This window comes from Lontra canadensis, unplaced genomic scaffold, assembly GCF_010015895.1.
Source record: "Lontra canadensis isolate GAN:19392208 unplaced genomic scaffold, GSC_riverotter_1.0 scaffold5, whole genome shotgun sequence".
NCBI classification, from domain to species: Eukaryota; Metazoa; Chordata; class Mammalia; order Carnivora; family Mustelidae; genus Lontra; species Lontra canadensis.
Window position 1 is genome coordinate 8,417,898 of NW_022630999.1, and position 143,622 is coordinate 8,561,519.

Here is a 143,622-nt window from a genome sequence, read left to right on the forward strand (position 1 = left end):
TAAGGTCTTCTACCAGAGACATCCATGAAGCCAAATCTAATGGACCACCATTCCTAATCTTTATTTAGTTTGACCACTTGGCAGGATCTGGCACTGCTGATCACAACCTTTTAAAATGTTGATCTCCTTGATGTCATACTCATCTGGTTTTCCTTCTTTGTCCAGCAGCCATGTTATCCTTTCAGGTTCTTCTCTTGTACTTAACCCATAAACACTGATAATTCTCAGGGATAAAGTTTTTTCTTTGTTTTTTTGTTTTTTTAAGATTTTATTTATTTATTTGACAGAGAGATCACAAGTAGGCGGAACAGGCAGAGAGGAGGAAGCAGGCTCCCTGCTGAGCAGAGAACCGATGTGGGGCTTGTTCCCAGGACCTTACGACCATGACCCAAGCCGAAGGCAGAGGTTTAACCCACTGAGCCACCCAGGCGCCCCTTCTCAGGGATAAAGTTCTACACTCTTCCATTCTGATGCTGTGCACCAAGAGTACAACCTCAAAAGGTTTATGAACCAAGGCAAGTAAAAATGAATGATGTGATTCAGATCTAAGACATTAGAAAGTGATGAAAACTATGAACCAGATAGCTCAAATTTCATACAGAGAGGGCAGTCTCCCTTTGGCCTAACCCAATTGTTGTTGTATAGGAAAGTAGTCCTATGTACTGGAATTTCAAAAAAGCCTATTTCTGTGTGCACTTTCTTCATCTTAGAAACAGTGTGTGGGGGTGCTGGGGTGGCTCAGTGGGTTAAAGCCTCTGCCTTCAGCTCAGGTCATGATCCCAGGGTCCTGGGATTGAGCCCTGCATCCGGCTCTCTGCTCAGCGGGGAGCCTGCTTCCTTCCTCCTCTCTCTCTCTCTCTGCTTGCATCTCTGCCTATTTGTGATCTCTGTCTGTCAAATAAATAAATAAAATCTTAAAAAAAAAAAAAGAAACAGTGTGTGAATGATGATGATCATGTTAAAATACCAGTAATCCAATTCAAACCATAAGCTGTTGTCTATCATCCCTGCAGATTCTCCTTAAACAATCTCATCTGGGGACTTCTAAAGAGGGTGGCAGAGTAGGAGGACCCTAAATTCATCTTGTCCCATGGATACAACTAGATGACACTTGTACCAGAGCAAAAAACACAGAAAAGGACTTAAAGACTGGCTGAACAAACTTCACAACTAAATGTAGAGAAGAAGCCACAATGAAGAGGTTAGGAAGGGCCAGGACTTCGTGGGAACCTAAATCCTGTGGCTCTGACCACTGGAGGAAGGGAACCTCAGGCATTGAGGCAGGTAAGAAACAGACTAGCATATCGAGAAACCGAGAGAAGGAAGAGAAATCCCCATAGCATTTGGCTTTGAAAATTAAAGGGGCCAAATTTCATGAGGGCTTACAAGTGGAACTTAAAAGCCTGGAACTTTAGAAACTAGTAGGGCTTGGCTCTGAGAGAACCCAGAGGGCAACAGGAAGCTGAGACCCTGCCTTTAAAGAAACAGCACAGCAAATAGCCTGTGGAGAAGCAGCAGTTTGAAAGGCACCTGAGGTTTATGGGAGGGAGAGTTAGTTACTAATCTCAGAGTTTGTTTATTTTTCATTATTTTTTTAAAAATAGGCTCCATATCCATTTTGGGGCTTGAACTCATGACCCTGAGATCAAGAATTGTGTGTTCTACTGACTGAGCAGGGACTTCTCTAGGAACAAAGGAATTTCTGTCCCTCACCCCTCATCAAAAACACAGAGCCACCTGCAGGAACAGCGTGGTGCTGGGACTCACGACGTACCTGGTTTAGAGGTATGTTGTGATACCTGTATCCTGTGCCACTCCCACCCCCCCAGCCAGACCTGCCTCAGTCCTGGTGCTGGGGGTCCCCTCCCCCAGAAGACTCCAGCAAACCTCGTCTCCTGACCACCCAAGGATGATGTGCCCATGAAAGGAAGTGGTAAGTACTGAATGGGAAAAATCTACAGCCAAGAAAACTCCATCCAGCAAGGCTGTCATTCAGAATAGGAGAAAGAACGAGTTTCTCAGACAAACAAAAACTAAAGGAATTCATGACCACTAAACCAGCCCCACAAGAAATATTAAAGGGGACTCTGTGAGTGGAAAGGAAAGATGATGAGTGAGAGTATGAAAAGAAGGAAACACAAAAGCAATAAAAATAAGTATTTCTGTAAAACATCAGTCAAGTGTTCACAAAATAAAAGGGCATAAAATATGACAAATATCTAAAATGCTGGGGGGGAGAGGAGTAAAGAATGGGTTCAAACTTAAGTGACCATCAGCTTAATATAGACTGCTATATGCAGATATATATACAAACCTCATAGTAACCACAAATAAAAAAAACCACTAATAGATACGCAAAGGATAAAGAGAAAGGAATCAAAGTTTATCACGAAAGAAAACCAGCAAACCATGAAGGAGAAGAAAGGATCAGAGAAAAACTACAAAACAAGTAACAGAATAGCAATAAATATGTATCTATCAATAATTACTTTGAATGTAAAGGGACTAAATGTTCCAGTCAAAACACACCGGGTGACAAAGTGGATGAAGAAACAAGACGCATCTGTAGAGAGACTCATTTCAGACCTAAAGACACCTGTAGACTGAGGAATGGAGAAACATTTTTCATGCAAATGGTTGTCAAAAGAAAGCCAGAGTAGCCAATACTTCTAACAGACAAAATAGGCTTTAAAACAAAGACTGTAAAAAGAGACAATGAAGGACACTGTATAATAATAAAGGTGATAATCTGACAAAAAAATAAAACAACTGTAAATATTTATTCACCCAAAATGGGAGCAGCCAACATAAAACAGTTAATAATAAACATAAAGGAATTAATTGATAGTAATACAATAGTAGTAGGAGATTTTAACACCCCACTTTCATCAGTGGACACATCATCCAAACAGAAAACCAACAAGGAAACAGTGGCTTTGAATGATGCACTGGACCAGATAGATTTAGTAGATATATTCCAAGCATTTGATTCTAAAACAGCAGAATACACATTCTGTTCAAGTGCACATGGAACATTCTCCAGAAGAGATCACATATTAGGCCACAAAACAAGTCTCTACAGATTGAAAAAGATCAAAGTCATACCATGCATTTTTTCTGATCACAACACTATGAAACTAAGGATCAACCAGAAGAAAAAATCTGGAAAGGCCACAAATATATGGGGTTAAATAACATGCTACTAAACAATGAATGGGTCAACCAGGAAAGAAAAGAAAATTAAAAAGTACATGGAAACAAATGAAAATGAAAACACAATGGTCCCAAACTTCTGGGATGCAGCAAAAGCAGTTCTAAGAGGGAAGTATATAGCAATACAGGCCTATCTCAAGAAGCAAGAAAAATCTCAAACAACCTAACCTTACACCTAAAGGACCTAGAAAAAGAACAACAAACAAAACCGCAAACCAGCAGAAGAAAGGAACAAATAAAGATTAGAGAAGAAATAAATGATAAAGAAACTAAAAAAAACACCAATAGATCAATAAGGGGTGCCTGGGTGGCTGAGTCATTAAGTGTCTGCCTTCAGCTTGGTCCTGGGATCGAGCCCCACATCAGGCTCCCTGCTCAGCAGGAAACCTGCTTCCCCCTCTCCCACTCCCGCTGCTTGTGTTCCCTCTCTCTCTCACTGTGTCTCTCTCTGTCAAATGAATAAATAAATGTTAAACAAAAAAACAAAACAAAACAGATTGGGCACCTGGGTGGCTCAGTGGGTTAAAGCCTCTGCCTTCGGCTCAGGTCATGATCCCAGGGTCCTGGGATCGAGTCCTGCATTGGGTTCTCTGCTCACCAGGGAGCCTGCTTCCCTTCCTCTCTCTCTCTGCCTGCCTCTCTGCCTACTTGTGATCTCTGTCTGTCAAATAAATAAATAAAAATCTTAAAACAAAACAAAAAACAGATCAGTCAAACCAGGAGCTGGTTCTTTGAAAAGATCAGCAAACTGATAAACCTCTAGCCAGACTCACTGAGGGTTGGGGGGCAGGGACACTAAAAAAAAACCAAAATCACAAATAAAAGAGAAGAAATAACAACCAACACTACAGAAATACAAACAAGTGTAAGAGAAGATTATGAAAATCTATATGCTAACAAACTGGATAACTTAGAAGAAATGGATAAATTCCTAGAAACATACAACCTATTAAAACTGAAGCAGGAAGAAATAGAAAATTTGAACATACTGATTACTACCAAGGAAGACTGGATGAGTAATCAAAAAATTCCCAACAAACAAAAGTCCAGCACCACATGGCTTCACAAAGTCCACCAAACATTAAAAAAAAAAAGTTAATACCTATTCTCAAACTGTTCCAAAAAAAAGGAGGAAAGCCTCCAAACTCATTTTATGAGGCCAGTATCATCCTGAGAACCAAAACCACATAAACATACCACAAAGAGAACTATAGGCCAATTTCTCTGAAGAACATAGATGCAAAAATCCTCACCAAAATACTATCAAACTGAATCCAACAATACATTTTAAAACATCATTTACCATGACCAAGTGGGATTTATTTCCAGGTTGCAAGTATGGTTTAATATTTGCAAACTAATCAACATAATACATCACATCAATAGAAAAAGGATAAAAACCATATGATCATTTTAACAGATACAGAAGAAGCATTCAGCAAAAAATACCATTCAGATAAAAATGCCTTCAACAAAGTAGGTTTAGAGGGAGAACATACCTCAACATAATAAAGGCCATCTATGAAAAACCCACAGCAAATATCATACTCAAAGAGGAAAAAACTAAGAGTTTTTCCCCTAAGGTCAGGGACAAGACAAGGATGTCCACTTTCACCACTTTTATTCGACATAGTACCAGAAGTCCTAGCCAAGCAATCAGACAACAAAAAGAAATAAAAGGCATTCAAATCAGAAAGAAAGAAGTAAAACTGTCACTGTTTGCAGATGACACGATACTTTATATAGAAAACCGAAAGTCTCCACCAAAATAAATACTAGAATTGATAAAATGAATCCAGTAAAGTTGCAGGATACAAAATCAATGGGCAGAAATCTGTTCCATTCCTATACACTTTTTTTTTAAAGATTTTATTTATTTATTTGACAGAGATCACAAGTAGGCGGAGAGGCAGGCAGAGAGAGAGAGTGGAGGAAGCAGGCTCCCTGCAGAGCAGAGAGCCCACTGTGGGGCTCGATCCCAGGACCCTGGGATCATGACCTGAGCTGAAGGCAGAGGCTTTAACCCACTGAGCCACCCAGGCGCCCCGATTCCTATACACTATTAATGAACTAGCAGAGATTAAGAAAACAATTCCATTTACAATTATGCCAAAGATAAGAAACCTTGGAATAAACCTATTAAAGAGATAAACAGTATGTATCCTGAAAACTATAAAACACTGATGAAAGAAATAGAACAACAAAGAAATGGAAAGAAGTGCCATGTTCAAGTGTTGGAAGAACAAATATTGTTAAAAAGTCTATACTACCCAAAGCAATCTACAGATTTAATGCAATCCCTATCAAAATACCAATAGCATTTTTCACAGAACTAGAACAAACAATTCTCAAATTTGTGGAACCACAAAAGACCCTGATAGCCAAGGAATTTTGAAAAGGAAAGATGGAGGCATCATGATTCCGGACTTCAAGTTATATTACAAAACTATAATAATCAGAACAGTATGGTACTGGCACAAAAATAGACAAAGTTCAATGGAACAGAACAGAAAACCCAATTATATGGTCAATCTTTGACAAAGCAGGAAAGAATATCCAACGGGAAAAAGACAGTCTTTTCAACAAATGCTGTTGGGGAAAACTGGTCAGAAACATGTAAAAGAATAAAACTGGACTACTTTCTCATACCATATACAAAAATAGACTCAAAATGGTTGAAATACCTAACTGTGAGATCTGAAACCATAAAAATCCTAGAAGAGCACAAAGAAGATATTTGCAAATAACATCCCCAATAGAGTTAGTATCCATAGAAAGAACTTATACAACTCAAAACACCAAAAAATCCAAATAATCCAATTGAAAAATGGGCAGAAGATATGAACAAACATTTCTCCAAAGACCTAGATGGCGAGAGACACATGAAAAGATGTTCAATATCACCCATTATCAGGGAAGTGCAAATTAAAATCAAACTGAGATATCACCTCCCATCTGTCAGAATGGCAAAAACACAAGAAACAACAGGTGCTGGTAAGGGTGTGGAGAAAAAGGAACCCTCTTGCACTGTTGGTAGAAATGCAAACTGGTGCAGGCACTCTGAAAAACATACAGCGTTTCCTCAAAAAGTTAATAGAATTAACCTACAATCCAGGAATCACACCACTGGGTATTTACCCAAGAACACAAAAAACACTAATTCAAAGGAATACACGCACCCCTATTTTTATAGCAGCATTATTTGCAATAGCCAAATTATGGAAATAACCCAAGTGTCCATCAGTACATAAATGGATAAAAAAGTGGTATATGTATATACAATGGAATAGTAATCATTTAAGAAAATGAAATCTTGTCATTTGCAAGGACGTAGATAGAGCTAGAGAGTATAATGCTAAGTGAAATAAGTCTGTCAGAGAGACAAATACCACATGATTTCACTCATGTGGAATTTAATGAGCAAAGGAAAAAAAGACAAACCAAGAAACAGATTCTTAACTCTATAGAAAACAAACTGATGGTTACCAGAGGGAAGGTGGGTGGGGGATGGGTGAAATAGATGAGGATTAAGGAGTGCCCTTGTGATGGGCACCGGGTGATGTATGGAATTACTGAATCACTATATTGTACACCTGAAAATAGAACACTGTACATTAACTATATTGGAATTAAAATCTTAATTAATTTTGCAATAGGATGGATGAAAAAAATCTATTTTCATTGCTTCGATACCCACTTTATGCTAAAAATTTCCAAATCCCTAAAACTCTCTCTCTCCCCTGAATTCTACACAGGTCCATATATAAAATGCCTTGTTGACTTCATCTGTGTTTGTTTATTTTTTTAAAGATTTATTTATTTGACAGAGAGACACAGCAAGAGACAGGACACTAGGGGGAATGGGAGAGGGAGGAGCAGGCTTCCTGCTGACCAGGGAGCCTGATGCCCCTAAGATCCCAGAACCCTGGGATCATGACCTGAGCTGAAGGCGGCTTAATGACTGAGCCACCTAGGCACCCTGACATCATCTGTATTTAGCTGTCTCCTTAAAATGATCTCTTCCCTCTTCATCCTTTCTCCCCAATCATTTTCTCCAGTTATAGTCTCCATTTTGGTAAAATTGTTCCAACAATCCACCCACTCAAGCCAGAAATCTAGGAGCCATTCTTGAGTGTTCTTTTCTCTCACCATGAATATAGCCAACATTTATTTAGTACCCATGACATGCTTTCCAGTCAACGTTGATCCTATTTCTGGATTCCACCTAATGGTCTAATCCCATTTGCCACCATAATTTCATCTAGATGACTAACAGCCTCCCACTGGTCTCTATTCCTTGCACCTTCTCCCATTTAGTCTATCGTCCATACTGGGGCTAGAATTCTCTAAAAAGTAAGTAAATCTTAAAATGTCACCAGCGTGCTTAAGCTTCAAAGTTTCTCTTTTCGATCATAGGAAAATCTATCATCTTTAACACTGTTTACAAGGCCCCTGTGGGTCTGTCTCACCAACATTTCTTTAGTTCTCAAAATGCTATAATCTCGTTGCCTCTGAATGTACTGTACACTTGGTTAAGAACTCTCAGACTTCATATTGCTTCCTACAGGTCACTAGCTTCCCTTAACCGCCCCTGTTCTTCACATCTCTTAACACTCGGAACTCTGCACCCAGGCAATTAACTGTACAAAATATCTACCTCCTCTATCAGACTAAGATTAGGAAGGCAGAAACCACCCACCCCTTGTTCACCACTTGATTTCCCAGTCCCCAGCACAGCGCTGGCTCTCAATAAATGTCTGTTGAAATAATTACACTCACTCCTGCATAGAGCTAGCTATTTGAGTCTTCCCCTAATTCCCCACTCTATTTTCTTCTGAGAGAAGAAAGTCACCTCTGGACCCGTTCTCCTCCAAGAGCATTTTTTGTTTTCAGGTGAACGAGTGACTGACCCAGCCAAGCGAGGCTGATCTTAAGGCCCCGGCCTCTTTAAGCGCGGGGGCTTGGGAGTGGAGAGCTGGAGTACTACCATCAGGCGTAAATAATCCAAGCAGATCCAGGTCCTGAGCCCAGCAAACACGTGCTGCCTGCGGAGCGTGGAGAGGGCGGGCACCCGGGAGGAAGGTCCCAGGCGGCCGGAACGTGCTCGCGCCCGAGGCCGCCGCGGCGCGGCCGTCCGGGTCTCGGAGCGAGCGCACGTGCGCCGGCCAGACCCAGCGGAGGCAGTGTCCGGGCACTCGCGAGGAAATGGAGGGCGAGGCGCCGTTCAGAGCTAGGGAACAGTGTGGGCTGAGTTTCGCCCCGAGAGGGGAGAGCGAGGAAGGAGAAGCTCTGACGGCCGGAGAGGAGAAAGGGAGGATCACGAGCTAGGTAAGGCTGGCCAACCTAAAGCTTGGGAGGAAAGGGGGGCGGGGCTGGAGGAGTCGCGGAATAAAAGCGCACCGGGAACGAGTAGCGAGCTTATTCCGAAGTCGGGGTCGGAAGCGCTCACACCTGGGGGCCCGCGGTGGGGAGGTGGAAAGGCGGTGGTTTAGGAACCCCGCCCCGGGTACAGCCGGGCTCAGAGCTGACCCAGCCCCCTCCCCCCCCTTGACCTGACTTCCTCCTTCTAGCGTTAGCGGCCGCGGCCTCACCCTCGGCCAGCGTCGAAACCCCCGGTTGACTCCGCCCGCTACTAGTCGGGCGGGTGGGGGTGGGGCCCGTTTCCTCAGTGGTCGACGCTTGGTCGGCGTCCGCGTCAGCCGGAGCCCAGCGCGTGACGCAGCACGTCGACGTAAGTGACGCGCAGACCCGGGCCGCTCCTCCTTCCCTGAGTGAGTGCCGGCCGGGTCGGGGCGGGGGAGAAGAGGGAGGGCGGGGGAGGGAGAGGCGACCCGGGAGTCGTTGTGGGCCGTGGGCCGGACCGGGTCTCTGGGCGGCGGGAGCCAGGGCCGGGCAGAAGGGCTTGGCGGGCCGTTAGGGGGCCGCCACGGCTGTCGGGTCCCTTCCTCTGCCGGACTTGCGCGCCCCGGCGCCCGGAGCCTCCGGCGCTCTGCCCACCCCGCTTCAGCTCGCGTCTCCCGACTCCAATTAGGTCAGGCTCGGAGTCCCGCGGCCGCGGCTCCGGCCCCCAACGCGCGGCGGCCACCCGGCTCGCCTTTCTTTCTTCCCTCGCCTTCCTCTCTTCTTGCCTCCCCCTCCCCCCCCCCTTTCTTTTCACGTAGCTGGGGTTTTGTTTTTTGTTGTTTTAGGCTTTAGGGGTTTTGTGCCTCAGCCTGAGCTCATGGGTGTACATTATCATGCTCCTCTTTTGTAGAGCAACCCGACGGCCATGGAGGCCGAAGAGACGATGGAATGCCTTCAGGAGTTCCCGGAACATCATAAAATGATCCTGGACCGATTGAATGAACAGCGAGAGCAGGATCGGTTTACTGACATCACCCTGATTGTCGACGGTAGGTAGAGTGGTGGGCAGAGCAGCGAATTTGTGGCTTCCGTTCTTATCTCCCCTTCCCCCACCCGCCTTTTATACCCCCCTTGTCTGGCCTGTGCCTATTGAGTGTGCGCTGGGACCTGGCAGGGACTTGTCAGTGCCCACTCACTGTAGACCATGTTGCAGAAGGCTAGTTGGCTGGTCATGCTTTCAACATAATCTTAGCTTCTTTGCCGCCTTTGTACGTTTTCCCATTGCACCCTTGAGTGCAAGATGATGGTGTTGGAGATAGGGAGAATATCTCTAAATTTTTGGTTTATAGCCTTCCATACATAAGCTGCTTTGAGGAGACTTTCACAGCAATCATCTGGGAAGTGTTGATTCTTTCTAGTTTCCCAGATGGTTTTGGAGGGAGAATGTGAGATTCCTTTGCAGCACTGGTACCCTCTTTGGGAAACCTCAAATCAAATGGGGTCTTTACCAGTATTAGGAGTTGTCCTTATAATGGAGGCAAACGCAGCTTGGGTATCTTTTCTATTTAGTGAAAATAGGCATCTCAAGGCAGGCTATTCTTTATAGATCTGCTGTATTGTAGGTCTACCGCTTCCAAATATTAGGCATTATTAACATGTTTTCCAGAGCAAATACATCCAGCTTTATGCTTATTCTATGGCTTTTTCTTCTCTCTTTCCAAGTGATGTATGTAACATTTTGGGTTGTGTTTATAATTAGGAGTTTTATGTGAATAGGATTTACTTTGGACTCTTTTAAGTGGTAAGAAGCTCCGTACCGTACCTCTTTTTGTTTTGTAAACTGGGTTTTATAAAACTGACCTAATAAAGTCTTTGAGGTAAAGATCTGGCTTTGTGTCTAATTAAAATTGAAGTTTGTCGAGATAGCTACTAAGAACATTCTGACTTTAGTTCGGTAATTTATATAGTATTATGATTATAGTATGGAGAAAGGTCTGCTTTATATAATTTCCTACTTTGTTTTTTGGTTTTACTTTTGATTTTTGAATATATGTGATTCTCTTTTTTTTTCTTTTTCTTTTTTCTTTTTTTTTTTTTTTCTTTTTAATCTAGGACACCATTTTAAGGCCCACAAGGCTGTTTTGGCTGCTTGCAGTAAGTTCTTCTACAAATTCTTTCAGGAGTTTACTCAGGAACCTTTGGTGGAGATAGAAGGTAAATGCTTATTTTAAATACAATACTTAGCAAACATTATAATTGTTGAAGAAGTGTTAGTAAATTTAGCAGGATACCATGGGAAATAGGCATCAATGGTTCCTATTAGGTGACTGGATAAATTGTTCTTTTGACACTTGAGAATTCTTAGTTTCAGTAAAGTTCTTGGTAAAATGATCTGTCAGGAAAACTCTTAAATTAGATGGTAGATGTTGGTCTCTTAAAGGAGTCTTTTCCACTTCTAAAACCAGTGGTCCCTCTCTTTGGAAAATTTGTATTAAAAGTGAATCCCATCTTTGTTCAGTGGGCCAAAGTTTCAGACTGGTGGGGATACTGCAGGTTATGTAGAAGGTTCTTAATTAGCAAAGGTACATATGACACGCACAAAATGAAATGGGCTGCCATAATATGGAAAAGGCTAGGAAAGATGAACTGAAGTCTCATTCAGAAGTTCTAGTGGTTAGAGTCAGGGATGGAAGGAATCATTCAGTAGATATGGCCTTAAAGTAGAAAATGATTTTGGTACTTGCTTGATTTTTTATAATAATAGCTTCCCTAAGTGCCAGCTATAGTGCTTTGCGCCTGTGTGCCTTTTCTGAGATTTGCCGCAATCCTTTGAAATAAGTGGTATTATTTCCAATTTACACATCAGGGAACAGGCTGTAAATTGTTAGTTGCTCAGCATTGTCCAGCTAGCAAGGGATTCACTTGACGCTATTAATTACTATGCTTTTGGCTTATACTGCTACATTAGCTATCCCTCCCTGTTGTTCAGAACTGTAGGAAATAAATAAGCTTGCCTACATAAATACAGAATTTTAGTTCTTTCAGTGTTCTTGGATTTGTATCTTTTTGACAGTGTATATATTCTTTGTTATGAATGAGTTGCCTGGAAACGCTCTTCCCTTGGGGAAATTTGGTGCCCTGGGGAGTAAAGAAAATGAAAAAGTTAAGCACGTTCCTCTTTTGGGTACATTTCAGTTTATCTAACATTCTGGCTGATACATCCATAGATAATCTTTTCATTATCTGTGATGGACAGAGCCACAGGCATAATGGAAATCCACAAAGCTTACTAAAGTGAGAATCTAGCTGCCTGTACACTATTGGTTTCTATTACAGGGCAAGATTTCATCCATTCATTTACCTGAGGTACTATGTGATGCCATGCAAGTTATTTTATTTCAGTTGCATATTTTCCTCCTCATCTGAAGAGGCCTTACTACTTTATAGGCTTGTAATGATTAATTGAAATAACATATGCAGAGTGCTGAGCGTAGTGTTTGATGCATTGTCAAAGCTTTATAAATTGGGTCTGTTTGTCAGATTGAATACCTGTTAGGTGTTGTGCACTGTAGTAGAATCAGGAAGTGAAGAACTGATGAATAAGATAGCCCTTAAAGAATTTGCAGATTTAATCACAGGTGACCAATAGGTATAGAAAGGAATACCAAAAGTGTTGCAGAGACTTTTATTGTGGAGTAATGTAGCTGAGGAGAGAGAATGAATAATCTGGTCTACCTTAGAGAGAGGAACAATTTTAAAAAGGAGTTGACTTAAGTTTTTTGTTTTTGTTTTTTTTTTAAGATTTTTTATTTATTTATTTAACAGGGAGAGCACAAATAGGGGGAGTGGCAGAGGGAGAAGCAGGAGATTCCATGGAGCAGGGAACCCGATGTAGGGCTTGATCCCATGACTTGGGATCATGACCAGAGCCTAAGGCAGATGCCCAACCGTCTGAGCTATCCAGGTCCCCATGACTTCTGCTTTTTAGGCAGAATCTTAAACAGTCAAAAAATCATTGGCCCTTGGTGGGGAGGCAGAGGGTGGTGGGATTATGGACATTGGGGAGGGTATGTGCTATGTTGAGTGCTATGAAGTCAGTGCTATGAAGTAAACCTGGAGATTCACAGACCTGTACCCCTGGGGCTAATAATACATTATCTGTTTATTAAAAAAATAAATTAAAAAAAAGATTAAAAAAACAACAACAACAAGTGGCCCAGGCTAGAATATGCATTGCTTTTGGAGCAAAGAATATATCTGGAGAACTAGGATCTTCTCTTCTAGAGACTGATCACCTTGAGATTGTTTCTTGTGCCTTTTAGCTCCTCTGACCTACTGTCTTCATTATAGTATATCACTTAGAAGCTTTATGGACAAATGAGAAAACAGAATGTAAGAACATTTCTGTTTTTGTTACTTCAGGTTTAAAAAAATCAATTTGGCTCAGTTTTTTCTTAAGCCATTAACTTTGGGATCACTGTACAACCTGTCTAGGTCACCTGGCTATAGAAAAAGCCTGGCCATGTAATTCGAAAACCCAATTTTCCTTTACTGTTGTCATTTGTATAAGCTTGGACATGTTGGCTAAAATATATATAGATTTTAATATATAGGATACATCAAGTAATTTTGCATTATGTCACATATATAAATATATATATATTTTAATGTATAGGGTACATCAAGTAATTTTGCATTATGTCATGACATTTTGAATTTTATGATACTCTGCTGTTAAAATTCTCTGAAGAATACATTTTATTTTGTTTTGATTTGGGTTTGCTTTGTTTCTAGCAGGCAGTCAACCTGCTTTAGGTTCAGACTGCCTTATGTGGACTGTGGATGTAATTCAATTTTGTTTTCAAAACTTTTGTTGTGTTCAGGTCCCAGGTGTGCTCAGCATCTGGGTGGTAGTCAGCATAATAGTGCAGTACTCAGACCCTGTGCTGTGTACTGCCTCAGCTCAGTTCTACACGAGTAGCTCAGTGGCTAGAGCAGAACTTATTCACAGAGGACCTTTCTCTAGTTCCTTCTTCTGACTTCTTCTGCACTTTACCTCCAAGGAGTAACTTTTCCTGATTGTCTGGCTAGAAAACTGGGGTTTTAGCTTCCGTGTGCTGTCATATGCTTCCCACAGTGGGATCTGTTTCCTAAGACAAAGCGGTGAGAGGAAAAAAATTAAGATTTCTCTCCATGCTCTTCAGATCATAGTATGTTTCCTAGCTCTGTCAGAAAGAAAAACTTTCTCTAAGGATTAGTACCTGCTTGGTGGCCACCAGCCACCAGTGTGCAGCATCAGAACCGGAACTTGCTTTGAGGCAGGACTGAGAGGAATAAAAACCAAGTATTTCCGGACCTGCTTATACTCTCCATTCCCTTTTCTGGTTCTCTAGCCAGAAAGAGTTTCTTCTGCAGCTTTTTTGTCTCTTCCTGCTACCTAGGAGTAGGATTTGGGCTGTCTTCAAGTCAAGTTGGGATATGTGGGAGGAAAAATAAAATCCTAGGAAACTCACTGCTGTTCTTTGAGTTTTGATTTCTCTCCCCACCCTGCTTTTTTGTTTGTCTTTCAGAATCCTTATCAAATGTATTCAGAATACATTTGCTTTATGTATTCTTCCCTGGACTTATGATTGTAAGCGGTAGACAAGATGGAGTGTGGGGAGTGGATGAGTGTGTTTTCTTCCTCTTAGCTAGAATTGGAACCCCCATCTCTAAAATATGAATAATGACCTCACTCTATAGATCTAGAATGCTACACTTTTTTGCTTCATCCTAAGTGAAAAAAGGAAGATTCAGGTTAAGGTGTTCATATTAACACTTTCTTTAGATACTCAGAAAAATTGTGTTCTCATGTACACTTCTGTTATAAAAGGAGCAAGGGATTAATTAGTAAGTGGGCTGGGATTTGAAAGTTACCAGACTAGTCCTGATGGGGAATAGTTCTTCACAATTGCATCTGTCACCATGTCACTTACCTGGGCAGGTGTTACCAGTTTAGTTCATGTTAGCTGATCAGATCAATGATTTATTCCTAGAACTAATGCTGGACTGGCAACTCAAGCACCTAAGATGCTTATTTAAAAAAAAAAAAAAATTGCCTGTCCCACTTTTGATTCTGGAGATCAGAGACCCATCCTTTTATTAAGTCTACAATGATTCTGATTAACCAAAATTGGGAATTAAGTCTACAGTTCCTTATTCAAATCCTTGGAGGCCAGATGTTTCTTGAAATTACAAATTTTCTAAAGATAATGCAGTCTGTGTAATGTGATACTCCCAGTGGGGTCTAGGGTGACATCCTATAACCAAATAGTATTTTGGAAGAGTAGCATATTAATATTTACTCTAAGTGGGATAAAGACTATAAATAGCCCCATGTCAGTTCAAATCAAAATTTCCTTCCAAATTTATGGGAAAACTTCGGTCTTAAGAGATTTGGGGGATTTTGGAATTACGAGTAAGAGATTATGAGCCTGGGGTGCCTCGGTGGCTCTGGGTTGAAACCTCTGCCTTCAGCTCAGGTCATGATCCCAGGGTCCTGGGATCAAGCCCCACGTCAGGCTCTCTTCTTCCCTTCCTCTCTGCCTGCCTTTCTGCCTACTTGTGATCTCTGTCTGTCAAATAAATAAAATCTTAAAAGAGAGAGAGATTATGAGCCTGCAGTGAATGAAGTCATAGGTATTCAAACTCTTCTAAGCCTGAATGTTTCCTGCTGTCATCTTATGTAAAAATCTTTTTTTTTTTAAATGTATATATCTTTATTTTGAACTTAGGAGTCGGGCCATCTGGGGTTGATTCTAGTTTTCATCACTCAAGTAACTTGCCAAAGTCACAGTTATTAATTTCTGTGCCTCAGTTTTTCTATCTGTAAAATGGAGGTTACAATAAAGTTCTCTATAGGATTGTTGTGAGGATTGAGTTAGTAATTGTGAGGTGTTTGGAGTTGTGCTTGGTATTTGTAGTGTTGTGTGTGTGTGTTTGATTAAAAATCAAAATCTCATTCCACTTCAAGAAAAATTTACACGTTTTTAGAACGGACTTTTGTTGCACTTTTAAATATTTGGTTAAAACTCCTTAAAAAAATTTAGTTACTCTCCTATAATAAAGAATAACAGGGTCAAAAGAATAACCAGGAAAAAAAGATTTAGGAGACTCAAAAGTAACCTTCAAAGAATCTAGTTATTTTAGTTTGCTTATTTAGGTATATAAAGTACATAGGAAGAACATAAAAGTATTTTTATATTTGTAGTTGTGTATATTGTATGCAGTTTGGACATGGGCATTTTTTAGTGTGAAAATTCTGTGTTAAAAGTAGGTTTCTTTTGGAACACCTGTCTGGCTCAGATGGTGCAGCATGTGACTCTTGATATCAGGGTTGTAGGTTCAAACGCCAAGTTGGGTGCAGAGATTATTTAAAAGTCTTTTAAAAATAAACTAGTTTTCTCTTTGTTTCAGTAGATTTTTGTAACCCTGCATTAGCAGATTGAAATAATAATATATAGCATTGAAGAGCACAAAGAAATAGAGTATCTTTTGGGCCAACATTTAAACCTAAAACTTGTAAAGAAAAGTTGGAATTATGGAAGCTTAATTTTAAAAGTGACTTTAGCTCTTCTTCATTCCTACTTTGTGTGTCTGCATTTTAGGGAGCATCGTGTTAGATATTGTGAGGTGAGTGTACAGAGACAAAAATCATTTCCCTCTCGCTTAGAGTCAAGAGATGCTCATGAGTTGTAATTGTCAGACAAGTACAGAGTTCACCTGGAGGGTGGGGGGAAGGGTAGACCATTAAAGTTTCATTTAGTATGTGGCATTAGAATTGAGCCTTCAAGGGTGGTAGGATTTGTACAAAGATAAAGTGATTAAGCATTCAGAAAGGAGGGTAAGTGTTAATAAAGACAAGGAAGTTTTAGAAGTGAAGGATTTGAAGATCAGTATATAGTATGGGATTTATAGAGTTTAAAATTTGGAAGGAAAGATAGTGGTAAATAGAGAAATAATGTGAAGTACCTTGAAATAAAGCCAAAGTGGTATGGAACTTTATTTGCTGAACTGTGGAAAGCCCTTGAAGATTCGGAGCTAAGTTGATGGAGAGATCCTTGCAGTAAAGTACCATATCTGTCCTGTAATAGCCCATTCATGTGTTTGAGTAGGTAGGTAGGTCATAAGGGCCTTAGAAATCTTTGGGAAAGATCTTAAAGCACTTTGGTAGTTATTGCTGGAACTTGGTACAGTCTTACTGTACCATTAATGAAAATTCCACCAGGAAATAATTTTCCAAAATTCAGATACTAATTTGGTTTTGAACACTGTGCTTTTTTTTCTTTACTAACGTTAGAACATTTGAATCGATGTGAGTACATGCTAATGGACATCTCTTTTTCTACAGGTGTTAGTAAAATGGCCTTCCGTCATTTAATTGAGTTCACATATACAGCAAAATTAATGATACAAGGAGAAGAAGAAGCCAATGATGTATGGAAAGCAGCAGAGTTCCTACAAATGCTAGAAGCTATCAAAGCCCTTGAAGTCAGGTAATTACTTTCTTAGTGACACAGTTATACTCAGTCGTGTACACCTTATTAGTCAAGATTTTATTATATGCCATAAACAACTGACGTTTTAAAATTAAGACTATTTAAGGATCTGTAAAATTCTGGATACTGATTGCTCTTTCTCTCACACTTGATTTCTCGTCCTTATGTAAAAACTGCTAAGGTTAACTAAAGTAGCATGTTTTGTGTCTAGTGAGGAGGACTAGGCAGCATTTAAGGAGTTATCTGGGTCCCTGTAAACTGTTTCGTTGGATTTGAGTTATTAATTGCGTGAAGCCTTACTCTAAAAAGGGTTTGGTTTACCAAGATTAACCTAATACTGTTTAAAAATAAGTGAGGAGGGGCGCCTGGGTGGCTCAGTGGGTTAAGCCTCTGCCTTCGGCTCAGGTCATGATCTCAGGGTCCTAGGATCGAGCCCCGCATCGGGCTCTCTGCTGAGCAGGGAGCCTGCTTCCCTTCCTCTCTGCCTGCCTCTCTGCCTACTTGTGATCTCTGTCTGTCAAATTAAAAAAAAAAAAAAATCTTAAAAAAAAATAAGTGAGGAAATAGATGAAGATTAATAGACGAGATGGGGGCGATAATCTGTGAAGTTAGAAATATGGTAGCCAGTACACCTGCCGTTTAAGTCTGTATACTTGCTAGATGGGCTAAATCTTGCTCTGAACTCTAAAGCACCTAGTGCAAAGAGAAAGGAAAGAAAAATCCTAAGTTACATTATGCATGGTTATGAGAGCAAACCAGTTGCTTAGAAGCAATTCCTGGTATTAAGACAGAAAATTTCTCATAGAGATTATGTATTAAGTGATACATTAAATGATATAACGAATAAAGACTTCCAATATCTTACATAATGAATATTGGCACCGTAATATAGTGACTAAGAACAAGAGTTCTCGAGTCTGGTAACCTGGGTGGTATCCTAGCTCTACCACTGTGTGACCTTTATGAAGTTACTCGACCTGTCAGCAACTTCACTTCCTCATCTGTCAAATGGGGATAATGGTCCTTTCTACCATAGGATTATTTGTGAGGGTTAAATGAATTAATGCATCTAAAGTACTTAGCATGGTATCTGGCATATAGTATTCCAAATTGAACTGGTCTTACAATTTTATATCTCCTGGCTCTGTTTCTTATGACCTTAGTATAGTCATTGGCATAACACTAAAGTGCAGTTTGGTGAACTCAGTTAGAAACGGGGCAACATGATTTAGTCCAACTCACTGGTGTGGTTCAGTCAAAAGATGTAATTTAGAGTAATTCTAAGAAATAATTGAACTGTAATCATCCATAAGTACCATTTTTCCATTTTAATTAGTTTGATGACAGAATTCAAGATTAATCCAAGAGCTTGGTGTGTATGTATTCTCTGATGCCTAGTGCTTGGCACATAGTAGGTGTGTGGTACACATTTGTGAATGGATGGATGGGTGCATGCTGATTAAAACCGGATCAGCACTCTCCTGTAGGGATAGCTGAGACATGCACAACAAAATTGAGGTGTGTTGAGGATATATATCTGATGATGCCATACTTTTTCAAAATGCAAGTAAAGGGAATACAGTATGGATGGGGCAACATCAGATTTGTGGTTAAATTCTGGATGAGAACCTTTTGGAAAAATGTTCTATCTGTGTGGTCCCTTTGCTCAAAGTAGTGAGTAGTATCTCACTGTGGGGAAAGTCCTTGACAGCAGAACAGTGGAAGATATTCTGACAATACCCTAGGTTGGATTTGGGAGGGTTAGGAATTGAATTCATGTGTATAGTCATTGGGAGATGAAGGTAAGAACAGCTGGGCACAGCTGTTTTCCCAGGCCTGCCTATTTAGAACCTTTCAGAAGATTTATTATCATAAGAGTGGGATCCTTACAGTAATTAAAACCATAAGTGAATGCTTTCAATATAAATACAGTTACATGTTGAGTTGTTTCTTGAACCAGTTCGGCATGCAGTATACTCTGAAGAGTTCTTTACAAACAGGAAGACAGTAGCTTTATGTATTGGCAGTTTATAATAATGCAATTTAGAAATAAAAATTAATTTAGTTGTGGTTAAATTGACTGATTAAGGCAACTCTGTATTGAGATTATAATGTTTTGCAAATTCAAAAGGTGAATTAGGTGCTCTGCTCACATTCGCAGTATGCAAGTATTTTTGGAATATAGTGTCATGTTTTTAAATGACACTGAGGAAAGTATGAGGACCTTATTTTGCTTTGCTGGAGTTGCATTATTGTTTGTTTGAAGCTGTGTAGGACAGAGTTCTTGATAATTTGTTAGGAAGCAACAGTTGCCTTATAGATTTTTCCTCTCCAGCCTGTTGGTGCAATTTACATGTAAAACAGTTCACCATATTAATACCGCGTTTGAATTTTGGCAGTTGTATACAGTGCTGTAATCCCTACCATAATCAAGACATGGGAACATTGCCATCATCCCAGGTTTTCTCATGACTCTTTAGTCAGCCCTCATCCCCAGCCTCAGTTATCCACTGATTTGATCTTTATCACTGTACTTGTATTTTATTTAGAATATCATATAAATGGAGTGCAGTTTTTGTGTTGGACTTTTTTCACTTAGCGTTATGTTTTAGAGGTTTGTCAGTGTTGTGGATATTAGTATTTTGTTCTCTTTTATTACCAAGTGGTATTCGATTGTATGGCTGTACCACCTGTTGATGGTGTTTCCACCTATTACAAATAAAGTGGCTATTCTTTCATTTCTCAGTAAGTATCTAGGAGTGGAATAGCTGGGTTGTATAGTAGGTATATTTAAATTTTTTTAAGCAACTGCTAAACTCTTTTCCAAATTGTTGTGCCATTTTACATTCCAACTCGCAGTATTTGAGAGCTCCCGTTGCTCCACAGCTTGCTAATTCTTGGTATGATCAGGCCTTTTCATTTTACTGTGCTAGTAGGTAAATAGTGGTTTTAATTTGCATTTCCCTTACAACTAATGATGAGAATTATTTCATGTGTTTTTTTGTCATATGCTTATCTTCTTTGGCAAGATGTCTGTTCAGATCTTTTGCCCATTTTTAAATTGGGTTATTGTCAAGAACTGTGAAGGGTCTGAGATTTTACCCTATTCACAAGCTATAAATTGGCCTGCCAGTTTTTTTGGATGCTGGCAGAAGACATGAGACTCCTGAGCCAGAGAGAAGGACCTTTATTTCTCTTACAGCATAAGGAGCAGCATGAACTCCATGCTTATACCAGTTTTTCTTGCCCTTCTCAGCGCCCTCCCCAAATCCCTTAGGGGTGACAGCAGTCGCCTAGGTGTGTGCCGTTTGTATTCATAGTGGTTTACATCACATTTGAGGAATACCTGGCTTTAGGAAACCGAAGTTTTTTTATAATGAGGTGCAAGCAAACCTGCCTAGAGGGGCCATTATCTTCATTATACTGGGCAATAATTGAAACTCCTCCACTTGAGAAGATTGAGCATTCTCTTCTAAGGCTATTTGCTGTGAATACAACCTTGAAAAGATCCAGAACAAAAGGTATCTTTGTTTACAAGACTTGCAGAAACAAGAGGGATCCATGGAGAGTTATCTTCCAACAATATCCTTGTTTCTACATTATTTTAGCTTCTGGTAAATTTTTCCAGGAGTATACTACTCTGTGACCCCTCTGATTAATCTGGTCAATAGGGACTGGTCCTAATCCATTCAGTTTTTTTTTTTCCACACTGGATTTAATTAAGGCAGCTGTCAACGAACTTGAAGCAACAGGATGTGGTCACCCTGCAGCGCTGAGCTAACCATCCACTCCCTTGAGGTCCTGGACTCAACCAACTTAGAAAGCCAGGTAGCTTTTATCTTTAGTCTTTGTGTTGACTTTTCCACTTAGCAGTAAGCATGAATCCAAGTATAGCAAGATCTTTTCGCACTTGCACAGTCTCTGCATTGGCCTACTGGGAGGAAGTCTAGGGTGTCTATCATCCATAATAACCCTAACCAGTGATTTGAGGCTTACAGAAATGACTTCCAGGGCCCAAGTGGTGTCATTGATCACATAGGCTTAAGTCAGACACAAATTTTGTGTCACCTTTTTAATTGGATGATTCCCATTGTAGGGAAAACTACCCAAGGATCACACGTAAATAACAAGTCAGTTATTCTTCCAGGAAACTCCCCAAGTACCCAAAAGTTACCTTGTTTTTGGAGAGATCGTCACTTCTGTCATCTGAGAACTGAACTGATCTGTTAGTGGTGTTTCCTTAAAAACTAGATGATCTCTTCTGTCCACCCCTGAAGCATAAGTCATCATACTTTTGGGGAGGGAAGTTAGTACCTGGCTCTAATACAAAATATGTTCCCTAGGGCATATAGGTGAGTTGGAAAGAAAGTGTTGTTTACAATGGTTTGTGCCCCAGAATAGGACCATCATCATTCCTGGGGCAGAAGCCTCAAATGTGGCTTCCCCCTTTCCTGGATTGAACCCGGTCATTGTTTTTTTGGAGGGATTGTCTGAAGGCAGTCAGTTCAAACCATTCTTTGTCTTATGCACGTGAATGCCACTTGAGTGGTAACTATCTACCTCATGAACTGAACGTCAGCTTTGGGAATAGCAGTGGGGCAATATGGAACATGTAGGAACTTGGCCATCCCCTGCTGTTTCCAAAAGACTTCTGGGTATAGTTAAGGGAAATGATCATCAAATCATGGTCAGAGTCGTTGGGCAGGGGAGAGTAGATCTAGCAGTTGATTTAAAGTTGCTTGTAACAGTAGGGGAGAGGTGCATCAGTGCATTTTCCTACAGAGGAAGGCCATAGGGGCAGTTCTAAAGGACAAAGACCATTAATACCTTCCTCCCTCATACCTCTTGAGTCTAAGATTTTCTCTTGCAGGTTTCAGGGTTGTTGCTCTCCCTTCACCTCCATAGAATCACTGTGTCCCATTCTAGTAGCTGTAACTTCACCCCTTTTCCAGTTATCCCCTCCTCTTACCCAGACGTTTCATCCAGAATGGTCAGGCACACAAGGCATTTTCATAAAACTTAGAGACCCATCATCTCTTCCATTTTGACTCAAAAGGGCCAGTCTTGTCTTTTTTTTTTTTTTTTAAGATTTTATTTATTTGAGAGAGAGCAGGCAAGCGAGCATGAGCCAAGGGTGGTGTTGAGGGGGAGGGAGGGGAATAAGCAGACTCTGCACTGGATCTCAGGACCCTGATATCATGACCTGAGCCAAAACCAAGAGTTGGATACTCAACCAGCTGAGCCACCTAGGCACCCACAAGGGCCACTCTTAAGTGTACCTGGCAAGCAGTATGTTCAACCAAGTGGTCATTATTTTTAGGATGTAAGATGATGTCAATTCAAGAAGAGAGTCAGATGACTGAATTGGAATTAAGTTTGAATCTTCTTTTTTTTTTTTTTAAGATTTTATTTATTTAATTGACAGATCACAAGTAGGCAGAGAGGCAGGCAGAGCGAGAGAGGGGGAAGCAGGCTCCCCACTGAGCAGAGAGCCCAGTGCGGGGCTTGATCCCAGGACCCTGGGATCATGACCTGAGCTGAAGGCAGAGGCTTTAACCCACTGAGCCACCCAGGCGCCCCAAGTTTGAATCTTCTAAGACCAGTTTTTTAAAAAAATTATTTTATTTATTAAAAAAAATTTTTTTATTACTATGTAATGTATTATTGGCCCCAGGGGTACAGGTCTGTGAATCGCCAGGTTTACACTTCATACCACATACCTTCCCCAATGTACATAGCCCAACCCTCTCCCTACCCCCTTCCCCTGGCAACCCTCAGTTTTTGTGAGATTAAGAGTCTCTTATGGTTTGTCTCCCTCTTGATCCCATCTTGTTTCATTTATTCCTTCCCTACCCCCCAAGCCCCCAAATGGCTTCTCAGCTTCCTCATATCAGGGAGATAATATGATAATTGCTAAGACCACTTTTGACTGGACTATCACCTGGAAGAAACACCAGCCAGGCTGTGCCAGGATTGCCATTGCAAGGGAAAGAAAAGGATTGTGTCTAAGAATGGTTAGGGCAGAATTCAAAATTTCCAATTCAGTTTCTATAACTTCCTACCCATTTTGTCTTGATCATTATCCAGGAAGCAGCTGAGAAGAGCCACCCCCTTTTTGGGGATGGCTGAGTTCGATGACCAAACTGCCTTACTCAGATTTTTGGACAAAGAGGAGATAAGGGAAGTAGAGTCAGAAATCTTCCGAAGTCTGTGTTGAAGGAGGCTTTTGTACTGCTCTATATCATCTAGATCTGGATGGTAGGGAGCTTGCAGGGTTTATCACGACCTTGACTGTCAGCCAATTATTGAGTAGCTTTAGGCACAGAATGATCAGACTGCAGATGATCCAGACAGCTGAACACACGACAGATTAGTTTCAAGGGCACAGTGGTGTGGCCAGAACCAGCAGATCAGTCTGGAAAAGCAGCAGTATAACCTTAAAAAGGTTCAGTGGTGAGACGGTACAGATAGCCCTGGGATGGGGTCAGAGGTCCAGTCTAGTCAGTCTTCAAGAACGGTCAGACAGTGCCCTGGGCAATGTAGCCTTCTTCACAAGATAAATAGGCCAGCGTTTGGTGGGTGTCACAAGTTGGCATCCAGTGGCAACTTCTCTATCAGAAGCATGGGTCCTTTACTTTATGCTCTCTCTGATGGTGGCTATGTCAGCATGTTCAGAATAATACTGGGTCTAGGGGGTAAGTGATGGAAGTCTAGGCAATGCAGTCTTGATCAGCACCTCATTCCCATTAGTATCATTAGAGAACAGGCCCTTACCTTGGGCATCTGAATCAGGGATGCAGATAGTTTGATCAGCAACTGCTATTGTGGTCCTGAGGATAGATGTCTTAATCTGCCAAGATTTCCAGCTCTTCCAAAATTCTAGGTCATTGGCAGCAGCCCAGGAGTCAGTAAAATACAATATGGTTCATTGTGGAGAATGTTTCCCAGGGCTGTGAAGAAAGCTTTTGAGTTCTGCCTTCTGAGCTCAGTGACCACATCCACTTTTGTGTAGTTGGTGCTAAAGCTGAGCATTTGCAGCCGTCCAGGGATTACCTTCAGTCTTGAGTTTAGCCAAAGCATCAGTGAATCAAAGACCTCATTAGAGGCACCTGGATGGCTCAGTGGGTTAAGCCTCTGCCTTTGGCTCAGGTCATGATCTCAGGGTTCTGGGATCGAGCCCCGCATCAGGCTTTCCGCTCAGCAAGGAGCGTGCTTCCTCCTCTCTCTCTGCCTGCCTCTCTGCCTACTTGTGATCTCTGTCTGTCAAATAAATAAATAAAATCTTTAAAAAAAAAAAAAAAAAAAGACCTCATCAATTTAGTGGCTTCCTTTGGGCAACAGAGTTGGGGGAACTTCCTTTTTTTTTTTTTTTTTTCATGTAAAGCCAAGAGGTCAACTGCTTTCTTGAGTGTCTTTTTTTTTTTTTTTTTAAGATTGATTTATTTTAGAGCAAGTGGTGGCGAGGGACAGAGGGAGGAGAGAGAATCTTAAGGAGACTTCCCACTGAGCATGGAGTCCTACTCCCTCCATCCCTCGACCCTGAGATCCTGACTTGTGCCAAAACCAAGAGTCGGACCCTCAATCATCTGAGCCACACATGTGCTCCTTGAGTGTCTTATTTCTGTTTGAGAAGTGAGACTTGGTGGGTATGTTTTAGTCTTAGTTGATGCATTCCCAAATGGCAGTATCAGGCTGGAGAGCCTCGAAGCCTGAATGGGTTTCAACAAGAGCCCAACAACAAGCTAATCCTTTTCTTTTCAAAGGGATTGTACCTTGTAGATGTGGCAGGTATAAAACCGGAGGTACAAAACCCAAGGTACACCTTGTGGGTGGAGTCTGGCTCCCTTTGCCAGAAGCTCTAATCTGCAAAAGAATCCATATCAAAGAGTTTTAGTTCAAAGAGGCTGTTAAGAGTTGTAGGGCCCCCAAAATTGAGATAAGAGTTGTAGGGCCCCCAAAATGGAGACTGTGCCAGCTTGATGGGTAACTTCCAGAGCAACCTTTTGGTTGGAGCACCACTTAAAAGATCCTGATTTGCAGATTAGCTGATATAAAGAAGAAAGTAGAATGCCCAGGAGAGGTACCTGCTGTCTCTAATACCCAGAAAACTTCAGTAAGATAACAATCCTTATTTTCAGGAGGGAGAGAGTGGAGGTAAAAAAACATAGTTTTTCTTTTATTGCTGGAGGAATTGAGTGTTGTGAATCTACTGGACTTAGTCCCACGAAACTCGACTTGATGAGCAGGCCTCTGAATTTTATTGAGGGTTCATCAACACCTGCTCATGGAGGTGTGCTGACATTGTGGTCAGGACCCTTGAGACAGACTTCTAGCTTGCCAGTCAGCAGGACATCAGTATAGTGTAAACTTCAGACATCACAAGATAGAGACACTTGTGCTAAACCTGACCAGCTGCTGGTGCCATCTGTCGGGGGGTTTCTTACAGTAGCTCTTCTCTACCTGTGGCTCTTTCCATTTGGGACGATCCATTTCTGATACCTACAGAATTGGGCAGTGTAAATGCCATAGCAGTTCTTGCTGTGCATTCAGATTTAGCAACAACAGTATGTACTGTCAGCTTCCACCTGCAGGGTTAAGACAGCCTCCCTTTCCTGCTGTGAACCTTGCCCAAACCCCATGGGTTGAATGGAAGTTCTTCCTTTCCCCATGGTAGAATGGTGAGTTGGACACCTGAATCTAACAGAGCCATGAAAGTTTGAGTCTCTCCCATTCCTGGGTTTCCCTCTGCATCCTTGGCTTGGGTATATGGTGTCTTCACTATACCCTTGGGGACAGGGAGACTTTGGCTCTACCCCTAGTTATCTTCCTACAAGCAGATGAAGTCAAGGTATGGAGAAGAGGAAGAGACAGAGAAAGTGACTCCATGCCAGTGAGCAAGGCATATTTACTTTTGATTTCAAGCAGATGAGAGCTGCGTGTGGCTTGACTAAACAAATTTCAAGTGTTTTCGGCCCATCAAAAGCCCTCTATCAGCCAGCAAGATCATTATTACTGATGCCATCTATTTCCTTTTGGGGAATCCCTTGATTCAGCTGCCTTGTCCACATTGCTTTTATTTTATTTTTTTTTTTAATTTTTATTTATTTTTTTAAAAAAGATTTTTATTTATTTGACAGACACAGATCACAGGTAGACAGAGAAGCAGGCAGAGAGAGGAAGAAGCAGGCTCCCTGCCAAGCAGAGAGCCCGGTGCGAGGCTTGATCCCAGGACCCCGGGATCATGACCTGAGCCAAAGGCAGAGGCTTTAACCCACTGAGCCACCCAGGCGCCCTTCCACATTGCTTTTAAATTGGGGCCATAAGATTTTTTTACGATGTATGTATTTATTTGAGAGAAGGAACATAAGCACATGAGCAAGGGGGAAGGACAGAGGGAAAGGGAGAGAATCTTGAGCAGAGTCCCCTCTGAGTGCGGAGCCCAGCATGGGGCTCCATCTCAGGACTCTGAGATCATAACCTGAGTGGAAATCAAGAGGTGGATGCTTAACCCAGTATGCCACCCAGGGACCCATGGCCATAAGATTTACCTGCCTTTTGGCGGACTCAGATGACTTACACACTGGTGGCTTTTTAAAAAAGAGTGTACCTTAATTCTGGACATTTGCTGCCCTTTTGTCACGATAACAACTCTTATGTTTTTACCTAGTTTAACATTAAGGTTGGGATTTTCAGGAGGCCTGATCACAAGAATTTATATTGTTTTGGATTCTTTCCTCATTCTCCAGTGACTCATCTTCATCAGCATTATAAACCCAGTTGGCAGGAAGATTTACTAGTCAGTGCCTCACCACAGGAGTTTGTATCAAAGAAATCTCCCCAAGAGCACCATAGCACCCTTATGACAGCCAGGACAGTACTGCGGGAAAAACCCCTGAGACCTTTTACAGTCCTCTCCACATGGATCTAAGGTGGACAGGCCAACACTGCAGGAGAGGTTGAGCCCTGTGATGGCCCGGGTGTTGCCATTCTTCTTGATGAGCATCATGTTTCCGCCTCATCTTTCTTCTTCTTCTTCTTCTTCTTTTTTTTTTTTTAATTTTAATTATTTGACAGAGCACAACCAAGGGGAGCGGTAGAGAGCATGTTGTGGGGCTCAATCCCAGAACCCTGGGATCATGATCTCAGCCGAAGGCAGAGGCTTAACCAACTGAGCCACCCTGGCCCCCACCCCCTCATCTTTCACGTGGACTAGGCAAAGTTCTAATGACTCATTTCTGTTAGTAGTAGTTGCAAGTTTCCCTCCTGTCACCCTTAGTTTAGGTAACTTATCTGTAATGGGGCAGGGCCTTCTGTCTCTACCCCTGCCCCCTCCATGAATCTTAGTTGTTTTGATGGGTTAGACTTAAGGCTGACCACCAGGTTGGCAGGGAAGTCCTCCCCCAACCCCGGGAGAGTTTGCAACACCAGGGAACCATTCTAGCAGCTGTCGTTGAACTTACTGCTAGCTACTAATCCTGCAACTTCCAGTTTTTCCTCATTATAGGTGTTTCAGTTTTCTGAGGCTGCCATAACAAAGTACCATAAACTGGGACCCAGAAATGTCTTGTCTCACAGTTCTGGAGGCTAGAAATCTAAATTACAGTGTTAGCTGGGCCTTGCTGCCTCAGAAGCCTCTAGGGGAGGATCCTTCCTTGCCTCTCCTACCTTCTGCCAGCCCCAGGTGTTCCTTGGCTTGTGGCAGCATGACTCCAATTTTTGCCTCCATCGTCATTCACATTGCTGTCTTCTGTCTCTCTCCTGTGTGTGTGCCTGTGTCCAAATGTACCTATTCTTATAAAGATAGAGCTGTGTTAGAGTAGGCCTCACTCTCATGACCAATTTTCTTAACTTAGTTACAGGTTCAAAGACTGATATCAAAATAAGGTTACATTCACAGGTGTTAGGGGTCAGGACTTCAGCGTATCTTTGAAGGACACACAGTTTAACTCCTACAGTAGGCAGTTAAGTGGAAGACCATGCATTGCCTAGTTGACCATACAATTTGGTCAGCATTTTTGCTGCCAGCTCCAGTGGACTTCCTCACATCCCATTACTTGTTCTGTGGGGCCTTATCCTTTGTCCTCCAGAAAACCTTGTCTTTTTTGGCATCCTGTCCTTGTTGCCAAAACCTGGCAAGAAGTGTGGTGGATCTGAGATTTTTACCCTATTTGAAGGCAACAAGTTATCCTTCATGGTTTCACGGATGCTGATAAAAGATATTTGTTAAGTCAGAAAGATTTTACTTTTTGCACAGTAAGCAGCATGAGTTTTATATTTGTGCCAGTTTTCCCTTCTCCCCCAGAGGGGTGACATAGAGTGGCGCAGGTGAATGCAGTGTGTCTATTTGGTTTACATCACAGCTGAAGCATCTCCAGCGTAGGAAGCCCACATCTTAGATGATGGGCTGCAAGCAAACCTGCCCAACCATTGCCCAGAGGGAGCCGTACGCTCTGTCTTTCCAGATTGCTGGCTGTCCTGCAGACAGCCTTGAAGAGCGTGCCAAAGAGCAGCTGTCAGTGCAGGAGATGTGCAGGAACATGAGACTCATGGATAATTGTCTCCCAGTAGTTGTCTTCTCTTATTTAGGGTATTGGATTGTAAGAAAACTTTTTATACTGTTTGTACAGACCTTTGACAGATATATGTGTGCATGTGTTTTGTCTGGGTCTGTCGCTTGATTTTTGTTTTGTTTTGTTTGCGGCCTACCGTTTTGTTAACTATTTCAAAGGACAAAAGCTTTTAATGTTGATGAAATCTATCAATTTTTGCTGTTAAGTTTTCTGCTTTTTGCTTACTATTTAAGAAATCTTTCAGTAACCCAATTTTACAAAGATTTTCTCCTGCTTTTCTCTTGACGTTTAATAGTTCTTACATTGAAGTTTGTTGTCCATTTTGAAATAATTTGAGTGTATGATTGAAGAGTGATAGTTGAGGTTTATTTTCTCCATGTAAAGACCAGTTGTTCCAGCACCACTGTTAAAAGTTCTTTCCTCCGTTAAATTATCTTGGAACCTTTATTTTTCAAAAATCAATTGAACAAGTGGGTCTGTTTCTTGACTCTGTTCCATTAATCTTCATGTCTGTCACCAGTATTGTGTCTTGACTTACTGTAGCTTTACAGTAAGTCTTGAAATTAGGTTATATAAGTCTTCCGATTTTGTTTTTTGCCTTTTCATATAAACTTTTCTATGAACTTATCAATTTCTTCCCAAAAGCCTGCTAGGATTTCCATTGACCTTACTGATTTTTAAATCCATACATTATGTGTTTCAGGAACAAGGAAAACTCCGCTCCATTAGAGGAAAATACCACAGGAAAAAGTGAGGCAAAAAAAAGAAAGATTGCAGAAACTTCAAATGTTATCACTGAGTCATTGCCCTCTGCAGAATCAGAACCTGTTGAAATTGAGGTGGAGATTGCCGAAGGCACAATTGAAGTGGAAGATGAAGGCATCGAAACGTTGGAGGAAGTGGCTTCTGCCAAGCAGTCCATAAAGTACATTCAGAGCACAGGGTCCTCTGATGATTCCGCCCTGGCACTTTTGGCAGATATTACCAGCAAGTACCGGCAAGGTGACAGAAAAGGGCAGATAAAAGAAGAAGATGGTTGTGCATCTGACCCCACAAGCAAACAGGTAGAAGGTATTGAAATTGTGGAACTTCAGCTGTCACATGTGAAGGACTTGTTCCATTGTGAGAAATGTAACCGTTCATTTAAATTGTTTTACCATTTTAAGGAACACATGAAATCACACTCCACTGAGAGTTTCAAGTGTGAAATATGCAATAAAAGGTATCTTCGGGAGAGCGCATGGAAACAGCACCTCAACTGTTACCACCTCGAAGAAGGTGGAGTCAGTAAGAAGCAAAGAACTGGGAAAAAAATTCACATATGTCAATACTGTGAGAAACAGTTTGACCACTTTGGACATTTTAAAGAGCATCTTCGAAAACATACAGGTAACTAGCAGATCTTTATGTTAGAAGTGCATTTTTCCACATTCACTGCAAGTCTTGAGCGTCTGATTCTTTTTTTTATTTTAATTCCACAGCAGCCATCTCCTGTATTTTCTAATATGCAGGCTGAGCTCACATTGTTCTTCTGATTCTTTTTTTTATTTTAATTCCACAGCAGCCATCTCCTGTATTTTCTAATATGCAGGCTGAGCTCACATTGTTCTTCTGATACTAGTTTATTGAAATATTCATACTTTAAAAGCAAAAATCATAACAATTTTGGAAAGTAGTTGTTACTCTTAACGCCTTGCCAATTTTTGTATTTTTAAAGAAATACACAAAACAGTTTGTGATTATTTACTAAGGATCATAAATTATGAAGTCCTAATTATATGGAAACTTCACTGTTACTATTATTTACATTTCCCGTCTCTCCTTTATACATTACATAGATCTGTACACTTACGAACAATCCCTGGCATGTTTATACCTTTGTGTACATTTGGTCACCTGTACCAAGGTGGTAGCTAGGTAGGCAGTATATGTTCATCTTCCCACACCTCTTCAAGAGCACCCAGTGTCAGGACTGATGGGCAGCCAGGAGAGGAGAAAGGTAAAGTCTTTTACTTCCCTCCTCCTGGGAGACCTCTGAGGCATGCAGGAACAATCCCAGGGATGCCCACTGTGGGCCTCTGGGTTTTAAGAGTTCTGCATCCATCCCCTATGCCTGTTTTCCCCTCCATCAGAGTCTCTGTCTTTCCACCTCCCAAGCATTCTTTGTTAAGTCTCCTGTGTCACACACAGGAGCTACTAGCTATGACTTGAATCATGTGTCGGGGGGAGAGCAGTGGATATGGTGTGCTAAGTGTCAGACTCTAGATACTTGTCCCCAAGTTCTGTGTGGTGGCTAAAGCTGTTTAGACTGTTTAATACAGTGAATACAACATAGGTATTCCATACCATTCAGAGTCTTTGTCTTTGCTGGAGTTTGGAAAATTTCGAAGAAATTTTGTCCTAGATCTTTTGCTGTCCTTAGTTCCTCTCTGCGTACTGCTTGAAATTGAGGAAAGGGGTAGATTCAGATAAATGTGGTATGGTATCCCTCACTTTTAAATGCTTGGTATCAATACTCAGGGACTGAATAAATGGTATCAATATTCAGTGGTTACATGAAACAATCTCATACTTAAGTCTTCATATGGATTTAAAAAGCTTCTGGGTACTAGTTTGGGTAACAGGCATTTATCTTTTGGGAAAATGCTATCTGATTTTCAGACATAAAGGAATATTTGTATTAGGAATTATATATTTAGAAACTGCCTGTAGTAATAGTTTTTGGTCCTTAAATACCCATCTGTTTTTTTGTTTGTTTGTTTTTAATTTTTTTTTTTAAGATTTTATTTATTTATTTGACAGAGATCACAAGTAGGCAGAGAGGCAGGCAGAGAGAGAGGAAGGGAAGCAGGCTCCCTGCCGAGCAGGGAGCCCGACGTGGGGCTCGATCCCAGGACCCTGGGAGCATGACCTGAGCCGAAGGCAGAGGCTTTAACCCACTGAGCCACCCAGGTGCCCCTAAATACCCATCTGTTTTAATGTAACTTAGTTTTGCAAAACACTTGCTATACCAGCAGCACATTAAATTAATAAATAAATGTTACTTGGTAACTAGTATCCTTTGATAAGGGTTTCTAGTATCCTAACAGGTGTCAGTCACCTTTATCTTCTAGTAGTGTAAAAGTAGAAGCAATTTTCTCTTTACCCAAAACATTACTTGGTGACTTACCTATTGAAAAACAGGCAACACAGATTATTTTAGAAGTTTTTTTTTATTTTTTTAAAGATTTTATTTATTTATTTGACAGAGATCACAAGTAGGCAGAGAGGCAGGCAGAGAGAGAGAGGAAGGGAAGCAGGCTCCCTGCTGAGCAGAGAGCCCGATGTGGGGCTCCATCCCAGGACCCTGAGACCATGACCTGAGCCGAAGGCAGAGGCTTAACCCACTGAGCCACCCAGGCGCCCCTATTTTATGCTTTCCACATCCTATCCTTTGTATTTTGGATTAAACAGCAGAATTTAGAGCTAAAGCATATTATGTTGTATGTCTTTATCTTTATAATTATGTGAGATAACTTAAGTAGTTGTTACAAAATATAGAACTAGATGTCCATTGGGAAAACAGTTCAACACATAAAGCAAGCTGAACTTTTGTTGTCATTTAACCTCAATTAACTGTACTAGTAATTAGTAACAAGATAGTTGCAGATATGATCAGTGACTTGAATTCAAGAGGAGCATAAGTAAATAGTTTTAAATTGTGCTTATGTTAATAAAGAATGGATCATTTCTTGCTTATAGCAATCCCAGTGTAAAGATAAGGAAACAATCCCATTCCTGTTTCCTGTCCTCAAAATATACATAAATCCCCCTCAGTTTCATATTTTGCATACTTTTACTAGTTTAGTGGTTTGGTTTCTTCAGTAGTCTTAAAGCTTGATTTGCAAAAAAAAAATTTTTTTAAGATTTTATTTATTTATTTGACCTCAAGAGAGAGACAGTGAGAGCAGGAACACAAGCTGGGGGAGTGGGAGAAAAAAAGCAGGCTTCCTGCTTAACGGAGACGCTTAATGACTGAGTCACCCAGGTGCCCCTGATTTGCAAAGTTTTGGTTGTTACTTGTCTTCTGAATTATTTTGTTTCCATTTGGGAAATAGTAATGCCAACCTATTTGGTCATGGAGATAAATGTTAGAGTCCCTGCCTTCAAAGAGCTTACCCTTATGTTGGGGGAGACAAGCAGACACCGTTATATGTGACAGGCTAAGGGCTGGTAGAAGTCAGCACACTGTCTTATGGGAATGCCTGCCTGGGCTGTTTATTTATGATGCATGAGACAGGGTTGGTTTCCTAGAGCATTCACCCTATAATGACTCCCAAAGGAAAAGGAGTTAGCCAGGAGATGGGCATTCCAGGCACAAGAAATGAAGCATGCACAGGTACAGAGGAAAGAGACATAACCGTGTGTTTGGAGCACTGCTAATAGGTTATTACAGCTGGAGGATTGGGTCCAGGTGAAGGAATGACGGGAGATATAGCTGGAAGAGTTAGGAAGGCTGACCAGGTGGCACACACTTAGGCATCGTGGACAAGGGCAGGGGAGAGAAAGTGATGGAAGATGAAGCCAGATCATATAGTTATTTTCATAAATGCCGTAAATGAATTTGGATTTTATCTTGAAAGATTGAGTCATTTAAAGAAGTTTAAACCAGGATTAGATTTATGTTTGAGAGTGATGACTTGACAGGATAGATTGGAGTAGGGTTAAACCTTCAAGGTGTAATTAGGAAGCTGTTGGAACGTTTAATCAAGAATGAAGAGTGGAGTAATGGCAGTGATAGTGGAAGAGGGTTAGAGATGTGAATAACATTAAGTAGGCAGAATCAACAGGATTTGGTGACCAGTGAAATATCGGAATAAATCCCAGCTTTCTGGTTTGGGTGCCTTACAGGATTGGAGGTTAATTAACTTAGAAAAATATAGAAGGGAAAGCACTTTAGGGTGGGAGGCGGTACCAGACATATTGACGGATTTGCCTGTGGAACACCTAGTATGAGAGAGAACCTGAAGAGGAGAACCATGTCTTCAAATGTTACCTGTTTCCCAGAGAGGACGTATGGAATTATAGAAAGAATGTGGGTCTGGAAATCAGAATTAGATTCCAGCTCTAGTTCTGACTTTTGCCAGTCTGATTAACTTGACTGGTCACTTTATCTTCGGGCCTCTTTCCTCATCTGTGTAAATATGGGTAATGATACCTACTTTACAGGGAAATGGCCAGTAAAATAAAACGGTAAAAACACTTTGAAGACTGTGCTGTCTACACATCTAAAACAGAATCTATTGATATTTCTAGATTTTATTGGACTTACTAATTTTTTAAATAGCAAAAGCTCAAATGACAAAAGCTGAAATGACATGCGATGATCAGTAGAGAGAGATTTAGTAGATCTCTCCAGAAGCAACTACTGCCATCATTGTCTTACTTATCCTTCCCTGTCCTTTGCATTTTTGAGTCACCACAGATGAACACACAAGTTTTTGGGGGAAAATAAATAGAGACATGCAGTACAGTGTCATGACCTTTCTCTCAAACTCTTTAAATGAAAATGCAGGAATCTATACTTGTTTTGTTCCCTCCCCCCCCCCCGCCCCGCCCTGTGGCTGCCTGGTGTTTCAGTGTATGGGTGTGCCGTGATTTACCTATGTTGGTACACATTTAGATTGTTGCTAGTCTTTTGCTATTGTAGACTATGCTGTAGTAGGCATACTTGTGCTTATATCTTTCTGTATGTGTCCAATAGCAGAATTGCCAAGTTAAAGAATATATACATTTTAAATCTTGGTATATATCATGAAATTATCATTTAAAGAAGCTATACTAACTTAAATTTATAGTGAAAAATTATACACTATTAAAATCACAAAACTTTTTTATTGAGCAGTATCTCCCAATATTTGAGAAGTTGAAAAGGAGTTTCTGGACCAACACTAATTCTAGACTCTAAGGTCTAATTTTTTTTCATCTCATGAACATTATACAAAGAATAAACTAGTTTTTTTGGTCAGGGAAAAAACACAGGATGCCTGGGTGCCTCAGTCAGTTGAATGGCTGCCTTCAGCTCAGCTTGTAATCCCAGTGCCCTGGGATCATGTCCTGCATCAGGCTCCTTGCTTAGTGGGGAGCCTGTTTCTCCCTCTTCCTGTCGTTCCCCCTGCTTGTGCATGCACTCTCTCTCTGACAAATAAAATCTTAAAGGAGAAATACAACTCAAAATGACTTAACTAGTGTGGAGGTCACAACTAGGACCTCATCACTGGGGACTGTTTTCTGCAAGCATCATGCTCTCCCTTGAAACCTCCTCCTTCCCTTACTCTGAGTCTACTTCAGTTAGCCTGCTAGTCCTTCCACATCGCTCTCCACCTAGCTTATCGCCCCAATTTCTGACCTATCTTCTCTTGTCGTCCTTGTATACAGCTTGAATCACTTTTTCTTGCATACTAAGCATAATTCCCTTGGTTTTTCAACCCACTTGCTCTAAAAAACCCTTCAAAAAATTCCTGGAATTATTGCAGTTATTTGACACTCTCTACTCCTCACTGAGGACTTCTGGAAAAAAATCATATCACACCTTAAATTAGGCCTTTTGGTTCCTGATTTGTATTTTTCTTTGCCAAATTGCTATTCTAGACCTTCAGTCCAATACTCAGGACCCTGCCCACACCCTGCCTCAGCAGATGATGTATATGTGTCATCTGTCAAAACCGTCCATTCTCTTTACTTCCAAGCCTTTTTGGGAAGAACTTCTGTACTATTTTCATTGACTTGCCTCTCATTCCATGGTAATCTGGCTTCTGACCCCACCATCATATCACTCAACACTGTTCTCACTTGAGTTAGTACAATCCCTTGTTGTCCTACCTGACATCTCTGTTCAGTTTGACACTGTTTACTTGGCCTCATCTTCCTGAAGCTTCTTAATTTCCCTCAGTGGTCTTCTGCTTCTGGCTGTTCTGATTCTGTTATCTGCTGCCTCATTTACCTGTGTTTTAACTTGGTATTTCATTGAGTTCTGTCCTTGATTCTTTTATCACACAACACATCCGAGGTTTTTATTACCACCTAAAGTAACTCCTAATCTGTGTATCAGTCCACCCTCTATTTGGATTCAGATTAGTCCAGATATAGCTGTTACCAGACTATTCCACTTTGAGTACCTTCAAATCAACAGACGAAACTATCATCTTTCCTAACACACTGCACTCCAAACCTACTTGGATTTCTGTGTTCTTTATTGTGGTTGGTATTCTAAGCCAGAGATCTGGGAGTCGTTACTGATACGTTTCCTCCTTACTCTTCACCCATCATCTTATTTTATACTTCTGTGCTTCTGCCTAGAATAAACTTCCTTCTTCTCTTCTTCATTTCAGGCACAATACTCCTTCTTTCGTGCTGCTGCAGTACATTTTCCATTGCCCTTTTTTCTGAAACAGGCCTTCCGTGATACATCTCAGGTGCTCATTTCTATGTATTTACCTTTGTAAAACACTCTGGCCTGTGATACAGAGTTTTTAAAAAGGAGAGTTTATTTATCTTCATCACCTAGCACGTGGTCTGGCACATAATAAGTGCTCAAAAAATGCTTGTGGGTGCATTTCCCAAAAAGAGAGATTGATCTTGGTTTTAACCTAAGGAAAAATAAACAGCTTTTTAAGAATAGTGAAAACATGAAACAGAACTCAGATCCAAATTTTATTTCTTCCTCAAAGCACAAATACAATTATAACACAAATACAACAGTTATAAGCACAAATACAACTATTTCCACCTCTAGAAGAGTCTTTTGGATGTGGTGGAAACATCTGAATTATAAATTCAGATCTTTCAAGAAGGTTCTATTAGAATTAACCAAAAGGAAAAAAATTTATTTGCTTTTTCTATTTTTCTTCATTTGTCAATATAATTTTTTTCTTTGTAATAGGTGAAAAACCTTTTGAATGTCCAAATTGTCATGAACGATTTGCTAGAAATAGCACCCTCAAATGTCATCTGACTGCATGCCAGACTGGAGTAGGGGCAAAAAAGGGAAGAAAGAAGCTTTATGAATGTCAGGTATGTGTGGTGTATTCTCTCCTTAGCAAAGGAATGGTCTGTGTTTTAAATCATTAAAAGTAAAGGGTAGCAGAGTATAGAGCAAAAGTATAGGGGTGATAGTTTGGAAAGAATGAGAGTAAAGAACATCACTGTCTTGACTTTGGAACGAAGATTAGGGTGTTGTTTTTTTTTTTTACTCAACCCAAAATGACACCAATGTCAATAAAATTATGTCCTAACTAATAGATAATCTGAAACTGGTTATTCTTAACCATTGAGCAATTATTAGAATTTGGGAATGAGGCAGTGGGAGACTGACAAGCTGTGATCAGTTCTTCCATGATTACTGTGTATATAACCCAAATAATGTAATTGTTCTTACAGTAATAATATGGGAGAAATTATAGTATCGGTACTTTATATTCTTTGAATTTATATGGCATTTAAGCAATGAAGGCAGTGTTAAAATGTTTCCCAAAGTGTATTTCAGTTGTTAGCTACATCAGCTAAAAGATCCAATAAAGAAAACAGTTATGAAATCTTAGACCACATTATATTATATATTTTTCAGAAAAATTCAAATTTTTCCTTAAAGAGAATAAATACATTCATGTTTTCTTCAGCTTGAATATTAGTATTGTTAAAACCATATGTTTGGTTATTTCAGGTCTGTAACAGTGTGTTTAACAGCTGGGACCAGTTCAAAGATCATTTGGTAATACACACTGGAGATAAACCCAACCATTGTACTTTATGTGACTTGTGGTTTATGCAAGGAAATGAATTAAGGAGGCATCTCAGTGATACTCATAATATTTCAGAGCGTCTAGTAACTGAAGAAGTTCTTTCAGTAGAAACACGTGTGCAGACTGAACCTGTGACGTCAATGACTATTATAGAACAAGTTGGGAAGGTGCATGTGTTACCATTGCTTCAGGTTCAGGTGGACTCAGCACAAGTGACTGTGGAACAGGTCCATCCTGATCTGCTCCAGGACAGCCAAGTGCATGATTCACATATGAGCGATCTTCCAGAGCAGGTCCAGGTGAGTTATCTAGAAGTGGGTCGAATTCAGACTGAAGAAGGTACTGAAGTACACGTGGAGGAGCTGCACGTCGAGCGGGTAAATCAGATGCCAGTAGAAGTACAGACTGAACTTCTAGAAGCCGACTTGGAACAAGTGACTCCTGAAATCATGAACCAGGAGGAGAGAGAGCCCACCCAAGCAGATTGTGCTGAGGCTGCCAGGGAAGATCACGAAGATGCTGATGGTTTAGAGACCAAATCACCAGTGGATTCCCAAGCTGAAAGGGCAGGGAATGAGAATAGAACACCTATGCCTGTTTTAGAATGAAATAACAAATGAATATATTTTTAAATTTATGTGTTGGGTTTTTGAACTGATGTTGGGCAGTGTGACTGTCCTTGGGCTAACAGACAAGTGGACCAAAGTTAAAGTCTTTCCTGTTGTGAACTGTTTCTGTTGAAACAGATTTCCCCCCACTTAATGCCACAGAGGAGATATCTTTCCCATAAGTGAATGGGAAGCTTTGAGAAGTATTATTTCTGGAAACTTAAATGGATTATATTCTTACTATATAGTTGGGTACGAATGTATCTATTTTCATTGTGATAAGGGTTCTCCCTTCTCTCTTTCCCAGGTCATGTCCTTTCTTAGATTTTTTCCATGTTGTAAAATCAAACGTAAAATCATTAGAATACAAATTTATGTATTCTAATGCATGTTAGAAAATTGAATATATAGGAAACACAAGGCTGCATGAAGAAAAGTACATTGTTACTGTGCAGTTAAATTTTTGGCTTCTGGCTTACTTTAGTTTGAACAACCTTCTTGTCTTTACTGATAGTCACGGATGTCATCTCTGCAACAGGAACAGAGTGGTGGTGGCAAAATTTCTAGAATGTAAAAAACAAAAAACCACACCCATGTGCCTTTTCAAAACCAACAAAACTTATATAAAGTGTCTCTGGTTCTTTCAAAGTTTGTGTTGTAAGGAGCAATGTAGGTGATGCTGTAGTAGTTTATGTTTTTGCTTATAATGGCAACTACCAATTCTTTTTCTCGGTAACTTAAGTTAGGTTGAGAAGTTTCATTTAATGGCAACTGAAGGGCCATTTCCAATTGGGAAAATTCATTTATATCTGTGGTAAACCTTTTTTTTTTTTTTTTTTTTTTTTGATGAAAAGTTGCACTAATATTTTACCACCAGATGAAAAAAAGATGAGCATCATTTAAAAATTAATGTATTTAAAATAAAGTACAGAGAAAAACATGTATATAATATATCAGGCTTTGTTTTGAATGAATCTTTTTCCCCCGATCCTTAATGTAAAGATCTTGTGCTATAACTTTTAAAGCCATACAAATAAGAGTGCTAAACTGTGGACTTAAAAGTAGGTGTGTAAATATTTTTAATCAGTATTACTTGGAAAATAAAATATAACAACCACATAAAATAAACCAATATGCTATTTTCTTTACCTGTTGAATATTGGGAGATATTTACATTTTTAAAGTAAAGCTTAAAATTATGTGTTCATGACTCTTTTTTTTCCCCTTTTGGTTACAAGTGTAGAGGTTGGTTTGTGGTCAGAGATCTTATTTGTATTAACATTACTGATATATGAACTAATATAATTCTCAATATGCACCTCTAATCCCCAAAAATCAATTCAAAAGAATGGAAGGAGGCAGATGTTGGCATTTGCAGTTCTTCCATGGAAGGGCAAACAGCCAATGGAATTTTCTAAATATAGCCTATTTTTAATATACTTTTCCCACTTACCACTAGTATGGTAATGTATTTTATTTATTTTTTTTTTAAGATTTTTATTTATTTGATAGAGATCACAAACAGGCAGAGAGGCAGACAGAGAAGGAGGGGAAGCAGGCTCCCTGCTGAGCAGAGAGCCAGCTGTGGGGCTCAATCCCAGGACCCTGGGATCATGACCTGAGCTAAAGGCAGAGGCTTTAACCCACTGGCTGTGGGGCTCGATCCCAGGACCCTGGGATCATGACCTGAGCTAAAGGCAGAGGCTTTAACCCACTGAGCCACCCAGGCGCCCCCTAGTATGATAATTTAAAAGATCATCTCAGCTTATCCTCATCTGGTAATCCTAATATTAAATGGTATCACATTTATGAACTATTTGAAAGAGAATGGCTTCCCACAACTGGAGAGGTCACAGATTTAGAGATAACAGGAATAGAAAGTTGAGTTTTTAAGATCAAAAAATTGTATATGCACATTTCTAGGTCTGTTCTGCTTGGCCGTTGGGTGTTTATATGTATATTTTTTTTCTTTGAAGTCGGAAAATACTGATGGTCGAGTTAAATTATATTACATGGAATTTTCAGTTTGCCATAAGATGTCCATGTCCCTGAGTTAATTGTAGTTTGAAAAGAAAAAAAATCCCTGACAGATAGGGGTTTTAAGTATGTAAATTAAACTAGTTAGTATCTAGTGAATTTTGAATGCTGAAAATAGCTCATGATGTACCCTCTAAGCCAAGGTATGAAGTGAGGTTTATTTTTAAACATCATCTTTCAAGAGCTCTGACCACAAGGTAGTAGAGATCAGGGACAGAGGCACAACAAGGTGTTAACACTTGAGTTTTCAGATTTGGCAAGGCCTTTCAAAAGAGGTTTGAGGGACAGGTATGGTTTATTTTACTTTCCCCAAAAGGTACAAAGGCTGTACCCTGAATGCCAGTAAATTTAATTGCAAGAGAGGAAAGCTACCTACTGGTGATAAACCTTATGTTGATTAGCACTTTGCAGTTTGCAAAAGACATTTTACATATAATAAAACAACTATGAAAAACCGTGATGTATATTTAAGTACTGAACTGAATGTTTTATTCCTCCCATTTTACTCCTAGTGGGGTTTTTAGGTCTACTTACAGTGACAGCTGGGCCTTAAGAATGCCAGGCACTGGTCATCACAGGAATCCCACGTGCACTGCAGAATGGAGAGCCTCTTCTGTCTACCCTACTCCACTGTTCCTACAGAGGGTAGTACTTTTATTCTCTAACACCACCTGGGTGTCCCATCAAGTTTCTTCTGACACCAGCCAGCATTAGTATAGACTCCATAAGTTAAGTGATCAGTACCACAAGATAAGCCAAAAATGAGGTATCCAGGATACCTGTACTTCTGCCTTGCCAACTACAAATGAGGGGTTCCCACCCTTGTAGGTTCAATACACTAGAACAACTCCCAAGATGAGGAAAGCACTACATTTATGAGTATAGTTTTATTACAAAGGATACAACCAGGGGCTCCTGGCTGGCTTAGTTGGTAGAGCATTCAACTCTTCTCTGGGTTTTAAATTCTAGCCCCATGTTGGGTGTAGGGATTACTTAAAAATCTCTTAAAAAACAAAAAACCACCCAGGAATAGTGAAATAGAAGAGCTGTCGGGGAGGAAAGGGGAGCTGAATGGGGAGGTGGGCGGAGCTTCCATGACCTCCTAATGCTCTACCCTCCTGCACATGGATGTGTTCACCAACCTGGAAGCTCTCTTAACCCCTTAACCTTGTACTAAAGTTTCATTACCTAGATGTGCTTGATTACATCATTGGTCATTGATTATCGAACTCACTCTCCAGTATCTCCACACCTCTCCGGGGTGTGGCTGATCAATCTAGCCCTTTGATTATGTGGTTGGTTCTGGTGACCAGTGTCAAGATCACCTCATAGCATAAACTCAGGTATGGGCAAAAAGCTTATGACAAGTGTCCTCAGGAAATTCCGAGGATTTTAAGAGCTCTGTGCCAAGAATAAGACTGAGTACATTATATATGTGTGTGTGTGTGTGTGTGTGTGTGTGTGTGTGTGTATTTATTTATTTAATTATACCACACCTAACAATCAGATTCAAAGGAGAACTAAACTGAACCCTAATAGGAATACACTTAAAGCCCAGAAGTCTTTTGAATATGTACGAAAATAGAAGGTTCTTACAGTCTTACGAGTTTAAAAAGGTTGCCATCGGGGCCCCTGGGTGGGTCAGTATGTTAGGCGTCTGCGTTTGGCTCAGGTTATGATCCCAGGACCCTGGGATTGAGCCCCACATTGGGCTCCCCTCATGGAGGACAGCCTGCTTTTTCGTCTCCCTCTGCCTCTCTGCCTGCTTGTGCATGCTCAAGCTTTCTCTGGCAATTAAAATATTTAAAAAAACAGACTGCCATCCTCATACACTATTAAAATGGGAATATTTTAGTGGAAATAATTTTTTTTTCTGTTTCTGCTACATTTAACTTGAAATTAAAGATTTCAATACTGGAAGGGTCTTTGAAGGTCTAGACTATTTACCCACTTTATAACTGGAATAAGCCAACAGTACTGACAGGCCTAAAAGAATATAAAGTCTACCAGGAAATCAAGTCCGTTTTAATGTCCATCTTAAATTTAATGTGGGTTGTTTTAAACCCATAATCAGATGGTCATTAACATGTTCACCTGGAAATAATGTTTTATAACAATGCCACACAAAATTATAAGGAAATGCCTGACCTTAAAAGTTTAGCTTGATTCTGTTGGACAAAACTTTTAATAGTTTCACATTCATGAGGTTAGCACTGCTAGTTACATTAGGAGAGGGGGAAACAAGCTCAGTTGTTTTTCAGATACAATGTGCTGAGCTGTGCTATAGCTCTTAATGCAGTTTGTTATAAAAGAATTAAATGAGAAGCAGCAGGAATTAAAACTTAAACCCTCACCACCACCTCCAATTAATAGGATCCCTTATAGTTGGAGGCCTAGAAGTGTACTGCTTTAAAATGGTAAACAGAGGCTGTCATTACAAATGTATCCTGAGCTTATGGGGATATCTTAAAATTACTCTGTGTTGTATAAACATTACTTCATTAATGCTGTCGACATGGTAAATAGGAAGGCAGGCTGTGAATTCAATATTTTTTTCTTCTTACCTTTCCTAAAACCTAGTATCACGTAATTATTCACCTGAAGCAATGTCCACCTTGATGGGCATTGTACCAAAATATGGCCTAGGATAGAAAAATGTCATGACATAATAGCATCATTTATGAATTGCTTATCATATGCTGAACATTTAATATTTTAATCATCTCAATGACCTCCTGAGGTAAATATAAATGGGGGAAAGTAAGGGATGGAGGAGATGAGAAACTGCTGGTAAAGAATGGGGCCAGTATTTGAAACCAGGGAACTTGACTCCACAGACTACAATCTTGATCACTGAAATAGTTAACTTTTGTATGAGATCTCTTTGTGGCTGACGACATTGGATTGCACAGAGCAAAAGCTGAGACACTATTTTCTTTTTGGAATCCACATCAGCCCTTGATGGAGTTGGGGGTGCAGGGAACAGGAGATCAGAAAAGCTGGCAAGAAGCATGCAGCAAATTGTCTTTTGATGTCTGCTTGCTATCGCCTTGCTCTGAGACGACACGGTCTTGGCAATGGTTCTCCAATTTAGTGTGCATCAGGACTTTGTTAAAACACACACTGCTAGACCCCCACACTCTGAGTTGCTGATTCAACTGGTCTGGATTAGGGTCCTAAAAATTGCATGTCCCAGCTAATACACCCTTAGTCCTGGAACCAGGGTCAATTAGGGAGCAACAGGCATAGATCACTTCAGGGAAGCACAGACGAGTAGCCCCAGGAGTGGACCTTTCTGATGGTCTCTTTTTTTTTTTGTAAAGATTTTATTTATTTGACAGAGAGAGAGATCACAAGCAGGCAGAGAGGCAGGCAGAGAGAGAGGAGGAAGCAGGCTCTCCGCCAAGCAGAGTCTGACGCGGGGCTCGATCCTAGAACCCTGAGATCATGACCTGAGCCGAAGGCAGAGGCCCAACCCACTGAGCCACCCAGGCACCCCGATGGTCTCTTTTTTATAGTGTAGCCAGGTGCTACTCTGAAAATATCTTGTTACTTATTGTTCATGTTTATCATTAAAGTAAAGGACCGGGCTAAGGCAGCTGTCTTAGGTTTTTTAATTTCAAGCAAGAGCATTCTGCTTATTCTCAGTAAACAATTGTTCCTGTTTCTAAAATGAAAATGCTACAAAGACAAATGTTAGAGAATAATAAGAAATTAAACACCAAAAATTTCAGGGTTGCCTGGGTGGCTCAGGTTGTGATCCTGAGGTCCTAGGAATGAGCCCCACATTGGGCTCCCTGCTCAACAGGGCGCCTGCTTCTCCCTCTCCCTCTGCTGCTGCTCCTGTTGCTTGTGCTTGCTCTCTCTCTCTCTCTCAAATAAATAAATAAAATCTTTTAAAAAACCCCAAAATCAGAATGATTGACTAGGAATAGTTATGCTTCTTCTGAGTAACCCAAATATACTTTAGACACAAAATTCAATATATGAATTCACTTAAGAGACTAGCTGGTCATTAGCTGTGGTTTTGTGGTCTGGTAGACCGCCTATATTAGGACAGAAACTGTCCTGTGAAACGATAGTTATCTGTTAGATACAGCTGTGAAATTCTGTGGAAGGAATACTATGGGTTCAGAACCCTAGTCCCATTAAAATGATGCCCATTAAAAACTAAAGATTCAAACAAAGGTAATGTGTCACGTTTTATTTTTATAAATTTTCATAAGAGATAATTTTTGCTTAAGTATCAGTGGGGTCCACGGTTCTTAAGCTGTTCTTCATCACCCAATTGTAAATAATACCCAAGTGCCAATTATGAGAACATATTACACTAATTGCTATACATGGCTGGCTACACAGTCAAGAAAAGTTTGGAGTACAGTTGTTACTATAGTGAGGATCTCAGGGACTCAGATTTTATAATGAAAATTTCTCAAGATCACAATTTTTTTCTCTCGTCACTGTTGTATTTTATCTTCAGGAAGAAAGTTCAATATTGAAAATTAGAGTAAATGAGACGGGAAGATCTGAAGTGAATTGAAAGTATCGAGAATATCAATAGAATTTAAGCTGACTGGCAGAGGGAGAGAGAGGTAGTGGCCCCTTGGCTACTGAAATTTGCAACCTCTTTTTTTTTTTAAGATTTTATTTATTTATTTGACAGATCACAAGTAGGCAGAGGCAGGTGGGGGGGGGGCGGGGGGAAGGAGGCTCCCCGCTGAGCAGAGAGCCCGATGCAGGACTAGATCCCAGGACCCTGAGATCATGAGCGGAGCTGAACGCAGAGGGTTAACCTCTTTCTTAAGCGAAGAAAGAGGGTTAACCTCTTTTTTTCTTCATTTTGGTTATTGATGTTAAATCACACCTACTCAAGTAAAAGATTCACATATTTTAGGAAATAAGAAAGTTAAAAAAATCACTCTAAGACCGATTAACCAGAAATAACTATTGTTAACATTACATAAATATGTAAATATCTAGCTACACACACGAAAGAGAGAAGGAAGAGAATGGGGAGAAGAAGAAGGCGGCAGAAAAGGAGGAGGGAGAGAGATGTGGGAGGTACTTTTTAAAAGAGCATTGCCATGATAGTTTTAATTCTTTCAGTTTAATTTTGCTTGAATTTAACAAATAAGCAGAATAAAATAGTAAGGCACAGATAAATCTTTCTTTACTGCGAGAAATATTAGTTCTCAAAAGATTCTTATGAAGTGAAGGACAAATATGTTAACAAATACTAATTGTGATTCAGTTTTAAACTTGTCAGTTGACCCTTTGCTGTGAAAGGATGAACTTGGCATTCTCATATTTCCACCTCCTGATTTCATTATATTTGCACTGTCAAGGTTTATAAAGACCAGTGTTCAGTTTAAATAGTTCATTAATTAGAGCTTGAGAGAATTAGTTAAATATAAGGTTGATCTGGAGAAATTACCAGAATACAAAAGAAGTTAAACCAAAGATAAAAATCTGGAAAACACGAGAAAAGACATGAGCTAGAATGAGACATACATAACCCATAAAAAATATCCAATTGGAATTTATAAAAGAAAGGTAAAACATAAGACAGGGGTCATAGTCAGAGAATTTTTCTGAATTGTTGAAAGACATGAGTGATCAGACTTAGGAAGCACAGAGAACCCTAGCAGGATAAAGGAGACAAATTCTTGGGATGCCTGGGTGGCTCAGTTGGTTAAGCCTCTGCCTTCGGCTCAGGTTATGATCCCGGGGTCCTGGGATTGAGTCCCACATCAGGCTCCTTGCTTGGCGGGGAACCTGCTTCTCTCCCTGCCTCTGCCTGCCTCCCTGCCTGCTTGTGTGTACTCTCTCTGGCAAATAAATAAATTATTTTTTTTTTAAAAAGACCATTTCTTTTGGAAAAAGATGTGCCTTTTGAGTTGTAGATCCAACCTTACACCACTATTCAGCTTAGAAAACTTTTGCCCCACCTCCTCTTCCAAGATTTGCCAGATATCCCTATGGGAAGAAAAGAGGAAGGAAAAGTAGGGGTCGGAAAACCCTAGTCCAGTTTCACATCCCATAGGGATGCAGTGTACCAGTAACAATGTCCAGAAGAAAAGTAGAATGTCCTTATATGCCCTAGAATAGAACCTAACGTGGAACAATCCTTCAGAACGTGAGATAGTAATAATAACTATTATTATTAAGCACTTACTAGAAGAAGTTTTGCAGTCCCAACTACTTAAAGATTGTAATGAAAGTGTTCTTTAACATATTTTCACCTCCTACAAACGACCCCAACCCCATGGACTCTAGTTTAAGGCAGCCTAATTTAACTGTTTGCCAGAAACTTTATCTCATTAATTCTCACAATTCCCAGAGCACAAATGAAGAACCTGAAGTTAGACGATGATTGAAACCAAAAGAATTCATACAGCTAATCAGTGGCAGAGCTAGGAGGCAAGGTGTAACTTTATGTCTCAAGAGTCTAAACTCTCAGCCATTGCCAGTGTTTCTCAAAGCATAGAACCACTACCTCCTGTGTTAGAACCATGCAGGACTGTTCCTAAGACTGTATTTGACTTATTTTCTGCCAACACAATGGAGCAGGGGTTAGAAAACTCAGATGACCTACATTGACTAGGTCGGACTGTTTCATCAATTCTTTCGAAAAATAGAATTCTGACACATATGTCCATTGTAGAAAAAAGAAAAAAAATGCTGGAAACTATTAAGAAGATCATTTAAATTACCTGTGATTCCACAGGTAACAAAAAAAATTACTAATATCTAGGGTATTTCCTTCTACTCAAACATACCACGAATTTGTATAATTCTGCTTTGTATCTTTTGCTTCCACTTAATATGTTAGAAAATACTCCATACTACTCCAAACAAGAATTTTAACTTCTATATACTTCTATCTACTGCTACAGTGTAATCAACTTATTGAATGGCCCATTCTAGAAGAAAAATGACACTTTTTTCAAGAGGAAGAAATTGAATGAGAAGTCAGTCTTATATATATATATATATATATTTATATATAATATAATGTTTATATTTATTTATATTATTTATATATACTATATTTATATTATATATAAGTATATATTATATAATATATAAATATATATATTTCACTTAACATATTAAGTGAAAGCATATATATATAGATATAGAGCATAAAGCATATATATATAGATATATCTATCCTGGGGGTCCCAGGACTTCCAAGGGAAGGGAAAGCATGAAGGAAAAGTCCTGATTTGCAAGGGAATCGGCCCTAGCAGAATGGCTGCCAGAGAAATAGGGATACAGGAGGCTCCTGGAACGGAATCTGGCCAATGGACTTTGAAAGTGGTCTCTGATGATGAAGTTTTCCTTTTCTGGGATAGCCTGAAGTCTTCAGTCACCTTACAAGCCATTAGAATCTAGCATCTATGGTGCTCTATGGGGGCATGATGAGAGGTCTACAAGAGAGGGTCTATGTTAGGTTGTGAGTTTGAGGCTCTTGGCTTCTAGGCAATTTCCTTATGAACTCCTATCCTATGTACAGCCATGTTATAGGGTTCAAGGAGCATTTTATATTTTTTAAACATGTAAAGTCTTACCCTGTATTTTATTGCTTTAGAAAGAAAACAAGGAGCACCTGGCTGGCTCAGTGTGCTTGATCTCAGGGTTGTGGGTTCGAGCCGAACTTTGGGTGTAGAGATTACCTAAAAACAAAATCTTAAAAACAAAACAAAACAAAACCAACTGATGGCATGTACTATTTTAAAGATTGCTCTTAAAAGAAAAAAAAAAAAACAACCTTTTGTCTTTTTTGGGAAGGGCCTCCCTTTAAAGACAAACCTTTCTCTCAGAGAACTTCTATCCTACACAAGGAGATAACCACTCTCATCAACCAAGGAAGCAATCATTTCCAGGTTGTTTTGGTTCCTTGGCAATCTCAATAGCCAGACCCTGGAGCTGTCCAAGGTTTTGTTTCTTGCTGTTCCTGTTCCTGGCCCCCTTCATCAAGAGGCAGCAAAGTCAGCAAGAGCAGCACCAGCCCTGGATGGCTTTGTGATCTCCAGCAGTCAAGTAACATTTGTGGGCCTCACTTTCCTCATCTGTCAAAACAGGGACGGTAACAAGAACACCTAACTTACAAGGTTATTCTGGGGATTTAATCAGTTACTCTTGTGAACGTATCTGTAATAGGGCCTGGCAAATAAAAAAAGGAATTTTTGGCTTCCCTAATTTCTACCATAGGTAGATTTTTAAACTAAAGTTCTTTGTCTCCTTAGCACTTTTGCTTTTGTAAATATTACCCTGGCAATCAGGAATACAGAATGTGGGAGTGTGAGGAGGTGGGAAGAGTGCTCACTGAGCTGTGACTTCGGGTGCTGCTCTTGGCTTTGCATTAATCGAGCTGTGTGACCCTTGTTAACTGACTTCTCTGACCTCACTTTCCTCCTCTGTAAAATGAAGTACTTTAACTTCGGTAAATAACCTCTATACCTTTACTATTCTGTGAATCGCATTCCCTGCTCAACACTCAGTTCAGTGACTTGGCTTTCCTGTTTGTAAACCGTGCCAAAAATATCTGGCACCTACCATGAGCCGGAAGGTTATAATTGGGGAGAAGGCGGGAGATTAGAGAATCACTGCCTAAGTGGTACCAATGGGACCGGACCTAGTGTCTGCGAGGGACCCAGGTAGAGGGTGGCATTAGCACTTCTTCCTGCAGAGCCTAAACCCTGCCAGACTCACCCGAAAGAGCTGTCACGGTGGTTTGCTGAAAACCCTGTTCTGTTGGGAAGATTACTGGGTCGCAGTCCCCCCAAGGACGCGGAAACCTTTGATCTAGAGGTTCGAGCGGCTCGGTAGGAAGCGTGAGTTGACGAGGATTGTGTCAACCCTATTTTGGCTGTGTCGCCGCTTCCCATCCGTGCAGTAGGAGGGACTCTCTCTGCGAGAGGGCCAAACCCCTCTCCTCCAGTGTCTGCGGTGGGTGTCCCCGCGCCGCGCACCCCCTCCCTCCAGCCCCTCCTTCCCGGCTGCCATAGAAACCGGCCTACGAGGTCCGGGCCCGCGTCCCGGCGCCCGACCGGCCCCCCGGCCCCCTCCCCCGGGCCAGCCCTCGGCTCCCGATTGGTCCTCCGGGAAACGCGGCGGGGCGCCTCTGTCCCCGCCGCCTCTGTCCCCGCCGCAGAGCCCGGGCCGGGGCCCGCGGGCGGGGTTTGCCGGGGCCGCTGTCGGTCAGGGCGGCCGCCCCTGACGGCTCCGGGAGCCTCCCGCGCGGCCGTGGCGCCCGCCACCCACGCACCCATCAAGCAGGCGCGCGCTCCAGCGCCAACCGCCCGCAGCTCCTGGCCCCGCGCCGCCGAGCCCGTCAGCCCGGCTCGCCACGAAGGTAAGCGAGGGCCGCGGGGCTCGCAGCCGGCACCCCCGCCCCGCCCGCCTCTCCTCCGCCAGGTTGCCGACCCGGGGCTGGGGTGGGGGCTGCGAGCGGCGCCCGTGCCCCCCCGCGAGCCGAGGGGGGAACGTAGACACGACTGCCGGCGGCGCGGGGGGCGAGCTGGGGTCAGGAGAAGGGTGGGCGCTCCGGGGGGACGGCCCCTCTCGGGCAGTCGGCGCGCGCGAGCAGAGGGCGTTGGAGCGGGAGGCGCGGGTGCGCTGGCGCGTGCGGGCGGGTGCCTGCGCCGCGGGGGGCGCCCCGGGTGTGGGCGCGCGCGTGTCCCCCAGTCCCGGCGCCGTGCGGGCCCCGCGTCGGTGTGCGCGCCCGCACCTGAGCCCGGGAGAACGGCTTCGCGCCACGCCCGGCGCACACCTGGCGCGGGAGCCCGAGCCCTAGGGCGCGAGCCCAGGTGTGCACAGTTCGTGCCGAGTGCTGGGGGCTCGCAGTGAGGGCAGTGACAGCGAAGGGCTGTGGCCCGCCCCGCACCACGACGCTCCCTCAAGAATCGTGCTGCTTTTGAAGACGGCACAAGTAAGGAAGAACCTCGTCGCCTCTTCGCGGATGTCGCTTCAGGAGTATTAGGAGCTCCGGGGTGACCAGGAAAGGATGGCAACGGGGTCTTTAAAATGTCACTTCTGGCCAGCTTTTGTGTGCCTGACACAACGTCTGGGCAGGTGGAGATAAAGGTGCTCTTAGGGCAGCAAAGATTCAGCGGTCCGCACTTTCTTCTTCCCTTCCCTCCTTCCCTCTTCCTTCCCCTCCTTGCCTCTCCTCCCCCTACCCCACCGCACCCTCCCCCCGTTTGCGTTCTCCAGAGTTAGGTAGACAAGAGGGCTCTCTGTTAGACCCACCCTCCCCCACCCCATTCCTCATCCCGTTTCAAAATGGGAGCAAATGAGCCACATTCTGAGCTCTTACCCGTGCAATTCAGACAAGTTTGGAAATTAAACAAATCGCGTTTGCACTTGAGACCGCGGGAATCCAAAAGGGAAACAAAAACAGACCGAAAAATCTATTCCAAGTTAAGTCAAGATTTCAAGGGGGAATCTAAAAAGAATATTTGTTTATGGCAATATGGGGTGTGTGTGTGTGTGTGTGTGTGTGTGCGCGCGCGTGTTAATGTTTGAAAAATATGTATCACTCAAGCTTGCATCATCAGTATTCAATGTGATTCACAGAAGCACTTAAAAAGATGGTTTCTGTTAGTGTTGCAAAAGCACTTCTAATTTTGGTTACCATGGTAACCGAAGAAGTCGCCCCGCACCGTTGAGACGCTGCCTGGCTGGAACCAGGAACTGTTCTTAAGATCTCCTCACGTCCCCCCCCATGTCACCATGGTAATAATAATTGAGCTTATAAGATACTTGTTTCTTTTCATTAAAGTACTAAAAGCCTGGGCATGTTGTTCTTAAGTTTTATCTTTTCAGAGTTTGCAATTTGAGAGACACATCTTCCCTCTCGGACAACTAAGTGCAAACACTGCCCTCCAGCCGATCAGCCCTGCTGGGCCAGCTCTCTTCCCACAGCTCGCAGGGCTGAGGGGAGAAGGATGAAGGAAGAGAGTGTTTGATGTTAAAGGAATCCTGGCCTGGCACCAGATTTCCTTCCTCATTTAGCATTTAAATCTGGAGTCCTAATTAGCTCTCTAATTAGGAGATGGGGGAATGTGGGTGGGGGTCCCAGAAGGAGGTGAATGGAGGAAAAGCTAAGTCCTGTTCTCCATGGACTCCTGTTCTGTGTGCTGTTGAATTTGCCTCTTGGGTTTATTTTTGGCTTGACCACTGTTCAGTGGTAAGCCTGGAAAACCCTTCAGAGAGGCCTCCTTCTGTGTTAGGAAAAAATGTGGATTGGATATTTAGTTTAGTGGATTGATATTTGTGTGCTTTTTTCTAGTAACTAAACTGCATTTAAAATAAAGGCCAGTTTGTATGAAATCTAAATTTCCTGGTAATACCTACAATAGGCCATAGAGACCTCTATGCTCTTGGTTTAAGCCTTAGGTTTTCAGTTGAGATGGATTCATCTGGGGGCAGTAGTGGCATCATTCAGATAGTTTCATTAGCAAATGCTGGTGTCTTTTAAGAACTATAATTCTTTATACATCCACAATTCCTGAGCAATGTATCCTATAAAATCAATTTTGTACATTGATGGAACATGACTGGAAAATTTGAAAGCCTCTAGATTTAGAATTTTAAAAGAAAAAAATATTTCTTCCTAGTAGGTTAATGTTTTCAGTCAAATATATAGTTTCATTTTGAGAAATTTAAAAATGTGAATAATGTGAAATTCAACTTCATTTTTTGAATCTTATTACAGTATTTCACTAAGGACTAAAAAGCCTTAATTCATTGGCTGATTTCTTTCACTTGTTGAGAGGACCAGTTGTTTATAAAATTAGTCTCATTCTATTGTTATCATTTCCTATTGTCATTCTAGAAAAAGTTTTCTAGAATTGAAGTTATATGTTTCAAGAGAAGAAAATATTCAAATTACTTATGAAGGTAATAGTCTACAATTTGATTAAGCAGATTGCAGCTTCTAAAATTATTTTCTCCCAAGAACTTCAAAGATGGATAACTCAGCCAGTATTATACAGGATACTCAGGGATATTAACCAGTTTTACAGATGAGCAAGTTGCATTCAAAAGACTCAAGTCATTTTAGCTAACCACATGGAAAATTGAGAGACAGAAATACAAGAGAGTCAGAGAAGACAGAGAAAAATTAGGATGGGAAGAGAGGGTAGGAATGGTAAGAAGAATTCAAGAGTAGAGAGAAAAATAAAACTGTAGGGGAAAGGGAGTGCTCAGTGAGCAGAAAACACACAGATTAAGGGAAAGGGAGTCAAAGAGAAAAAGTCAGATGCAAAGAGATTTGAGAAACAGACAGACACAGGAAACCGAGAGAGAGAGAGAGCAGGAAACTAAAAAGAATTCTTCATCTTCCAAGGAGAACAGAGAGCTTGATGCTTTTCCAGAAAACTCAGGTATCCCAGTTAGCAAACTCCTCTGACCTACATCAGAGAACCCAAGGCAGGCCTGAGCGGCAAATCTGGCCTCCCACTGGCCCATTGCCTCCTGTCGCAGGCAGGCCAGGAGATGAAGCAGTTTTCCCATCTCCATCCTGTCACCATACTGTCTTCCCAGTCCTTAAGTCACCAAGAAAACCTACATCTCCATTTGTTGGGGCCATTTAGTTGGGTTAGTTTGTAGACACACTTGATTATGTAATTGTAATTTTTTAGTGTAAATTACAAGTTTTGACTTTCAAAAATTGCATTAATATTTATCAAATAATGCATTCATCTAATTTTATGAATTAGAGCATTTTAAAAGATTCTAACCAAATCATCATTCCCCCTCTTTGGATACTGGGGTCATTTGTTTGGCTGCTCTGGCTCTTGGCTGTTTAATCACTTACCTCCCTATTTCTAAATAATTTGCATATGTAGCTGGTCTTGATTGATCAGTTTTAGACAGAATCTACATGCTTTATCTTATTATAGGGGTGGGTATAGCTCTCTCACTCCACCCTTTCCAACTTCCCTTTCTATGTTATTTTTGCAACGTAGTTGGTGAAAAGAAATCAACCAGGCATCACCTTTTATTTGAAAATGGCAGGCATGGGAAAGCCCTTAGGAGCATCTGGCTCAGGACAGCAGGGCTAAGTATTTTGTAGGACTTTAGCCAGATCAGCCAAAGTTGAGCTAGTGTCAGAAATAGTTGATCAAGGAGGAGGGAGGAATTGCTCTCACGGATTAGCATCCATTGTTTGAGTAGTTTTGATTTAATACAAGGGAATGGGTAGGTAAGTCAGGGGGTAAGTCTAGTGGGAGGGTAAAAAGCCAGAGCTCCCGGGGACAAGGCCTTTTTTGAATGACTTGGTTGCTGCTCTTTGGAATCATGCCTGCTGTCAGGCCATTTTGCATTCCATTTCTGTTTTCTTACCACTTTCTGTCTTTTAAAAATGATCAGTGCTCTCATTCATACAGGGTCATTCCCTTAGCCCTACTAAGAGTTTTTATATTCTGTGCATTTGCTTTATGGGACATGCGGGTTTTAAAGTGTAAATTAAAACACAAAGACAACAAATTTGCCGTAGACTAATCAATGATGCAATGGCCAAGTCTAAAATGATGAGGCATCTTTCGTGCCAGTTATTGGTAACGCGCAAGGTAATTATTTCTCTAGAATGTAGTCTTGTTCACCCCCTTGTTTTGCAGGTGAGGTAACAAATCCAGAGATACTAAGTGTAGGGTCATTTCTCCCGACTCCATGCTGCGCAGGGAGCTTAACGTGGAGCCTGAACTCACACCAGGAGATCAAGACCTGAGCTGAGATGGAGTCAGACACTTACCCAACCAAGCCACCCAGGAGTCCCTCTCTTGATTCCCTTTTAAACACTCATTCTTTCACCGTCTCTCTCCTTGACTACCTTGTCTTATATTCCTTTTCTTTTTAAAAACCTTTTTTCTTTATTATAAAGAAAGATCAGATGCACCTGGGTGGCTCAGTTGGTTGAGCATCTGCCTTCGGCTTGGGTTGAGGTCCTGAGGTCCTGGGGTCCTGGGATCAAGCCCTGCCTGCATAGAGCCCTGCTCAGCAGGAAGACCACTTCCCCCTCTCCCTCTGCTGCTCCCCCTAATTGTGCACGCTCTCTCTGTCAAATAAGTAAAGTCTTTAAAAAAAGGGAAGATTATACTTCTTTATTATGAACTATGTATTATAAAACAGTACATATTTTAGAGATAGCAAGAAATAGTGCTTAAGTCTTATTTACATTTTTTTTAAAAATGTTTTAAAAAAATTGTGTTTATTTATTTATTTATTTATTTGAGAGAGAGAGAGAGAGAGAGAGACACACACACACACACACACACACACGCAGGAGAGCCTGCCTGAGCTGGGGGAGGGGTGTGTTGGGGGGCAGGGAAGGAGCAGAGGGAGAGGGACAAGGAAGACTCCCTTTTAAGCCCCCAGAGGGAGAGGGACAAGGAAGACTCCCTTTTAAGCCCCCGAGTCTCACAGGGGGCTGGATCTCATGAGCCTGAGGTCACGACCTGAGCCAAAACCAAGAGTCAGACACTTTAAATGACTGAGCCACCCAGGGACCCTAAGTCTTATTTACTTTTTTAAAAATGTTTTATAGTTAACATACAGTGTTATATTAATTTCAGGTGTACAATATAGTGATTCAACACTTTATACAACACCCGGTGCTCATTACAGTAAGTGCACTCCTTAATCCCCATCACCTGTTTCACCCATCACCCCACCCACCTCCCTTCTGGTAACCAACCATTTGTTCTCTATAGTTAAGAGTCTGTTTCTTGGTTTGCCTCTCTCTCTCTCTCTTCTTTCCCTTTGCTTGTTTGTTTTGTTTCTTAAATTCCACATATGAATGAAATCATATGATATTTGTCTTTCTCTGACTTCTTTCACTTAGCATTATCCTGTCTAGCTCCATCCACGTTGTTGCAAATGGCAATATTTCAGTCTTTTTTATGGATGAGGAATATTCCATTGTGTATGATATACTATTTCTTCTCTATCCGTTCATCTACTGATGGACACTTGGGCTGCTTCTAGAATTTGGCTATTGTAAATAATGCTGCCATAAACATAGAGGTGCATGTATCCCTCTGAATTAGTGTTTTTTTGTTTGTGTTTGGGGGGTTAATATCCAATAGTGTGATTCCTGGATCATAGGGTAGCTCTATTTTTAACTCTCTGAGGAACCTCTATACTGTTTTCCAGAGTGGCTGCACCAGTTTGCATTCCCACCAATAGTGCATTTTTCTCCACATCCTCTCTAACACTTGTTGTTTCTTGTGTTGTTGATTTTAGCCATTCTGACAGGTATGAGGTGATACCTCTTTGTAGTTTTGACTTGCATTTCCCTGATGATGAGTGATGATGAGCATCTTTTCATGTGTCTGTTGGCCATCTGGATATCTTCTTTGGAGAAATGTCTGTTCATGTCTCCTGCCCATTTATAAATTGGATTATTCATTACTTGGATGTTGAGTTGTATAAGTTCTTTATATATTTTGGATACTAACCCTTTCTTGGGCGCCTCATTTGTAAATATCTTTTTCTATTCAGTAGGTTACCTTTTAGTTTTGTTGTTTGTTTCCTTTGCTCTGCAGAACCTTTTTATTCTGATGTAGTCCCAATAGTTTATTTTTGCAGGTGGTTAAATCTTCATTCTGGAAATAGCTTGCTGCATTTGAATTCTGGCTTTGTGACTCACTTACTATGTATGTAACCTTGGGCACGTAATTTGATCTCTGTGTCTCACTTTTCTTTGGCATAATAATAGCATCTACTTTCTAGGATTATTGTAAGAATTAAATGAGTTGGTTCAGGTAAAGCTCTTAGAATGGTGTCTGGCACACAGTAAATGTCATTGTTGCTAGTATTATTATAAAAAATACAAAAATAAATGTTAAAATGAAAGAAATAATCATCTATAATTCTATTTCTAATCCTATCTTTAATCCCAGAGAGATTACCATGGTTAACATTTCAGAGTTTTTTGTTTTTGTTTTTTTTGGTTTTTATGGAAGTTAAAAACAAAGCCAAAAAAAAAAAAAGATATTGTACATACAATTTTACTTGTTGCTCATTCCAGTTTATGTTTTGAGCTTTTGGATGTTGGATAGTCAATATTCCTCTGTATGGCATATTTATTTTCTGTATTGATCCTGAGACAGAGACTTACAAATTATGTTCTCAGTAAATACTAATTGTCTGGGAAGCCAACCTTCTTCTGGACTCTTTAGGGTTGGGACAGATAGATGTAAAGAGAGGTCCTGATATCCTGAATTTGAGAAGCCCCCCTGCAACTAAGATGGATTTTTTTTTTAAAGATTTTATTTTTTTGACAGACAGAGATCACAAGTAGGCAGAGAGGCAGGCAGAGAGAGGGGGAAGCAGGTTCTCCGCTGAGCAGGGAGCCCGATGCAGGGCTCGATCCCAGGACCCTGAGATCATGACCTGAGCCGAAGGCAGAGGCTTAACCCACTGAGCACCCAGGCACCCAGATCTTATCTTTTCCAATGCATAAAAACATTCTGGAAATGTCACCTGAAGTGTGGACCCAGCAGAATGAAGATGTGGGAAGATGACAGAGGACTATGGAGGTGACAGGGCCAAGAACCAGAATAGAAGTAGTGAGGGATGACTCAGTGGGGCTCCTAGATGGGAGGTGTGAGTCTCTGTACTGCACAGCAAAGGCCAAAACAAATGTAGGTCTGATGTTTTGGTCTATCCTTGCAACCTCAGAGATTAGGTGAGGCTGGTAAGCCAGTGAGAAAGCTTCCGTGTGTGGACACCTTCCGAAGGCTGGCCTGCATTGATCTCCTCCTGGGAGAGCTTCCACAATCCATGACGGTCACCTGCCTGCTTTACTCACACAGGACACATGTGGTCGGAAACAACCACTTAGCAACACTTTCAGGGTTTTGGAATTAAGCCTTGAGCAGCCCCAGTGAGGATTCATGCCTCCTAAGCGCGTTCAGTGACGTACTGTGGCGAAGTCGTGGTAAGCTGGTTTGGGTTCCATTAGGTTGCACATGCCAGAGAGTTGCTGTCTCCCAAGCAAGCAGAGACGACATTTAGAAGGAAGTGGGCTGGGTGGCCAGCTTCGGCTAGAGACATTCGTAGGTAATTAGGAGATACAGAGGAGTACTTCTGTCTAGCCTAAACTCAGGCTCCCTTAAGAATCACTCTGTGTAGACTCATCCACATGAAACCACTCTGTGTGGTTTGGTGATCACTATCCACCAAGGACAGTAACAAAGATTTGCCCAAGCTCTACAACAGTTGCATTGGTTAATATCTATAGAAAACAGGACATCGCTCTTTCAGAGGTTACTACATAGAAATGCTAAGTAAGGAGACTCTCTGCTCTGCCATTCTTCCTCCTGCTCTCATATTTATCCCTTCACTGTCTTTAAGTGACCTCTACACCTTGAGACAATGTCCACACAGGAGGAAAGGGAAAGGAGCTGTGTTAGTTACCTGGTGTAAGCCAAGAGTCTCCTTACTTAGCACTGTTATATAATAACCTTTAAAAGTGTCATGCCTTGTTTTATCAGGAAGCACAAGTTATCAGAAATCCCTTACTAAGGTCTCCTTCTCCAGAGCTGTGGCTCCTGGCCAGCGCTAGCTGTGAGAGAGAAAGAGAAAGTAGGTTTTCCAGCTTCTATAGCAGAAGAAGGCAAGGAAGGGAGAAAAGACTTAGTAAAGATGTTGAGTGAGTCAGCCTGTAATGTTTGCCACATTGTCACTTATTGATAGGGTGCCCATATGTCCCCATATGTGAGGGCCAGCCCTGGTTTACACCTTTTGTCCCAGTGTGATTATTAATAGCAACCCCTTCTATTCTCAAAAGCATCCTGGTTTGAATGACAAATTCTATGTTCACTCTACTTATTGAGCACTTGCTATTTACTGTAGGCTCTTGTTAAATAGTGGTTATTAATAAAAATGATAGAATGTAACCGTAAGATAAATAATAAGCCAGGATTACATGTGGTGAGTGCCTGTGTGGTACAGGCAGCCGATGTGTAGGTTTTATGGGAAAGAGAAATGAGTGAATCAGCAAATGACTTGAGGTGAGCTGCTACAGGGGGAGGAAGTACAGGGGGAGATGTGACACCATTGCATGAAAAATAAATGGATTGGGTGCAGTTGGAAAGATGGAAAAGATTCTGTGCCAGGGTTTGCTTTGAAAAGACTAACACCGGGGGCTCTTGGGTGGCTCAGTAGGTTGAGGACCCAGCTCTTGATTTCGGCTCAGGTTGTTGTCTCAGGCCCATGAGATTGAACCCCGTGTTGGGCTCCATGCTCAGTGTGGAGTCTGCTTGTCCCTCTCCCTCTGCTCCTCCCCCCACTTATGCTCACTGGCTCTCTTTGTAAAATAAATAACATCATAAAGAGAAAAAAGGCTAACAACAAATAGGTTTTAATGCTGCCTTTGTTGGAGTGATGAACACTTTGTAATATGGGATATAATACTGAGATATTGATTTGTTCTAAAGTATTTCGAAGACTTATGACGCAAAATAAAAAGCCATTTATATATTAAGTCAAATATACTTTTCTTCCATCACAAAATTTATCAGAGAAATTTTGCATATGTGAAGAAACATTAGTTTCTTGATTATTATCTTGTGGAGCATGTAGTTGAGTATGACCTTGAGCTGTTTAGTAACAAAGTCCTTAATCAAGAGACTGTATTTGTAGCTACCAAATTTTCTTTTGAGTTGATTTGAAATGAAAATATTTACTTAGCTGTTTATTTATTTATTTTTTTCCTTAGCTTGGTTCTAAAATCCCAACAATTTGTTTTACATAGTCGTTCATTCTGTTGGGCTGCTTGGTGGGCTGACATAGTGGAAATAAACGAACGGAAGAAATTTGGTTCTTGTCTTTTCCCTGGCCACTAACTAGCAAGTCTCCTTCCTCTCTGGATCTGTTTTTCGAATACAAAATGAGAGATGAAATAATCCTGTGGCTCCTCTACTTTGCGTCCCTAAGAGTCTGTGAGTATGTTTGGGTATCAAGGGAAACCACGAAACAGCCACTCTGCTTGCAGCTTCAGGACCCCTTGATTTAAGGAGGTGGTAAGAAGTAAGACTGCAGAAGTGCCTGAATGCCCATCTACGCAAGCTGCATTCACTTCTGGCAGAAGGAAGGCATTTCCTAAGCATCATGGAAGGTCAGTGGCACTTAGTGGTTTGGAGGGAAGAAAGACAAGGAAAGAAAAGACTTGTTTTGTTCCAAGTCCTGAGCTATCTTACAGCATTCAGTGACCTAACATGGTCCAAAGAGCAGTGAGGTTTAGCTCACCTGTATCTGGGTTTGGGTCCTGAGAGGTTCTAATGGCGCATCATGAGTCTAATCATTCTGACACGGTCCACTGGTGGCAGCCCAACAGCAGCCCTCCCACTCCCATTCCGCTGCTCCAGGTATCCCCTGCTTTTCAGAGTCCACAGGACACCAACCGGCTTTTACAAAAGGTCTACATTGGTATCTGTTTTCGCCAACCAAGCGAATGCCCAAGAGGATTTTGGCTTTTATGAAAAGAGGCAGAAAGTGGACATGCATTCAACATTGGCTTTGCAGTGAGCCATTCTAGAGGCCGTGCCCCCTGAGCAGTGGCAGAGGCCCCTCCTGGCTCCTACCCTGGGCACTACACTCAGCATCTTACCTTCCCCATTCCTAAAAGGTGGTTTCTTCTTATGAAATCTTCCTTGGGTAGATTTTGATTTTCACAGCTTTTCACTTGTCAAATTTAGAATCCACTGCCGAGCACTTCCTACTTTAGCTAACTGATGGAAATGTTGGAAAGGATTCCTCCCTGTGCCACTCCCCGGACAACTCACTGCCTTGTCCAAGACTGCTCAAAGCACGGGGCTTCTGTGGCTATTCCCAGCCTCTCATAGGTAGCAGTTGCGCTCATCTCTCTTTTAGAAGGCACAGAGATGTTTGCTGTACAAGTGTACGTTGTGAAATTGCAACAGGTCTGCTTGTATGTGGGTGGCATGGAAACACAAGACTAAGTATACCACTTGAAGCATTTCCACACACGGAAACAAAGATCGGTTGAGATTCCAGCTGAAATCCATTAAATTTATAGATTCTCTTGGGAGAGAGTCTATGTCTTTATGATAGTGAGTATTCCCTTAGTAAACATGATATGTTTTTCCATTTATTAGATCTTCTTTTATGTTTTCCAATAAGCTTTCACAACTTTCATAAATTTATGTCTCAACTCCTTTGTTGGATTTATGCTTAGGTATTTCATGAATGTTTTTGCTACTCAAGTCAATGAAATATTTATTATTTCCTTATTATTACCAGATTATTATTGGTGAATGCAAATGTTATTGAATTGCACTAATCTTGTTTCCAGCACATTGTTAAACCTACTTAGTTCTAACGGTTTGTGAGTAGAGGCTCTGGCATTTTCTATGCTTAAAATCTGTGTCTGCAGGGGTGCCTGAGTGGCTCAGTCAGTTAAGTGTCTGCCTTTGGCTCAGGTCACAATCTCAGGGTCTTGGGATTAAGTCCTTTATTGGGGTCCCTGCTCAGTGGGGAGTCTGCTTCTGCCTCTGTCTCTGTTCCCTGCTCATGATCTCTCTCTCTCTCACACACACACACTTTCTCTCTCAAATAAAAAAAAAAAAGGAATATTCCTTTCTGATTCTCCTGCCTGCTTTGGCTACTGTCATGCCCAAGCTTGGACATCGTGGTGGCTGCCAGTGCCTTAGAGCACTATGTTCAACGGCAGAATCCACCAAACGCAGCAGCGAGTGGAATCAGGCAGGCTTGGCAGGCACGCCAGCCTTGCAACTTTGAGTTTGGACAAATTCCTTAACCCCTCTAAAATTTTAATTATTCCATCAGTGCAATGGCAATTTTAATATCTGTCTTATAGAGTTTGTTATAATGATTAAATCAATAAGAGAGCACAGTGTCTGGTGTACTTCAAGTGCTTAATGAAAGTAGCTTTTAGTATTTTTTTCACTGCTCGAATGAATACAATGCTAACAATAATATCCTAACACCAACTAAAAATATGGCTTCTTTCAAATGTCCTACAAAAGGTGTTATTAGTTTGTAGATTTTAAGTTTATGTTATAGTGACTTTCATGTATTCATTCTGTCTTAATTCCTTTTAACAAATATTTATTTGTTTATAAGATTTTATTTACTTATTTATTTGAGAGAGAGAGAGAGAGAGATCACAAGTAGGCAGAGAGAGAGGGGGAAGCAGGCTCCCTGCTGAGCAGAGAGCCCGATGTGGGGCTCCATCCCAAGACCCTGAGATCATGACCTAAGCTGAAGGCAGAGGCTTAACCCACTGAGCTACCCACGCGCCCCTTAACGAGTATTTGTTTGGTGCCTCCCATATCCTAGGACTAGAGGCTGGGGAGTATTGAAGGTATGTGAGAAATAAGTAGCAGAGATCAATCTAGAGAGACCAAACACAATTAGAATATGAACTGATAGAACATATGATGTGAAATATCAAGATGGCATATAAGATAAGATAGGAGAATATCAAGATATGAGTTCAGGGGGTGCCTGGGTGGCTCAGTGGGTTAAAGCCTCTGCCTTCAGCTCAGGTCATGATCCCAGAGTCCTGGGATCGAGCCCCGCATCAGGCTCTCTGCTTAGCAGGGAGCCTGCTTCCCCTCTCTCTCTGCCTGCCTCTCTGCCTACTTGTGATCTCTATCAAATAAATAAATAAAATCTTAAAAAAAAAAAGATATGAGTTCAGGGGGACTACTGAGGAAGAAGCAACTAACTGTCTAGCTAAGTAGAAGAAAATAGAAGGTGATATTTCGGTAGGGTCTTAAAGGCTGAAAAAGGTAAGGAGCAAATGTGTTCCAGGCCAAACAAGCTGTGTATATAAAACTACCCAGGCATGAAAAGATACGTTATGACAGGAAAGGTAAAACTTTAGGAATAAATTGCATAATTAATTCAGAATTAAGTCAGAACTTCCCTTCAGGGCTGGATATGTAGCTCTGAGTCTTTGAGCTTGGGGAAGGGGACTAGGGATGCCTTGGAACCCCCAGTAAGCACTGACTGTCTAGTGTCCTAGAGGGAGGATTTAATTCACTGTTAATTAGTGTTGGTTTTGGCTCCCCTAGAGAAGTGTAAACATAAAGAAGGAAAGGAGTCAGGAGAAAGGCAAAGGCAAGTGCCTGGATGTGTATATTTGCAGAACTGTTTCAGAGGAATTGAGAAGTGCAGCGAAGGTCTTGAAAAGAGCGTGGAGATTATTCTGCATGCTTTAAAATAAAGCAAATTCTGCTGGAGGCTGCTAACATATCACAGCCTAAAAATAAAAACAAAGGGATATGGAGCCTTTTTCAGTCTTACTGTGAACATTTTAACCTCAGTAACCTTCCAAAGGGAAGTCATAATTGAGTTGTTTTTATTGTCTGTGGGCTGGAACAGATGTTGGCGTGTAAACATTCTGATGCTTCCAATTCAAACAGCCTTCTTAGGAATGTCTACCCACATTGGAGGTGTGCTTCACTGGGAGCCTCAGAGTGTTGTAGAAAAGCAACAGGGCATCGCACCAAACCCCACGACGTTTCAAAAATTTTCCAGCTAGAGGTGTTCTGGTTAGGGACGCTTGTAACAAACAAACCAATCCTTGTTTCAGGAGAGAACACTTGGGTTTTGGGGTTTTGTTTTTAGAATTTGCCTTTATTTTTTCTTTATCATAGAACAGTTGTTAGTAATGGTGGTGGTGTTTTTCCACCAGAGGAGGATATGAAAGAAATATCTATTCCTGTATCTCCTGGGATCCATACTACCTTTTAAAATATCTGTACAGGGGCGCCTGGGTGGCTCAGTGGGTTAAAGCCTCTGCCTTCAGCTCAGGTCATGGTCCCAGGGTCCTGGGATCGAGCCCCGCATCGGGCTCTCTGCTCTCCGGGGAGCCTGCTTCCTCCTCTCTCTCTGTCTGCCTCTCTGCCTACTTGTAATCTCTGTGTGTCAACTAAATAAATAAAATCTTTTTAAAAAAATAAAATAAAATATCTGTACAACTCAGATCAATTTAGGCAGCATTTACGAACTCTTCCTGGATACTTGGGTGTCCAGAATAATGAAGTTAATAAGACTGAGAGGACCTGCCCCATAGAAACCCGCATTCCAGTGGGGAGGATAAATGTGTACACAAGTAACACACACAGTAGGCGGAATTTGAAGATGTTCAAGGAAAACACAGAGATCATGCGGGAAATACCAGAGGAGGAGCTGAACTCTGCTTGAAGTACCAGGAAGAGAAGAGAAGAGAAGAGAATTACAGCTAAATTTGAACAAGTAGAATCTTAACCATTAGATGATTGAAATAAGAAAAACAATGAAATGAATCTTTGTAAAATAAGAATTTAAAGTAACTGTTATGCTTAAAAACAGAATAAATCTGTTTTAATTTGTTTATTCATTCGTCTATGCCATAAACAAGTACTGACTACCTACGATGTGCCAGGCATCATTTAGAGAGAGAGGTGAATAGGACATCCTTCGTTCCTGCCCTCAGTACCCTCACTGTCGACAGATGTGCACACGAGAGACAGATGTCCACAGAGAGGTGCATGAACTACTCTAGGGTTCCTTGGACTTAAAGGAGGCAAGGAAGACTTCACAGTGGGATAGAGTTTGGGAGGGCCAATGGGGGAATGGGTTGAAGAAAACAGTCCTTGTAGGAGAAGTGCCAAGTACAAAGGCATACAGGCACGAAGCAGCATGGGATGCTCATGAGACCTGAAGTAGGGCGCTATGGGTCAGATACAGGGCTCCGTGGAGGGGAGGAAAAGTGCTCCTTGACCTTCTTAGAGTCCTTGGCTGGGTCTGAAAATTAAACTGACAAAGATTAACAGGAGAAAAACATATACATGTATTCAATAGGTTTCGCGACATGGGAGCCTTGATAAGCAGTCTTGTAACAAACAAACCAGCCCTTGTTTCAGGAGAGAACACTTGAGTTTTGGGGTTTTGTTTTTAAAATTTGCCTTTATTTTTATAAGCAGTCAGACTTGAATACTTTATGCTATTTGATGAGGAGTGGATCGTCACAGAGTAATATGATAAACTAAGGATTGCCCTCGTCCCCCCCTTATCTCAAGTTTGTTCTCCACGGTTTCAGTTATCTGAGGTCACATGGGGCCCAGAAGTCAAGGATTCTTCTTCTGACTTACTGTCAGAAGGTCATTAGCAGCCCAACACCCCACCACCATGCCTGCGTCCTTCTCCTCGCCACATCTCACATCAGCATTTTATCATCTCACAGCGTCATGAGAAGGGTGAGTGCGATCCAATAAGACGTTTTGATAGACCACATTCACATAACTTTTATTACAGTTTATTATTATAATTGTTCTATTTTATTGTGAGTTATTGCTAGTAATCTCTTACTGTGCTTAATTTATAAATTAAACTTTGCTATACTTATGCATGTATAGAAAAAAACATAGTACATACAGGCTTCAGCACGATCTGCGGTTTCAGACATCCACTGGGGGTCTTGGGACATATCCCCCAAGGATAAGGGGGACTACCATAGAAGGTAAATTTGGTAAATTGGGGGAAGCTTAGCAAGGCCCATTTGTTAGGATTCTAATTGGTGTCCCTTGTCTTCAGAAATAAGGATGCCCCTTTCCTCCATGTATAGGGAGGGGACCTCTCTCCTGAGGGTTTTATAACATGTTTCAGGGAAGAAGGGCAAGGGGAGAAGGAAGTCAGACTGACTCTCCTGCTTAAAATATTCAATTTATCAAGGTGTCACTGGGCGGCACACCCCAAACCCTATCAGGGAACATGGGGGAAGGCAAGTGGGAGCAGGCGAGGATGAGAAATGAGGGGAGGCATGAAATCAAGAGCCAGAAGTTGGAGAACTTTCTAGACCACGCAACGGAGACCGAGTTCTATCCAATATTCAATGTAACGAAGTTAGTTTAAGTGGAGCAGTAACACCTACATTTTAGAAAGATCTTGCAGCTGGTTTCCTGGAGGACAGAGTTGAGCTGGGAAAGATAGGAAGCGAGGCGGCCGCTTAGCCAAGTAGGTCCAGCATGGGATTAAGCCCGCTAGAGGCTCCTGCCCCCGTTGGTCCAAGAGGCAATTTAGAATTTAAGCAAAGATAACCATAAGATAGCTAATAAAACACAGATTCTGATTTTTCCTAGATGTCTTGAAAAACATATATCAAATATCAAAATCTTTTAAGCCTTTTATTGCCTCCTCCCTGTTGGTGCTTAAAGCATGTGCATGTCTACCTATTGTGGGACCCGGCCCCGCTTGGTGGAGGCAGCAGCAGGGTGACGGGTGAAAGGAGCGGGAGATATTGAAGTGGGAGGATTTGCAGGACGAGGTGAAAGCACGAGAGAAACTTGGGATGGCACTTAGGTTTCGGACGTGGCTGACAGGAGACTGGCCACGTCCTGCCTTTGGATTGCTAGACGCTTCATTCCCATCATTCCCGACGTCTGGCAGAGGCCTCCTCTAAGGCAGGCACGCCTCCCACATCTCTTCTGCTTGCAGAGCCCCTCCATGTATTGCACTTATAATGCCCTCCTCTGGAGGCCCCAAGCAAACCCCTCATGGACTTTAGAATCCTCAGGACCAGATTCAGCCTCTGCCATAAGCACCATTTCAGTGCAGGTCTGTCATGAGGCTCCTGATACAGCTTGGCTCAGGACAGAAGGGCTCAGCAGGGACTCCCAGTCCCCTCACCCATCTCTTGTGGTCCCCTGGCTAGTGCTCCTCCGTGCTAAGGTCACCTGGTCCCCTTACTCACTGAGACTGCAGCTCGGTGACAAAAAAGAGAAGATACAGCATCTTTATCCCAGTGTCAAGCATAATTAGCCCACTCCCACCCAGCCCCCAAGTCTGTCTGGAACAAAGCCCCAGGCAACAGCCAAATGTATCTCTGAGATTGTTTCTGATATTCTGAAGTGTCAAGGTCTGCAAAGACAATTTTCCTTATGACCCTGGGCCTTGTGCTCACTACGCCATTTTCTTCAGGATTCCCAAAGCCCCAGCCCCCAAAGAAACAAAACAATATTTACAGACACAGTCTCAAATGGAGGTTTAGCTCCTTCTCCGTGTTCTTCCAGGCCCAGGGCAAGAGTCAGGCCCTAGTAGTGCCGTTGGTTTTCATGACCAGTGATTGAGCGTCTACTTCTGCTTGGCAGGACATTGTGCAGTCAGTTGGTAACTATGTCAACATTTCAGCTGCTTGATTTAATGTGGTGCCAGGTTTCGTTTCTAAGTCATCTTATTTCTGGATTCAAAGCTTCAGAAAATTTCAGCTTTGGGGCCCTGGACTAGACCATCTCAGTCAGGGGGACTAGTGTACCATACGGGGACGAGTCACTCTTGCATATGTGGTCATCAGAAACCGGCCCCAGGCCCAGGAATTGGTAGAGATAAATGTGTATTTCTAGCCATTAAGCCAAGAAAATCTGTTGTAATCATAGTCAAAATAGCCCCAACAACAAAGGCACATACAGGAGGAGAGAAAAACATGATAGAGCTCTCTGCATTGCCCCCCTCACCCCAGTTTCATTTCCTTCCTCCCTGTCAACAGTTAGGAACTCATGCGTCCAGAACTTCTCCTGCACTTTGCAGCTGTCTTTCCTTACACAAGCATAGATCCCTGCTTAAGTGAATAGGGCCTATTTTCAGGAAGCTTTCAGAAATGTGCACATTTCATGGACCCTGAGGCTGTTCCCCTACAATCCCTTATCCTTACAAAGACAAGTAATTCATAAAATACAAGCTAAAGTAGTACAGGGTGGGGAGAGGGGAATGCAGCCTGAGAATCACAGTGGAAACCTTGATGCGTCCTTCTGAAACTTAAAAAAAAAAATATTTTATTTATTTATTTGACAGAGATCACAAATAGGCAGAGAGGCAGGCAGAGAGAGAGGAGGAAGCAGGCTCCCCACAGAGCAGGGAGCCTGATGCGGGGCTCGATCCCAGGACCCTGGGATCATGACCTGAGCCGAAGGCAGAGGCTTTAACCCACTGAGCCACCCAGGTGCCCCCACCCTTCTGAATCTTTTCATGTTTAATCCTTGACCTTTTTGCAGTTTTATGCACTGAAACATTATCTAGTCTCCAGAGCTCAAGCTTTGTTTCCGAGCTGCCCGGTGAGATGGGTGGTCCTCGTTATCTACTTTGACTGGCCTCCTTGGGGAAATGGTTTCAGCCAGAAATGCCAGGTCAATTAGCCAGAGCTGTGGAACAGTATGTAATTCTCAGAACTGGCTCTGAAAGCCTCCAGGTTCCCTGCTGGGCAACACTTAAACTGCCTCCTCAGCACTGTGTAATCACGTCTTCCGTCAGGCCCAGGATGGTGCCCGCTCTGGGGAACAAAGTGTGTCTAATTACATGCGCCTTTCTCTTCCTCAGTCGCGAAGGTCCTGTGAGGGGACACCTGTGCCAGGCAGTTCTTGGAGCAATAAAGGCACAGCCAGACATGGGAAGGCCCTGCCTCTCCTTTTAGAGAGCCGTTTCTTTTGCTTTTCCCAGCCAGGTAGGTCTGCGTGAGCTTTGATGTCACCATTCACGCTCTTCAATGGATTTACGTCATTATTTACCAGGCTTCCTACGGATGAAAGGCCGGTTAGGTTTTGATGATTTTTCTTTTCACATGAAGTCCAGAGTGACTACCTGATTTATGAATTTCCTGTACCCCCACCCCTGCCTTGAGGTTTTTCTGTTTCCCATCCAGATGAATATTTTTTTTTAATAAACATATATTTTTATCCCCAGGGGCACAGGTCTGTGAATCGCCAGGTTTACACACTTCACAGCACTCACCATAGCACATTCCCTCCCCCATGTCCATGACCCACCCCCGCTCTCCCAACCCCCCTCCCCCCAGCAACCCTCAGTTTGTTTTGTGAGATTAAGAGTCACTTATGGTTTATCTCCCTCCCGATCCCATCTTGCTTCATTTACTCTTCTCCTACTCCCTTAACCCCCATGTTGCATCTCCTCTCCCTCATATCAGGGAGATCATATGATAGTTGTCTTTCTCCGATTGACTTATTTCGCTAAGCATGATACCCTCTAGTTCCATCCACGTCGTCGCAAATGAATATTTTTTTTTATTTTAAGAAATCAACTTAGGGGCTCCTGGGTGGCTCAGTGGGTTAAGCCTCTGCCTTCAGCTCAGGTCATGGTCTCAGGGTCCTGGAATCGAGCCCCACATCGGACTCTCTGCTCAGCGGGGAGCCTGCTTCCTCCTCTCTCTCTGTCTGCCTCTCTGCCTACTTGTGATCTCTCTCTGTTAAATAAATAAATAAAATCTTAAAAAAAAAAAAAGAAATCAACTTAATCTTTGATCCTGGAATACTTACAGGTATAAACCTATAAAGACATGTAAATGCCCTTCGTAATCATTTTCTTTCCTGAGAGCATTTAAAAATGTAGAGAGGCTGTATTTTATGTGAACTAAACTGCTCTTTTCTGAAGACCTTAGGAATGGTTTTCTGTGAGGTAAGGTGAGGAGGTGTCCTTTATGGAAACCAGACAGGGCATTTGTCCCTGTGTCTGCTGCGGCTGGTGCTAAGCCAAACTCCTACGAATTTTGTGTTGTTCTTCATGACAACAGAGGAGAAGTTGCAGCAGCTTAGATCAGATGTAGTGGCCACGGAGATGAAAGGACTGCTTTTTCCCTCTGGAATGCAAGATTGGAGTTTAAATGTGAGCCATGTCTTGAGATCAATGCATTTGATACCTTTTAGAATTGCAGTAAAGAAATGTATCTGAGATTGGGTAGAAAGATAAGGAAACATTTGCTTACGAACGAAGGCTTTTTGGAGGAGGTGAGCAAGGACAAAGTATTCTGGGGAACCATGGACAAGTCATGTAATCTCTCTGGGCCTTTGTCCCCTCATCCCTAAAAAAGAGGAGGTGGGAGAAGAGGAGCACTAATGTATCTTCCATTTCTGACCTTCCAGGATTGTGTAATTCCTTGTTGTAGCCATTTTGGACAGCCTGGGCAAAGACCATGAGGGAAGGAAGGGGAGAAAGCGGTAGGAATGTAAGCAGGAGTAGAAGTGCAGACAGAGAAGGTTTTTTAATGCAAAAGCATGGTCAAGGTTATTACAGAAAAGATTTGGAAGCAGCTGGCTGGGTAGTTTGCACGAAGTGGTTGTTTTCTAGTGTAACATTTTTATTTTAAATGTATTTAAAAGTAGACATTTAAAATATACAATTTAATGGCTTTTCATATATTCACAGAGCTGTGGATACCTCGCTGCAATCTTAGAATATTTTCATTGCCCTTAAAAGAAACCCTGCTCAGCTTAGCAGCACTCCCAACCCCTCCCCAAACCTCAGCCAGCCACTAATCAATCTACTTTCTGTTTTTATAGATTTGCGTATTCTGAACGGTAAATCAGATCATACAATATATGGTCCTTTGTGACAGGTTTCTTTCACTTAGCCTATGTCTTCAAGGTTTGTCCTCGTGTGGTATGTATCAGTACTTCATTTCTTTTTATAGATGAATGATATTGTATTGTCCATGTACACCACACTTTATTTCTCCCCCATCAGCTGATGGATACTTAGGTTGTTTCTACTTTTTAGCTATCATGAATCATGTTGCTGTGAACACTTGTATAAAAGTTTTTACATAGACATAGGTTTTCATTCTTGTAGGTATAGATCTAGGAGTGAAATTGCTGAGTTATATGATAACTATATTCAGCCTTTTTCTATCTATCTATCTATCTATCATTTTTTAATTTATGGTACCAAAAGGAGATTTTATTAAGGCATGAGGACAGGACCCGTAGGCAGAAAGAGCTGCTGCTATTCAGCTGTTTTAAAGACTGACCGATTTTTTTTCAAAGTGCTGAACCATTTTACTTTCCCATCAGCAGTGTACCAGGGTTCCCGTTACTCTCTGTCTTTTTAATTCTAGTCATCCTAGTGGGTGCGAAGTGGTGTCTTGTGGTTTTGTGCTCCCTGATGCCTAATGATGGTGAGCATCTTTTTGTGTGTTTATTGGCCATTTATATATCTTCCTTGGATAAATGTCTATTCAGAACCTTTGCCCATTTTCAATTGGACTATTTATCTTTTTATCATTGAGCTTTATTTACAGATTCTAGATATAAGTCCTTACCAGATACATGATTTGCAAAATTTTTTCCCATTCTGTATGTTGTCTTTTCACTTTCTTGATGGTGTCCTTTGAAGCATAAAAGTTTGTGATTAATGATGCCAGATTGTCTGTTTTTGTTGTTGCTTATACTTTTGGTATCACAGCTAATGAATCCTTGCTTAACCCAACGTTGTGAAGATTTATTATGGCCATGTTTTCTTCTAAGAGCTTTATAGTTTTAGCTCTTACAATTGGGTTTTTGATGCATTTTGAGTCAATTTTTATTTATGGTGTGAAGTAGGAGGCTAACTTCATTCTTCTGCATGTAGATAGACTTTTAATTATTTTTAATTATATATTTCTAGTTATTTTCTGTGTGGTTGCTCTAGGACTTAAAATATATTTTTTAACTTATCAGAACCAGTTTAAATTTATACTAACATAATTGCCGTGTGAAAGAAATTTTACTCCTTTATAGGTCCATTCCCAACTCCCCTTTGTTTTGCTATTATTGTTATATATATTACATCTATATGTGTTAAAAATACAACATATGGTTATAATTATTATTTTGTATAATTTTTATGTCCTTTAAAGAAACAGAGAAGGAAGGATAGCAAGTATAGACAGACTTGGGTATTATTAGGAGAACTTTAGATACAGATTGATCTCTGTTTTGCTCATTGTCATATCCCCTACACCGGAATAGTGCTTATCACATAGTAGGTGCTCACCTAATATATAAATCAATAAATAATGCTCTCCATACAGAGAGAGAGCATCCCAAAAAGATGGGGAAGTAAATAATGAAGAGATTAAGAGAATAAGATTGCATGATTTTGCTGGTAGTGTGGGAGAGCTAATAATCAAACAGTAAAAAAGTAAGAAGACAATGTCTTTCTTATTCAGTGTCATGTATTTGATCCCTAGCCCAGTGTTGACATTTGGTAGATACTCAGGAAAAGTTGAATGAATAAATGAAGCATCCCATGGATAGTGCAGATCTTGGGGGATGAGGCAAGAGAATTTTAGTCTTAGACGTTCCTGTGCTCTCCAAATGGACACATTCTCTGCCTCTTCTCAATGACCATGGCTCTGCACTGGTGATTCTCCTGGGGTTCTCACCTTGTGTCCCACATCCCCACTAGACTGTCCGTTCCCTTTGTGTGTTCTCATCAGGGTGTCCAGTCACTGAAGGAAGAGAAGTACAAGCCCATTGGTTAGGACTTAGCAAAGGGAAAACAGGATCAATTTATCATTAACCAAGTTGGAAGGGTGGAGCATGGCTCATGAGAAGAGGAAGAAGAAAACTATTGGTAACAGACTGAGACAACTGAGAGAAAGCCCGTGATAGTCTAGACTTATTTAATTCTTCCATTCCCCCACAACACCTATAGAAAACCTGCTTTCTACTAGTCTAGAGATATGTATAACAAAGTGTTGGACTTTCCTTGTACCAAATACTAAATCGGAGGCATAAAGAAATTTGCTTCATTGTAGTAAGAACATTCTGGAAATAATTATATAGTCCTTTACAGTGGCTAAGATGTCCAAGATTGGCACGTCCCTGCCTGGGCTTGAATCCCAGCTGGGTGGAGTCACCTGATGACCTCCCTGTGCTTTCCTATATAATTGAGGTATTAGTACTTGCCTTCCAGACTGCTGGATTAAATTGTTAGTACACATAAAGCACCTAGGACCATGTCTACCACATAACATATAATATATAAGAGCTAACTACTATTATTGACATAACAATTATTATTAAAGACCACAATAGGTAATTGAGGTCATCTAGTAAATGTCAATACAATTTTAGAGTTCCCATTGCCCATAGTACCTAGCTACCTAGAAATCTTCTTAGTAGCAGCCATTTATGTACATAAGATTTACTTAAAGGCTGGAGCTGTTAAAAAGGAACAACCCTCTTCTTATCTATGTTTGTTTCATTTTGTTAAATGATTACTATAGCAAAGAGCAGTTTTCTACCTTTGAAAGCCAGCTCCATTCCAGAAGTTGCCAGAAGAGAAGGGAGCCTTCTGAATGGATAATTCAGAGGGCTGGAAAGAAGTTGCTTCCCCCCCCCCCCCCCCCCGCCAAATTAGGTCAATATGAATGAATTCCCATCTGAGATTTCAAAGTGGTGGCAGATCAATGGGCTCAGGAATCAAAGGCATCCAAAGGTGATGTTTCTACTGTAAATGTAGGAGCCATTCAGAATACTAATTAAAGACTGTTCCTAGTTGGTTTTATCATGTAAAAGAGCAGCATCATGAAAGACTCTTTTTGGTTTAAAAAAAAAAAAAACTTCAGAAAGATACAGTAGAAAGATTGAATGATTATTTCCATCACTGTATGCAGAACCTCCCCCCTCTCCCCATCTAGGCATTCCATAACTCACTATTGCTTCGGCCCCCAAAGAACAATTCAGGAGTACAATTACTATTTGTCTGACTGTAGGACAGCAGGTTCCCTTCCATCAACTGTTTTCTTAGTAGAAGCACAGAACTTACTTCAAACATTGAACGTGAGTACCTGAGGTTCTTTTCTCAGCAGCAGATTGCCTCTGCTAAGTCATGTATGTGCAGTGATGTCCAGAACTTTGGGTTCCTGAATAACACATCATGTGGAGAAGAAGGTGATGGCACATTATAGGTGTATAATAAGTGTTTGTTAAATGGATGAGTGATGGTGGTGAAGGTAAACTGGAAATAAATTGATCATAATCGGAGTCTCATCTACATAATTTTATCCTGAATGAACACAGACAAGTCATTTAATTGGATCATTCCATGCCTCGGTTTCCATGTCTTTGAAAGAGTATTGATTAATATATTGTGGTTTAAAATGAAATTGTCGATTAAAATATTAATTAAAAAGTTGGTGCTCTTAGGAGAAAAGAGAACTATGTTAATTCAACTTGTGACATTGAAGATTCCCACTATCAAGCTCACCTGGTTACAGGAGGGAGCAGGGAAGCAGTCTGAACACCAGGTTGTGCAGTTGCTCAGCCCAGCCATACACTATTGTCAGGAGAAGGAAAACTCACACTTTTTTGGCCTGAGATTCCTTCCAGGGAGTGATGCTAACAAGTAAAACAACACGATGGATATGCAAATACACAATTATTTTTATCCTCAGGGACTATGCAGAGAAAAAGGAAGAAAAAATAAAGTAAAAGGAAGAAATAACATGTAGAAGTAGGGTGATCACATTATATATCATGTAAACAAAGTCACTCCGAGAGTGAAAAAGCAGCTAATAGTGATTACATTGGGAAATGTTTGGACAATTTTTGGCAAACCAGAATGTCTGGCTGGCCTGGGTCTATGCCATGCCCAGAAGCACACTCCAGCAAGTAGGATCAGTTTAACCCTTTTTACCTATTTTTTTTCCCTTCCTGACCCCATCTTTTGTGATAAAACTCCTCCCAGCTCCTCTAGGCAAAACATCCTTCGTTCCACCTTCATTTGCTAGTTTTAGCCTGTACAGTTTTCCTTATAAAATCGTTAGCATCACTGAGGCAATGAGGAATGAGGTATATGCCTTCTGCTCGATTTGGTGAAATTCTACCTGTACTTTTAGCTAATTTACTTTTGTGAATGTTCTATAATTATCTACTCCCTATCTTGTCTGAGTTCACTATAAGTCCTCATAACCTGTAGACAATCTCTTGAGTTTGCTGACTTGACACATTTTATTTCTACTAACAAACCTTGATACTTTTCTTTCCTCCGATATAATAGAGTTTCCCTCTAGCTAGCAGTGTCCCCTCAACAGCTGCAGGAGGTTGACTTCTCGGCTGGCTGTGCCCATTGAAATAGCTGTGGGTTGTGAAAGGAAGGAGGCAGGTCTTTTATACATTTGTTCAACAAATACTTCATTGAGCATTTTGTGTCAGATACTGTTTAGACCCCTAGATTTGTAGTGTATTCTGGGATTTGTCTATTGGTTTTCTTAATGGTATCTTTCTATACCTGGAAATTTTTAGTTCTGAAGAAGTCAAATTCAAATTTTTTTCTCTTTTATGGTTTGTGCTTTTTGTATTTAGTCCAAAACACTCGCCCTACTTCGGGGTTCTGGATTTATTCTCTTATGTATACTTCCAGAAACTTTATAGTCCTAGTTTTTTGTTTGTTTGTTTGTTTGTTTAGTTCAGTGATCCATCTCAAACTCTTTTCTGGGGATGGTATAGGATAAAAGTCATGGATGCATTGACACAGATATCCAGTGGACTCAGCACCATTTGTTAAAAAGAGAAGTGTTCCCTCCCTCCACTGAATTGACTTGGAGCCTTGGTGGAAAAACAATTTACCATATATATGTAGATCAATTTCTAGACTCTTTATTTTGATGTACTGGTCTATCCTTACCATCTTGATTACTGTAGCTCTCATAAATATAGTCTAAAAAAGTCTACCCTTACAGGGTTTATAATCTGAGAAGATAAACAGTCTGATGTAGAAGTCATAATTGTACAGAAAGGTAGAGAAAATCACAGTGCTAGTCACAGATGCCGAAGTACAAAAGAGAAGTACAAAAGAGAATTCCCTTGGTTTTACGGTGTGGTGGGTAGGGAAGCTTCCTCAAAGAGATGACGCTTACAGTGGACATTAAAGGATCCGTAGGAGTTTGAGGAAGGTGGGGGGAGGGCGTGCTGGCCTCTAGGAGGAGTGAGGGGGTCGGTGTGGCTGAAGTGCAGTGAGTGGAAGGCAGAGACTGAAGGAAATGATGCCACAAGGAAGACCTTGGGCAGAGCCTGCACGGCCATTTTAAGGGTCTTAGCTTTTATTCTGATGAAGAGAAGCCATCAAAAGGTTTTGAGCAGGGGCACCTGGTGGCTCAGTGGGTTAAGCCTCTGCCTTCGGCTCGGGTCATGATCTCAGGATCCTGGGATTGAGCCCCACATCAGGCGCTCTGCTTGGCAGGGAGCCTGCTTTTCCCTCTCTCTCTGCCTGCCTCTCTACTTGTGATCTCTCTCTCTGTCAAATAAATAAATAAAATCTTTAAAAAAAAAAAAAGGTTTTGAGTAGAATAGTAACATGGTCTCACATCTTTTAGAAGGACCTTCCTAGATGCTCTGTTTGAGACAGACCATATTGGGGGATGGCACGGACTGGCACGGACAAGTAAAGACAGAAGCTCTGAGACCAGTTATAAAGACCGTTACTACAATCTAGTTAAACCTGATTGTGGTTTGGACTTAGTGGTAATAATGGGATGATTGTGATGTGGGTAAAATGGGATAAAATGGTTGTGTTGTGGACGTATTTTGAAGGTAGAGCCAATAGGATTTACTGACAGATTGAACACGAGATATAAGGTAGTAAGAAGAATCAGGGTTTGGGCTTTAAATGGAAGGATGTGTTGTCATTTACCAAGGTGCAAGAGAAGTACATTTAGAGAAGAAAATCAGAAGTTTGTTTTTTCTACTTTAGAGTAAATATGAGAGATTACTCCTTAAAATACAAGCAATTTCCTCTGTAGAGGAAGTATTTAGAGGACACGGTAGAGATAGTCCTATTGTGAGTTGTCAAGCCCAATGTGAGCAGAACTGTTCTAGGCAATGGAGAAATGGTAGGAGGAAGTGGTGCCCTGCACATGGACTCTGTTCCCAAGGGAAGTTTGTAAGAAATCTTGACTCACATAAAGTGGAAAAATCATGAAGTCGAGGACCAGATAAGAAGATGGAGGTCTTAAGTGCCCCCAGGATAGTAGCAGCGCAGTGAGTATTAGTCAAAGACTACTTCTAGCAGGAAATGGGAAGGGAGACATCCTCACAGGATGGGAAAACTTAGAGGAAAAATGGCAAAATTATGGGAATAACCAGGACCGACTCAGGACACAGATATTCTTGGCCTGGCTGGAAGAGTGGTTGGAAGAATTTTTTTAATTGGTTAAAAAATTAGTTCTTTGTACATAGTAGACATCTGATAAAGGCCAACCAATAACATTTATCATATTGTGGGAGGAGACGGAGATACTACTGTACGTAAAACTCCCCTGGGTTCAGTCCTATCCTATGTCAACACCTACTCTTTTGATGCTTTTTGCCCTTTCTCATTTCCTGGGTGGTCTTGTCATAATTCTACTGGAAAACATTCAAGTTGGCCATTCTGAACTGTTTGTGAGGGGAAAGGAGTTGAGCTACAGTATTTCAGCATGTCCATGTCGGCTTATGGATTTTTAATAATCTCATTTGTGTGAATATTATAAAGGTCCAGAAGGGGGCAATATGACACTTGGACTTCAAGAGGGTTTTTTTTCACAGATGCTTTGGAATTCATCCTATATTGTTAAAATCAAGAATCTTTGGTCAGGGCATGATTCCGCAAACCTCATGGGGTCCATCACTCTCACTTGCCAGTAAAAAACCTGAAACCGAGAGGGGAAGGGACTTGCTTAAGGTCACACATTTAGTGGGAAGGTCTAGACCCTAAACTTTTTTTAAGATTTTATTTTTGTTATTTTGTATTTGATGGGGTGGGGGGAGAGAGAGAAAGAGAGCACAAACACAAGCAGGGGGAACAGCAGGCAAGGGGAGAGGGAGAAGCAGATTCCCCGCTGGGCAAGGAGCCTGATGTGGGGCTCGATCCCAGGACCCTGAGACAGACATTAAACCGACTGAGCCACCCAGGCACCTCAACCCTAACCTCTTTTTAACCCTAAGTCTTTTTCCTTATAGCTTGTATACAGCTATAAAGCAAAACAAATTTTATCATGTTAAATACAAACAAAACTTCAACCAATGAAATTTAGATTAACAATATCACTTGAAAAGTGTGGATGGTATTGTTCTATTGAAATTAATTTGTTCCTCATAAGTACCTTAAGTAATTATAGTGCATTTAAAAACAGTGACAAAGTCATTCGTATCACACCTTAGTTTCTTTCGTACAACCAGGCCTCAATAAGTATTTGTGAATTTTCTTTGTATGAAGGTATAAATAATTTGAAATATTTTGAAATATCAGAAAACAATCGTCTGTACCACCCACTCCCCGTTTCCACCCCTGCCGGGTTGTCGTCCACTAGTTCAATCTGTATTCTTCCAGACCTTTTCCAGTGGATACACAAATGGACACATATATTCATATGCACGTGTCCAAACACCCAATAGTGACTCTCAAATTTCTATATGTATGGGTCTTGGAATAGTGATCTTAACGGAAAAGGTGTCAGCCTGTGTGTTTTTTTTGCATGGAAGTTTATATTTAAGGTGGTAGGAGAATTTGGGGTGCTGGGAGAGCAAAAGCCTACGTGAACCACATGTTGGTTCAATCTCCACAAGCATCATGTATGGAATCATTTATCTTTCACCAGTCGTTTGGAATGCTATGTCTATTACATAGGACATTTCCATAATCCGTGAGATCTTTTTTTAAAATTCTCTATTCTGTTATTTCAGATTGTTCTTGTACGCTGACACAAGCTCAGTTTTCCATATTTGATAACTTCTGTTCCTTCATCACCACCCTTACTTACTTCTACCACTGGGTAAATATTGAAGGATTCTCAGTGTGAAGGGATCACTGAGGTGTGGGCGGCTCCTAATAAAGGTTTCAAATCCCCCTGAACTGTTGGAGCTTTTGTTCTGGACACTGTTCTCCCTCTCCCCGACCCTCACTCTGCAGCATCCTGTCAGATAGCAAAGGACAATGTTTCCTCTCTTCTCCTGGGGCCGTCACTCAAACATTATTCCCTGCTTCCTAGTGAATATACTATATCAGAGTTGAAGAAAGTTCTAAGGCAGCAAAAGAGCAGTTTCTGCTTTGACTCACAAATATTTTTAGACCCCTAAAAGTAAGCTGTGAGCTGCAAATAGGCATGAACGTTCCCACACTGTGTTTCCTAAATGCATTATTTGTGAGGAGATGAAGACTACATTTTGTTTTCTCCTCAGGGCCACCTGCTTGTGAGTCATTCCAGGATTCCATCCTGTATTTTAATGTTATTCCTTATCTATCCTGGACCTTAATGTCCCTTCTTGTTTGTTTAGAGGCCCGCAAAGTCCCTCAGAGGAGATGGGAAGATTTGTGTTTTGGAAATGAATTACATGTGAGATCAAAATCTTTACAGGGAAGGCCTCGGGTTTCTGCTATGCCCTGACTGGAGCGTGACAACATTCTCTTCCTTATGTGTTTGAAATTTGTGGTTCCACATGTTACAAGGCTTACACAATCTCCACGCTCATGGAGCTGATAGTCAAGAAATCAAAGGCAACTTCCTTTTTCTTTTCTTTATTTTTGACTTAAATACATATTTCCATTTAAAAAATAATGTTGTTTTATTTTTTTCATCATGGTAACTGCACTCTTGAATCCTCCTCCTCTATTCCCCCCCACCCCGCACACACCTCCCCTCTTATAACTGTCAGTTTGTCCTCTGTAGTTAAGAGTCTGTTTCTTGGTTTGTCTCTTTCTTTTTTCACCTTTGCTTATTTGTTTTCTTTCTTAAATTCCACATATGGGTGAAATCCTATGGTATTTGTATTTCTCTGACTTATTTCACTTAGCATTATTCTCTCTAGCTCCTTCCATGTCCTTGCAAATGGCAAGATTTCATTCTTTTTTATGGCTGAGTAATATTCACATACATATTCAGTAATATGGCTGAATGATGGATTATTATTCAGTGATATATATGTGTATACACACACACACACACACACACACACACACACACATATCTATCCAAATCTTTTTTATCCATTCATCTATCAATGGACACTTGGGCTGCTTCCATAATTTGGCTGTTGTAAATAAGGTTGCAGTAAACATGGAATGCATGTATCACTTTGAATTAGTGGGTTTTTTTTGTTGTTGCTTGTTTGTTTGTTTTGTATTTTTGGATAAATACCCACTAGTGCAATTCCTGCATTATGGGGTAGTTCTATTTTTAGCTTTTTTGAGGAACCTCCAAACTGTTTCCCACAGTGGTGGACCCAGTTTGCATTCCCACCAACAGTGCACAAGGGTTCCTTTTCTCCACATCTTCCACTTAACTGTTTTCTTGTGTTGTTGAGGTGTTGTGTTGTGTTGTGATGTCTCATTGTGGTTTTGATTTGCATTTCCCTGATGAGTGATGTCGAGCATCTTTTCATGGGTCTGTTGGCAAAAGCAATTTTCTTAACTTTAGTCAGGTTTAGTTTTGTGTTTTGTTTTTATTTTGATCTATGACAAGGGGATGACAACACCCCCCCACCACAGGACTGTCATGTCATGTCATTCATCCGTCTATTTGTCACTTGTTGTGTCAAATGACACAAATTTGTCATTTGTTGTGAAATACCTAACATTTTAAAATTACAAATATATTTTCGATCTAGTAAATTTTGACAATCTTTTTAAAAATAGCATTCTAGAAAACTTTAAGCAGATACAAAAATGGTGCAAAGAATGTTATGAACTTCCATATTCTCATCACCCAGCTTTGTATATGATCAATTCATGGCCAATCTTATTTCATTTAAATTTCCATTATTTTCCCCACTCCTGGTTATTTTGAAACACACCCCAAACATATCATTTCATCTAACAATCTTTTTTTCTGAAACTTTGTTTTTTTTAATTGACTTACAGTTGACACACAGTATTACATTAGTTTCAGCTATACAACATAGTGATTCAAAAGTCTATACCTTATGTTATGCTCAACATGAGTGTAGCTACCATCTGTCATATCTTTACAATACTATTGACTATATTCTCTATGCTGTACCTTTTGTCCCTGTGACTCAGTCATTCTGCAACAGTAAGCCTGTATCTCCCGCTCCCTTTCACCCATTTTAGCCATTCCCCTACCTATCTTCCTCCTGGCAACCATCAATTTGTTCTTCATATTTGTGGGTCTGTTTCTGCTTTTTGTTTGTTTATTTGTTTTGGGTTTTTTTTTGGATTTCACATATAAGTGAAATTGTAAGTTTTTTGTCTTTCTCTGTCAGACTTATTTCACTTTGCATTATGCCCTCTAGGTCCATTGGTGTTGTTGCAGATGGCAAGATCTCATTCTTTTTTATGGTTTAGTGATTTTTATGGCTTAATGATTATATAAATACACATCTTTATCCATTCATTCATCAACAGTCACTTGGGTTGCTTCCATATCTTGGCTACTATAAATAACACCACAATAAACATTGGGGATGCATATATCTTTTTGAATTAGTGTTTTTGTTTCCTTTGGGTAAAATCCTAGTAGTGAATTACTGGATCATATGGTATTTCTGTTTTTAGAGGAAACTCCATATTGTTTTCCAAAGTGGCTGCACCAATTTACACTCCTACCAACAGTGCACGAGAGTTCCTTTTTCTTTACCTCCTTGCCAATATTTTTGTCCTTTTGATTTTAGCCATTGTGACAGGTGTGAGGTGATATCTCATTGTGGTTTTCATTGGCGTTTCCCTGATGATGAGTGATGCTGGGCATCTTGTCATTGTGTCTGTCTGCCATCTGTATGTCTTCTTTGGGAAAATGTCTATTCGGGTTTCCTGTCTGTTTTTAATCAAATTATTTGTTTGTTTGTTTTTGTGTTCGATTGTATATGTTCTTTATATATTTTGGATATTAACCCCTTATCATTTATTTTATTTGTGAATATCTTCTCCCATTCAGTAGGTTGACTTTTTGTTCTGTTGATGTTTCTTTCACTGTATAAAAACTTTTTGTTTTGGTGTAGTTCCAACAGTTTATTTTTGCTTTTGTTTCCCTTGCCTCAGGAGACATATTTAGAAGAATGTTGCTAAGACCGATGTCAAAGAAACTACTTCCTACCTTTTCTTCTAGGAGTTTCATGATTTCAGGTCTCTCATTTAGGTCTTTAATACATTTTAATTTTATTTTTGTACATGGTGTAGGAAAGTGGTCCAGTTTCTCATCTAAAAATCATTTTTAAAGTTTAGTGTTTGATCCCACTTAAAACTTTAAAACTTTTTAAACATTTTATACTGTATAATTGATTTCATTTCTTTTTAAATATTTTATCTGATTAACAAAATGCTTCTAAAATACTAATAATTCTTATAAATATGATTTAAACATATAAACAGGGTGAACCTTATATTTTCTTAAATATATTCCTATGCTATTTATGAACAATAAATTTTCAACTCAAAACCATAAATCTAAACCAATTATTCAATTCTTCATTTAAAATTAGAATCACCAAGCTTTTTGTTATTTATTCTGCTAAATTTTCTTCACATTACAAGTACCTAAAATACCATTCCATACATCATCAAAACAAAAGTATTAATACTATGGGATTTGAGTCGCTTAAACATTTCTGGTTCTGATGATAAATCTTCCCAAGGTTAAAAGATACTTGATTGCTAAGTACTGTGTCATTCTAGATGTTACAGAAGTAGGCATCTCCTAGCTAGACTGTCACATCTGTGGATTAAACTCAACTAAATCCCTTTTATGTTTCATTCTATACTGAATAGTTTCACTAATTTTTTTCTTGGGAGCCAAATTCCTACAGATATTTAATGGACAGTTGAATATTTTATAGTTTTGTCTAACTTTGTGGGCAGAGTTGTAAGAAAAATGCCAATGACATGGAGAGTCTGAGTGACTCAGTCTGTTAAGCGTCTGCCTTTGGCTCAGGTCATGATCCCAAGGTCCTAGGATCCAGCCCCACACTGTGGTCTCTGCTCAGCGGGAGCCTGCTTCTCCCTCTCCCTGCCATCCCCTTGATTGTACACACTCTCTTCTGTGTCAAATAAATAAATAAAATCTAAAAAGAAAAATGCCAATGACAAAAAGATAGTCTGTGAGGATGAATTAGATGGTTAAATAAGCTTTATGAACACTGAATTAAACAAGCAAATGAGCAAAACACTGTGTGTGTGTGTGTGTGTGTGGGTGTGTGTTATCTACCACAATACTGTAAGGTACTAAACGCAGATCCCTGAGTGGTATCACATGTGCCACTCTCAGTTGACCTTGGCTGTGGACCTTTGGATGACCCTCCCCTTTTCTTCTGGTGATGTTCCTAGAAAACCTAGAGCAGACTGCAAATTGGCAACCTGAATGCCAAATCTGGCCTGATATTTCAGTTTTCCTTGGTCACAGGTTATTTTTAAAATATTTAATCCACTATTTAAAAATTGAGAGAGTTCATCAAAACTTTCTTGATTTCCAGCTGCTTTTAAACAAAAGGCCAGGTGAAAAGAAGCCTGCATTCTAGCAGGGCTGCTCTGGCTGGAACTGAGTGTGGCCTTCTTCATCATGCTTGGGATGGGCATTAAGCAAGGTTCGGGCATTTCTCCAAGCCCCATAGAACACCTGCATGGCCCTCTAGGTATTTGAATCTGTCACCTTGATGGTTGAGGCTGACCTTGATGGCTGAGGGGACCTCAAGTGTGGTAGAACTCCGTGTGGGACGAGCTGGTGTTTAAGTTCATCAGACTGGGTGGACTGGGCATGGACGGTGGATGTTAAGTGGAATGGGGGAGACCTGCGCTGAGTAGCCAGTGAAGGAGCCTGTAAGGTCAGGCAGGGTGAGATGTAGTGTTAAGAACAATACTGCTCTTCTTCACTAGGGCACACCCAGTTTATGCTGATTTTCCGTTTGCTTCAAAATTTCCCAGTGGTCCCCTCCCCATGAAGATCTGGACATGTGTTTTGAGAAATAAAGAGCTAAGGTCAAAAGCTAAGGCAGTGCAAATGATTTTTAAGTGGTAAAAAATACTTTTAAATGAAACCTATTCCCTAAAGATCCTCCCTGAGGGTGCACCATGCCTGAGAAAGGATTCAGTGGGATTGTCTATCATTGTGTCCTGTTGCCACAAAGAGAAAACCCAGCTTTTCCTCTAAGCAAACCAGTGCCTGCCCTTGCCAACCAATGAAAAGGTTGTCTGAAAGCCTGGCTCAGAAGTTCCGTAATTTAAACTCAGACAAAGAGAACATAAGCCAGATGGTTTTCTTTGATATACTCTTCCCAGTGGGTTGCAAGTCAAGAGAAGGAATTACTAAGTAAGCTCCGTTTTCTTTAATCTTATTTAATGCATTGCTATTCAGCAACAGTAAGCTAATAATTAAGGACCAATCTGCCTCCTCCAGAAGCTTTGATCTATAATGATGTGACTCCATGTTTTTGGCTGGTTGGGTTTCTAAGCGCTCATTTATGTCCATAAAAATTGGTCAAAATCAAAAGCGTAAAGGTAAAGCCCCCAACAAATGAGTCTGAGAAAAGGGTGATGTCATTTCCATCATTTGCATATTTTTAGCATGATGTAACTTGATGTTTTGGAAACCTCCTAGAATGTAATCTAAATATAAGCTATTTATAGCAACCCCACAACACAACCTATAATCAGGATTCCTATTTCCAAACATCTAAGAAAAGTCTTTAGGGGAAAAAATTACAAAAAATAAAAACAGTATTCATTATACAGATACCTAAATGGGGTTTATCTTTCCAATAGATTTTTTTTCTTCTCCTTTTTTATTCTACTGGAATATTTGAGAATCTGGAGTTTTCCCTTATTCATTACTGTTTTTGAAATTGCTGAAATTTGTTGGCAATTCAAGTACAAGAGGAACCATATGTCTTTACTGGGGACACAATAATGTAACTCTAGAAATTCTAATAATTAAATGTTAGACTTCCTGAGTTGATTACCTAATTTTCTTCTTTTTTCTCTATTGCTCATGTCTTCTAGATTTTTTTTTTTTTTACAAATCTTAAATCAAATTATTTAATTTCACTTTTGAAAAGAACTCTTTTTGGTTCTCTGAGGGCTTATGTTTGTTTCTTTTAGCATTTTGTCCTGTTTTTTTATAGATGCAATATCTTTTCTTTGGTCTTCTGCTTCCTGCAATGCTCTCTGTTTCTTTCAAGTTCCTTTGGGTTGTTGTTGTTTTGGTTAAGGATGGTTTCTTTCTTTGATTTTGGAGCCTTTCCTCAGGTGTCTGGTGCTTCTCCACTTGACATTCATTCAAAGCAGAAGGCACTAAAATCTGATTGGAAGCCTGCTGCCATCAAGTGCCAGACACCTGGAGGACTGCACAGTAGGTGGTCAGATGGCTTTTGTGTTGAAGAATCTGCAAATACTGGTTTCAGGAGATCTTTCCTCTTGAGGGATCTGGTTTATCCAAAAAAGGAATCCAGGGCACCTGACCGGCTCAGTCAGTAGAACATGTGACTTCTGATTCCAGAGTCATGAGTTCGAGCCCCACACTGGGGATAGAGTTTACTTAATACAAAAAGAGAGAGAGAGAGAATGAGAGAGGAATTCCCTGCCTGGAAGATTATACAGGTGTTTCCTTCCATTCTGGAAACTCAGAGTGCGAGGGTAAGGAGAGAAGGGAATGGGGGATGCCACAACCCAGCGTCTGACTGTACCTTTTGTCCTGGGCCTTGCACTCTGAGCTGGGCTGTGGATGGGAGGAGAAAATAACAAGCGGTCTTTGAGAAACAGCGGGGGGTCTTACTGCTCCACATTTCAAACAGTTCCTGTTGTGTTTTGGTCTGCTTCATTCCTCCAAACATAGAGGCACTTGGTCTCTCAGAGTTTGAAGTCTTTCGAGCGTTCTGAAAGATGAATCTTGGTAGCATGCCAATGAGGTAGATGTTGCACTTTTTGTGACTGTCTTTGCCAAGTCACTCACTGCTCCTCAGTTTGCTTTTGGACCCCATAGAACCATGTGGACATCTCACGTTGGCTGCTCTCCTGTCTCTTATTTTCTTTGTCCTTGTGAGTTTATGCCCCTTTTCCTCCTATTCCTATTGTGGGTTTTTGGACGGAAGTAGAAATAAATGGAAGTACAAAATATTCCGTATTTAATCAGAATTCCTAATTGTGTTTTGACTTCAAAAATAATCCATTGGATATTAGAGAATTAGGTTTGTAATTTCTCTGCATAACCAAAATAAAGCAAACTTATTGGGTATGATGGTAACACATTACATATTTTTAATTGTTTTCCTTTTTAAGTCTAAGTACATGCATATGGGGAAAATGTAAATAAGATAAAAGAGTAGGGGCGCCTGGGTAGCTCAGTGGGTTAAGCCTCTGCCTTCAGCTCAGATCATGATCCCAGGCTCTTGGGATCGAGCCCTGCATCAGGCTCTCTGCTTGGCAGGGAGCCTGCTTCCCCCGTCTCTCTCTGCCTGCCTCTCTGCCTACTTGTGATCTCTGTCTGTTAAATAAATAAATAAAATCTTTAAAAAAAAAAAAAGAGTAAATAGTGAAAAGTACACCTTTCTCTCACTTCGGCCCCCCAGTCCAATCCTTTTCCCCAGGCGCAATAATTATTGCCAGGTCCTTAGGGGTGTCCTCCTCTCTCTTACGCTCCTGACATCACATTTATATACACTCTTCTGATCTCTTAACAATTCCTGTTGGATATTGTAACTCATTCTTTTCCGTAAGTGCATAGTAATCCGGACTGTCATTTATTTAACCAGTTCCCTACTGATGGCCACAAAAACAGTGTCTAGTTTTTGCTGCAAAAACAATGCAGTCATGAATCTCAGTCTAGCAATCCTTATACTAGAAATAGGTATATTTTTGTGCAGCGTGCATAAGTTAACTCTAGAAGTAGAATCATTGAGGCAAAGGCACGTGCGCTCACGCTTCCCTAGTTAATGCCAGGCTGCCTTCCAAGCACTTGTACCCGTTTATACTCTCAGTAGCAATGAATGAGGATCCCTGTTTCCCAAACCTTCTTTCGCCAAAAATGTTTCTGTAGGGATACCCTGGGGCTCAGTTGATTAAGTGTCTGCCCTCGGTTCAGGTCACAATCCTGGGATCGTGGGATTGAGCTATGAGTTGGGCTCCCCGCTCAGGGAGAGCCTGCTCTTCCCTCTCCCTCTGCCCCTCCCCCTGCTTGTGCTCTCGCTCTCTCTCTTTGTCAGATAAATAAATAAAACCTTTTAAAAAATGTTTTCATAGTTTCCAAATTTATTGGTTTTTAAAAAATCTAATTTCTGTGTTGTTGTTGTTGTTGTTTTAATTTTATTTTTTATAAACATATATTTTTATCCCCAGGGGTACAGGTCTGTGAATCGCCAGGTTTACACACTTCACAGCACTCACCATAGCACATACCCTCCCCAATGTCCATAACCCCACACCCCCCTCTCTCTACCCCCCTCCCCCCAGCAACCCTCAGTTTGTTTTGTGAGATTGAGAGTCACTTATGGTTTATCTCCCTCCCAATCCCATCTTGCTTCATTTAGTCTTCTCCTATCCCCTTAACCCCTCATGTTGCATCTCCTCTCCCTCATATCAGGGAGATCATATGATAGTTGTCTTTCTCTGATTGACTTATTTCGCTAAGCATGAATTTCCGTGTTGTTTTATGAGCATTTCTTTGGTTGTAAGTGAAGCTGAGCATCTTTGTCTACGTTACAGACCCATTTGGATTTTCTGTGAAATGTCTGCTCATGTTCTTTACCAACTTTTTGGAGATATTGGTATTTTCCTAATCAATCTGTAAAAATTATTTATCTAAAAATCAGACCTTTGTCCATCATATATGTTGGCAAGCTTTTCCAGTTTATCGTTTAATCTGTTTTATTTGCAGTGCTTGGGTGGCTTAGTCAGTTAAATGTCCTACTCTTGATTTCAGCCCAGGTCTTGATCTCAGGGCCATGAGTTCATGTCCCACATTGGGCTCCACACTGGGTGTGGAGCCTACTTAAAAAAATAATAATAATTTGCTTTATTTCTTTATGACACCTTTCAGCAAACAATGTTATCAATGTATGTACTCAAATTTAATGTTTTCTTTTCTGGCCTTTTCTGAGATCATAAAAAAATTTTGGAGGAGGGGGCGCCTGAATGGCTCAGTCAGTTAAGCATCTGCCTTCAGCTCAGGTCATGATCCCAGGAGCCTGGGATCGAGTTCTGTCTGCATCAGGGTCCCTGCTCAGTGTGGAGCCTGCTTATCCCCTCCCTCTGCCATTCCCTCTGCTTATGCTCTCTGGCTCTCTATTTGTCCAATAAATAAAATCTCTAAACATTTTTAAAAAAATTTTTTTCTAGTATTTTCAGGTTTCATTTGTTTTACATTTACGCAGTGACCTATTTGGAATTTATCTGGGAGTAGGATGAGTTAGGGGTTCAACTTTTTTCAAGTTGGCTTGCTGCCTGTTTCAACAAGTTTCCATTCATCTTCAATACAAACCCACCACAACATTTTCAAAATTGTAAAAACTTCTTTATCTGACCTAAACAGAAGATTAACTATCTCCCTAGCCATTAAGGCAAGACAATTGGTTTCAAGGCCATTATGCAAGAAATTTAAGTTGTAGGTAGAGGGTATGTAATGTAAGATAAAACCTGATGCCTGACAATTGTGCTTGACTCTCTATGTCAAATTAGGAGGAGAGGAGAGGAATTCCTGGGGGCGCCTGAAGTTAATGAGGGTATCGAGTCTAAAACCCAACTGTAAATCCCAGGCCTGAACAGAGTTGAAGAAACAGTGCCCAAATCAGGAGCACTGGGCAGGGGGTTGGGGTTGGGGGGCAGGTTCCAGGAAAGCAGAGAAGACCTGACCAAGCGTGGGGAGTCAGAGAACAGGTTCCAGGAGGCATGAGTGAGGCGTGGGTGACTGGGGAGAGCTGATCCTTTGGAAGGAGCAAGAATGGGGGAGATATTGCATTTCTAAGCAGCCCCCTAACAATTCGCTGTGGGATGGTGGAATTCTGACTAAGCTTTCACCTACTGAAGAAGGTGGGGCCAGGAATCCCAACAGCCAGCAGAGGGGACCTCTGGCCTCGGAAATATGGACTGATATAAGATTTCTGAGATATTCAAGTAAATGTTGGGACAGCGTGATTCGTTTATAACTAAAAATATTTACCTCTACTAAATCATACCCAAACGTAACGGTCAATAAATTACCAATAAATTGGTAAGTTAATTCATCTTTCTTCGTCGGACATTTATCAGATAAGTGGCAGGGAATGTGCTGAGCTCTGGGAGCTAGAATAAGGCGCAGGTCCTTGCCACGCAGGTGCTCATCACCTGGGGCTCAGGTAGGCAAGCGGCAGAGACAGCATGGCCATGAGGTGCTCTCAGAGACGCCCAGGAAGGACTCAGACCCAAGAAGTTCTTCATAGAGCCTACTGGAGCACGAGATGTTAAAGTACTGGTTCCTGTCTAAAATCCTTGCTCTCTCTATACAGGTAAAGCCGCAGACTTATAATGTCAGAATTATGATGAATGTCACTGCGCTTCTCATCTGTGTGGAAACTGTCCGCCGGGGATCTGAGGAGATCTAGGGCCACTTGATCTTCCTAGAGATTCTTAATCCGAGGATGGGTTTCAGAGGGTCTGTTAACCCCTTAAAATTGGATGCAAATTATATGCTCATGCTTTTAACTTCTAAGAGATAGGGTCATAGATTCTGTGAGAATTTCAAAGGAGCATGTGACCCTGGAAATCTTAAGAACCAATGAGTAGATTTTCCTCAACTTAATTAAGGATCTTTTATCTTGAGAACATCTTTTAAGACATCCTAATCAAACTCTAACCTAGAGATGTGTGTGTGGTTGCTAATACCTGGTCCCTTTTAAAACTTTCTTCCTTACCCTTCTTCTAGCTTCCTCAAACCCTGTCCCAAAAAAGGAACAGAGCTGGGTGGCAGTTTACTCTTTCCTGTCTTTATCTTTATTTGGCAACCCCATATTAAACCACAATAATAATATAAGCAACTCTGTATTTAATTGTAATAATGTGATATCATCAAACAGAATTCAAAATTTGCATTTCCATGGCAATCTCATGTTTTCTTGGGTTTTTAGTTCCATGTTCCAGTCCAAAAATCAAATTCAACACACTTTCTTTATGTAGGACATGCTGAGGGAGAGAGGAGGGAAGCAAGATACACCCTGTGCCCACTTCATGGAGATAAGACATTTTGGAAAATGCACAGAGTGTGGTGGAAAGAGATTATTTCTTCCTGGAGGGTACAGGAGAGTCATGACGATGTTCCTGCTGGACAGTATTTCTTCACTGAGGATGCCATAAGCTTCTATCTTCCAGCAACACTACCCTCTGTTTCTGTACCTTCAGAATGAGTTCTCGGGCCTGGAAGCTAAAACCTGATCAGAAATCCCCAGAAAATAAGGCTGGGAGAAAAATCAGCCTTTGTCATAAAATGGCAAGTAAAGAGAGTGGGAGCAACCAATCTAGGAAAATCTATACAAAAACATACAGTGTAACAGGAAATATAATACACACATTGTTTTTTAAATCAGTGTAAGAATTTTTGAAAACTGGTATTAATAGGAAATTTTTATCATCATTAGTGCTATATTATTATTTTAAAAGCCTGGCTTTAAAGTAATTCAAGGCAACATGCATATTTTCCTAAATGTCAAGAAACAGAAAAATAGTTTTGCTAAAAATATTTACAGGCTGTGAAGGCTTTTCTAAAATGTAGCTTGAGGAGTGTGTGTGTGTGTGTGTGTGTGTATACATTTTCTTCTTAGTAAATCGTACATAATCAAACATTTACTACCGAGAGTCATAACTGAAATTTGTGTAGTGTTGTTGTTTTTTTTTAGATCAATGCTTATAAGGCAGTTTCATGTTCACTATAAATCCTGTACAGTACATTAGCATAGGCAAGTAAATTTTCTTATTCTCTGTTTTCAGGATGAATCAGCACCGGCCAAATTTTTGAGACCGCTCGCGGCTTAGAGGGAGGCTCATCTAAATAAAGGCCAGCTAAAGTGACGTGGCAGGGACTTAATCCTTCTCTGGCAGCCCGTGTGACCAGAAGGCTGATTTGCAAGTTTCTTCTTTCCTGGGGTCCAGATCATTGGGTCCCCGGGGCCCTGCAACTCTCCGGCAGGAGAAGTGCAAAATGAAGGGGGTCGGAGCTGAAGGCCAGCAGCAGGGACTTGGGGGCCTCCGAGGGGCCCTTACACACCAGAGTGGAAGATTCTCGGGCCGTCAAAGGAAATAGCAAACTGGAGCCTTTGTCTCAGGCGCGGGCACCTACCACAGAGCATCCGACCGCATGGGCCGCCGGAAGGTTCCTGGAGCCCAGACAGGAAAGCGGTTACGGTGACTGGATGTGTGCGCGCCGGACAGTGAGCTCTGGGCCGTGCACCGTGAAGGAAGGGGTGAGATGTCCGCAGTGAGGGGGGCAGCTCTCGGCTTGGCGGGGCAGGCTCTGCCGGCCTGTCCGCCTCTGCCCTCCTCTCCCTGAAGCCTCGAAGGGGACTGCGTGCTCTGCAGGCCGGCCGTCGAGGACGCGGGGCTCTGACCGGCCCCAACTCCCCTCGCCCACCCCCTTGGCCCTGGCGCCGCTCCTCACCTGCCTTCCATCGGAGCCTCTCGGCCGAGACGGAGATGCGAGCCTGTGGTGGACGATGACCGCAGTGTACGCGCATGGAGGCGGCCTGGTGACCCCCCACTATGCCAGGTGGGATCGGCGGGAGAGCGCGGAAAGCGGCTGCCAGACGGAGTGCAGCAAGGACGAGGAGGACGGGCAGCCCCGCCAGCTGACACCCTTTGAGAAGCTGATGCAGGACATGTCCCAAGATGAGAAGGTGTTGAGGGAGATCACGCTGGGGAAACGGATTGGCTTCTACCGAATCCGAGGGGAGATTGGAAGTGGGAACTTTTCCCAAGTCAAGCTCGGGATTCACTCCCTAACCAAAGGTAGGATCTGACCTTCCAGGATCCTCTCCCCTGGTACCGGGAGCTCGTCTGCGGCAGGGGTTTGGAGGCCAGGGCCAGGGCAGTGGGTGAAGTGACATCACTGAGGCCCTGAGGGTCGCAAGTGTTGTCCCCTCACACCTTCCATTATTACCTCAGTTGATTTTCATAGGAACACTGTGAGGTCAGTATTTTTATTTCCATTTACAGATAGGGAAACTGAGATCAAAAGAGGTTAAATATTGTTTTGGCAGTTCAATCTTGAAAGATTTTGACTCTAAAAACTCTTCCACCGCACCACATGGACGAGCTCATTTCATGTGAGGGGTCTCTGCCCTCTCCAGGCAGGCCTTGGAGAAGGGGGTGGGTGTGGCTTGGTTCCCGGGCAGTTCATCTTCCAAGTCCTTATTTATAACCTGAGTGAGTGTGTGTGTGTGTGTGTGTGTGTGTGTGACAGGATGACACAGGAGACCTCCCAGGTCACCACTGTCTGTGAATAGGAGGGTTCAGGCTCCCCTCCTTCCCCAAGGCTGCTACTTCTATTATATCTGGAGGAAAGGCTTTGGATCTCAGGACCACCTCTGCTCCCATCTACTCTGTACCCTTCATTGTTGCTTGGCTCCTTGCTCTCTACCAAAGACTCCTGATGGCTTGGCTCTGGACACTCTGGACCCCAGACCAGCAGCGCCCGCCACTCTGGCCTCAGGAAGGAACTATGCAGAGAGCCCAGCAACCTTTTGCTGGCCGAGCCCAGTGTGGGCACTTCCTCTGTGTCACCTGAAACTTAGCTGAAGCCTGGAGATGCTCATAAGGGAGTTGGGAGGCAGGAAAAGTACACTTGCAACTTGGTATAATTTACCAACTTCCTAAAGCCCACGGACTCCACACTGTCCCCACGAGTTCTGTACTGACATTTTCTCACCTTGGCCCCAGCCTACTACCGTATCTCCAGAGCCCCTCTTTTCTTATATTAGAGTTGTCTTTGGTTTTCTTTTTCTCTGACCCCCAATCCCATCCCTATATTTGGCCCCTATGTAAAAACACCCGCACATACATACACATACGTGTGCACATGTATTCCCACGTCACTGGGGCTCCAAGTCTCCTTCCATCTTGCTCGGAGACCAGGTGTCTGGGTCCACACGTCCTCATGTCTCGGCTACTCTCCCGATTTGCCCTGGTAAATGCCAGTACTTCTGGGAGCCTGTGCTTCCTCACGTACAGAATGTAGCCAGGGACCGTCTGACTTGACCCGCAGAAGCAGATCTAGTGCTGTAATGAGAATCTGATTGGGACCCGTGGTCTGGAGCAAGAATGAGAGACGAGGCTAAGACATGGGGAGAGAGAGGCCAGAAACTGAGGCAGAAGACATGATCAGGAAGGGGAGAGGAGAAGGTGGGCGAAGGCAAACCGGGAGAGGAGCGTGTCCAGTGCAGCAGACAGGCCGTGAGGCAGAAGTCCGAGCCAAGGTCCCCGGGTGTGGCCAACTTGGAGCCATTTCCTGAATGTGGGTTCAGGTGTTGGATTCCAGCGGCGAGGAGACATTGTGGGGGCAGTGGAGGGACTAGGCACCTCAGAACCGGGCAAATTTGTTTTAGATCCTGCTTCAGTCCCTTACTAGGCACTTCCTCTTTGGTCCCTAGTTGCCTCAGCCATAAAATAGAGAGAATGATTCTTAGAATTGTTGGGAAAATCAGAAACAACATATACAAAGTACATGGCACATAGTAGCCATCATTGGTACAACTCAATATCTTTATTCAAATAAACTTATTTCAAAAAGAAATGTAATATTATTTATATAATGAAAAACCAATGTCACTTGTTCTGAGTAGAAGGTAATGGTAAAAATAGGTACAATGCAAACAAATGTAAAAGTTCTATTATTTATGTGTTTTCCTGGTTTTGTTGAGACATAATTGACATATAACATTGGGCAGGCTAAGATATACATCATAGTGATTTTATATCTGTCTATGTTGCAAAATGATTCTTGCAATGAAGTTGCTTCAAACATCTGTCACCTCACAGAGTTAGGATTTTTTTGTGTATGGTGAGAACTTTGACGATTGACTCTCACTCATCAGCAACTTTCAAGAAGTTTTCAGGCAAAATCGCCAAGTAATAGAAAGTAAACCACGCCAATAGCCAATCTGAGACTTTCTATTTGTGTTACTCAGGAGAATTAAAGACTAACTCTAACAGGAATGGTGTTTTTAGGCAGTGATTCAGGGCTGGCTAAGGCGGGTTCCCTGCACGAAAATCATTCCGCACCCCCAGGAGTCTTACAGGCTCCCCTCCGGGAAGCACTGACCTCCTCTGGTCCTCTCGTTTTGCGGAAGTAGCCCGGGTCCGTCTTGCAGCCTCCTTCCTGCCAGTCCGTCTCCCTGCTCAGTGCCTCAGCGACAGTTGCATCTTTAAGTAGCGGAAGGGCATGCACTAAATACTGGGAAGTTACTAGCTTTGGAATCCGGGAGACTTGGGTGGAATTCCCATTCTTTTTTTTTTTTTATAAAGATTTTTATTTATTTATTTGACAGACGGAGATCACAAGTAGGCAGAGAGGCAGGCAGAGAGAAAGGAGGAAGCAGGCTCCCCACTGAGCAGAGAGCCCGATGCGGAACTCGATCCCAGGACGCTGAGATCATGACCTGAGCAGAAGGCAGAGGCTTTAACCCACTGAGCCACCCAGGCGCCCCTCCCTTTCTTTTTTATCTCCCACTGCATAACATTGAACAAGTGACTGTATCATTCTGTGCCTCAGTGTCTTCATGAGTAAAACTTAAACATGTGACATATTGAATATCTACCGTGTGCCTTAGACAGAGCACCCGGTAAGTATTCATTAAATGCTAGTATTAGTCTGATTTCAGAAAAGTCTAGGTTCTTTGGGCCTGCGGAGTCACACATCCCTGGGTTCATGGAACAGAAGCGCACTCACATTAGCGCACGTGAAAAGGGGGACATCGTGGACCAGGGAGTTCCGTGAAGCAGAGCAAGTTGCAAGCTCTTACTCTTTCCACCCCTCCTTTCTCCGGGGCCTCACGGTTTTTCATTTCTACTTCCCTTGATGAAAGTGTTCCATCTTCACACTTCGTTCCGCAGAGCGGCTTTCTCCGCGTAGCTATCAGAAGACTCCTGGCCAGGAATGGCTGTTGCTGATCCCACGTCTGCACGGTCTCCCGGGCGTTATTACCCGTCTGCGTACTGCTAGCCTCGTCCTGTGCCAGCTCACATCTGACCGAGAATGCCACTGCTCCCCAGCCAGCTGACGCCAGGCCACCGCTGAGTGCAAGGGCACGCCCACGTCAAGTCAGCTGCAGCCTCTAGGGTGCGCGTCCCATGACCCATGACCGTGTCAGCAGAGTCTGAGGTCCTGACGGGTGTCTCCGGGAGGGGAGAGTAGTAGAGAGCGCAGCAAATCGACGGACACATCGCCACGGAGGCAATAACCGGCCAAGGCGAGAAATCAGCACGAGCCAGGAGCCAGAAAGTGCGAGCCTGGAGACAGGCTGCTCGGTGAGGAGGGCAGAAGAGATGAGCAGCAGAAATGGGATTTAGGTAATCATTGCCTGCTCGATCACCACAGGCTTTGTGGAGGCGGTGTTGCGAAACTGAGTTCTGGCTCCTTGAGTTCCAGAGAACATGGCCTTTTCCTTCTGTGCAAGCTGGGGCGTCAGTGGCATCACCCACATGTGCTCCGCACTGCCGAGCCACCGCAGCGGAGCCCGCGAGTCAGAGGTTGGCTGTCACCCTCCGGCTATGGGACATACGTGCAAAAGAGGGGAGGAAGGCCCAAAGCCCAGGCAGTGGGAAAATTGACTCAACGAGACAGTTTAAGCAACAGATAATGTAAGGACAGGTCACTGAGCAACTGAAAAATGATTCCTGGGCCTCCCCTGTAGGCCCATCCCGTAAAGGCCTGGTCCTAGAGCTGCACCCACCTCTCTTCTGCGGTTCTGCCTTCGGTGAGGCCCCTAGTTAGGAAGCAGCTGGAAGGTGACAATGAAAGCAGCTGAGAAAGGAGTTGGGGTGGGGAGCCCATATGCCAAGGGATGTGAGGGCTCAGGCAAGAGAAAGGGGGCTCAGGTACTGGGAGATGGAGTCTTGGACTGGGAGATGGCCTGAGAGAAGGAGGGGGGACATTTGGCCACCTTGAGCTGACTGGAATGGAAAGACAGATGCCCCATGCCTCCAAAACCTTCATTTCTGAAAGAGGAGAGATGGAAGTGGCTTAGTGAGCAGCTTAGAAAGCCACACTGGGCATTTCAAACAGCTGTCCTACTGCCCGGCCGCATCAGACCATGTCACATGGACAGTGATTGTATGAATGTGGTCCCCATACAAAGCCAGCTGGCCCAGAATTGTCATCAGGTTTTCTAGGAAGTGTGGGCAACCTAGATGCGACAGTGGAGGGGTTATCAGGAAAGCAGAGGGTTTGGGTGCCAGGAGCGGCTCCTAGGACTGTAGTTTTTGTTGTTGTTGTTATTTTAAAGATTTTATTTATTTATTTGACAGAGAGATTGAGAGAGAGAGAGATCACGAGTAGGCAGAGAGAGAGGGGGAAGCAGTCTCCCCACCGAGCAGAGAGCCCAATGCGGGGCTCGATCTCGGGACCTTGAGATCATGACCTCAGCTGAAGGCAGAGGCTTAACCCACTGAGCCACCCAGGTGCCCCCCTAGAACGGTAGTTTTAAAGGGTCCCAGCTGTTCTGGATGGATCTCTAGGAAGAAGGCTCCAGGAGAGGCCCCTCTTGGCTGGAGTTTATTTTTATAGCTAACAGTTCAGATTTCCCTGGGCCTGGCAAGCTGATAGCGCAGCTATGAGTCCCCTTTTAAGCTGATTAGAAATTTCTCAAAAGAGATGATGCACTCAGCTTCTGAATATTTTATTTTCCATCTGTTGTCACAAACAAAAGTAAATGAGGCCACGGGTGCCCGTCCCTTTCTCTGTTGCTGCCCTTCTTGACCTCCTCTTCCCTGGTCCTCCTGATTGTCAGTCTGGTCTCACCTTTCTAGAACCCTTCTTTTCTCTCAATTTACTTATTCATCTGTTCATTCATAATCCCCCAACCCTTCCTTTTTAAAAATATAATAAACTCACCTGGGCCCATATTTTGTTCTGGGCCTTAGAGAGATGAGTAAGATAGAGTTCTAGCCTGTTGGGAACTCAAGGTAGGTCATGGAGACGGGCTGTAATTGTAGGAGCTGCCACAGGGTAAGGCCAAAGGGTGTGCTCCGTGCGCCCGGGGGCAGCAGGAGAGGGTCCTGAGCAGGACGGGCTTGCAGTAGGCCTTGAGGTTTATGAAGGGCAAGGACCTATGAGCCAGGGAGGGGAGCCATGGGAGGTTTAAAAGGAATAAAGCAAGCAAGACCCAGAGGGTGAGGCAGGCAGGGACTAGACCCTGGAGGGTCTTTTTGTACATTTGGGGTTTGTCATTTAGGTATTGCGAAGCCACTGAGGAACTGTAAGCAAGAAATTCATACAGGTGATTAATAGGATTAGTTTTCAGTGAGGAAAGCAAATTGGAGTGTGACAAAAGTCAGAGAAGTCAGAAAAAATATTAGTCTGATGGTTCAGATGAATGACGATGTCCATCTCAACTAAAGAAGTGACAGAGGAGCACCACGGTGACTCAGCTGGTGGAACGTCTGACTCTTGCTTTCAGTTCAGGTTATGATCTTGGGGTCGTGGGATCGAGCCCTGTGTTGGGCTCCATGGTCAGCGGGGAGTCTGCCCGGGAGTCTCTCTCCCTCTGCCCCTCCCCCTGATCTCTCTCACTCTCTCTCTAAAATAAGTAAATCTTTAAAAAAAAAAAAAAAAGGATTTGTCTACCTCACAAAAAATTTAAAAAAAAAGCAAAGAAGTGACAGAAAGAATGGAGGGAAAGGGAAGCATTTGAGAAATATTTCAGGATACTGGAACAGCCTGTGGTGAATTGCATGGGTGAGAGCAGGAAAAGAGAAAAGGTACTGAAGGTGACCCCCAGGTTTCCAGGTTTAATGACTCAGCAGTGAAGAGTGACTATAGGAGAAGAAACGGGATTTTAGAGTAAAGATTTGGAGGCACTGACATGGAGTCCAACAGCCAGCTTGGAGCTCAAAAGAAAGTATGAATAGGAAATAAAGATTTGGGGCTTAAGAAATTCAGGGGATAGTGAAAATCTTGGGTCTTCTGGTTATAGGCTCCTTGGTGTCATTGAAGCATTTTGATCCTTAGAGTTTCTCCCCAGTAGTTATAAATAATAACTTTCAACAAGTATTTGGTGAATTAAATTAGTGTAGAACGTCTCATAAAAACCCAGCAGTGGCAGAGAAGAGATTTTCGAGGAAGCAATGCATGGCAGTGTCCTCTGGTAGGTCCTCTCTGCGGTCCCTTCTTGGCAGACAGGACTGGAGATTAACGCAGTCTTGAGTCAAGCTTCACAGAGAAGGCCCACAGCCTTAAAAGAAGTAATATCTCCTCTTGAACAACCTTCATTAAAACAGCAAGTAAAGCTTGTTTTCTTATTTTAAAAATGGTTACTTAGTGGCTTTGGTGAACCCATCCTAAAAATAAGTCCAATAATAGAAATACTGGAACCCAAAAATGCTCCATGGTGTTATCTCTAGCGCAAAGGACTGGAAATCACCAATGTGATCCAACAATATAAAAATGGTCAGGTAAATGAAGGCATATACGCTGGATGGAAGGTGATACGGCCATTAAAAATCAGGACTATGAAGAGTTCATGAGAACATGGAAGGTGCCTGGAACAAAGAAAATAGTAAATGAAAAAGTTCAGTGCCAAACTGCGTTTACTCTGATAATATTCCTCACCTGGTTCTTGTGGGGCTGGTGAGAGCATTCATTCGACAACTAGTTGTTGAGCTCCTCCTCTGTAACAGGCCCTCTTCTAGGGACTGGGGGTACAATGATGAACAAATCAGACAACAACCTCTGTCCTATGGAACTTATATACCAATGGGGAGAGACAGACAAAGGTAAGCCAGGAAAGTACTCACTCTGTTCCATAGTGACAAGTGATAAGAGGGAAATCGAGGGGGAGGATAGGGAACAGTGAGGCCACATTTTAGGTAAGTTGGCCAGGACAGCCTTACTGAGGGGGCGATCACTGACCTGAAAGAAATACGGTCTCTGGCCACTGATGTGGGGGAGGGCGTCGTCAGCCGGAGGGGACAGCACGCCTGAGGAGGCAGGACGCCTGTGGTACTCTGGGAATGGCCAGGGGAATGAGGCCAGGCGGCAGCGGTGACCAGATCGTGTGGGGTCATTATGTCGTAGGAAGGACTTGGGCTTTTCCTCTGAGTGAAACCAGAGCCCTCTGAGGAGCAGAGACCTCACACGATCTGGCTTATGCTTTAATAGGATCACCCTGGCTGCTCGGTTGAAAATAGACTGCAAGGGGTCAAAGGTAGAGAGAGAGAGATCAGTGAGGAGCGTAGTGCAGTCATCCAGGCAAGAGGGAACGGTGGCTCAGAGCAGGAAGGTAGCAGTGGGGTGCGGAGAAGCGGCTGGATTCCGGCTGTGTTTAGAAGGTGGAGACAACAGGATCTGCTGACGGATTCAAAGCGGAATGTTAAAGAGGACTCAGATACTCAAAGACTTGTGGTTTGGGCAAGTGTAAGACTAGAGTGTCCACTTGCTGACACTGGGGAGACTGTGGGAGGGCCAGGTTTGGGGCAGGGGGAAATCAGGAGCACAGTATTGAACATGTTCTGTTGTGCATGCTTGTTACACATCTATTACACACACATGGCTGAGGGTGCCTCCTCCCTCCCCATGTCTCCTAACACCTTACCACATCAGTGCGTGCAAGCCTGACCCCCCCAGTGCCAATCTCTCCATCTCCTAGCCTCTGGGCTCTCTCGCTGCTGGAGCCTGCTCTTCCCACATGCACGGGAGGCCAGAAATAAACAGGAATTTATATCCCCCTGAGCAGCTGACAACCATCACTGGCAGTAGTTGATGTATAAATGCCCCAGCTCTTCTCGTGGTATTTAGGCATGTAACTCTTAGTAGGGTGACTGCTAACTTGCCTAGTAACACACCATTTACTGGCCATCTTTTCTTTCCATCTCCGTTCCTCATTCTTCTCCCCGTATTTCCCAGGTTACCTCCTTTGTCCACCTGAATCCCCGCCTCAGGCTCTGCTTCAGGCAGAACCCAAAATAAGATGACTAAGTGGAGAAATCATATAGGCAGACGTGTTTATACATCTGGAATCACTAAGGAAATGATTGCAGGGAAGGAGTCCAAGGACGATGCCTTCAGGCAGCCAACATTCAGAGGCTATGGAGATGAAAGGACACAGCAATGAGACTTGGAAGTAGGAGAAGCAGGAGATACCATGTGATTTCACTGATAGGTGGAATCTACAAACAAAACAAACAGATTCTTAACTACAGAGAACACGGGATGCCTGGGTAGCTCAGTCAGTTGAGCATCAGACTCTGGATTTGGCTCAGGGTAATGATCTCAGGGCTGTGAGGTCGAGTCCCGAGTTGGGCTCCACAGTCAGCAGGGAGTCTATTTGAGATTCTTTCCCTCTCCCTCTGCCCCCTCCCCCACTTGCACACATGCTCTCTCTCTCTCCAAAATAAATAAATCAGTCTTTACAAATTAATTAATTAATGAAATAATACAAAGAACGAACTGGTGGTTGCCAGAGGCAAGGGGGTGGGGGAATGGGCAAAAGAGGCAAAGAGGATTAAGAGGTACAGACTTCCAGTTATACAATAAGCCACGGAGAGGAAAAGCACAGCACGGGCATGTAGTGAGTGATGTTGTAATAATGTCGTACGGTGACTCCTCACGGAGGTGAGCGCTAAGTCATGTGTGGGACTCGAACCACTAGGGATCCACCTAACTAATATAACATCATATTCATATTTATATTTGTAACATAAACCAATATAACATCATATTCAACTACACGTCAGTAATAAAAAGACAAAAGAGAGCTAGGAGAAATGTCAGGAGTGTGTGTTGCCCTAGAAACCAAGTGATAAAAAAATGTTTTAAGGGGGAGGGATAAAGCCTAAAAACTGACCATCTGTTTTAGCAACTTGGGGGTCACTGGTGACCCTGAGTGGTCTCCAGAGTAGGGTCTGCATTCCCCAGGGGATGCCCAACATGATTCACCGGATGACGGAAGACAATATTAGAATTGCCATTTATGTTTGTCATTCTATCTTTTAATATCTATGCTTACATGTATTTAAAATGTGTGTATTAGTAGTACATGCATACAATGTCTAAATATATATACTAGAGTAGTGCTCAAAGGTGTTTTATTGATAAAGCCAGTCAGAAGCTATATAGACCAATACCCTAGGGTATCAGGGTCTTTCCTGGTTAGAGATCTCTCCTACATGTCCCTACCATTAGAACCTCCTCTTATCGCCTCTCCTCTACTTTCCTCTAGCTAACAGATTCCAGAGAAAGGCCTACGAGTCTTCACTGACCCCAGTCTAGGGTCACAGCCTGCTGCTTTATGCCCACATTACCTCTCACACCGGTCCCCTGTTACCCTGCTGTGCGGGCCACCTTCTACCTCCTCCCCAGATCCACTCTCCACCCTCATTCTGCTCTCTGTCCCAAGCTGCATCAAGTCTCCTTAGTTCTCTGGGTGCCAGTTGGCTTTGGTCTCTTGCAGGGGACCAAAGGAAGGAGAGGGAGGTTTGATCTCTGTTCTCCCAGCCTCTCACGGTAAGGTTGGCTCAGCTTGGCTGAGTGTCTGGAAGGAAGTTCTCAGCAATTCTCATGGCAGACTTCTCTACACAGCACTCTGTGTTCTGATATCTGTTTTCCCCCCTTGTCCCTTTGGTCCCACAGACAGATTTTGCTTGGTCCACTCTAGGTCTAAAAATGGGAATTTGTTGCTGATACTTAGCAATTGGAACATTTGCATAAAAATGATGTCTGGCTTCTCTTGAAAAAATTCAGATCTGACAACACTGAGTCTCCATTCTAAACAGGGACAACTGTCTGGAGTGGAGTTTGCACTGGGGCATGTACTCCTCAGCACTCCACAGTCCCCACTAATCCCTATTGCCTTCCAATAAGTGTGCCACCCTATCTCCACCCTGGCCCCCTCGAGATACTGGAGTTTGCAAGTCCTAGTTTAAGGAATGTGTTGCCCACTACATGGACCTGTGTCAGACTCTCCACTAGATTTGGAGAAAGATAGGGTTACTTTCTTCTCTCTCTCTCTTTCTCTCTCTCTCTCACTCCCGTGCCTGCATCAAGAGGGTCCTCTCTGTGGGATTGCTATAATCACCATCTAAACCACCAGGCTGCTCTCAGGTCTTCTATCCACTTCCCACAGTGCAGCCAGAGTGTTCATTCTAACATGGAAATCAGATGATCATACTCTCCCTGAAACCCACAGACTGTCTGCCACTGTCCAACAGATAAAGTCTGCCTTTCTTGAAAAAGCCTCCAAGGTCCTGGGTTTTCTGCTGCTGCTGACCACACAAGGCTGGTTTGGGCCCACTCCCCTCATTCTCTGTGTTCAGGATAGTGGGCTCCCCTCACGTCCTTGAACACACACGTCATCCCTCGCCCAGGCCTGGCCCACCTCTTGGCCACAGCTCAAGGGTCCTTTACCGGAAAGGCGTACTCCTTCCTCACTTGGGCTGCACTTGTAATAGGGGCTTTTTTCAGTCTTTGTCCCTCACTGGACTAGGAACAGTGTCTTCTTCATTGCCTGGTGCACGCAGGTGCTCCTCTGCGCTCACTGACCGCCCGTCGGAGGAGTGGACGTGGAGACCTCACTCTTCCTGGAAGGGCAGTTTCTGCCATTTGATGACCATTCCCAGTACCCAGGCTTCTACAGTGGGTTCTATGATTATCCCTTCATGGTATGAAGCATGGCAAGCATCTGATTTAACACACAGAGGAGGAAGCGGGTGGGGAGGAGCACGAGGCCCCGGGGTGCCCAGGGCATGGAGTATAAAGAAGCTCCACTTTCCACCCCCTGCCCCCCCGGCCCCCACAGTCCCTCTCCTGCCTTACTCTAGTCCAGACCCTGGGACGCCAGCCTTGCCAACAGCCACTCAAACGCTGAACAAATAAGACTAGGATTGTGCTCCAGGGAGGCTTGTGATCCAGGGAGGCTTGTGACAGCAGCCTGACCGCTCCATGACCTGGTCATTGGGTGCCCACAGTGTGGGAGACTGGCTGTGGCTGCCAGCCAAGCCGCAGAGGGGACGCGCGCCCTCGCAGACGTTGGGGTCAGGATCAAGGGAGAGCAGGGCGGGCTTTTCTGCAGGCCATCTGCCAGATTCAGGGATGGTGCTCTTTATTCCAGCCCGTACAACAGCAGCTCAGCTATCAGCTACCCAAACCTAAAGCTCCTGTTTCTGGGAAGCAGCTCGAGTGAATCTTACTCCTAAAAACTGAAGTGGCATGCCCCTCCGGGCTCAGTGGTGGGAGTCCGTCTCTGGGACTCGCTGCCTGCAGAGGTTATGCAAACCCCAAGGGTTTCTTCTCCCTTATGGCTCACCACCTTCTTCCCCAGTATTGCCTCCACCAGAGTGGGTGGGGTCACATCAGACGCCAGTGGACCCTGCCCCTTTCCATTCCAGAAGCCCTAGTGAACCTACCTTCAGCACCAGCAGGGCTCCGATTTCCAGCCAGCCGCGTCGGTTTTCATGCCCACAACCACTGTGCCAAAGTTCTTCAAAATACTTGTTTTGCAAGTGGGTCAAAGGGAGCCCTGCAATCCTGTTTTCTCTTTTACTTTCCTGGAACCTTCTTTCCTTACCTAATAGAAAATCCGGTCCAATTTGAACCAAAAAATGAATTGTTTTACTTTGGAGTACATTCATCATTTTCAAACATTGACCACTTCTATTACACAATTTATGTTAATCGTATAAATTAATTGTAGGAAAATTAGAGAATATAGATACATAAAAAAATTTTTTTTTAAAAACCACCCATGATCCCATTATTAATAACTGTTCTAAACATTTTGGTGCATTACTTGCCAGATCTTTTTGTATTTTGTATTTGTATAAGTGTATATGTGTGCAAATGTGTATTTGTATTTTTTCTCACTTGTTCTCTATTGAACATCTCTTCATTTTAATAAGGATCCACATCATGTGGCTAGCTGCTCGGTGTACTGTTACAGAGACATATGAACCAGACATCATTTTAACCCTCTCTCTGGCTGGATGCTATTCCTGACATCACAGAAGTCTCCTTCCACGTCTAGTCTTGTACACATGTCAGATGATTATGATTTCTTTAAGATTAATTGCCAAAGGTCGGGGCACCTGGGTGGCTCAGAGGGTTAAGCCTCTGACTTCAGCTCAGGTCATGATCTCAGGGTCCTAGGATCAAGCCCCACATTGGGTTCTCTGCTCAGCAGGGAGCCTGCTTCCCCATCTCTATCTGCCTGCCTCTCTGCCTACTTGTGATCTCTCTGTCAAATAAATAAAATCTTAAAAAAAAAAAAAAAGATTAATTGCCAAAGGTGAAATGGCTAGGTCAAAATGTGCAGCCATTCTGAGGACTGTCAATACGTAATAGCAAATTACAGTCCGGAATGATCAGACTGGTGACCCATCCCACATCCTGGCTCTTGCCCACCTGGGACTGCACATACTGAGCGCCGGTGTGGACTGCACAGTGATGTTATGTGCCTGGCATGAACAAAGTCAGATAAAATGTAGCCACGAGAGAAGGAGTAGGAGGGAGACACAGAGAAGGAATCAACATGTAGAAGCCAGTGTGCTGAGATCGTCACACAGAGAACACACGGACATCAGAATGTCCTGGAAGAGGCTGGTTCCGAGGCTAGCCCACAAGGCTCATCAGGCCTTACCTGCGTAAAGAACAGGGAAGAAGTGGCGAGCCAGATAGAGGAAATGTTCCAGATGGGGGACAGGTCCCAGACTGGGATGTGCTGTCCCTTTTCAGAAACAACAAGCGGTTGTGTAATGGTTGGACTACAGCTCTGTGTGGGGCAGGGTTAACTGCGGACAGGGGTGATGCCTGGCGAGGCAGAGGACATAGGTTGGGTCTGATCAGGAGGGCCTGTCTGGGCTAAGCAAAAATCTTTCACTTTATCCAGGAAATTAGATAAATATCATCAAACTGAAACTTCCTTGGAAGGCAGAAGTTGGCATCAAAATCTGTGTGTTGAAGACTCACCCTGACCCAAGGGATGAGGACTGATGTCAACTTGAGAACGGCTGTCATCACCACTGAAGAGCTCTGTGAGCTTGGGAACAGCCGTTCACCCTCTGTGTCTAGTGAAATAAAGGGGCCAATCTAGCTCCCTCCCCGTTCAAAAAATCTCTATGCACCTATGAACACTGGCACATCCTTTGACTTTTTTTTTTTTTTCCTCCCAGAAAAGGTGGCCATTAAGATCCTGGACAAGACCAAGCTAGACCAGAAAACCCAAAGGCTACTATCCCGTGAAATTTCCAGCATGGAAAAACTGCACCATCCCAACATCATCCGTCTGTATGAAGTCGTGGAGACCCTATCCAAGCTCCACTTGGTCATGGAGTATGCAGGGGGTGGGGAACTCTTTGGAAAAATTAGCACTGAAGGGAAGCTCTCAGAGCCGGAAAGCAAGCTCATCTTCTCCCAGATTGTGTCTGCCGTGAAGCACATGGTGAGTGGGGGTGAGGAGAGGAGTCTTGCTCCCACACTCCCCGCAGTGGAGCATGGGCTTTGGTTCACCACCAGCCGGGCGTCCCGGGAGGCTTTAGTCCCATGAGGGCTGACAGGCGTCCCATCTGTAAGAGTCCAAAGTCTGGATGAGATCACACTCGCCTCTGAAGCAATACCCAGGGATCTCCAGTTACACGGCAGCCTCCTGGCTTTGGGGCAGTTGGCAGGAGTCGCTTCCAGTAACGAGATGACCCTCATCAGGCCCTGGCCACCGCCATTTCTCACCTGTCCTCCACTACCAGAGAGCCTGCTCCTCTCTGCTGCTTGGCCCTGTCTTCATGTCTGTGTCTGTGTAGGACGCTCTGTCCCCTCTAACCATGTCACATTCCAAATCCCATCCACCCTTCATGTCTCTGCTCAGCTTTCCCTCTCTCTGGAATATTCTTCAATCTCACATCAACTCATGCAGATCCTTCCTGCCTTTGGTGAGTTCCTCCAGCTCTGGCTGCCTCCATGCTCTTCCGATTAACATTTGGTGATGCTATTCTTACTTTAGTTCCCTGATTATTTCTTTAGGTAAATCTGGACTCCTAAACCACACCGCCCAGCTCCTCCAAGAGCTGGTTTTCACTTGCCCTCTCCACCATTGGCCGTATTGTGTGCACACAGAGGAGCTTGAGGCACGGGCCTGACCACCACCTCCATGGCTCCGTTAGTCCACAAGTCTGAGCTGTCCTCTTTACCCAGATGGTAGAAAAGAAACACTTGTCTGGGGACTGTGTGAGCTGAGAACCTGTTTCTAGTTCATTCCTCTGACTGGGCTCTGTGGGTTGAGGCTGGGACCAGAGACTTCCTGAACCAATCACTAGAGGGAAATTAGTGACCTGGAGCCCCAAGGTAGGCATCAGGAGAGAGAAGGGGAGGGGGGAAAAACGAGCAAGAGAGAAGAGCCCGACTGTAATGGCGGTGGGTGTTTCAGACTCGTGGTGCCACGGGTGGCATTCGAGTGGCCCTGTGCTGCTGTGAACTTTCCCAGGCCCAGGGAGTGGGCAGGACACACATCAAACAATAGAACAGATGGGAAGAGTCTTCTACATCCTCCGTAGAAAGGAAATTGGGTGGGAGAGCTAAAGAGAATCAGGCTGAGTCCCCTGTAGCTCTGTGCCCTGACATTTCTCCCAGCTGCCTGGTTTCTGAAGAGAGGAAGGGAGGATCATAGATGTAGATCCGGGTTCCGCTGCGTGTGTTGACCCCGTGCCAGGACCTTGCTGAGCACCTCAGATGCAGCACTTGCGCAGCCAGCTGTGGCTGTCTCACTTTTTTTTTTTTAAAGATTTTATTTATTTGACAGAGATCACAAGTGGGCAGAGAGGCAGGCAGAGAGAGAGGGGAGGAAACAGGCTCCCCGCTGAGCAGAGAACCCGATGTGGGACTCGATCCCAGGATCCTGGGATCATGACCCGAGCCGAAGGCAGAGGCTTTAACCCACTGAGCCACCCAGGCGCCCCTGTGGCTGTCTCACTTTACAGAGAAAAAAAACATATTACACAGCCTGTATTGTTGAACCCAGAATTAACCAAGCCACCAGGCTCCAAAGCCTGGATTCCTACCCCAGGAAGCCCAGCAAAGTAACATTAAACCATCTCCCAAGAGCCCTGGGGACTAAGGACGTCAGGGGTCCCAAGGTTGTCTGTCTGGATCCAGAACATGAGTGGGGGTGGGGCATGTGCTTGCCACCCACAGCGGGACCTGCTGCTGGAACCTTGCCAAATATAACCTTTCTTTCTTTCTACTGAATTCTATAAAGACAAAGGAGCCCCCCACCGGCCCCCCACAAAGAAGCATGGTTGAAAAGTTGGGGAAGGGTTCTGAACCGTCTTGGTGTTGGCCCTCGTCAAGAGACTGCTCAGCCAGGAAAAAAAAAAATAAAAAAAGATTTATGGCCTCAAATAGGAAGGATTAATTTCACTGTGTTTCAGAACATGCAGTTTTGAAAGATCCGGGCCTCATTTCTGGCACTAATTCCCAAGTCCCATGTGTGGGACAGACTCCTGCCATTGTCCCATGGAAGAACAGAAGCTTTGGTCTGTTGGGGGGCGGGGGTCATGTTTGCTAAGGGTCAGGACCGGGCAGGCGGGTGGGGGGTGGGGGGTGGGGGATTTCACAGGTCTGAGTTAAGTTGACATCCGTGGAACTGCTATTATTACCCCATCATCACCTCACAACAGTGAAACATCAGAGCAGCTGACGCCTTTATTATTTTCGTGTCGGTATTCTACCTTGAAAACGATGACTTCTCCCCATGTCTTCTTCCACAGCACGAGAACCAAATTATTCATAGAGACCTGAAGGCAGAAAACGTATTTTATGCCAATAATACCTGCGTGAAGGTGGGTGACTTTGGATTCAGCACCGTAAGTAAAAAAGGCGAAATGCTCAACACCTTCTGCGGGTCGCCCCCCTACGCCGCGCCCGAGCTTTTCCGGGACGAGCATTACGTGGGCGTTTATGTGGACATCTGGGCGCTGGGGGTGCTGCTGTACTTCATGGTGACCGGCACCATGCCCTTCCGGGCAGAGACCGTGGCCAAGCTGAAGAAGAGCATCCTGGAGGGCGCGTACAGTGTGCCCCCGCACGTGTCCGCGCCCTGCCTCCGCCTCATCCGCGGGGTCCTCCAGCCCGTGCCCGCCGACAGGCACGGCATCGACTCCATCATGAGCAACGAGTGGATGCAGGGGGTGCCGTACCCCACCCCTCTGGAGCCTTTCCAGCTGGACCCCAAACATCTGTCTGAAACCGGCACCCTCAAAGAAGAAGAAAATGAGGTCAAAAGCGCTCTAGAACATTTGGGTATTACGGAAGAGCACATCCGCAACAACCAAGGGAGAGACGCCCGGAGCTCCATCACGGGCGTCTACCGGATCGTCCTGCACAGAGTCCAAAGGAAGAAGGCTTTGGAAAGCGTCCCGATAATGCTGCTGCCGGACCCTAAAGAAAGGGACCTAAAGAAAGGGTCCCGTGTCTATAGAGGCATAAGACACACATCTAAGTTTTGTTCAATTTTATAAATTGCGTTAAACTGCTGGTCATTATCCAAGAGCATTGTTGCTGCTTTTAAATTTTTTCATGGACAACTTGGGTGGAGACATTTTTGTAATTTTTAAATAAATTTAAATTTAAGATATACATTTCCCCCCCCCTTCCACCAAAGTCTAGATTTGCTCTCTTGTTCTTAACCTCGAGCAGTCATTCATTTGTTTAATCAAGAAATATTTAACCAGTGCCTCCTATGGACCAGGCACTCTTCCAGGTGTGGAGGAAAGAGCGAGCAATGGGACGGGCTGGACCCTTGCTCCCCTGTGCAGGATGTTCCAGGGCTGGACAAAGGCACTGATGAGAAACCATGTAAGTACAGCGCGAGATAGTGGCAGCCGCTCCTGCCAGCCCCACGTTAGGGGCCTTACACGTCTGAACACCTGAACACGTCAGTGTGTTCGGGTACATCTACACTGTTGTTCCTAAGTTAGGCCCCAGTGTCCCAATCTGTTCCTGTTCAGGCTCTGACTTTGATAAAGAACTGTCAGGACAGTGTTTCATCCCATCTGCAGCTCAGCCAACCGCCCGATTAGACCCCAGGCCTCTTTCCAGTACTTTTCCCTGGGCTTCGGGAGGTCAGGCTCTCCTCAACCCCGGCCCCAGTGGGCCTGGAGGTGGGAGTTGGCTGACCTAGGCCTGTATTTTTACCCCAGGCTTCCCGAGCAGTTAATAAAAACTAGCCAAGCGCACAGTCTTTCTCACAGGCCCCTGCTGGTCAAGCGCCACGGGTGCTGGGAGAGCCCGCCAGCCCTCATCCGCCCGCACCGAGACAGGAGTCTGGGTGGCCATCGTGTTGTTCCCACATGCCGGGGCCGGTCAGCGTCTGCTCAGCAACAGCCCCTTATGTCCTGTTGTTAACAAATTACTACGAGAGTCGCTGCTTAAGCAACGCGAATGACTATCTGACAGTTCTGAGGTAGAAACAAGTCCATATCAGGTCTCCCCGGCGCTAACACCAAGGTGGCATCGGGGCTGGGTTCCTTTTTGCAGGATCTAGAGAAGAATCCATTTCCTCGCTGTGTGTGCTTCTAGAGGCTGCCCACGTTCCTTGGCTCACGGTCGCCCTCCTCCTTCTGCAAAGCCAGCAGTGTTGCATCTCTCTGGCCCTCGGTCTGTACTCACATCTCCCTCTGATCACAGCCCAGAAAAGTTCTCTGCTCTTAAGGACCTACATGCTTAGGGTGGGCCTAGCCAGATATTGGAGCATAATTGTCCCATCTCAAGATCCTTAACCTTCATCACATTTGCTTTTGCCAAGTAAGGTAACATAGTCACAAGCTCCAGAGGTAGTCATCTTCGGGGATGGCGGGGCTGGGGGAGGGGGGCTGGTGTCGAATTGCTACAACATTCTGCCGACTACAGATGGCACTGATTGCCATGACAGGTGAGTAAACCAGCTCCAACCTCCTATCCTGAGGATTTGCACTGTAGAGCTGTTCTGGGTACCGATTGTCTTAGCCTGGATTCTAAAAAAAAGCCGGAGACAAAAGCTTACATGCAACTCACGTATTTGGGAAACGAGCCCAGGATGCAGAAGGTGTGCAGGAGTTACACAGAAAAGAGGGAAGCCAGTGTAGGGACGCATGCCAAATTGGCCATGGGCAACTGGTAGTTGATTCTGTAGGATCTCCAAGAGGAACCTTCTGGAATGCTTCTCAGAACTGTCTGCCCAAGGGATGAAAGGAGGAAACACTTATCCGCCAGCCAAATGTCCACCATTGGTTAAGAGTGGTTCCATGGGAACTGTACTTCCAGGCTGTGAAAATTATACCAAGTGAGTTCTGTGGGAATCTCGCAGTGAAGGTACAGCGAAAGGTACATAGCAGGAATCCAAAGGAAGGTGCTGGGTATTCTCTGAGATCCTGGTTGAAGACTGAATGGAAACAGTTGCCACACCTGTGGCTGGAGCTGAGGGCAGGCCAGAGAGCATCTGATTTGGGGCCCAGGGGTTTGGATACATAAACCAAAGGCTCTAAAGCTGTACGAATGAACTGGGCACATGTAAGGAATGGAGAAGACAGGGTAGATGAAAACACTGTAAACCTTGGTGAGTGTGGTACTGACTTGAAGTAGACAAGGAACAGATCCCCTAGGAGGTTGCAAGCCTATTTGAATAATAAATTTGGCACACAGGGTGAAATGTGCTCACTGCAGAGTAAGGCGGTCCAGTCAGCCTTCAAGGAGGAAGCAACTCTTGAGACGAGGCCCCAAAGTTCAACAAAGTTTGCTAAGATGGGTTGGAAGTGCTAGTTTAACAGCATCTGGAAGGCAAGGAGGCATGGGGACGCTTTTGCAAAACTAGTCTAACATAACTTTTATTCTCTTTTTAATTACAGATGCATATGCAATGATGAAATAGGACAAAGATGAACTCTTTATTTCTAAATATTTAAAATGAAAACTTGTTTCTTATTAAAAGCTGAAGCCCTGATGATCTATAAACTTCCTGAGGATTGGTATCCATAATTTTCAGCATCTAATTACTACCTTTATAATAATTTTTTGTGGGGGAGAGGAATCATAGGTCAACTATTTACTTTGACCAACAATCGGGAAAAAAAATGAAGAACTCAGGGTTTAACTAAAAGTAGTTGCTAGATTTCTTCCCATTCAGCTGATGATGTACTATAAGTTGGCTAATTGAACATAGTAATAATAAAAAAAAAAGTAGTGGCTAGAAATTTTAAAGAAAGTGTTCATTTTTATGTCAAGATTACCTAGCTCTAAATTATTTTAAAGATCTTGTTATGTTCCGTGCTTTACTGACGCCTTTAGTGTTTCTCTCACGACATTTCAAGGAGACATGACATGAAGTGTTTCAATTGAGTCACAGGAGTATCAAAAGTAGCTGTTTGCATCTGTTTGAGTTTTATCTCCTGTGAATCTTAAACTTATTCATTAGTATTCATAAAAACAAAAGCCAAAATGTTCAAAAAAAATTAAGTACCCAAATAGAGCATAAATTCCAACAAGCATTAATTAGAATGGAAGAATTTGCAAAAATGACCTTACAGAAAGAACACTAGCCCATTTTCTAAATGACCCAGAGGGACAGAAAATAAATTATCACTAAGTATTGAATCTATACATGACATGATGATACGAGCGAACAGGGCTAGAAGATAATAAGGGTTAATTCCTAATTCATACAATCCTGAGAGTGGATAGGGCTCTGAGAGGTGATTAGTCCAGTGTTACCACCACTGCAAAAACCCCTGGGAGCACCAGCAACATGGGGCTCTTAGGGGCACCCAGGTGGCTCGGCTGGGTGAGTGTCCAACTCTTGATTTTGACTCAGGTCCACATCTCATGCGGTCATGGGATCGAGCCCCGGTCAGGCTCCACGCTCAGTTGGGTTCTGCTTGAGAGTCTCCCTCTCTCTCTCCCCTGCTCATGCTCACTCACTCTTTCAAATAAATCAATCTTAAAACATGTGGCTCTTAGGTTGGAGGCTCTTGCTGATAATAGGCCATTCTATATGGACTCCTAGATTTGCTTTTAATCTTTAATTGGTAACTCTTAATCTTAGGCTGCTTTTAGGAAAACATAGTAATTCTCTTCATAAATATTTATGGCAAAGTTTATTTTATTTTTTCTTTTTTTAAAAGATTTTATTTATTTATTTGACAGAGAGAGACCACAAATAGGCAGAGAGGCAGGCAGAGAGAGGAGGAAGCAGGCTCCCCGCCAAGCAGAGAGCCCGATGTGGCACTCGATCCCAGGACCCCGAGATCATGACCCGAGCCGAAGGCAGAGGCTCAACCCACTAAGCCACCCAGGTGCCCCTATGGCAAAGTTTATACATGTTTACTACCTGATTTGGGAGCTAATGTCTGTGTCTGAAGTGTAAGAATAATACATTCTCAGTATAAATTCTTCTATACTAGATGAATAGCTCCTTGAAGGCAAAACCGTTATGTCTTAAAACTCTTTTAATCCAGAGTGCCTTGCTTATATCAGGTTTTCAAATATTTGCTGAATGATGAGTGAATACAGGCGCCTGGGTGGCTCAGTCAGTTAAGCGACTGCCTTCAGCTCAGGTCCTGATCCCAGGGTCCTGGGACAGAGCCCACCTGCTCAGCGTAGAGCATGCTTCTCCCTCTCCCACTTCCCCTGCTTGTGCTCTCTGTCAAAGAAATAAAATCTTACACAAAAAAAAAGATAAATGGGTGAATGAATGAACAGAAATGAAACAAACACCCGTATTTACAAAATAGCCTATTAGCTGATTTCTCGCCTAAACTGTTAGTTCAGGAGGGAAAAAGAATACACAAATATCTGAAATATTTCTCTAAAACTTTATTCAAAGTTATTCACCTCACTGTTAATAAGGTGTACAGTTAACGCTCTGTGCCAATATTACTAGGCTTGCCCATTGCCGGCAATGGACTTTGAGAAAAACCCATTTCCTGACACCCAAAAGTTAAATTACTCTTTTCAAAACATACCAAACTCCCGATACTTGTGAAAGTATTACATGCACCATTTCCCCATTAATCTTTAAATGTGAACTAACATTATTAATCTACATCAGTGGATGTTAAAATGAAGTCATTTTAACAAATCATGACTGTACAAATCAAAATACCACTAGTTAATATTAGACAAGAGTATTTTACAAACACTACATTACGTATTACTTGCAATCTGAAACATTACAGTTCGTATTCGTGTTAAGTTTATTTTAGATAACTGAAACTTCACAGAATTTAACAGCAAATAAAGTTTAAAAAATTTAGTTCTGTACATTAGTTCCAACTATCTCTATTTTACAATCTATAAGGCTCATGTCATAGTTCAGCACCAAGAAGATCTACAAAACTGTCTAACCAGTCTGCTTATTCATCCCATGTGATAGTTTTTTGTTGTTGTTGTTGTTTTTTTAAGGTGAAAGTCTGAAAAAATGCTTTATAAATCCTACTTCCAGACCTTGAAGTGGGATACTTTTTTTGGCTGGTCATACAAAACTTGGGTTGTACTTTTTAATGTTCACTGAAAAGATACTCAAGGAAAGAGAATACTTACACCATGAATTTCAGCTGTCAGTCTGTAAGTCGAATGCGTAACACTAAAGCATCAGAGGTAACCTAACAATGCCCTGCGCCCCATCCTTCCATTTTGTTTTAAAATTTTCAAAAGGCAGCCAGAAAAATGCCTTATTTATTCTTCAAAATAAGGTGCAAAGAAGGATTGCAACAACTTCCTCATACACGGCTCCACTGACATCTCCACCTTGGACCAGGGATTCCGAAGCAGACCAGAGCGACATCCGGAGCTTCCCAACGTGCCTCGTGGTCTGAGCAGACGTCTGCTCGATGCCAGCGTCTCTCTGTTCACAGAGGTCATTGCAAGAACTCGTCACCGCTGGCCTGGATTTGTAGCGGCATTTCAGTTTCCAGACCCAGTGTTACCATCCCATCCCTTCTCCCTCTTCAGGGTTTCTAAATTACAGAAAAAGAGCATGTGCATCTTGCCATTTTTAAGCAGGGTTTGTGCATAACACATCTGAAGACTACATTCCCGAAACTAGAAAGTTCTTTTCAAAAACCGCAGGTACTTTCAGTAAGCTTATTTGTTCAAAGTACAAAATTCTTATGTTTAAAAAAATTAAAATTGGAGACCAGTACCTCTGCTTTCCCCGCCTGAAGCACACGATTCACCACACCACACTGAAAAATTAAGCTTCATGCACACAAATGGCCAGAGAGGTATGTTTCCAGAGCCCTTAACCGTTCCCGGACACCAAGCACTGGCTAGACCACAAGCGGAAGCATGGCAGCGGATTGAGCAAAGAGACTCTCCCAAGAACACGACAGTTCTCCAGGCTCCATGTCAGTCACATAAAAAGTTACGCAACATGTAATCCTTTAAAATTGTCCCCAGACATCCCACGTTCCCAGAACTGTTCCCATCCACCCCCCGCCCCGCCCCGCCCCCGCCGTCTTCGAGCTCAGAGCAGCGTCTCAGTGCTCCCCGTTACTAATGACCGCTGCTTCGGCCTCTGCGGCTGCTGCAGGGAGTCTCGGCACTTTCTTGGCAGGACTTGGAATATGCTAAAATCAAAGGGAAAAAAGGCGTTTTTCTTTTGTTTCTGTTTTCAAGAGTCATGGTGCTGAGTTCTAGTAAAAAAAAAAAAAAACTGAGGACAATTGTGGAGAGGTTTATGTTCAATGTACATTCTCTAGAGCTTTCCATGGAAGGAACTAATTAGCTGTTCTTTATAGTGAAGTTACACAAACACACAACACGGGAGAGAAGGCGGCCACCGCGAGCCACCATGCACAGTACACACGGCATTCCAACTGAAACTCTGGCTTTCCCCCCTCTGACTCTGGTGGCTGACTAGCCGCCTAATTGGTGTAAGAGCAAGAAGCAAGACGATGCACTGATCCACTCTGTGCCGAGCAGATAAACCCCACGTTTTAAAAATGCTAGTAATTTAAGCACCAAGCACTGTATACAATTAGCAAATGGCACAGTGGGAATCCAGTGCCGGAGCCCTTGCTCTGAGGGACTCTGCTTTATCCACATTCCTTTACGTGGCTCAGTCGCAGGTCCCCTGAGCCCTGAGACCTGGGGATGGAAACTTCTCACCCTGTCCGAGGCCGAGAACAAACACTACGAGCTTTACCCACCTCCGTGGCTGTGCTCGAGTGGACAAGTCCTACCCCCTCGCCCAGGGTGTCCTCACTGGGGGCCGGGCGCCGGGCGTAGGTCCTCCTGTACTTCTCGTCCACTCTGACGAGGTACCATGTTCCTTCGAAGAGGGAATCTACGGAACTCTGGGGAATATAGTTCACTAAAGGAAAGGCAAAGGACATGAAACATTAGTTATGATTTACAAGTTCGCCAGTAAAACCAGAGATAGTAAGTTGCCCATTTCCCCACAATTCTCACTGATATGGGATTAGTACTGAATAAAGCCTGGACACCCTTATCTTTACGTAACGTGTTTTAAGTTATTAGTGCCCCCTGGTAGGCTTCTGGGTGTGTACCTAGATGTTCAAACACAATTTAATATTTTTACCCAAGTGATGAGTGTCCTCTCTGAGCTTCATATTTTCAGCAAAGACATCTGGTGCCACGCAAGTTCTTGAGTCAAGTCTTGATTTAAGATCACACAAACTTGCTGTTATTTTATCAAGAGCAGACCCTGAAACAGTAAATCCCAATATTAAAAGATGACAGTAGGGGCACCTGGGTGGCCCACTTAAGTGTCATGAGATCATGACCTGACCCTAACTTAGGTTCAGGTCATGATCTCAGGGGTAGTGAGACTGAGTCCTGCATCAGGCTCTGTGCTGGGTGTGGATCCTGCTTCAGATTCTCCCTCCTCTCTCTGTCCCTTCCCACACCCCCTCACGCTCTCTCTAAAAGAAAAAAAGACAGGGGTGCCTGGGTGGCTCAGTCATTAAGCATCTGCCTTCAGCTCAGGTCAAGATCCCAGGGTCCTGGGATCGAGCCCTGCATCAGGCTCCCTGTTCGGCAGGAAGCCTGCTTCTCCCTCTCCCACTTGCCCTGCCTGTGTTCCCTCTCTCGCTGTGTCTATCTCTCTGTCAAATGGATAAATAAAATCTTTTTTTTTTTTTTTAAGATTTTATTTATTTGACACAGAGAGAGAACACAAGGCAGGGGGAGTGGGAGAAGCAGGCTTCCTGCTGAGCCGGGAGCCCGATGTGGGGCTTGATTCCAGGACTCTAGGATCATGACCTGAGCTAAAGGCAGATGCTTAACAACTGAGGCACCCAGATGCCTCCGATAAACAAAATCTTGGGGTGGGGGGGGAAGACAAAAAGACAAAAGCAGCACGCCCTGAAACATGAACAAGATGCTACCGAAAGGAAAACAAGTCTCCATTTCTTCTAGAACTACTGGATACCGTTTAGCTAAGAGAAAACATGGTATCTGTTTGAACAGCTTCCTATGATCTCTGACTAGACATTTGCTCAGTACCAGCCAGTAGCAAATGAGGAAACATGGGTTTTAAAACTATAAATAACTTGTCCGTGGTCAATCCATGACCCAGTATTTGAGTAATACCAAGTCTTCCATCAGTTTTTTTCCATGTTTCTGCTCCTTCCTGCTCAGGAGTATCAGCCAGGACCATAAATGCATAAAAATGAGGTATGTTGCACAAAACCAGACCCACAGGGAAAGCTCTGGTGCTCCTCAGCCACGTGACGAGGCCCAGCAGCCGCCTGCACCGGACGGACGCGGCCCCTTTCCCTGCCTGCATCGCTTCCCTGCTTATCAGTGCTTTACGAATGAGAGAAAAGATAAAAATTAAAGTGACTTGATGAGGAAGTCGAACACAATGCCATACAAAGATTTTTTAAGCTCACTCTACATTTCTTTTCTGACTTGGAAAAAAGGAAAGAAGAGATCCTGAGGCAGACATAACCCTGCCATTTACTCGGTCACGGCAGATTCTCAGAGAGTAAAAATCTGGCTGGGGTGAAAGTGAAGAAGACACAAAAGGAACACTCTGCGGGACAGGTTCCAGTGCCCCCCGAGAAGCTCGCTGCATCAGCCTCAGCCCCTAGCACAGCAGGCTCCCGACATGCCACGCGGGCAGCGTGGGCGTTTACCTGGTGTGGCATCTTGCGTCACTTTAAGGGAGTACAGGGTGGCGGCCAAACCAGAACCATAAGAGAACACGCCAATCCTCTTTCCCGCCAGCTGCTGAGGCGAGTACCTGTGTAGGGGGAAGAAAAGCTATTGAAAAGTCTCACCGAGGGGCGCCTGGGTCGCTTAGTCGGTAAAGTGGCTGCCTTCAGCTCAGGTCATGATCTCAGGGTCCTGGGATTGAGCCCCGTCTGGGGCTCACTGTTCAGTGGGGAGCCTGCCCCTCCCCCAGCTGGAGCCCACTCTCTCTCTGATAAATAATTAAATTTTACAAATAAATAAATAAAAGTAAAAAACAATAAAAAGTCTCACTGATCCAAAACTATAATGTGTGGGAAGACAGAAGCTGGGAGTAGAAATTCATCCCATAGCCTGAGGAAGCTGACCTAAAGCTTTGCAATATGCAGACTGAAAACAAAGCTTCTGTCTCTTTGGGCATGATGGGGCTTATGAGAGTTATTGCACCACAGAATAAGTGACTTTGTCAACTAGGGACTGAAGCTCAAGTCCAGGTCAAGAATGAGACGACCGCAGAGGGCAGCCAGGAGGGCCGGTATGAATGTTAGAGCTCAGGAGTAACTATAGCCTCGTCCCCCTCATCCTTTAAGCCAACGGACGGTAGGCTAGAGAACCTGGAAAGAAAATGTCACCCTGTGACCTGCCACCACATGCAGGCCACCAGGCTTGGTGTTCAAAATCTAGCAGCCCCAAATGAGAGGAGTTAGGCAGCAGAACTAGGTACTTACTGCGCCAGGACAGAAGCAAGGGAACCATACACGGATGAGGTGTACATATTTCCATTCTGATTTGACACGAGCAAAGATGCCTTTGTTTTCTGATTAAAGAGTTCGGAACTAGCTTTCATAAATGCTTTTTCCACATCTCTATCAAAGTAGGTATCTTCTAATTTAACATCCCTGAAAGATTTAGAAAAAAGACCATCTTACAATGTTCAAAGACCATTTTTATTATATTACTTAATGTCACTAATATTCTAATCTGTGCGTATAATCTGATTTCCCTATTTATTAAAAGCCAAGCAGCAACATGCTAATTGCCATGGAAGATGTAACAGTTGCACACATATGGTCCTTTTTGTCAAAGCTTTTTATCATCAGGTTAAGACAACTTAATTCTCATGGGTCAATAAACTCACGAAAGCTCTGTCATCATCCAACAGAACATACACTACTACTTCAAGTCCGTCATCATGTCTATTTAGTTACAAAAAAGTCGGGATGTTGCAGGAGCCAAGTCTTAAAAAGTTGAGAAGAATTTTACTAAATGTAGAAGGGACAAAATGAGTTTAACAGGCCTAGTGCGTTAGGGAGCCTTACACGTGGGGAAATGTGGAAGGAGCAGGAAAGAGGACTTGAGCTTGGTGGCTACAGGATGGGCACAGGGGCTACAGAGGCAGGGAGAGATTTCAGAGGCTGTCCTAGTAAACACAGGGACTCCCGAGGCTCTGCTATCATGGTGACAACAGGAATAGATCTAACAGGAGGGAATCAGAAAATATGAGTAGAGATGACTAAAGAATTCATGGGGATCCTCTCTGGGACTCAGTTTCTTCACTGATGACATAAAGGGCTTAGACTAGATGGCTTTTAAAATCCTTTTAACTTTAAAATGTTCACATTTATAAAAAAGAATGGTTTAACAGAGACAGAAAATACTCACACACAGAAGAAAAAAAAAATCCCTAAACTTCTCTTACCCAAAGGCTTCCAGGCCACTATAGATGCTATTTTTATCTCTGTTCTGGTCATTAAGGAAGTCATTCAGCAACATCCGAGCTAGAGATTTCTGAACCAGCTTACAGTAGGGTGAGTGGAAGATCATGAAACCAAAATCATTTAAGGTAAAATCTTTATCATTTCCCTCTGAAAAAGAAACCCAAAGAAATTATGAAATTCATTTAAAACACTTTTGCAGTCTGATTTTAGAACGAGGCTAGGACACTCTTCTGACTTTAAATAGCAACCAAAAATTTACTGTATAATGAAATATCTCTAGGACTTAAAATGCATATCAAAAAGACATCCAGGGATAGAACAACATCCCCCCCCACATCACTGCTTTCAAACTTCAGTCTTAAGAGTCTGTAATTAATTTAGTGGGTTGGGGCCAGATATGTTTTTTTTTTAACTTTAGGGTATTTTTTAAAATGAAATAGAAAAGGATAGAAAACAGCGAACTATATAACTTGCGGCATTATAAGTAATTTCATGATTTTGGGGGTGAGTTTAGCACATACAGACAAGGTAGAGTGTACTTCTCACTGTGGGGCCTAATGACGTTAGAAAAATCACTGTCCTGTTCAATACTGACAAACAGTATGACACTTTACACACGGCAACAATGCTTCTCCAGGGCCACTATGAATCTTATTACATTATTCAATACTTTAACCCTCTCCTACAATCTCTATAAAGCAAAGTTCGTCTATGGAAAAAGCCTAACTGGGGTGCCTGGGTGGCTCAGTGGGTTAAGCCTCTGCCTTCGGCTCAGGTGATGGACTCAGGGACCTGGGATCAAGCCCCGCATCAGGATCTCTGCTCAGCAGGGAGCCTGCTACCCACCCCCAACCCTTTGCCTGCCTCTCTGCTTACTTGCAATCTCTCTGTCAAATAAATAAATAAAATCTTTAACAACAACAAAAAAAAATTCTAATTTATATGATACTGTGTGTTTTAACAGCACTAATTAAAATGCTATTCTTTTGAGTATCTCAAAAAATTTTCCAGGATTAAAGACAGAGATTAATGGGCACACTGGAAAAGTATGAATTCACAGGTCAACTGCAAACAGCCTGTTGCAAACTGCAAACAGAAAGGGGGTCACTTCAGTAATTTATTTTCATAGGGTCAGCTCTGGATCACAGCTGCAAACTAAAGCCTTGTAAAAGTTCCTCTCTCAAAAGATGAAAAAAATTCAAGTTTCTTACTTTTACCCTAGTTTTGATTTTTTTTTTTACCAGGGTAGGTTTAAATAAGCGTTTTTACATAAATAGACTTCATTTCCAAAGCTTCCTTGTATCCCTAAATTACACATGCCCCAAATCTGTGGGGAAACGCAATCTGGTGGGTGAGGAAGAAATAGTTCGAGGACACTAATGAAGATGCCCACAAAGCAGCATCTCACTGAAGACAGCCCACCACACTGCCCTCAACAGATACCCAAACCAAGGCACATGGATGAAACCCACCCTTCTGCCACTGGGCACGGATCTTTTTGCGGTAGACGGAATAGCAGCGGTCTAGTGCACTGAGGTAGCACTGTATGGAGAGTTTCCCATCCACTACAGGATATTCCGAAAGCATATCAGGTTTGTAAAAATCATAGGCGTGTTGCATATGTGTCCCACGAAGTCCTATTAGAACAAAAAAGGAAGATGACATGTATTTCTTCTGCTCCTTGATGACTGTATGGTAGTCAGCAGAATGCATTATCTGGGGACCTTCCTAAACTATCTAGTCAACTCTTGCCACTTGCAGCATGGAAATCACAAGGTGAAACTGACATGTAATTGAAATGAAACATAACAGTATCCACAGACAGGCCTAAGATTCCTTTGATATACAACATTTTATGTAAGTCTCCTATCTCCAACTGAGAGATCACAAGGGCTCTACTGAACTGAAAACAAAGTAAACTCGTCACTAATGAGTGACTATGGGCAAGTTACTCTTTATTACTCAAACCCATTTTACTGCTCTGTAAAATGAGAATGACATTATGTACCTCATGAAATTGCTATAAAGACCAACTATGCTAACACATATAAAGCACTGAGCAGGCAGTACCTGCATTTAACGAACCCTTAGTAAGTACTAGCTTCTATTTATATTTTCAACCTCCACAGCATACACTGCTAATAAAAGAAGAAATGTTCTCCCACTCACTCACCTCGGTCAAAAATTAAAGGAGCATTTGGCCCAATTAGCAGAGCAACAGCTCCCACTCCACCTGTAGGTCTAGCATTTCCTGTGGCATACACAGCAATATCTCCCGCAACTACCAGGGCATACCGTCCTGAAAAAGATTTTTGTTAACACAAGAAGGTGATCACCACTGTAAGTATCATATGTATACACTGAAGTCTTCTATTTTCCTAGAATATGCTTTCCCTTCTTTGGCAAAGCAAAAAAAAAAAAATCTAAATGTTTATAATTTTGTCCTATGTGATAAAGATAACCAGTTTATAAATCAGTAAGTTGAAAGAGCTATATTTCTGACTGTATTCAAACAAGCGTAACTGGTAGGTCTGCGTGAGGCATTCACCAAAAGGTCATTTGGGCCTACATATCCTCAAGGAGCGTCTCTTCAGAGTAACATGTAACATACCATCCCAAGAGCTGGACTCAATCCAATTAACAGCATTGAAGACAGCAGCTGTGCCTCCATAGCATGCATTCATTGTATCTATTCCTTCAATATCTGTGTTCCCAGACTCCTCAAAGAGCTGCATCAAATTTGTCTTCACAGACTTTGATTTGTCGATGATTGTCTCTGTTCCAACTTCTAAACGCCCAATGCAATCGTACGAAAGGCTATGTCTCTCCATAAGATTCTGAACCACAGTCAGGCAAAGAGAGTTGATATCTTCTCTGTCTGTGCAGAAGCCCATCTTGGCCTGGCCCAAGCCAATAGTATACTTTCCAGCATCTACACCATCGTATTTTTCCAACTCAGCTTGATCAACATATTGAGAAGGAAAATAGATCTCAAGGGCAACAATTCCCACATCTTTTGGCCAGCAGGCTTCTGCATTCAAAGGAAGGGACCCAGGCATGGTGAAAGAGCTTTAGAAAGAAATAAAGAAGAAAACACTGTTTTAGGTTACTAATTCCAGATTGTCAAACTTAAGAAATCAACACTAGAAGTTCAACTACCACCTGAAATGTTAATTTAGTTTCTGAAATTTAGCATATTTTATTTAGGGCAATTTTATTTTGTCATTTTTCTTAATCGAAGTGTAGTTAATACACAATGTTACATTAGTCTCAGGTATATGGCATATTTTATTTGCATTATGTTATGCTCATGGTAGCTACCATCTGTCATCATATGCTATTGCAATACCACTGACTGTATTAGGGGCAATTTTAATATGTGAAAGTAGCAATTACAGTATGAATGGAATACTACCACTTAAAATTATTGTCTTTTAAAAAGATTTGCACTTTACTTAAAACTAAACCTCTTCAGGAGTGCCTGGCTGGTGGAACATGTGACCCTTGACCTCAGGGTTTTGAGTTCAAGTCCCACACTCAGGGGAGAGAGTACTTTAAAATCTTTAAAACAAACAAACAAACAAAAAAACCCACCTAGGTCTCTTTAGATTTAAGACGGGATTATTTCAGGTAAAGAAAACTCAAATAAGATTCTATTGTAAAAAACTGTAAGATAAAATACAATGACAATTTAGTAATATGGTCCACAAATCAGACTTCAGGTACCTGATCTATTTCTTGCCATCCAAGAAAGTTTAAATCAGTCAGTCAGTCAGTCATCATAAATATATGTCATTCTTTAATGATCTACACAATCTCAGCAAGTAAAAAAGCCACACTATAAAAGTCTCCCAAGTAAATCTCCACAAGTCCCCTGTTATTATAAAGAAGACCCCGTCCCCCACCCACAACCCAAATGATGGAAATTTTAAGCAAAAATAAGTTCCAGGACTCATCACAGGGTCATATGCCAATATTCTTTACTTTCTACAGCTAGTCTATAGACAATAAATGACCATCGAACCACAAGGTATCACTTAGCTTCTAAATCGGGGAAAAAACCAAACTCTGATTCAAATTTTAAAACTGGTAATCCACATATTATTTGTGTGGCATCTAGAAAATATCTCTTAAAACCACCTGTTTCTTTTTTTAAAAGGGCACTAAAAAAAGGACTGCTTCTACACTGTCAATACTTTCAGTAGTGTCTAGATTTATTTACTAACAGTAAAATAAATGTGCTACCCACTCAAGAACACTGCTATGTGCATATGGGCAAGTCACATAACCTATCAGAGCCATCTCAATTTCTTTAGAGACTGTATTCATCAGAAAAAGAGAAGTCATTCTAGATACTTCCAACAGCGGAGAATTTAATATAGAGAAATGCTTAGAAACTTGGAGGGACCAGAGGAGTCAAGGGGGAATGTGGTTATTTAGATCCCACGAGCTCACACTCCTACTGAAGCTGCTGGAGCTACCAGTACCAGCACCTCTGCTGCTGAGCTCGATCGAGCTCGGACCTGCCCCTCCAACCCTGTCCCTCACTACCCCCACCCCCCACCCCAGCCCTTCCTGCTGCCTCCACTGACAAAAACAAGCCAGCCTCGTCTTCCCATCTTCTCTCTCCCTTGAGTACTTCATGAGCAATCTACTCAGAACCCAGCTGAAATATACAGTTGTCAGGGTGTGAAGAATAACACAGCCTATTCATTTTAGAGAAAGAATTTTTTCCCCATTCAAACTTCAACAACTCAATTTCCTTTTTAGGCATCACATTAACTGGAAGGGGCTCCTTATGTGGCAGAATTTCAGGTCTTCATTCACCTAAAGGTCTTGGCTCATGAGAGTTACCTGGGTCCTACTGGTTCACCAATGTTCTTTAGCATTTACCAACTACTACTTTGACTCCTAAAAATGAAAAGTCCAATCCTATATTTATGTCATTTGTCCTGACACTCTGCAAACTCTGGTATAGTATTATCCTATATATAGTTACAGACTACTGCCTTGGTGAGTTAATTACTGAAATCTTGAGAGAACATCAAAAGCAGAGAGGTATCCTTAAATCATGTCATCTATGCTTAGCCCACAGGTCATCAGGTGTAAGTGTACTGGGATGCCTGAGTGACTCAGTTAGGCATCTGCCTTCCAGCTCAGGTCCTGATCCCAGGGTCCTGGGATGGAGTACCACATCAGGCTCCTTGCTCAGCAGGGAGCCTGTTTCTCCCCCTGCCTCCCTCTGCTTGTGCTCTCTCCCTCTCTCTGACAAATAAATGTTTTTTTTTAAAGTTGTAAGTATATTGGGGTGCCTGGGATCGAGCCCCGCATCGGGCTCTCTGCTTGGCGGGGAACCTGCTTCCCCTCTCTCTCTGCCTGCCTCTCTGCCTACTTGTGATCTCTGTCTGTCAAATAAATAAATAAAATCTTAAAAAAAAAAAAGTTGTAAGTATATTAAAACCTAAAAAATAAGCATCTAGAAATATAATCACAAAATCTAAGTTAAAGGTCCCAAGGGATACCACTGAATCTTCCTTCTAAACATAAGAATCTTATTTATATGTTTTTCCATTTATTCAAACAATGACAACATGTTACATGCTAAACATTTGGGATAAGTTTTTTTTTCCTCTTTATTTTTATTTTTTCCAATTTTTTCAGTGTTCCAAGATTCATTGTGGGATAAGTTTCATAGAAGATAAGCTTTCCCCTTTCAAATATTCACCATCTCCATGTGTTATTAGGTGATAGAAACACCTAATAATAAACAAGGAAAACAACAGAGACATCACATTATGCTATGAGAACTACCTAACCAGCCTGGAGGCAAGGGAAGGAGTGGGAAGAGAGGCTTCTTGGTTACTGGAGCTGCCCTGAATCTTCAGAATGAGTAAGGAGTAGTCAGTAAAGCTCTGCAGAAGCAAACAGTGGTAGGAGATTTTCAACAGGGTGGACAACATTGAAAAAGGCAGGGTACAAAGACGTAGGAAAAGCTGGGCTAATTTCCTGAAGTGAAATGTGAGGCCCAGTGAGTAGAGCAGGCAAGCAGTAGGTCGGGAGAACTAGACCAGAGACGGGTCATCATGGCTCTAGTATGCTCCTAAATGTTACCAGGCAGATTCTAAGTTGAGAGTAAAATAAGATTAAGTTCTCTGCAAAATCCACAAAAAAGAGCTCTACAGGGGGCACCTGGGTGGCTCAGTGGGTTGAGCCTCTGCCTTCGGCTCAGGTCATGATCTCAGGGTCCTGGGATCGAGCCCCGAATTGGGCTCTGCTCAGTGTGGCTCAGTGGGTTGAGCCTCTGCCTTCGGCTCAGGTCATGATCTCAGGGTCCTGGGATCGAGCCCCGAATTAGGCTCTGCTCAGCAGGGAGCCTGCTTTCCCCTCTCTCTCTCTGCCTTCCTTTCTGTCTACTTGTGATCTCTCTCTCTCTGTCAAATAAATAAATAAAATAAAATAAAATAAAACAAAATAAAAGAAAAAAGAAAAAAGGAAAGAGCTCTACAACTCGTGTTAAAAACAAAAGACCAGTCTTTATCCTTATAAGAGGAACCCCTCCCATATGCTACCCTCTAAGTCACCAAACCAGAGGCAGTAGTATTACCTACTTTCCCAGCCTTTCCCACAAGGTTACCACTTGGGATTCTTCCCAATCTTCAAACTGCTCTAAATACACTGAGGACAGTGTGGTCTTCTGTCCCTCACCCAGCAGCCTGAAATGCTTCTGGAAATAAAATGTACATACAATCTTCTCAACAGTTTATTAAAGGCCACAATGCAAAGGCTTTGATTCCAGAATTAATCCATATTTACCGTAATCTGACTAGCTCTGATCAGTTCTTATATTATTGTACCTAAGAAACAAGGCATAACTTTTATGCTTAAACTTCTGAGAGGTTAAGTGAGTGCCTTATTTCATTTCATATTCATTTCATTTCAAACGTAGTTTAACCCACACTCAACAGGTTGAAAGTGAATCATGACTCTGAGCTTGGTGTGGAAAAAAATTTTACATTTTCTAATTCAGTCAATATTGCTCATTCTCTGAGGAGTTTTGACAGCCAAGATGTCCTCATTATATTCCTGATAAAAAGCTGTGCAATTTGAAATAGTTGGCTTTTGGTTGAAATTAAGGTGGAGTAAGATTAAGTTGGAAAAGAACGGAAAATTAATACAGGGAAGTAATTGTTTCCATGGCATTTCAAACAACAAAAAGTTTGATATAGTTTCTGATTTGTAATTTTTACTTTTAACTATCCTATTAAGTGTATGCTCTTACCCTGTCCTCTCAAATGCTCTCTGAAGTAGGCCAGATACACTTAAAAAAAGAAAAAGCCCAGCTGAAGATCTGAGATGTTCACACTGCAGTGTGAATTCCATACACAATGGGGCATTCTAGTCATTCACTAAATAGCAAAAAATTTCTAAATCAAATATAGTTTAAAAACCTGACAGTTTAAAAAATTACCTGCATGTATTTTCAACTTTTTGCTGATAAAAAGGTATTTCACTATTTTTAAGAGGATTGAATCCACAATTTAAAAAAAAAAATTCAGGCAGGATAATGGGGACTCTATATTTATAATAAAATGTGTAAATTTTCTTTTTAAATTTTATCTTTAAAAATGTCAAAAAGTTAGTTTCTAGATTTCAAACATCAGTCTAATAATCACAAAACTGGCCAGTCTCCCAAAGCACTATGGCATTAACTAATATTTAAAGATATAAAACTCTGTTAATAGGTTTTTAAGAATGTGCGGGGCACATAAGTGGCCATTGGCCCTGGGATAAAAATTAAATTTCCCCCTTCCATGAGAGAGGAAGGCGTTCCTTAGCAGCATGACAGGATGCCGTACCTGTGTGAGGAATAAAGAACTGCAGTCTCCAGGTCTGTCACTGTGTTTCCTCCTTCAGGCACTAGGAATTTCAAATAAGAACTTCTTTTAAAGTCATCAATCACCACACAAATTCAAATAATGACTCCAATTCAAAGTAAGTTAAAGTAAACAATTTCTTGTCCAATTACACTGCATAGAACAGAATTTGACTCTGCTTAGAAAAATGATACTTAAAGCTTATAAAACCTCCCCCCCTTATTTCATGAGTTAGAGCGGTAGGTTCAGTCCTGGTAACGAACTGCCAGACGAAGCTCCTGTCACGGATTCTGGCTTGAAACTGAATGCGACGCCAGGAGAGCTGTTAGTTGTCTTTACTAAATTTGAATTATTATGAATTGAACGAAAGGAATATAAATAAGTTGGACCAGACGAGCAAGTTCCGGAGTAATGAGACTCCCACATTCCAGAGTTTGCTCTGGGGGCGCCTGAGGGGTTCAGTTGGTGAAGCGTCTGCCTTTGGCTCGGGCATTGATCCTGGGGTCCTCAGCCCCCGCTGCTTCTCCCTCTGCTCCCTCCCCCCTACTCGTGCTCTCTCAAATAAATAAAATCTTAAAACAAAACAAAACAAAAAGAGCTTGCTCTACCCTTAGGAGCTTGTGGCTTTAGCAATGTGTGCCTCTCTGAGCTTGTTTTCTCATCTATCAAACAGTTAATACCTACCCTCCTGGATGGTTGAGAAGACAAAATATGTGAATAACACTTCGTAATATAAAGTACCAATACATCATTATCCTGGTCCTTAGTATTTTTTTTTAAATATTTTATTTATTTATTTGACAGACAGAGATCACAAGTAGGCAGAGAGGCAGGCAGAGAGAGAGGAGGAAGCAGGCTCCCTGCTGAGCAGAGAGCCCGATGTGGGGCTCGATCCCAGGACCTTGGGATCATGACCTGAGCCGAAGGCAGAGGCTTTAACCCACTGAGCCACCCAGGTGCCCCTTATTTTTTAAACAAAATATTAATCTCTGTAACAAGATCTAATTACCTTCGTTTACTTCATCTTCTGCTCCTACTTTTCAACGCGTCCACCTCCACCCTCCCCAACCTTTTCCAAGTGATTTTTCCCTACAGTGACTGTATTAAAAAGATAAGCACATGATTTCACGATAAAAGAGCATTAAGCTTTAGCATCATTTAAATTATGTGGAAATAAAAAGGGAAGGGGACACTGGAGCATTTTTTTGTGTCCATCTGTTCTGGAGGATTGTTCCTTGAGACAGCAGTTTCTATGTTTAATGAAAACATAATTACCTTTGCTCTCTACTTAATTATTGGTAAATTTAGCATCTGCCTTTGCCGGATTAACCGGAGACTACATGATTCCCCCTCCATGCTGAGACTAAATAACTTAAATAACTTAGTAATATCTCTTCTTGAAACCATGTACGTATATGCATTTGATGCTACTTTCATCAATAAAATTTCTCCTGAACTGCCAATATTCCCTCTTTCAATTTTGATTATTTCAACTGGAGAGAGCTTTAGGTGGGGAGAGCTGGGCAGAGGGAAGAGGAGGGTAAAGACAGGATGGGGAAGAGAGGAGAAGCAAGAGGAGGAGAAAGGGAGAGGAGGGCATTAGAGCAAAGAAGAAAGAAACAGAAGAAAAACCAAGGTTCACAGAGGACTGCTGTGTTACTGAAGCTCTCAGGAGAAAGGCCTGGAGACCAGGAATGGAAACGGAGGCGGTAAGCGCCACTCTCGGGAACAGTCCATTAGAAAGGGACCGGGCTTTCCCTCCTGTTCTGCAGCTGCCAGGAGGGCTCTCTATCCTGACTGAAACTGCTCTGCCAAAGTCTCCAGCCGGTCATCAGCTTATTTCTAACAGAAGGTCTTTTCAGAGCGTCGGATGGAGGCCGGCCACCCGGGTCAGGAAGCAGTTAGGGAACCGCAAGCGGCTGGGCAGGTTAGCACAACACATGTCCGAGCGCTTGGAGCTGCAGCACAGGGGCCCTGAGCTTGGCAAAGATAAAAACTGAAGACTGCGGAGCCTGCTAGGGCCTCCAGGTTCATGCAATGATGCTTCCTCCTGGGGTTTGCTCAGAGTTCTGAATTCCTTCTTCTGGATCCTTCCTCAGCCTTGATTCAAACAAGTCATCAGAGAAATGCTCCCAGCAGCCATGCAGGTACATGGACCACCGGAAGCAGCTGCCTGCCCATCTTTTTCACTACACCAGGAGAGAAATCAGGACATCCTTCTTCATGAGAAAGGGCTGGAAACCTTTCTTCCCTAGGAACAAGCAAGCAAAACTGCTGGTAAGGCTTTGCCCATGCCTGTATCGTCCTTGGCTCTAGTTCTCTCCAGAAAAAAACGCACATGCCTGCCTCTCCCCAGAGCTCCTGGTCTGCTTACAAATTCTACTCCTGTTTCAAGGCCCTATTCTAAGCTACCTCTTCCAAGGTTTCCTCAAGTTTCCAATGAGGGCCCCGCACTTCTACAGCAGATCTATGTCATCCACACGAAGTCCTCATAGTCTACTGTCAACGGGAAACTAGTCGGGACGCCTGAATGGCTCAATCGGTTCAGCGTCTGCCTTAAGCTCAGGTCATGATCCTAGGGTTCTGGGATTGAGTCCCACAGGGAGCTTGCTTCTCCCTCTCCCTCTGCCTGCCGCTCCCCCTACTTGTGCGCGCGCTCGCTCTCTCTCTCTCTCTCTCTCTCTCTGACAAATAAATAAATAAATAAAATCTTAACATAAATAAATAAGTAAAAACAGTGCAATTTAGAAAAATGGAAAGCTAGTTAGGGGCAGTATTCCTAGCCACACTTGATTCCTAGACTCTTGCTGGGAGAAGGGCTGTATTTTGATTCTTTTGAAATCCCTTTGAAATCTTGAAGAAGTGGTCATTCAACTGCCATTTTCTGAGGGGCCGAATTTGGAGTTATCCCAGAAGACAAACCTTTTAGATTTGAGTACCTGTCAGCAGCCCTCGTTATTAAGTTCTTTTTGCTACCACTTTTTAAATGAGCGCTGCACCAAAGAGTGCCCAGAAAGTGTTTAAGAAAATTGGCTTTTGACTGAAAAATGTAAGGGATCCAAATGGAATAAAGACAACATTTGGTTGTTCTTATCATCATTCCCATATGCACACATCCCTAATCACAAAACTGGCAAAGATGAAGACTGAAAAATTAGCTCTTCTTCTACTGCTCTAACCACACTCAATTGACAGCAAGTGAGCGTATCGAAAGCCTCAGAATGATTAGATTATTAAGAGTTGAGTAGTGGGGCGCCTGGGTGGCTCAGTGGGTTAAAGCCTCTGCCTTCGGCTCAGGTCATGATCCCAGAGTCCTGGGATCAAGCCCCACATCGGGCTCTCTGCTCAGCAGGGAGCCTGCTTTCTCCTCTCTCTCCCTCTGCCTGCCTCTCTGCCTACTTGTAATCTCTGTCTGTCAAATAAATAAATAAAAATCTTTTAAAAAAAAAAAAAAAAGAGTTGAGTCCTACTATCCTCCCATTAGATCCGGTGACATGTTTTCAACCTTTTGAATCTGTACCACCATCCTGAGAGACATAAAAATATCACTCAGGGCGCCTGGGTGTCTCAGTTGGTTAAGCGTCCAACTCTTGGTTTCAGCTCAGGCCATGATCTCAGGGTTGTGAGATCAAGCCCTGCAGAGGGCTCAGTGGTTGGCTGGGAGTCCGCTTGGGATTCTCCCACCCTCTCCTTCTGCCCCTCCTTCCACTCTCTCTGAAATAAATCTTAAAAAATAAATCTTAAAAAAAAAAAATCACTCTTCTACGATATTTGGTTTGTTAGTACCCAACATAAAATTGTAAGACTATTCTTTTCCATATGAAACTACAGATTCTGATGCATAGCCCATCAAATTTCTCAAACTAGAGCCTCAACTGTATCTTCCCTCATTCCGTTCCACTGCTTTACAGTTTTAAATAATTCTAGGTCACTGAGGAAATACACGTTACATCAATATCAAGGTTTTGCACTTCCTTCCAGAAAAGCTATCTAAAATCTCAATCAAAAAATTTAAAAGTCTGAGATGCCTGGGTGGCTCAGTAGGTTGTGCGTCTGCCTTTGGCTCGGGTCATGATCCCACAGTCCCTGGATCAAGCCCCACATCGGGCTCCCTGCTCAGCAGAGAGCCTGCTTCTCCTTCTGTCCTTCACCCTGCTCATACTTTCTCCCTCTCTCTGAAATTAATGAAATCTTAAAAAAAAAAAAAAAAAAAAATCTTAAGGTCCATCTAACAGTTAAGAGAAACAAGATGTAAAAGCACTCTGGAGGAATATGTAAGAAGAAAACAAAATCAAAGGCAAGGCTCCGAAATAACCAGCAGATGACGTGGCCTTCTATGGTCCCAAACAAAATATCCCGTAATTTCTCCCCATTGGAAACACCTTCCTAAGAACTGGGGTTACTGATTAAACTAGAACTGAATAAAGGGCAAACCTACAGATTTAGGATAAAGAGACCTACAAAGGTTAAACACCAAGAAAATAAAGTCTTTCTTCTTTCCCATAAAATACGTTATCCCTGGCCTCCTTACCCTTACAAAAATAACTGAAATTTTAAAAAGAAAGTTTTGCTCCAAGAAAGAACACAAACTGCTTAGAGGTCTCAAGATACAAAGAACTATTTGAACAGATCCATGTTAAGGACTTTCAATCTGCCCTCTAACAGAATCTGTACAATGGATGTCCAAACTCCATCTCCAAAGGAAAAAAAACCTGTTAACTATACAAACACTTCCATTTGTCTTACTTTTGTCATTTATCCTGCCATTGTTGTTCCAATTCATCAGTGTGATAGAGCAAATGTTACTCAGCAGAAGCCAGAGTACATCATCCCACCGCAGCAGGCTGACAAGAACATCAGCAGCTAGAAGGAGCTGTGGCAGAGGTGGGCAGTGAAAGAAGCCTGTGATGGCCTAAGGCCAAGGCCAAGGGGCAAACAACAATCAGAGACAACCTGTTGTCCAAATCCCTCCTCCAGCATAGGTCAGAGTAATCGTTTTCTCTACCCCTGGTCAAAGAAGAACACACGTTTTTCAAAGACACCCTATACATGGCTTAACCCAAAACCCACTGTGTGTGAAGGCCCTGTGGGGGCCTGTCCACTACGTCTTATCAGGTCAGGCTGACCCTGAAGCTCTCAGCAGGAAGGAGGGGTAAGGGGCTTCAGAACACCAAGAAAACCCATTTTTTCTTTAATATGGGCATAAAAAATATGGAGGCGGGAAGGTGGGAGGCAGGAATCTGTGAGATGCGAAGCAAGCAGACTGAAGCAGTCAACAGCCAAGTATTCGGCCAGCTTAAATCACTGGTCTGATGCTTTCTTGCACCTGAGCTGGGGAAGAAAAGTTATGCTCGCCCACTTCCCTTTCCCCCACCGCGGCCACTCTCTAGATGTGGCGGCAAGAGGACACACCCCCTGCCAACCTACAAGCCTCCATCTAATTAGGTGTGATCTTCGCCATCCTTCGGCGCCCACCCTTAACCCAAAAGCACTAGGAACGCCTTGGCAGCCTAGCTCCTTCCACGTCCCCTCCTGAAGCGCCTCCCCAGCCCCGGTCGCCTCAAGGGGATCACAGCCACGTCCCCGGCACCTCCAGCGCCCGGTTGTGTCTTTAGAACCCTGGCCCTCAACGCCCTTTCGCCTTCTCCCCTCCGCGACTCCCCAGCCCCTCGTCAAACCCGCCGTAGTCGGCCCCAAGCCCCTGGCAGGGGAGGCCCGGCACGGCCCTACTCGCGGCGCCCCCATCCTCCCCGGCCGGGTCCGTGCCTTCCCCCCGCCCGGACCGAGCTGGAGCTCCTTTGGGCCTAGTCAAGGACACCGCCTCCGCCAGGTATTCACCCCGCCCGGCGCCGCAGCAGCCCAGCTCTCCCCCTGCCCGGGCACTCACCCAAACGTGACCAGGCGGTGGCCGTAGAAAGAGACGGGGCCACGGAGGGGCAATACGCGGCGCCTCCCCGCCGTCACCAGCTTTATAGCGGCCGACCCACCCGACTCCGGCACAGCCGGGAGTCGGTGGGAGGCTGGACAGTGGTTCCAGCAGCCAATCGCGGCCCGCAGAGTTACCCGGCAGCGCCCGCCCCCTAGTCCGGCTTCTACCAATCCGAAGAAAACTGGAGGCGGGCTCTTGCTAGGGTTTACCCTCGTGGCTGGAAGGGCGGGGGAAGGGGCGGGGACAAAGTTGGAGGGCCGAGGAAGTGGGGTGAGAGAGTGACGTGCGGTGGCCCGAGAGCCGGCCTGCCAATTACGGAGCGGCGAGAGACGGCGAGAGCCAACGGGAACGGAGTGAGAGTTTCTCCCACCAATTGGAGTTTAGTGAGAGGAGACGGGAGCCAATGAGGTCTCCGCGTCCCACCACTGGGGAGAGATGGTCAACTGTGGGAGGCAAGTTGGTCCGCACTCGCGAGTCTGTCAGGTTGCTTAGCAACAGGGCTTCACCTGTGAGATATCTACATTACTTTATTTGAATTCAGTCTCAATGGTTTCTATTTTCCAGAGCGGCCAAAGGCGCCAGCATTACAGTGCAGGATGTCACTCAGTTTGTAAATTGTGTAAATATTCTAAACACCGATTTGTAAATACCTAATACCTCCATTCGAAACTACCTTGATTTTTAAAGATACTGCTATTGGGACAATTTTTCCTAAGTAAACTGGAAACAAGATAGTTTGGGGTTAGAGACACCAGTGAGGACTGTAAGGGGCCTTGCGGGAGCAGGGAAATTGATCCTGGTTCTAGGAGTTTTACTAGCTCATGCACTCTGAGGGAAGGGGCTCCATCCTGCCCCACTGTATCTTCTGAGCTAGGTATGTGGTAGGTGACAAATAAAAGATTGTTGAAAGAAGGAAGGGGCCCCATGATCGTCGGTACAGCAAACCCATAGAATATAAACTGCCTAGCTCCCCCAGAAATTAGGAGCAAGCTGGAGGACATCACTGGAACACTGTGAGAATCCAAAGGAGGACAATTATGGCTTTAAATTAGACTCTACCTCATCTCCTCCTCAGACTGAGAAATCATAAAACTTAGCTTTGATGGGGACCATGAGAGATTCAGAGTTGTTTGTATCTCTCTCCCTCTGTTTCATTGAGACCCAGGAATGCTGTTGATAAGAGTCCATTGATGACTCTGTGCATCACACAACTACCATTATAGAAAATTTATTATCCACTATAGATACTAACCTAGTAAGAGACATTCTCAGCAATGTAGTGGCAAAATACATTGGCAATGGAACCATTGTGGAGTGGTGGTGTAAGTTAGCTATGGGAACGGACCCCTCAGTGGTTATCACTCTGCAGTACTACTGCCCATTTCATGCTCTCATAAAGTAACTGGATGATAAAGAGAGAGAAAAATTGCCTGGTTGTGATCGTCAGCAATTGTGTGGGGGGAATTAAACAGTCTTGACTTATTAGAATATACTGAAAGGCAGTAAGGACAAACACAAGAAAGAAGATACAGCTTTGTCCTTAGAAAGGGATAGCCAATAGTTCCAGCTGCAGAAGTTCATAGTGGGAAATGACTAGCCAGATAGCTATGAGGGTGGTCACCTTGCATAACAGGAAAGTCCCACAAGGCACAGACTGTCTTTTTGATCAAATTAATCTCAGTTGAGCAAAGTGAGCATGGTTCTGGGAAGCTAAGCAATGAACAATGAAATGGGTTAATAATTAGACGTAGAGCATCTCAACTGAATTTTTAAAAACAAGCCTCTGAGATTCTGTGGAATCTGATAGCAGATAATACAAGGCTGCAAAAATACTAGCTATGGCCCATGCAAATGAAAACAAAATATACACATACTTATTTTCAAAGGGCTTGCAAGTTTTTTGAGCCACAATTTCACACAAGCACAGTGAAGTCCATGTCCTACTAGAATGTGCATAGTAAGATCTATGTTTTATTATAGTTTCTAAATTTAATGCTAAGTCATGTTGGTCATGCAGTATAGATGCTATACATCAAAGGCAAAATACAGTTTATTGTTCTGTCCTACTTTGAAAGGAACAAGTTTATTAAGAGGCAGGAAGACGTAATAATAGCATTTAGTATTATAAATTCATCCATTGAACATTTGCTTTTTACTTACTCTGTGGCAGGAAATGTGCTAGACTCCTGCTGTCCAATGACAAGCATTAGCTACATGTGGCTCCTGAGTATTCGAAAGGCGGCTAGTGCAAAGGGAGATAAGACAGAAGTGTAAAATACACACCACATTTTAAAGACTTAGTACAAAAACAGGAAATATCACCTTCATGATCTTTATATTGATATATGTTATAATGATAATATTTTGATTATATGGGGTTAAATAAAATATAATACTAAAATTAATTTCATCTGTTTCTTTTTAGTTTTAGTGTCTGTTAAGAAATGTAAATTTTTTTAAGTTTATTCATTTCAGAGAGAGAGAGATTGAACACAAGTTGGGGGGAGGAGCAGAGGGAGAGGGAGAAGCAGACTCCTCACTGAGCAGGGAGCCCTATGTGGGGCTCCATCCCAGGACCCCAAGATCATAACCTGAGCCAAAGGCAGATGCTTAACCGACTGAGCCACCCAGGTGCCCCGAAATGTAAAATTTTATATGGGCTTCCATCTGTGGCTCCCATTTGTGCTGGACAGTGAGAAGATCATTGAAAGACTCTTTCCTCAAAATAGTGTAGGGGTGCCTGTGTGGCTCAGTGGGTTAAGCCGCTGCCTTCGGCTCAGGTCATGATCTCAGGGTCCTGGGATCGAGTCCCGAATCGGGCTCTCTGCTCAGCAGGGTGCCTGCTTCCCTCTCTCTCTCTTTCTCTCTGCCTGCCTCTCTGTCTACTTGTGATCTCTCTCTGTCAAATCAATAAATAAAATCTTTAAAAAAAAGAGTTCATAGTGTAAAGAATGGAGAAGAGAAAAGTAAAAATAGCAAAAGGCTGGGTTTCTGGCCTTTATCTCACTAGGTAAAGAGTAGGTGAGGGTGGGGTACGAGCTGAAAGGAGTGCTATTAGAACAGCATATAATGTTTTCCCTTACCACTTGCAGGAGGAGTGAGTTCAATGGAATGTTCTTCCCAGAGTGTGCTCCTGAGGTTAATCTACTTCTTACTTGTCAACATTTATAATAAGAGTTTCCTGAGTATCTACTGTTTTTAGAGATGATAGTATGTGTCTTTTATACACTATCCCTCCAGTTTTGCTACTAGGGGAACTGAGGTAAAGAGAAGTTAGGGAACTTGTTTCAAGTTACTCAATTACAAAGTAGAAAAGATGAATTCAAATCCAGGTCTTGTGATGTCAAAACTCATGTTCCTTCTACTATTCTATATACAACAACACAGTTGTGTTCAAAGAAAGTAGACTGGAGTGGGTGGTAGATGTTGAGTAAAGGAAGGTTAAGTAACTTCTCCCGAGGCCTCAGAGAACAGCATTTACTACCCTGAGGACTCTCACCACACAACAGTTTGGTGCCTGCTCACCAGCTCCGCAGACTTCTTTCATCAGCTTGCTAAGAACAAGTCCATCTCTGAGGGGTGCGCTACACTCACCGAGTTTAGAATGCATAAAATCAGAATGCCACTTTACTATTTATAGTACAAAAGGGACCACAACCCTTGAAGTCTACATGACTCACCCTATAGGTTAACCAACATGGGAAGTCATGTCACCCTCAGAACATTGACCGGTAAACATGGAATTGGGAAGAAAATTAGAAACACAGTTCTTTCAAGCTCTTCTTCTCATCAGATTAAGATAACATTATGCACCCATTTTTCAATAGGATGGTCTTCCCAATAGGAGTGAAGATATGCCAAGGCCATAATACTACCAATGAATGTCACCCATGCCACTTTAAGACAGACTGGCTTTGCCATTGACTCAAGAATATTTGAAATCCACTCCTAATCTCTTGTATTCTGTGACCCATTATTAATTGGACACAGCTTGTGTTTGTATCTATCTCCTTTTTTGTGAGTCCATGGCTGACCATCTCTACTTCCCGTCTGTTCTCTAAATAAGTCAGTACAATCAATCAGGTTAAAGTCTAGTCTTAACTGCCTGAGTAACATGTGGTTTCTTTAAAAGGACTTTTTCTATCTCTGCTTCAGTGTGTGACAATTTTTTAAAGGTTATTCTTCAGCAGATGACCCTGTTTCCAGGTCCTTCAGGGACACCTCACTAAAGACCCCACATGCTGAAAGCACACTCGACCCTCATACTCCCTCACAGTAGTGTATGGAAGGAATGTATTAAGACAGTGCCCGGCCCACATATAGCCTAAGTAATGCAATGTGGTTACAAGTGCGTAACCCTAGATTTGGAGCACGAACTCAGACATGAACACTGAGGTCCAAAGCTGAGAAATAAAGAGGTACTACATACTTCACACTGTAAAGAACTGTACTGAGGTCGGTTTCATTCCTACAAAGGGTTGTCGAACTGGTGAAAGAACACCTTTCTACCATCAACTACCACCTGCTCTACCTCCATAATGGAAAAGAAGATGGGGTGGTGAGGGTAGGAAGAGAGAGAGGTCAAGAGACATCAGTCCAGAGAGGAGTTCGGGATTCTAGGGAGAGGACAATTTCTTCTCGCCCCCTAGAAGAGGTGGTTCTCTCTCTATTACTCCCAGATTAAATCAAAATTTGAGGTTGTTCACAGAAAGAGGAGACTGGCATTGCCTTCCCCGCCCCCCACCCCTCACCCGCTACATGATTGCTGAGCTGTAGGGCCTAAAGTCCTGTGCCACTCCCGCCTTAGGAACACTTTGGGGGAAGGAGGAAGAATTCTTAGAAGAATTTATATATATCCCAGGGGAGGGAAGGAACACATTAAATATAAAAATTAGTGTCTGCTCTTGGTCCATGGATTTTTGAAAGAAAACATGTTGGAACAGTTGCATGAGTAAGTGCCTGGGAAGAAGACAGGACCACCCCTATACTGACACCACAACAGGTGTCAGGGTGTATGAAAGAGAGCCTCAGAGGTTCCCACAGCTCCGTGTAAAAACATTTGTTGTATATAAGGAGCAAGAGCTATGTGGCCACTGTGTACCAGTCTTGCCATGGTTTTGCTCCACTAACCCCATGGCTTTGGTTGGCTTTAGTCCCATCACAAGATGGTTGCAACAGGTCTAAGCATGTCCTCACCCAACAATATCCAAAGGCTGGAAGAAGGAAAAAGGGGATCCTTCCCCAAATTCCTTTGGAAGAGCAAAGACAACTTTTCCAGAAGCCTCCCTAGACTTCTTCTCATATTTCATTAGGCAGAATTGCATCACATGCCCATTCTTAAATCAATCATGATGGGAGGATCCCATTATCATTACTTAGTTTCAGCCTTCCCAAAAAGAATTTCTGGATCCTGGGGCATTTGGAAGGCTCAGTTGATTGAGTGTCCTACTCTTGATTTTGGCTCAGGTCATCTTCTCAGGGTCACAACACTGAGCCCCGCATCAGGCATGAAGCCTGCTTGAGATAATCTCTCTCTCCTTCTTTCTCTGCTTCTCCTCCCTGCTCACATGCTCTCTCTTTCTCTCTCTCTAAAACAATTTTAAAAATAAAATTAAATTAAAAAGAATTTCTGGATTCTATTGACAAGGAATATGGAGCAAAGGACTAAAAGATAGGCAGGAACTGAGTCTGCCCTGTGGAAGAGTCCCCAGCCGGGGAGTTGAACTACAGTCACCTTCCTATATGTGGCTTCTGGGGGTCTGGGGGCTGCTTGGTGGCTGAGTAATCACAGAACTCTTCCTACTGGACGTGGGATTTTATGGCAAGACACTCCCTTTAAACCCTAACTGGTTGCAGGTTGATTTAAATTGGAGATTCCATTTACTGATGTATCAGTCAATACTCTTTTGGTTGCAAAGAACAGAAACCAACATAAACAAGCTTAATCAATTCGTTCACATAATGAAAAATCTAGGAGGTTGATTTTATTTCAAGGATAACTGGATCCAAGAGGTCAGTTGATGTCTTTACTATCATAGTGCTCTCCAACTTTGAAGAGTCATTTCCTCAGTGTTGGCATTTTTCTCAGAAAGGCACCTTTCTTGCTCAAGATTCCCATCCCACAGGGTTAACAGGTGGAAACCAGACAAGCCAAGTCCTCATTCCTGTAGAGCTTTCTTTCTAGTGGGGTAGTCTAAGGAAAAACACACTCCTATGTGTTTCCTCTCCTCTCAGTACTCGAATTCTCCTTCACTTCTGACACCAGACATGTGGGTTTCCCACACATTAAGTAGTTCTTTGACAGCCACTAGACATCCTGCAATTTAACTCAATTCTGACACTGTCTACCTGGAGATAGCATCTGATCTGACAGGATAAAGGCTCAGTCTCAGGAGTCTATCCTCCTCTCAAACCACTTCAGATCCCAGTCACAAGTCCTGCTTGTTGCCTGTGCTGCTGACCACCACCGATGAGTCAGAGATGCCTACAGCACCTGCTCAGGTTTCATTAATAGAGCAACTCACAAAACTCAGGAAACCGGTTTACTGACTGATGATTATCGGCTTATTAGGGATTTTAAGGATACAAAGCAATGGCCAAATGAAGAGATACACAGGGCAAGATCCAGAAGTGTCTCAAGTACAAGAGCTTCTGTCCCCATGGTGTTTGGAGCGTGCCATCCTCCCAGCATTGGGTGGGTTCTTGTTCACCAACCAAGAAGCTCTCCAAACCCTGTCCTTTTGGGGGTTGACGGAGGCTTCATTTCTTAGGCATGATTGATCGAATTCAATCTCCACCCCCTCTCCCCTGTCTGGGGGTCTGGGAGGCGGGTCGGGTAGGGGGACTGAAAGTTCCAGTCCTCTAAACACAACGTTGGTTGCCCTGACAGCCAGCCAGCACCCTGAGGGGCTTTCCAAAATTTACCTCATCAACATAAACTCAGGTGTGGTTGAAAGGGGTTTGATATGAATGATACCTTCAGCACTCTCAGCACTTAGGATATTCCAAGGGTTTTAGGAGCTCTGTGCCAGAAATGGGACGCAGACCCAAAACACATTTTTAATTATAAAGCGCAATATTAAAGGTGGGAAAGAGCCAGAGAAATACGTAAGCAAATATATAAACAAATTCATAAATAAGCTGAAATATTTCCAGATAGAATACTATTAAGCAAATAAAGCAAGAGAATAGGATAGAATATTATTGGCTGGGAGGAGGATCGTGACACAGGAGGTGGTGATGAAAACAGTCATTTCTTGTGACAGTGGAGCTGCAAAATGATCAGAAGGACCAGCCCTATGCAGCTTTGGGTGTTCCAAGGACAGCAAGTACGAAGGTTCTGAGACAAAAGTAAACTTCTCTGGTTTGAAGAAAAAAACAAAAGACAAGTGGGACTCAACTGAGTTTGAGGAACTAATAGGTGTCAGCCAGACTTGGAGATGGAGAGGGGGAATAATCATCATTTATTTTAGACAAAGAGAATAGTAGCAAGTAGGGGAACCATAATTTTAACCAGAAGTACACTCAACATCAACCAAGTTTATGCTGCTTATTATTATAGACTCAAAATGCCAGTTCCAGCTACGGTGGCCTGGAAAAGTGCAGGCAAGTAAAACACATAATCAAGAATATAGAATGCCAATTCACAATTGTCTTTAAAGATATATTTTTGAAAATATCTTTGATGCATGCAGACACGTCCTGTCCAGGATTGATGTGTTTATGTGGGGAGAGTGCAGGGAGCTCCAATTCTCAGTGTTTCCAATGGAGAAAATGAAATACTACTATGCAAAAGTTGTTTTAAAATAGTAGCTGCTTGGGGTGCCTGGACGGCTAAGTCAGTTAAGCGTCCAGCTTTTGGTTTCTGCTCAGGTCACGGTCTCATGGGTCATAAGATCATGCCCCGAGTCAAGCTGTGCTCCTTGCTCAGTGGGAAGTCTGCATGAAAGGTTCACTCTCACCCTCTGCCCTTTCCCCCCACTTGCTTGTGTGGGCACATGCACATTCTCTCTCTCTCAAATAAATCATTTTAAAAAAATAAAAAAATAACTGTTTATATTCCAGAAAACCCTTACTCTCAAAACGAGAGTCCTGGGGTGCCTGCGTGGCTCAGTGGGTTAAAGCCTCTGCCTTTGGTTCAGGTCATGATCCCAGGGTCTTGGGATGGAGCCCCACATGGGGCTCTCTACTCAGCAGGGAGCCTGCTTCCTCCACTCTCTCTCTCTCTCTGCCTGCCTCTCTGCCTACTTGTGATCTGTCTGTCAAATAAATAAATAATAATTTAAAAATCTTTTAAAAAATATTGGCTTGAGGCTCAGTTTCTCACAGAGAAAAGGCTGTTAAATTACTGTACCCACATACCTAATGCTTCCAGTTTAAAAAGTAGAAAAAATATGATGCAATGATCATGAGAATTTCAGTATTTCTTGTTTTCTTGCTTGATTTTCCTAGTCGGGACCAAGATTTATTGTTGTAGTAACATTTTGTTTTGTGGACTTTAATTCTTTTTTTTTTTTTTTTTATGTAAAGATTTGTTTATTTTAGAGAGAGTGGGTGGATGACCCTGAGCTCAGGACCTGAGCTGAAATCAAGAGGCAGATGCTTAACAGACTGAGCCACCCAGGCAGCCCGGGGCTTTAATTCCTGATAAGCTGACCTTTGTGTTTGATGTCTCCCGCTGAGAATGAAAGCACTATAGAATATGAAACTGTGGGGTTCGCTATGACCTATTTTAATACATTTGGTTATTTGCTCGACTGCCACAAATTGTTGTAGTGCACATTTGTTGCTTTTTCTCTTCCCTTCTTAGCGTGTGGACCTCTTTCCCATATTTAGGGAACTCCCCATGAATTATTTTCCTCCCACAATCAGATGAGAATAGCACATAGTTACTTTCCCAGATCACCTAACCCAGAGAAAGCATGGGACCTGGATTAAAGCCTGTCAGATGCACCCACCTGGGTCTTTGAATCTGAGGTTAGTGTTGCCAAGAAGCAAGGCAAGGAGAGAAGTCTGACAGTGGCTGCACCATCCATTTTCTGGGGGCCGAAGGCCATAAGTGTGTTCAAGAGCCGTGATGCAAGCCACAGGCCTTGCACGTGTGCAGGGGGTATGTCAGGCCCCTTCTGACCAGCGAGCCTCTTTGGTTTCTGTCCATTTTCCAATCCTGCTTTCTTAGCCTTCCCTGAAGTTCTCCGAGTTGCGCCATATCATTGCAATCAGTCCCTTGTCTGTTTAATCCCAGGCAGAGCTAGTGTCTGTTATGACGGTTGACTTCCTATGGTTGTACTTTGATGAACTGATTGTACTTTGCTGAATTTATGTTTAAAAAAAAAAACCTCTGGGGGTGCCTGGGAGGCTCAGTGGGTTAAGCCTCTGCCTTCAGCTCAGGTCATGATCTCAGGGTCCTGGGATCGAGCCCCACAGAAGGAGGCTGCTTCCCTCTCTCTCTCTCTCTGCCTGTCTCTCTGCCTACTTGTGCTTTCTCTCTGTCAAATAAATAAATAAATAAAATCTTAAAAAAAAAAAAACCTCTGAAGTTATTTCATTCTCTGTATTGTTATTGAGAGATTATGAATGTGGGGTTTTAACTGATAGATGTTTTAATCCAACCGTGTCTGTGTCTTTTTTTTAACACTGGTCCTTGTGAAACTCAGAAAAATAACACAAAAATGGCATAGCCCTTGTTGAGGTGGAGGGATGGCATGTGGAGGGTATGTCTGTATCATTCTCCTGGGCTCTCCATCCTCATCTACTCTCCCCTCCCCTGATAGGAAGGAGGGACTTACCTAACTAGAAGCTTTGGAAGATCGCTGCTTGCCAAAAAAATTTTGTCCCTGTTGTCTCTTTTTTGGGCTTTCTATTTTTATGGATGTATGGCTTGTGAGAAATCCCACATGTGATCATGTTAGTTAGTTTTCGCTAGGAAGCAAATGTCAACGTATGCTTCATTCATGTCTTTACTTGGAAGTCTCCATCCTGGCTTTGGGGGCTCCTTGGCTAAGGGAGCAAGCTCACCAACTCTCACCTTCAACCATCGCTATGGGTCCATGCTACCCCCAACTTCAGGGAGCACAGGTCAAAATCATTTGGGTCCCACTGCAGGCCCACCTGAGCTGAGGTAAGGTGGTCAAAGCCCACCTCTGTCCAAAGGAATTCTCCTCACTAAATTGTCTTTGAGTACCCCTCTTCCAACTCATTCTATTCGTCAGCGTTCAACTGGAGAAACACCCATTAGGATATATATTAAGAAATGTATTACAAACACTGACTTACATGATCGTGGAGGCGAATCCAGAGGGCAAGCCATCCAGAAGGGCAGGCTGGAAATCTCTGGCAGCAGCTGATGCTGTATCCCACGAGTGAAACTTCTTGTTCTTCAGGGAAACCTCACCTCTGCTCTTAAAGCTTTTAATCTTGAGTTGACTCAATCAGGCCCACACAGCTTACCTAGATATTCTCGCTGGAAATCAGCTGACTTTGGATTGGATTTTTTTTTTCCAGAGACTTCTTTTTTAATTTGAGAGAGAGAGAGAGAGCATGAGCAGGAAGGGCAGAGGGAGAGGGAAAGAGAATCTCAAGCGGACTCCAAGCCTCTGTGTGGGGTTTGATCTCACCACCCTGGGATCATGGTCTAAGCCAAAACCAAGAGTCGGATGCTTAACCGTCTACGCCCTGGCAGGCACCCCTGACTTTGGATTTTAATTACACCTACAAAAGACCTTCTCAGCGACACCTAGATTTGTGTTTGATTGCGTGACTGGGGACTGTAGTCTGGTTCTATTGACACACAAAATTGACCATGACACCCTTATTACAAGGTGGGTATTTTTAGAATTATGAAACTAGTGTTAGAGCCTTTCCTCTGAAAATCTGCAACTTATTCTAGCCCTCCCTTTGGAATTTTGTATCTATTATACCAGTTTGATTTCCTCAAGGACCCTCTTGCTGCTCAGCATAAGAGAATATTCCAAATGTCTCCTATTTGTAGTTTCCTGACCCTCCCAGCCGCCCCCTCATCTTGTTGCATAACTCACCCCTCATCACGTCACTGGCTATGTTGCTCTTGTTCCACTGAAGCCCGGTGTCCTCATAGAACACCTGCATTCCCACGCCGGAAGGAAAGTGTGGCTCTGACCTTACCGCTCTGTAGTGAAAAACACCAAGCCAGGGAAAGTCCCATCTCTTCACTCCCAGTGGCACAAATTGGGCATCCCTTATTCCTTACAATTAAATACAACTGAAAGCCCTCCATCATACTATTCTAGTCCATTGAAGAATCTTCTTACCAAACTCGGTGGTTTGTTTTTCCTCAAACGCAGTCTATCTTTTCCCACATTTCTGACGTGGCTTGTGCTCTTTGGTCCCAATGTCTTGCCCGGTCCCCACCTCTGCCCCCAACTCCATCTACCAAGATCAGCCATCCTTCCAAGTCCACCGCAAATGAAACCCCCTCCATGAATCCTCCTTGATAGCCTCAGTTGGATGTAATGCCCCCTTCCTCACACCCTTATACTACTTCTGGCGCATACATTATTCTGGCTTATGGCCTATCTATTCCGCATATGGGTGTTATTTCCTACCCATCCCTAGACTGGAAGCTCCCTGGGATGGGACCTGGATTAAAGCCTGTCAGATGCACCCACCTGGGTCTTTGAATCTGAGGTTAGTGTTGCCAAGAAGCAAGGCAAGGAGAGAAGTCTGACAGTGGCTGCACCATCCATTTTCTGGGGGCCGAAGGCCATAAGTGTGTTCAAGAGCCGTGATGCAAGCCACAGGCCTTGCACGTGTGCAGGGGGTATGTCAGGCCCCTTCTGACCAGCGAGCCTCTTTGGTTTCTGTCCATTTTCCAATCCTGCTTTCTTAGCCTTAGATACAGTTTCTGCCTCGTGTTTTTTTTTCCTCCAGCATCTAGCTAAGTGCTTTGCCCAAGGTAGCT

At 42.8% G+C, this 143,622-nt stretch overlaps 3 protein-coding genes across 12 annotated transcripts; 2 read left to right on the forward strand and 1 right to left on the reverse strand.

Annotated features, from left to right (window-relative positions):
* The first annotated feature begins 8,310 nt into the window (after window positions 1-8,310).
* ZNF131 (zinc finger protein 131) lies at window positions 8,311-39,195 on the forward strand. 7 transcript variants are annotated; one of them, XM_032851413.1, is made up of 8 exons: window positions 8,313-8,541; window positions 9,467-9,605; window positions 10,669-10,770; window positions 16,946-17,090; window positions 29,367-29,727; window positions 29,830-30,052; window positions 36,585-36,715; window positions 37,365-39,195. In XM_032851413.1, the coding sequence occupies exons 2-8, from the start codon at window positions 9,482-9,484 to the stop codon at window positions 38,049-38,051; spliced, it is 1,773 nt and encodes a 590-aa protein (XP_032707304.1). In that variant the 5' UTR covers window positions 8,313-8,541; window positions 9,467-9,481; the 3' UTR covers window positions 38,052-39,195. The 7 variants fall into 7 exon arrangements, with proteins under 7 accessions (XP_032707305.1, XP_032707300.1, XP_032707304.1 ...); XM_032851409.1 differs by having other exon boundaries at window positions 8,312-8,541; window positions 29,367-30,052; XM_032851412.1 differs by lacking the exon at window positions 8,313-8,541 and adding an exon at window positions 8,823-8,944 and having other exon boundaries at window positions 29,367-30,052.
* A 10,238-nt stretch (window positions 39,196-49,433) lies between these two features.
* Window positions 49,434-107,880, forward strand: NIM1K (NIM1 serine/threonine protein kinase). 2 transcript variants are annotated; one of them, XM_032851417.1, is made up of 4 exons: window positions 49,434-49,449; window positions 89,775-90,788; window positions 104,157-104,425; window positions 106,743-107,880. In XM_032851417.1, exons 2-4 carry the CDS (start codon window positions 90,497-90,499, stop codon window positions 107,490-107,492), a joined length of 1,311 nt encoding a protein of 436 aa, XP_032707308.1. In that variant the 5' UTR covers window positions 49,434-49,449; window positions 89,775-90,496; the 3' UTR covers window positions 107,493-107,880. The 2 variants fall into 2 exon arrangements, with proteins under 2 accessions (XP_032707308.1, XP_032707307.1); XM_032851416.1 differs by lacking the exon at window positions 49,434-49,449 and having other exon boundaries at window positions 89,726-90,788.
* A 3,919-nt stretch (window positions 107,881-111,799) lies between these two features.
* On the reverse strand, window positions 111,800-131,755 carry HMGCS1 (3-hydroxy-3-methylglutaryl-CoA synthase 1). 3 transcript variants are annotated; one of them, XR_004381950.1, is made up of 11 exons: window positions 125,738-125,798; window positions 120,493-120,950; window positions 120,055-120,180; window positions 119,354-119,518; window positions 117,863-118,028; window positions 116,892-117,062; window positions 116,109-116,215; window positions 114,548-114,673; window positions 114,156-114,319; window positions 113,181-113,573; window positions 111,800-113,149 (listed from the first exon to the last, which is right to left on the reverse strand). XR_004381950.1 is itself a non-coding variant. In XM_032851418.1 (11 exons), the coding sequence occupies exons 3-11, from the start codon at window positions 120,938-120,940 to the stop codon at window positions 113,484-113,486; spliced, it is 1,563 nt and encodes a 520-aa protein (XP_032707309.1). In that variant the 5' UTR covers window positions 120,941-120,950; window positions 125,738-125,798; window positions 131,643-131,755; the 3' UTR covers window positions 111,800-113,483. The 3 variants fall into 3 exon arrangements, 2 of the variants coding, with proteins under 2 accessions (XP_032707309.1, XP_032707311.1); XM_032851418.1 differs by adding an exon at window positions 131,643-131,755 and having other exon boundaries at window positions 111,800-113,573; XM_032851420.1 differs by lacking the exon at window positions 125,738-125,798 and adding an exon at window positions 131,643-131,749 and having other exon boundaries at window positions 111,800-113,573.
* Between the last annotated feature and the right edge of the window lie 11,867 nt (window positions 131,756-143,622).

Bases quoted from the DNA above. Each gene is read 5' to 3' on its own strand.
- ZNF131 (XM_032851409.1), top strand. From the start codon at position 9,482: ATGGAGGCCGAAGAGACGATGGAATGCCTTCAGGAGTTCCCGGAACAT. The intron at 17,091-29,366 runs GTAATTACTTTC...TATGTGTTTCAG, and splicing joins ATCAAAGCCCTTGAAGTCAG to GAACAAGGAAAACTCCGCTC. The intron at 30,053-36,584 runs GTAACTAGCAGA...TCTTTGTAATAG, and splicing joins GCATCTTCGAAAACATACAG to GTGAAAAACCTTTTGAATGT.
- NIM1K (XM_032851417.1), top strand. From the start codon at position 90,497: ATGACCGCAGTGTACGCGCATGGAGGCGGCCTGGTGACCCCCCACTAT. The intron at 90,789-104,156 runs GTAGGATCTGAC...TTTTCCTCCCAG, and splicing joins GATTCACTCCCTAACCAAAG to AAAAGGTGGCCATTAAGATC. The intron at 104,426-106,742 runs GTGAGTGGGGGT...CTTCTTCCACAG, and splicing joins TGTCTGCCGTGAAGCACATG to CACGAGAACCAAATTATTCA.
- HMGCS1 (XM_032851418.1), bottom strand. From the start codon at position 120,940: ATGCCTGGGTCCCTTCCTTTGAATGCAGAAGCCTGCTGGCCAAAAGAT. The intron at 119,519-120,054 runs GTGAGTGAGTGG...TTGTTCTAATAG, and splicing joins TCCTTTAATTTTTGACCGAG to GACTTCGTGGGACACATATG. The intron at 116,216-116,891 runs GTAAGTACCTAG...CCCCCTACACAG, and splicing joins CTTGCTTCTGTCCTGGCGCA to GTACTCGCCTCAGCAGCTGG.